Source organism: Magallana gigas, chromosome 4 (assembly GCF_963853765.1).
Source record: "Magallana gigas chromosome 4, xbMagGiga1.1, whole genome shotgun sequence".
Lineage (NCBI taxonomy): Eukaryota > Metazoa > Mollusca > Bivalvia > Ostreida > Ostreidae > Magallana > Magallana gigas.
Genome location: NC_088856.1, coordinates 44,484,411 through 44,608,514, shown reverse-complemented (window position 1 = coordinate 44,608,514; position 124,104 = coordinate 44,484,411). Strand labels below are relative to the sequence as shown.

General features: G+C 33.7%; 2 protein-coding genes and 1 long non-coding RNA gene across 4 annotated transcripts; all 3 read left to right on the top strand.

Annotated features, from left to right (window-relative positions):
* The first annotated feature begins 12,618 nt into the window (after positions 1-12,618).
* LOC117692609 (uncharacterized) lies at positions 12,619-32,127 on the top strand. Its single transcript, XM_034481089.2, has 3 exons — positions 12,619-12,999; positions 17,653-17,847; positions 28,142-32,127. The coding sequence occupies exons 1-3, from the start codon at positions 12,627-12,629 to the stop codon at positions 28,744-28,746; spliced, it is 1,173 nt and encodes a 390-aa protein (XP_034336980.1). The 5' UTR covers positions 12,619-12,626; the 3' UTR covers positions 28,747-32,127.
* An 11,521-nt stretch (positions 32,128-43,648) lies between these two features.
* LOC117692474 (uncharacterized) lies at positions 43,649-90,796 on the top strand. 2 transcript variants are annotated; one of them, XM_034480277.2, is made up of 6 exons: positions 43,649-44,106; positions 49,118-49,258; positions 54,480-54,603; positions 61,098-61,124; positions 71,455-71,655; positions 84,674-90,796. In XM_034480277.2, the coding sequence occupies exons 1-6, from the start codon at positions 43,700-43,702 to the stop codon at positions 84,890-84,892; spliced, it is 1,119 nt and encodes a 372-aa protein (XP_034336168.1). In that variant the 5' UTR covers positions 43,649-43,699; the 3' UTR covers positions 84,893-90,796. The 2 variants fall into 2 exon arrangements, with proteins under 2 accessions (XP_034336168.1, XP_034336169.1); XM_034480278.2 differs by lacking the exon at positions 61,098-61,124.
* A 161-nt stretch (positions 90,797-90,957) lies between these two features.
* Positions 90,958-94,498, top strand: LOC136274843 (uncharacterized). The gene is made up of 4 exons (XR_010713268.1): positions 90,958-92,449; positions 92,666-92,805; positions 92,933-93,117; positions 93,223-94,498. It is a non-coding gene; the product is annotated as an uncharacterized lncRNA (long non-coding RNA).
* Positions 94,499-124,104: the final 29,606 nt, after the last annotated feature.

Sequence of the window (124,104 nt, the reverse complement as noted above, 5' to 3'; positions counted from 1 at the left end):
GTCAATAACTTGTAAAGGAATAAAAATTTCTAATGCATTATTGAAGCAAAGTTGTAAAGAAATTAATTTTGAATCCTTCCGTGGTATTCAATTTAATGTTTTCGTAATTTATAGCCAGTATTTGCAGAAACAATTGTTGTCAGTTCGGTCCATTTTTGTGGGGGTGCGCACGTTTAGGAGGTTATGAAAGGGCTTTTTGTAATGCACTGACTGATACATGCAGCGCGCAAAAATAATTCTACATAAAATTCCCAAATGTTTTTATTCATATGTACATATTCATTTCATAAAGATGAACGTCTTTGACCTTATTTTTGTTGTTTGTTTCATAACTGTGCCCCTTTCTATATTTAGATGCATTACGAGACTCAGGTAATCGATCGATAGAAGAGTCGCTAGCTGTATTCAGGCCGTCGCCTTGACGACAGTGCATATGCTTGTAGAGCTGGACGAACACATGTTTAACGCCCCGCTGTGTTACTGTAACAGAGACATTTTGAATTGTTTCAGTACTGGGAGATGTGTTAATTAAATGGTTCGAATGCATGGTAATTAAACTCAACTTTTCTACAGTACGTATACACGGCCGTCATATAAAGCACAATGTGTATTACTGACATGACAAATGTACGCTGGCAATTTAAACGAACGCGGCATTGCTCCCGATAGAACATTTCTTTTAAAGCAAAACAAAATACTGATTTCCGATGGATATAATATTATCATCGTGGAGATGATTTTAAAAAGTGAACTTCATATTCGTATACGATAATATTTGAATCCAAAGCCGCTATTTTTAAGTAACGGTTATTAGGGATATTAATTATGACTTGCCCCGCGTTTCACGTTTTTTACTTGCAATGCATCTACAAACGAAAATACCAAACAACCTTCGGCAGCAATTTATAAATAATTTATTACATACTAGTACACAATATTAAAGAGATAATTAAATAAATTGTGCTTTATAATTGTACTCGCTATCTTCCGTGGAAATAATGGCATGGAAAAAATGTTGTTCAATGTTCATCAAAAACGATGTAGCCTTAGCAATCGAAATTAATTAACAAACTGTATATTGATAGATTGACACATTAACAAACATTCAGACCCGCAATGTATTTTTGGCAAATTCTATAAAATGTAGACTCAATAAGTGAATTTTTCCGTTTGGGGTATTTTGAATCACATGTGTACGCTGTGTGTACATGTACATATAGATTAATAGCCATATAGATAAAAACTTTCAGTGTTGAATTTTTAAAAGATATTTTGTACATGCAAAGCAATCCAATGCAAGGGCTATTAAATTCGAACAATGTACATACGGTAGGGATCGAACTGATACTGGTTCTGCTTGTTCTACAAATAGCGAATGAAATGCGAAGTATTAGGGTGTTATTTTTAAACAAATAAGTATTGCTCTCTTAAAACCTTGCATTACTAAACAAAGTATTTCATCGGAAGCATTATTAGTTACCTTAGCTGCATATATGTAGCTCTCCGTCTGGAAAAATTAAGTACCATCCGAAATTTTGCATACAAGTGCTATACAGACTTGCAGCTAACATTAACTTAGAATTGCCGCTGTTCATAATTTCATTAAAAGACGCGCAGATTCAAGTGGTTATATGTCGTTTGATATGGGATTTATGATGTCTATTTATATTATTTTAATTAAGGACAGACGAAACGTTCCTCAATTTTATATAATTTTCCTTGATATTTCATTCCTTATTTATTAACATTTAAACCTGTTAATTCCAAAAAATTTAGAGTACATTACCAGGCTCGATTTGGAGCTAGAATATTTCGAACTTCCCTTAAAATAGCACGCAAAATGCATTTGAATGCTTATATGTAAAGTCATACTATATATTTTAATTTGAACACTTTATATTCAAACCAAAAAAATCATATTACATAAAAATTTAATTATGAAATAACAAAGTGGAAATCTTAATTCACATTGTGGAGATAAGAAAAAATGGAAGATACATGAAGGTCGCGTTTGACCTTAATATTATACAAGCAATAGCTTTCCAAAAAGCTTGCCTGACTACCCAAATTTATTCAATGGAAGCATGCATGTATCAATTAGGCTATCTTATAAGAAATGAAATTTAATTTTCGCTGCGGATCATAAATTATTAAACTGAACGCGCAGAGTTTAGAAGCAATTTCAATCTTTTTCTTCGATCGAGTGCATGTACCTGTATATCACTGGAAATTAAATCATTTCATTATTTTAAATCATTTTAGGAATGTACATGTATCGAATAATCTCAAACAGCCAAATTGAAAATTGAATTTGTTATATATTAGATGCAAAATCAAAGACATTTTGTTATTTCTAACCATATAGGAAAGGATATTCAAACACGTACATGTAGCATCGTTATTTGAAAGTGGGTGTGGGGGGGGGGGGGGGGTTAGGTGGGCAGCTTCATAAAAAAAAAATCTTGACAGGGAATTTAAAAAATGGGGAATTTTGAAAATCCTAATCCGTAGGTGGGAGGGGGTATTTACATTTTAACTTCAATTTAATTCAATTAGAATTACTTTATTTTTTGGTTCCATTTATTACATGCTCCGACAAAAGTGAAAGATCCATGATATCTCTATTTATTATATAACCAGTTAAGAAAATAGAGTGGGTAAGACCATCTACACATCATGTGCTCTGGCCTAACTTGGACTCGCCCACTAATCGGCGAGCCAAAATTATGAATGAGACGTATTATGGCGCGAAGTCTTTCTTTACCATTCACGCAACAGCTGAGATCTCAGATAGATCCATCGGCATAGATCCACTGGGAGGGTGTCAACTAATAACTACATATATTATACTTTGGATTGAATGTTTTAGAAGAAATCTATCGAATTAACATACACACTTAATTGACTAGCAATTGTTAGATGTACATTTACATTTGTACACGCGAGTGAAACCCTTTTCCAGATGAATGAAATCGCCCAATTGATCGAAAATCGGGTCACACGTACCCCACTTCGGCGGATTACTTGTACGTAGCCCCTCCAGTAAATATTCCAATGATATGAATTTATATTTGTTTTAATTAATCCAAACTGATGATTCTTTGTTAATGATGATAATCCAACACCAACTATTACTTACATTGTACTACTTAGACAATGTGTATCATCTTGTTGCGATGACACCTCCCTCTTTTTTTTTTTGACCTTTCAAATATGGCAATCTATTTTTAAATCAGGATTACACACGTGCAATGTGAAATGCCCTTTTAATTGAACACTCTTGCTCATTGTGCTTATTACATCCCATATAACGTTTTCATCAATTATGAATATAAATGTTGACACATTAAAGATGCATCCTCAGGCAATTATTAATTCAAGCTTGTGGGTGCCCCCCCCCCCCCCCCACTTTTTCTCACAGCAACTAATTTTTTTAAAATTTACTTATAAAAAATTGAATTATCAAGGATGTAAAAAATTTATATAAAAATAAGGAAATTAGGATTGAAATTGAAGTTATATACATACTACGCCAGACCCCCCCCCCCCCCCCCCCCCCCCGATTAGGATTTTGAAGATTTTGGGAGTCTTTTTTTTTTTTTTTTTTTTTTTTTTTGCTTGTCAAGATTTTTTGGATGAGTCTGCCCCCCCCCCCCCCCCCCCCACTTTCAAAAAGGATGCTACGTGCCTGCATAAAGATAACAACATTCAAGGGCCTTCCGTCATTTTCAAGCCTTGATAAACATGATAAAAAGGACTCTCAAAATAAGAAAATAGACGCAAAGTAAACTGCATTCATGGCATATGTTCACATTGTATGATGTGTCTCAAAATTCCTATTTTGGACTCGTCCACTATAACTACGAAAAAATTAATGAATGAGACATTCTGATTCTGGCGCGGAGTCTTGTAAATGAAATTTCCATTGATCTGAATGGATTTTTCCGTGAGGGTCGGGGTACTAGGTATAAAAACAAATTTAATCGTTCAAAGTTTTGAATTGTTAACAACGATATATCAGATCGAATGTTTTAGAACGATTTATAAATCCAAAATACAGTCATTTTTAATCTGTTGACGCGTGAGCATATGTATTAAGTAGGCGGGCATCCCTACACCCTACTAATTGAAGACAAATGAAATCGCGTCCAGCAGAACTCCCTGGCATTCTAGTGTATGTTATTATAAATTTATGATTTTGTTTGTTAATAACAATTCAACATCAATTATTAATTAACAATGTACACTCTAGTACGCTTATACACAATTTTGTTGCGATGACCCCCCCCCCCCCCTTCCCCGGACATTATACCTATTTTTAAATCAGGATTACACACGTGCTTGCATGTGCAGAAGACAATCTGGAACTTAACTGATAACTATATCATCTCTTTGGAAATTTATTTCTCCGTAAGCAAATACGTGTAGTAACTGATACATGCAATTGTGAAAACCATAGAGGAATGCATGATCTGCGCATAATAACTAACTCCTTGATGCAATATTTCTTTTTTCCAACATGTTTTAAGTCAATGATAATATGAAAATATATGCTTGACTTCATATCGGAAATTACTCATTTTCTTTATTCCCCTTTTCAATAAACAAAACAAACCAACAGACCAAATTGATCCAGATAAATATAATTATCAAAAATAAACCTAAAAAACAAACTACACTTTCATCCTTCACCCACAATATTGCCTTTTCGATATTTGTCATCGTGGTAGATCCGTGTAACAATCTATTAAGTAGGTGCTTGCACGACATAGAACCGGCCCTTGCTGATCAACGTTTTCATTAACACATATAAAGGAAAAAAAAATATTTAGATTTTTTCTCGGATTTATTTTGATGTAAATAAAAAAGAGAAGAAATTAGTTCTATAATATATATGCGATGTAAATCTTTTTTCCACGCAATATTTCGTATAAAACAACGAAGAGTAGTATCTTGAAACTTCATTCAAAATTTGATTAGACCTTTAAATTGTAAAATGCTAACATTGAAAATTGTGCCCGATTTCTTTTTTTTTAAGATAAAACTTTATTAAAAAACTGATTCTTTGAGACAAAATAAATTGACATAATCAGTTTGACATTCTCTAAGTGCAGTTCTGTAGCTCTTAGTCTGAAAAAGAATCGGATGGACGACCTAGGACCCAGATCGTCCATCCAAATTTCTTGAATGTTGCCATTTCTTTCGTACGCGGACGCATGTTGGCCGAATACTCACCGATACTAAATGGTTCGTATTTTAAGTTTTAACTGCGTTTAAAGGTAATATTGGAATTCCGATAATTTTGAAAATGATTAATTAAATAAAAATGGTTAAAATTACCGTTAAATTACCGGCATCGGCCTTCCCCATGCGCGAATCTAGAAGAGTAGGGTGAGGGTTCCAGACCCCACCCCAACCCCCGCAAAATTTCTTTCCATTACATGTACAATATAAAATTACAAAAATATGCCTCGGACATCCCCAGGCAAACTCAAATAACCGTCAGACACTCAACCTCCACCCCAGGAAAATTTTTCTTATCCGCGCATGCCCCCCCCCCCCTCAAAAAACAAAATTATTCTTCAGAACCCCCTGTAAAATTTCCAGGATCTCCGCATATATTCTAAAAGATTCATTGGCCCTTGCTTTCGATAAAAAATGCGAGTAAAATGTTTGGTCTTTTTACGTTCATACCGGGCATACCCACTGTGTGATTATAATCGTCGTCCATATTCTGTGTATATTGAGTCAATTATGATGATTCGATAAGTTTCTCAAAATAAAATGCACATGCAAAAAAACAACATGCGGCGAATCAAACTTCAGACAACTTTTAAAGATCTGTATTTGCTTATATACATGTACTTTGTTTCTTTTACACAGTGTTTATACATCTAATATTGCACCATGGTCAGGTATCAATTGTTATATTACGTCACAAGTATGACGCAGCTACGACGGAAGACCTAATCGTTGCTTGCAACGAGCTCGTCTCTAGTTTGTTTTACTTATGCAAAAATAAAAGTGTTTATGGGGCTTTCGTTAAAATAATTGTCATGAAACTTTGTTATTTTAATTCATGCTATCATGAAGGTAGAAAAAAACATACGTTTCAAATTGTTGTTTGTTTTTCGTTTCAAGTTACTTTAATACACATCAAAACTTTTACCCTTTATATCTAGCATCAACAAAGGGCAAGCAATTCCTCTCATATATTTAGGATTTTTTATGCAATTTACACTTTCGGGAAATTCGTAAACACTTTTAAGGAGGTTGTGGAACAGAGTAGCCATCAGATTTGACTTTAAAACGTTTGTTCTTACACTATTATTTTGTAAAGAAAATCAAAATATTTTGGCTTTATAATTTGAATATTTTCTTATATGTTTAACGTTATAAATACAGAGCTCTTCGTCAATCAAAGGTAGATACCGGTATATCCTAAAAATGGATACGAACATCCGACGCTCTTAGAAATGTGTAATTGGTAGATTGTAGTCTAACAGGTGGAAGAAATACAGTAACTACATGTACTGACCTAACATGACCAATGAATCTTTACTGAGCTTAATTCTTGCGATGGCGATTGAATTTGTTCATGTTTGACCGTCAGATTTGGAACACCAAGAGGAAGTCACTGGAACTTCCAAATTAACAAATTACACGTAGGAGGATGTCCCTATTCTACGCTAGCTCCAGTCCAGTTTAAACACCAACGTCCTACATTCTGTGATAAAGAAAGTGCTATGTATGCATGATTATTTCACTATTAAATTTCAAATATTGAACAATAAAAACTTTTCATTTTTATGCGTTGACAACATCATGTCCTGTTGCTGTGGTGACAAGGTAAGCAAGGTAAGACAATGGGTACATTGAATTGGGGTGCAATTTATCAGGCATGTAGAACCCCCTCCCCCCCCCCCCTTTCTTTTTTTTTATTAGTGTAGTGGGCACGCAAAATTCAAATTCCAGGTGATTTGTATTTGAATATTTTTATTGTTTTCACATACTGAATAAATTATCGGTAATACTAATCTGAAGTATTGACAGGCAGACTATTTTGATGTGCCATTATGCATATTGTGTCGTAACGACTGGCAATCTCTCTCTCTCTCTCCTCTCTCTCTCTCTCTCTGTCTCTCTCTCTTAAACTTTTTTAATGTGCAAATCTAAGAAAAATCCCCGTTGTGCCAAAACAAAAAGTGTGGGGGGGGGGGGGGGGGCACTCGTTACTGAATTTAATTTATTCGCAAAACAAAAATCAGGGTGTTGCTAAAACGTGGTATGGGGAAAACGGAACTAATTTGCGTTTTTATGCATTTTAATTCAAATATGATGCATTCAATATAAGCGATATACATGTATATCACCATTAAGATAAAAAAAAAAAGCAACACATGAAGTCTTGCAAAATTATTTGTTTGCTACAAAGTCTCGCCCACCCTTAACAAGTCCTTTGACTTTCGATTGAACGTAGCTATCTTTTTCTTGCGTCAAAACAAGTTAAAAATGATGTTAAAAATTTTATGAGTGAAAACGGATAATTTGTCAATGAAGATATCTTGGATATTTTCCATTTCATTGATTTCTACTGTACTTCTTTCACAGGTGTGTGTATTTTTATTTAAAATCATCAAAAAGTGACGGAAGCAATAACTTGGGACAGACAATAGTTATATGTATGTCTTGTATCAGATGGAAAATAAAAACATTAACTGCATAAAGTATTTAATTTTATTACCGCGGCATTTATATGAATTAAATTGATAAACAATGAAAGAAAAAGTTCGGAATAACGTAACTCGATCTCTTCGGCTATTTCCGAATACAAAACGTGTACGTTTTACGCCTGAAACATGACGTCATAATGTAGACTGAGCACGCGACTTTTAGTTAAACTTAGGCTAACGATTTGAGTAGGCAACGATACTCTGTCCCAAGATATTTTGGATTCACATTTTGCTTAATTGCATGATATTTATAAATACCTCTGAGTTTCAACGATGTTCATTCAAAAGTATGAAAAATTTCCAAGATTTCTCATTCGAAACGCCCCTGTTAGCTAATCAGGTTTCAATACAATGCTAAAAAATGTGATGTCTACAGAGATTTTGTATTGCAACAAGCCCGGATGATAACGTTGTAAAATTGCGCGATGTATTCCGAATGGAGAAATCTCCGTAAGGAATCTGTTTTCCTTCCTTTGAATTTTTCTGAGTGAAAGATGATAATGTGTCAATGAAAATATCTTGGAAAATATCCCTTTCAACTATTTCAATTGTATGGTGGCATATTTCTGCCATCCACATAATTTTAGTCAACATGGCATATCACGTCATTAAACCGTTACGGTTAAACCGGTAGGGGACTAAATAACCGGATTTTTCCATTGCAAAACCTGGTTAAAAATATAGATATATTTGAGGATGCGACTGTTGTCTTAAAAACCAGCTTTAACAAAGTAGTTTTGAATCTTTTGGAATGCCTTGTTGAATTTCTTCTTGTGAATTGCAAAGTTCTGAAAATGTTTTGGTTTGGATGATTGTCCTAAAAACTTAAGGCAGAATTATTAAGTTAAAACTGCTAATAAATTTATGCATTTTTATTACACATATTATATTAAGTGTATTATAAAATAGTTTCAATCTAATTGAAAACCATAAACCAGCATGCTTTTCACATTATGTTAAAAAAAAGCATTGTTGAGTACATATATTTATTTTATATATTTAAATATGTTATCATATTTTATCAATTTATATTCATTAAATCAGGCCCATATACAAATTCAATGTGTATTTACCTTGGTTATTCCACATACTGTGATTCAAATCATTGGTCAGTGCATTGAACACCATTCACAATATTGAAAATGAGCAAACTAACAGCAGCAGTATGATGTCAAAACAAATAATTTAATTGAAGAATTGACAAAACACTGATACCATTATGTTGCATGCTATTGGACCTGATAATTGCTTCAAATGGCACTGCTACATATGTTTGGTTATTTCAGCAGAGCTGAAAAAAATATAGATAATTAAAATGTTTGAACAAAAAATTAATAATTATGGTTCATATAATCCATGTTATTTATTTACTACTTCAATCAATCTGGTATGCCAATTTTTCTGTTTAGCTGGACCATCAGGCAATTCTTGAAACCCACTGAACTCGTGTACTGCAAACTGCATCGTCTGCATGGTGCTCTGCAGCACTGACAAGCATTCATTTAGTTATGTAACAAAAAGATTGAAATTTAACAAAATTATTAACAAGGTGTTTCAATAATTTAAACTTTTTACAACTGAGATTACATTAAAAAAAACCAAATTTCAGTTCTCCACACCATGCATCTTACCCTCCAACACAGACAGTATGTATACCACTCTTTTTGTCTACCACGAGGCATTAGACTTGCACCTTTAACAAACACACACACTGCTTTGTTCTTTTAAAGAGATGTACTCAAAGGAATGGATATTTTAAGAGACCTACAAGTGACAGCTTCTGGATGTTTTATATCTCAATATCAAGGTGTCTGTAAACATTTCAAGAAGGCATGCATTCTCTTTGTTCAATGTCATGGTTGTCACCCTGTTCATTCAGTATCAAATACTTATGAACTTTGTCTATTGTGACAGAGGGTATTTGTCCATCCAAACTTGGCATCGTTGTTTAAATTTATGGTACAAATAAAAAAAATCTGAATAATTTAGAGTTATCGAACTTTGCTGAGGATCGAAGATCGTTAATGGAGTCATGATACAAATTATCTGGACAATTTACAATAAAACATGTAGATCCTGCATAAATAAAATTTGTATTATTTATGCAGGATTTTCCCCCTTGATATTCTTATGTTTAGTCTCTTTTCTAACACCATGATTTTATAGTCATATCACATGTTGAGTACTGTAATTCTCAAAAAGATCCTTAACTCTGAACCTTTTGTGAGGCAGAAGAATTGTCCTGGGGCCAAGGTCTTTTAAAGAATTACTATATATATATTCCTATGTTAAACTTCCACCCGCCTCCAATTGTTTACTTATTTTATTGATCAATTCTTCCCCAAGCATTACTACAAATTAAATGAATAATATATGATTATATTTGCATTAAAAATCCCAAACTACATGGACTTTGTTTTATCAAAATATTTTAATAAGTCTGTTTTACATTTGATTAATGCTCAGTATATGAGCAGAGGTCGGTACCCTTGGAATATATGTTCTATAGATCGGGTTCCTGGTGCGAGAGAAAGCCAAAGTTTTAGGTTGGGGCACAGGTTGCATTTAACGAATGCAAGATGTTTAGGGACTAAGACTTTTCGTGACCTAATGTTAAAGACGTTTCGAGACCCGGACGTTTCGGGTCCTGGATCTTTCGGGACTTGGAATAAGATTTTTTGGGACTTGATGAAAGGCTATGATGAAATATGTAACTTAGCTGCATAATTTATCCATGAATTATTATCAATTTTAAAAAAAAAATGAATAGTAACATGGCATATCCTTTGCATGGGGGTCCGGTAAAAGCTAGGTGAGATATCGATCCTTATCAATTTTTGTCTGAGTGATCTGTAAAGTGTGGTTGATTTTAATGAAAACATTAATTTAATGATTAAACATGTAACATGCAAATGAAAACCAGGAAAAACTTTTTTTGTTTTTTGCTAACTTGCGTTGAATTATATTACTGAGTGAAACTATTTTTTCCCAAAAGGGCATTTTGTCGACGAAAAAAATAAAGGGTACAGGAGCCTGTACCAAAAAGGGTGAAGTTAATAAGCCCTGACAGTAATATTAACAGTTGACCTATTATACGGTTACCTCAGCCGTAATTTGATACATTTACTAGAAATCTCCAAGGAGGGATCGGGGCTACCGATAATTGTTATAAAAACAATCAAATCACACCTTTTTAGCCTGACCTGTATATAGGTGTACCCAGGTGTTAATTATGAGGAGACTAATGAAGAGATCCCCCAGCTGTCAACACACACGCGTTATTATCTACTTACCATATATTTCCTATTACTCATTCATCATTGTTCAAATTAGTTATCATGGTTATAACAAAGGTCATCGTCGAAAATTCGCTTACGCTAACTGACCTTTAGGCCTGCATACATGTAAATGCACAATAAGAATAAATTTTCTTCTTAAATCAGGGCTTTTAATTGTCATGCTGCATTATTTGTATTCTCTTTATCAAAAAATTAAATTGAACATACAAGGTTGAAATAAACATGTGTTTTATCAATCACTATCATGATTAAGTACTTTATACGCGCACGCACGGTACAATTAACGATATCCTTTGGGTTTTTTTTAAGTTTTATCAATAAGATTTATTTACACACAAAAAAACATTACATTGAACATGGATTTAAATGAATTAAGCATTAATTTTATACAAATCCCAAAAAATCTTATTCTAAGTCACAAAAGATCCAGGACCCGAAAAGTCTTAGTCCCTAAACATCTTGCCAGGTCACGAAACGTCCGGGCCCCGAAACATCTTGGTCACGAAACGTCAAAAATTCCATTTAACCCGGTGAGGGACATATATACGTCCCTGATTTAACGATGTTGAGAGATGTGTCGTTCCTTCTGCGTTTGCCCAAACGGTCACACCGTAAAACATATTAATGATACGTATACATGTATTCATAATTAATCAAAAGTATAAAGTTTTTGTTGAGTATAGTCCAATCCACACTTTGCAAAAGTTGTTCCCCTTTACGGGGTCAACCCAAAGGTCAAAAGGGAAAAAACAACTTTTCCCTTCTTTATGCAACCAAATATTTGGGCGTCCTGTGAAGAAATCTCTTGGAATTTAATTTATTCCTTCGATGTGTGGGTTGCCCCAACTTGGGGCAATCAAAATTCACAGAGGAACCCTATTTCTAATGTTAAATGGCGAGGTTACAACCCTCTAAACTACAAAGGCTACTGTGAGAAATATATGGGTTTTTCCCCAAAGATGGCGGCCAAGGGACATAACTTTTGTAAAGTGTGGATTGGTCTATTGAGACATATTAATGGAAAAATGGATTTCTTTCTTCTATTATGAAAATTCAGTAAGAAAGTGACATTCATCTTCTACACAATTTTTGTTACATAATAAACGTGTCATTTTGCTTCTTTCTAAAGGAATTCTTTGACCAGTATTATTTTTTTGCAAATTCATATCTACCTCTTTCAACTCGTAAGTCGTGTGCACTTATTCTGAATCTACAAAGTACAAGTGTGTTCATTGTAAAATTTTCTTTATACAAAAAATAAGTATCAAGTTTTTCAGAGTTTAAGCCCTTTTTATGTTTTAATGTCCAGTAATTTAGAAATTGTTTTCTTAAATTTTTTTTTTACTACTTTACGAGGATAACGTACCTTCCCTGGCTTCCATATTTACACACCCCATCTCACAACAAACATTGGTTTCGTATCTATGTTTCTCCCAGCACATCAGTATTCTCAGCGAACACTCTGCTACACTGAAAATTAAATCTGATTATTGTTATATTAATTTTTGTTAGTAAAATATTACATTAAACAGCATCAATCACTATTCTTATATATAAATTTAGTACGAAACTAATCCTTTCCACTTAAAACAATATGGCGTCATGTTCTGAGCCACTACGTAAAAAACAGAAAACAGAACGCGATGAAGATATATTCACAACGTTTCACGATGTGTATTTAAGTAAGCACCCCTTCTTCACAGATGCTCTTTTAAAGTTTAAACAAGAGATAACAGCCTTGGCGGCCTACGAAATAGGATCATGCAATGCTGCGGACCCAGATAACGGTTACAGTTTTACCAAGGCAGTCTGTACATTAAGATCGACAAAGCATACTTTTGCTTTTGCAAACTTTTTTGTTGATGCATTTAATATGTTGAAAAATTTCATCGTCAAAAAAGAGATTCCTTCAGACATTCAAATGAAGCTAACGCTGGAGCTCCTCATCAGATACTTGATGAACGATGGTATGGTTTAGGTTACATAAGCCATATGTTTTTCTCTATGACGATTAATAGCTGCATTACTTCTACCCCATGTTATTTTGTGCTACAAATCCTTAAAATCTGCCTACTCAAATCATTCGTCAAAGTTAAACTAAACGTTGCGTGCTCACTGCTCAGTCTACATTATGACGTCATATTTCAGACGTAATACGTTCAAGTTTTGTCTTCAGAAATAGCCGAAGAGAGTTATGTGATTCCGAATTTTTTAAATTTCTTCTTTCATTGTTCATCAATTTAATTAATATGAATGCTGCTGTAATAAAATTGAATACTTTATTCAGTATGTAAAACATCAGTTCCTTGACATTAATTTTCACGTCTTTTTACCCCTAAGGAACCCCAATGATAGAAATGAATGACTATTGATACCCAAGGGGGTCTCATTAAAGTGCAAGGGTAACCCCTTGCCCTTGGTACCCCAAGGATACCCAAAGGAACCCCAAAGATACTCTAATAATACAGATGTATAATTCTTGATACCCCATGGAACCCCAAGGAACCTCAAGGATACCTTAATAATACAAATTTCAAACTCTTGGTACCCCTAGGGGCTCATTTGTATTCCAGACACACCTCAGGGAACCCCAGGAATATCCCAAGGAACTCCAAGAATACCCTAATAATACAAATTTAAAACTCTTGATGTTATAATACAAATTTAAAACACTTGATAGGTCATCCCTAGGTATCCCAAGGAACTCCAATGATACATCCATGCCTTTATGACCTTTGATACCCCGGGCACTTAGTATGTACCATTAACTACTTCAAGGAACCCTTACAATACTTTGTGTAATTTGGTCCAATTGGAAACCATAAGATAGCATATGCTTTGTATGCATTGTTTTTCAATGCCCATTTGTAATGACTTTATTTCCGGAATAACCTAAGATAAACTCATCTATGCCATATGGTATTTACTTACTAGTATTACCTTAACTGATAAATTTAAACAAGGTGCATTAATTATTTGAATGACTCCTTTTAGGGAAAAAGAACAACTGACTCAGAGCTGAGATTTTATCTATGTATACAGTAAACAGCATTTTTTGAAACATATTTTCAATTTTTTGCAACCTCTTTTCCTTTGATTTTTATGCACATCATTAGTTTAATGTACCTTAATACAACCAGGCTGATATTTACTTTTTATTATTCTTTCTCCTTGTAATTTTTTTCAATGTTTTTATTACTCTCAGTCTCTCATCCTCATCTAAGAAAAGAGTTATAAGAGAGAGAGAGAGAGAGAGAGAGAGAATATTAATAAAATTGTTTGATATTTTCAATTATAAATCAATGGCTTACATGTCTATGACTTTATAAGTTATTAAAAGTAATCTAGTATAGATTACAGATTTTATCTTTATGAAAAAGGACTAAAACTATTTGTGTTTGAATTTGAGTGTTGATGAACATTTTGCTGTAGGGATTCTCCAGATGTACATGTTTATTAAACACCATTTATCTATACAAATTCTGTAAAAAATTATAAGAAATGCTCTTAGGTCCAAACTGTGCACTGTTTTGGATTTGAATTCCCCTTGTAATACACACAAAAAGTCCATCGGAGCTACCCAAAATTCACGAAGGTTATCTACCCCCAATAAACAAGGTCTTAGGAGATATAGGTGTAGGTAAATATATTGCAACAGTGATGGTAAAGCCATTGTGTCTATATGTAAAGGATTATGTTGCCTTTTAATCCCTGTCCAAGAGTTACCACCAATATACAAGGGGTGTCTACCTGCAATTAACAGGTATCTTGGTGCCTGTCAGGTGAACATTCTGCACCCCTAATGGGTCAATCTATTGTGTTGTACCCATGAAGGGGAGATCGCTCCACTCCACACTTCAATGAACACTACTTGTCTTTTCTCAAAAGTACTCCCAAATAAGGGTAACACCCCCTTTGTCAATAGTAAAACGAGTTTTGGTCTTTGTAACTGAACAATATCTTTCCCCACTTCATTTGAAAATTTCACCGAAGAAACATTGGACATCATAAGCGTTCATCCAGAATGGTTCACCAGAAGAATTGCAGGCTACCTTGCGGTGACATAAAATTTAGTGCCCTATTTTCATGAATTATATATAATTTGTTACTGATTCAATTATTGGCGGATAAGAGACAAGTTCAGACAACAGATTCTGCTGATTACCGGTACTCGATTATGATTTTCAACTGATTTCATTTGACAACACTAATTGTTAAATTCATCCAAAGTGAACAGATATTTTAAGTCAGGAGAAACATTATTTTTATCATACAGAAACCAGTATGTATTGGGGTATCACAAGTGTTCCTTGGGTTACCCAGATGTTTTTATGATATTCCATTGAGTCATTGGGTATTAATTAGTATTATTATACTTTCATGTTAAATACTGAAATGTGATTGTTTTGACGCAGTTTGTAATCCGTTCTATTACCATCAGCGTTAGCAACGAACTTGGCAAAGGGTAACACAACGAATTGTTACATGCGCGTACGGTTTGCCGTAGAATTCACTTAATTTTTATATAACAGGAGAAAAATTTTCTTTTAAATTAAAACATTCAGTATAATAAAATAAATACTGCCTGTTTGGGAGGGTAACTGTTGAAATTGACACCCAGAGACAACCATTGTCAACCGACGCGAAGCATATATAACATATATAATATGTTTAAAAGTACAACCATTGAGGTTGTTATTAATACAATAATCTTTTCACAAATTAATGTCTTAGGATTACAAACAATCTGTTGTGGTATGAAAATTCATGAAATGAATTATCCATTTGCATGCGTATTTTAAACCAAAGTTGTCAGATTCGAAGTATCTCTATGGTTAGCTCGCCCTACACTATCCACCATGATGTCAATTAGTCAACCCGTTTTTAGGCACCCCCTTCTTGGAAAGTTCTTTTCATTAATACATGTACTAAAATCGCATTAATTGTTTTATTTTTTTTATCAACTTTTTGTATTAATCAAAATCCAATCCAAGGTATCTGCCTGCGATGCATGATGAATTTGTCCTACACTTTTCGTTAATTAGTCAATTCCCGTTCTTGGTTACCCCATTCTGGAAAGTTCTATCCCATTATCTCACCAGAGGTCGTGCTTTGCAAGCGAATGAGTATTAAAACTAAAATCGCCCACTAATGTAACAAATTTACCCATTTTATATATTTAACATTTTTCAAATCTTAACTTCTATGTACCGGTACTCTCTAAATAGGCTCACATTAAAAATATTCACTCTTTACGTAATCATTTAATATTATTTCCTTACAATTATATATTTTGATCGAGACTTTCCCGACTTTGATCCCCCAAAGAGTGTCCACCACCTTACTCTCATTTTTGTTATTTCGGGCTTGTTTATCGAAAATAAAAGTAGGTATTTGATTAATTTCACCTTTCTCAATGTCAAAAAACTTCGACTCCACGAGATCTCAAAAACGGTGATGACTTGAACAACCAAACTTTGTATATATGTATCTGTGTTTACCTTATCTTGTTTGGTTCGTCGTCACTTCCGGTTGTCACCAGAAGCACTTAATAATATATAATGTTAAATAAGCAAACATGGTCTACTTCCGGTGAGGTATATCAAATATCTTGTGTAGCTATCCTTTTTAGCTCACCTGAGCCAAAGGCTCAAGTGAGCTTTTCTGATCACAATTTGTCCATTGTCTGTTGTTGTCGGCGTTGTAAACTTTTCACATTTTCATCCACTGGGCAGATTTTAACCAAATTTGGCACAAAGCACCACTAGGTGAAGGGGATTCAAGTTTGAATGAAGGGCCACGCCCTCTTTAAAGTGGAGATAATTGAGAATTATTGAAAATTTGTTGGTATTTTTCAAAAATCTTCAAAAACTATTCAGCATGAAAAGCTTAAACTTGTATGTAGGCATCGTCAGGTAGTGTAGATTCAAAAGTTTGTTCAAATCATGGTCCCCGGGGGTAGGGAGGGGCCACAAGAGGGGGATCAAATTTTACATAGGAATATATAGAGAAAATCTTTAAAAATCTTCTTCTCAAAAACTATTAGGCCAGGAAAGCTCAAATTTGAGTGGAAGCATCCTCAGATAGTGTATATTCAAGTTTGTTCAAATCATGGTCCCGGGGGGTAGGGTGGGGCCACAATTGGGGGATCAAGTTTTACATAGGAATAAATTTGAAATCAGTAGTCTGTTGAATAATGATATAGTGTCTTAAATAGTGTAGTGAGGTACATTTACCTTAAGTACAATCAACATTACCACATATCAGTTATTTTTCAAATATTTCTACATTACAACTTGCTATGTTTACTAATCTTGACGGACTTCATATAAGCATTCAGGAGTGGATGTAGGCTGAAAATAGGAAATAAATTCTGTTATTATTATTAATATTTTTAGGATGCTCACCCCTCCATGGCACCTTATCCTACCTCTAAGTTTTGCAGAGTTCCATGTTTGCTCTGCTCATGTTAGACTTTTGATTTTGAGCACTGTTTGTTATCACTGCATTTAAAATATAGATATAATGGAACATGCATCAAATGAATTTGTTGTTATAAAAAAAAATTTAACATGTTTAAATGGAATGCCTTAATTATTATATAACTTTTTTTTCCACAGAAATTCAAGAGGCACTTTCACAGACAAAAGAATGCAGTGACGAAACAGAATTGACAGTGCTATTAGCTTTCCATTTATTTTCACAACTGTCAACATCTCCCTACTTCATCATTGATAATAGGAAGGCAAATCAACCTAAAGTCTGTCCTTGTAGAAAGAGACATGGGAGGATCATATATGGTGACACAAGTATCGGTAATATTCCTCTCTTATTTTGATAACTCATGTTTTCATGTTTACAAATAATTACATGTACAGTGGAGCCTCAGTTATCAGGACGCTTTTGTTCCCAAGTCAAATCGTCCGGATAATGAAGCGTCCGGATATCTGAAATGTGCATTGTAGTCCTAAATGATAGAGTAATTGTTTATGATGAGTGATACTGTTTCATTTCCTACGAGGTAGCAACAATTTAAAGTTGTCTGTTGAAATTCACCTTTTTAATAAAATTAAGGAACTCTGCTTTATATCGTTATATCATCAGAAAAAAAATTAACCGGACTAAAATAATAACCAAAATAAAACCAAAACCAAATTTGTGTGATAGGTGCTTATTATCGTTATATTTATTTTACTTTTTATTTCACAACACGCTAATGTCCACAACAATTGATTGGTTTTATTTTCAAAATTTATTTTAATTCTTCAAAAACTTTTATTTGATTGAAAACATTATTTGTTACCAGCTGGAAAATTGCAAAAACCGCCGATGCACTGACGATGACTTAACATGCTTTCATTTTGTTTTCCTTATTCTACTTCTGGTTTTGACTTAATCTAACAAGGCATTCATGAGACAATTCGTTTAAGATAATTTCTTTGAATAGATTTACCACTAACATACGTAAAACATTCCAGTTTTTAGCTCACCTGAGCTGAAAGCTCAAGTGAGCTTTTCTAATCAAAATTTGTCCGTCGTTGTCGTTGGCGGCTTTGTCGTTGTAAACAGGGATGGGGTCAATTACAATGGAAAGTAATTAATTAAATTACAATTACTTGCCTAAATTCTTCAATTAAATTACCATTACCATTACAAGAGTTTTCAAAAGTAATTGATTAAATTACAATTACTTTGCAGATGTAATTAATTAAATTACAAATTACATTTGAAATTCATAAAAATTTAATAAAACTATGATTTATCTACAACACATAAATAATAAACAACAAATAAAATTTCGCCATAATCAAAATATTTTCACTGTTTTAGAATTTGCTAGCTACTTTGATAAGTAACAATTTTTGTAAAGAAAAAACATAAATTTGGTTTTATTGTTTATTTCAAAACTCAGGTACTGGTAGTCACAATATGGAAATGGCCCATACCTCCTTAATATTCAATAAACATTTGAAAATCATATTCCCTTACCTACACCTATCATGTCAACTAAAGTATTTCCCGCATGCAAAACTATTAAAAGAAATCTTTCTCCTTGGCATTTTTATACACTATTTTTTTTCTTTATAAATACAATGCCAAAGTACAGGTTAATCTCGGGTAGAGGGCAGACTATAATTGCTATCAAAACACAATTCACACCTGTTGTTCTCTACCTAATAATCAAATGTTTGCAATAAGGGAACACACCCTGTGGACATGTTTGGCATCTAAAACTTAAAACCATTTGAAGCCATACATTTTAGCTTAATGTATTTTAGACTATCAATTACAAAGCATAACTTGATAGCTTATATAATTTAGATAACACTGATTTTGTTTTTAAATTAAACAGTGATTTTTGTTTTAACTAATTCAATGATAATTGACACTCTAATTATTCTAATAAGAAGGAAAAAAAGTATTTTTTAAGAAAAAAGAGATCAAACAAATCATCAAATACATGTACTTAATTAAATTTGGGAAACTTATGATTAAATTTGAATTACTGAAAAATTTCATTCTGAAAAATATTTAGTATGATATATAGAATAATAGATTAATGCTTTTTAACTACTCTTCCTAACTTGATCTTGTACCATTGATAGTGTGGGGAACAATGTGTAGTTGATAGCTTCATATTTATATGTACACCAGTGTGTAATTGAAAGTAATTGAAATGTAATTGGAATTACATGCCTTTTTTGAAAGTAATTAATTAAATTACCATTACATGTAATTGAAAATTTGGCCAATTACCCATTACTTTCAATTACATCAAAATTTGTAATTAATTACACTTAATTACCATTACAAATTACCATTACCCCATCCCTGGTTGTAAACTTTTCACATTTTCATCTTCTTATGGGCAGATTTCAACCAAACTTGGCTCAAAGCATCATTTGGTGAAGGTGATTCAAGTTTGTTCAAATGAAGGGCCACGTCCTCTTTAAAGGGGAGGTAATTTAGAATTATTGAAAATTTGTTGGTATTTTTCAAAAATCTTCTAAAAAACTATTAGGCCAGACAAGCTGTAACTTGTATAAAAGCATCCTCAGGTAGTGTAGATTCAAGTTTGTTCAAATAATGGACCCCGGGGGTAGGGTGGGGCCACAATGGGGGGGGGGGGTGTCAAGTTTTACGTAGGAATGTATAGAGAATATTTAAAAATCTTCTTCCCAAAAACTATTTGGCCAGAGAAGCTCGAATTAGGGTAGAAGCATCCTCATCTAATTTGTTCAAATTATAGTCCCTGGGGGTAGGGCGGGGCCACAATGGGAAAATGGATTTTTACATAGGTATATATAGAGAAAATCTTTAAAAATCTTCTTCTCAAAAACTATTAGGTCAGAAAAGCTCAAATTGGTCTGAGAACATCCTCAGGCAGTCTAGATTCAAGTTTTGTTCAAATCATGGTCCATGAGGGTAGGGCGGGGCCACAATGGGTAAATGGATTTTTACATAGGAATATATAGAGAAACTCTTTAAAAATCTTCTTCTCAAAAACTATTAGGCCAGAAAATCTCAAATTAGAGTGGATGTATCCTCAAGTAGTACAGATTATAGTTTGTTCAAATTATAGTCCGTGGGAGTAGGGCGGGGCCACAATGGGGGAATGGATTTTTACATAGGAATATATAGAGAAAATTTTTAAAAATCATCTTCTCAAACACTATTTGGCCAGAAAAGCTCAAGTTGGTCTGGGAGCATCCTCAGATAATCTAGATTCAAATTTTGTTCAAATCATGGTCCCAGGGGATAGGGCGGGCCACAATAGGGAAATGGATTTTTACATAGGAATATATAGAGGAAATCTTTAAAAATCTTCTTCTCAAAACTCAAAAACTATTAGGCCAGGAAAGCCCAAATTTGAGTTGAAGCAACCTCAGATAGTATAGATTCAAGTTTATTTAAAACATAGTCCCATGGGGTAGGGTGAGACCACAGTGGGGGGTGAATTTTTACATACCGGTAGAAATTTATAGAGAAAATCTTTAAAAATCTTCTTCTCAAAAACTATTAGGCCAGGAAAACCCAAATTTGAGTTGAAGCATCCTCAAATAGTATAGATTCAAGTTTGTTTAAAACATAGTCCCATGGGGTAGGGTGAGACCACAGTGGGGGTGAATTTTTACATACTGGTAGGAATATATAGAGAAAATCTTTAAAAATCTTCTTCTCAAAAACTATTAGGCCAGGAAAGCCCAAATTTGAGTTGAAGCATCCTCAGATAGTATAGATTCAAGTTTGCTAAATCGTAGTCCTTGGGGGTAGAGCGGGGCCGGAATGGCAGGATGAATTTTTACATAGGAATATTTAGAGAAAATCTTTAAAAATATTCTGGGAAAGTTTTCAGTCCGAAAAGCAGTAACTTGTGTGAAAGCACAGCCAGGTTTTGCAGATTAAAGTTTGATGAAACCATGATTCCCTAGGGAAAAATGGGGGCAGGTATTTAAGGAATCATTCTTTTAGTATTATGAGGTATTAATTTTGATCGGGGCGTGATCAAATCCAATAAAGCCTGACCGAAATTATCACCTCATAATATTAAAAGAATGATTCCTTATTACTTATATTTATACAATTTTTAGCCATCACAGGATTAAATATTTAAATATAAATAAGCAAACCCGGCTGGTGCCTCAATTTGGCGTCATTTGAAGTTATGGGTTATATACTGTATTTTTCCGACGATTAGTCAGTATGTTTTTCTCTGAAGCAGAGCACCCGGCTTATCGTCTTGTTCGACTTGTCTTAGGCTCAAGGTCAGAAAATTGTTAAAAATAGCATTAAAAATCTTGGTTTTTATCATCTTGAGTTGGCTGTGTGATTGAAAATTACGTTGTTGAATTCACTGTTCATCTTTAATAATTATCATTTTCACTCATCTGTTAACATTAAAATACATAATAATAACAGTTATTAAAAAATGGTACATTGTCTTTATTCAATTAAAAGTTTTATCGTTCCGTTTTTATAAACACATCGTCACATGGTTCTATGTATCACTAGTAGGAAGATAACATTGCACAGTAAAATTGAAACCAAATTTGAATGGAAGAAAATATTGCAGTAGGTCCGGGGATGTTTTTTAAATTTAATTATTTTATTAGTAAAGAGTTGTTAGTGGAAAGTATAAATCAGAAATATTTTATGGTCAAATTCAATCTTAAAATACGTAATCGGCAATTATCAATACTACTGTTTATACAATAGGCTGCCAACGGTTGTGTTAATAATCTTGCCCTAAGGCTGAGATCTTTACAGCAATTTCACTCCTTGTGTATATAAAGAGTACCGTTATAAGAGTGATTATAGTTCATTGATTAATTATTGTCCAATTCTTTGATTATTGTTAGATAAAATTTTTAGGAAACGTATGTATGTCGTATATCGTCATTATCAAGTCGTACAAATGATCGATCTATTTCTAACAGTGTCTATAAAAAACAAAAGCGTGTAACTGCATAACTGGATACTAGTACAAAGTAAACAAGTTTCATCAAATCATAGTAATTGCTAATCTTTCTGCACTTGAGATCCCCCTTTGAAGTCCGACAAGAGACGAGGTGCAGGCCTCTGACACCGGAAATTGTTAAACAAACATTGACAACGCGCCAAGTCAACAGGTGGCTGGTTATGTAATGGCGAATACACTGGCGATAGTCAGAGGGGATCATTATTTTAATGCTTGGGAATAAAATATTTCTGACAAAGTAAGTTTAGTTTTGCATAACACTCGATATCGGGAATTGTTTAAAATGCAAGCGACTTTGTAGATGTTGTCAGTATTTGAAAATATGATGCATAAGTATACAGTGTAATTGTTTAAATGTTAATAATTTATAATAATTGGTAGCAATATCGGGGACATCGAGGCATCATACACTGATAATGTTACAGTAACTGCAGTTTTATACGCCATTTTGAAGTGATAAGATCGACGTATGGTCTGAATCGACGTATCGTAGGATTTTGTTAAAATTTTGTCTAAAAATGAGCAATTCGACTTGTCGTCCGCATCGACGAGTCGTCGGGAAAATACGGTAGTACAAAATTGATACGTAGTGTTGTCACAGGCAAAGACATTGGGAAATGTAAATATATAGGAATAGAGAAAAATCATTCTACAGATACAACAACAAACGGGGCTTGGTATTTATCCAGAAAAAATGCTGATAAAAATTGGCAGATTTTAATTTTTTTTAGCAAGATTTACTGTCCTTAGTTGTCAAGATATTTTGATTTTGATACTGTATAATGCTAATTTGATCAGATTTAAGGCTATTGCTGCTCAGGTGAGCGATATGGCCCCTGGGCCTCTTGTTTAAAATTGATTTTGCACATTCTTCTTTTAAAAATAAGGCAATGTTTTAAAAAGCAATGACGTGACTAATCCTGTCTAACTATAAGCACTGTCGGTTGTTTTAACACACCTCACAGACTTCTCAATATTCAGTACAAATCTTGAAAACATGAATTGACAATAATTCATTTCTTAATCTTATTAAAACAAATAGAGAAAAGTTTTCAAAGTATTTTAATTATACATAATGCATATAACAATGAGTATAAAGCATGAAAAATGCATGAAAGAAGTACAGCTTACTTCACTTATATTAAAATCGCTTATTTTAAAATTCTGCTTATTTTGAAATTCCGCTTATTTTGAAAGAGAAATAAATCCCCAGGTTTTGCCTCATATTCTTTGCATTGATTTAACGGATATAATGAAATCTGCTATTTTGAAATATCGTTTATATTGAAGCCACTGATCGGTCCCAATAGGTGATAATTAGTTGTTTTTATAACGGTTATATTGAAATACTCCCTGGTGGCTGTCGTCACGGTTGGTGACAGTAATTATGCCAGACTGACCGGTTGATATACAAAGGTGTATGTAGCTGCCCAGGCGCAGCCAAGCTAAACCCAGATCAGACACAGTTCAAAAACACCAGGGTTCTGGCAGACCAGTTTATTGTGTTTAATGCAAATGGTAAAAAGCTGAAACAAACATAAAAACAGGAGTTACACAGGTGTCACAAAATTAACATTAGTTCTTGAAGACACATGTACAGATGTACACGTATGTGAAGGGAGCCGTGTATATAATAAACATCGAATTCCTATGCTTCTTACGAGAATATATGACACAAGTCAGTAGAGTACTGTTATGTAGATACAGTATACAAGACTCAAGATCAAGTACTATGTAGACTGAGTAGACTGACGATCGACATATAAAAATGCTATAAATTTGACCCAACCACATCAAACTGATACTCTCCAGAACTATCATAGAATAAGAAGCAATATTCAGTTATATTCATTCAATTCTGACATTGACAAATGCTTAATATAACATGTTTTTATGAAGGGTTAAGTGACGCTAACATTTGGCGCGTTAATAAAACAATAAACAATTTTCCCTACACATTGTGTCGAAAATATCAATATATTCTGTACTTTCACTTCATAAATGATAAGCTTATTTCATGTATGCAAATAATCATATGTATACAATCATATGCACAAAATAAAAGGTTAGAACTTACATCGTGGCACCGATACATCTACCAAACACAAGCGACCATGCTCATAGAACGGGAAACATACTAATAACAATGCGGGGCGCACTAATTGCCTAAAATAACCCCAAAATACGGGTGATGCTAATCGCCGCAGCATCAGAAAAATACATTAAATACAAAATTAATGCAATGTAACATAACAGTGTGAATTGATAAGTTCTCATCATGTGTGTTTTTATACTTCTTTTAAAAAGTAAAATTTATTCACTGTTGAATTTTTTGTTTTTAAGTATACGGGTGTATTGAGGCTAGATGTAATATGGAAACCTCACGGAAAAGAAAAACCTTATCTTCGAACACCAAATACGAACTAGTTATGGCTATTGATGTTTAAGATAGTAACAAAATGAAAGTTACAAAACTTACGGATATAATTTTAATCAAACTTTGAAGGACATATATTTTATGTAATCTGTTCACTGTAATAGATAAATGATGACCAAATAATTTGTTCGGGTTTGGTATTCTATGCTTATTTTGGGATTGTACTTTCAAAAATGGCGGTTTCATGTCAGTCAATATCGCTTATAATGAAATACGGATATATTGAAATAATTTGCATGGTCCCCTGAATTTCAATAAATCCGGAGTAGGCTGTACATTATCAAATATAGTAGGCTGGCACATGTACTCGGTGAATGTTAAATGTATATGGCTTGTACTATGTACATGTATAAATGTACACAACTATATACAATTAATACACTGTATTATGTGAATTGAAACAAAAAAACACAGGTTGTAAGAGATCTTTTTGAGGCGCATCGCTATCAGCGATGTAGCCTCATTGCTGTCAGCTCACTTCTCTCGGCTTATATACAAGCGGCGTCACAGAACTCAAGTATCAATGCGCCAATAAATATATAGTGCCGTTCTGATTGTTACGTATTATCAACCAGCAACATATATTCAGTATTCGTTTTAAAAATATCAATAAATCATTACAACAGATATCTCCTTTACACATTGAAAAAACATCACCATCAATGAAAGAACAAAACAAAGATTAATACGCAGATGAGATCGACTGGCAATGCCTGCAATGCGATGTACGTACGATAATGACAGAGGACCAGTCAACTGATGAGATAATTTGCATAACAACAGTTCGTACTTCAATTTAAAAGCGGTGACGTTAATTGTTCGAGTATCGGGGGTAAAAAATGTAATAATTTCATATATAAAATATTTATAATAAAATATGAGTAAGTTGCTGTCTTCCTATAGCTAGGAACATATTTCGTATTTCATCACTTGATAAAACGAATAAGACGATGTCCAACTGAATGAGGAAAAGCGCGCCACCTTCCCCATGTGTAGAATGGCGATATTTAACAACTTGTAGTGATGTTTTTAGCTACCTTCAATGCGATGCGCCCTTCAGGCCTTTGATTTTAAATGAATTTTCTTAAAATGAAAAATAAATTAATGAAATTTGCATTTATCATTCTAAAAAAAATCATAATAGACATGCAGTTCAACATATATTTAATGGATAGGATATTTTGTAAAGCAGTTTAATTAGGATTTAGGTGTCATTTTTCATATAAAAGATCAATTAAAAATTAATCACTAAACTCTTTTCAAAAACTCCATACCATTTAAACAATGAAAAGATTGCAAAAGGTCTATTTGTATCTAGTTTAATATAATGAAAATAAATTAATGACCATATATACATCATTCTGAGAAATAAAATAGACATGCTGTTCAAGAAACTAAAGTGATATATTAAAGGCATCAATGGGTATTCTGTACAGCAATTTGAGATAAAAAAGGTAAAAAGTTCCATGGATTTGTTTCCAAACATTTGAATAAAAACAACCTTTTTCCACCATTTTTGCATTTTAGCATAAAAGAGCGTGTTTTCAAGCAGTATTTGGGAGTTGATTTTAATCAACTCTCCTATGCAGTTACTCTCACAAACCGAAAGTGAAACAGTGTTTGGACCAAAGCACAAATCATCGCCGCTGACTAGAATTAGTTCTTGAGAATAATTGATAAATCCGAAATAATGTATGCTAAAGCATTGTTTTTCAAGGAAACATATTTATAAATACTTTGAAAATAGCCAGATTTTAAATGGCACGAACAATTTAGATATTTTTTGTAGCTGTATGTATTCTTACGCCAGAGTTCAATATAGTCTCGTTTAACTTGACGCTCGGCTGTCTCTGTAAATCTCCGACAAGTAGAGAGTCTCTCTTGCTTGTCGGAGATTAACGAGACGAGAGTTCAATATTGTTTAGATCTATAAATTTTCCAGAAATGTTTATATCACTGATACATAGTTTGATTGAATTTATTCTATCTTTAAATATTACTTAACATAATTCATATGGGGTTTTATCAACATTCTTGTGTCGAAAAAGTCCGAAAATGCATATTATAAAAATGTGCATAATTCAAATACAGATTAGAAACTAACTGTACTTGTCATGCAAAATAACATATCATTGATTTTAAAATAAATAAGCGTCGATAAAATAAACTCCCGTCAGTTCTTCGGTACTTTGATTCTTTCAGGAAACAAAGCGCATGCTTGAACCAACAAAATATTTTAATCAGAGATGTATCTAGCCAAGTCTAATAAGTGACAAAAAATTTGTCCTGGTTCAAGAACCTTAAATTCCGATAAAATTCCTTAAATACTCTCCAAACTGAACTTTTATTCTGCAGCTACATTGACTTCTGACAGGGCCAGCCATTTTGACGTCTTCGAGAAAGACTGATTCTGATTGGACCATCAGGAATATTAACCAATGAAATTGAGTTTAACATTTTCTATCACAATGGCCGATCTGGTCAGAAGTTGATGTGGCTGCAGAATAAAAGTTCAGTTTGGAGAGTATTTAAGGAATTTTATCGGAATTTAAGGATGTAAGTAGCGTGCATTTGATGCGAGATTTTAAAAGATTAGTGCGAATGATTCTCGACTTGTTGCAATCCGGCTGTTGTCATAGGCAAAATCCCATCTGGTAGTTTTTTATCTGGGTCAGAGTTCGACCCCTTTCTTTATTTATGGTTACATTGAAATTAATGTTAAAACGAGCTTGACCCCTGTGATTTAACATAATAGTTTGAATGAATTTATTTTCATATAAATTTTTCAATTCACAATCCAATTATTAAAAGTATCGAAGTAATGTTTTTTTCATTTTAAGCCTTAATTAGCAAAAATTATAATCTTTTGAAAGAAAAAATGTATATAGTGAATTAGTTATTATGAGGAATTCGTTATAGGGATATATCAAATTACGGATATACCAAAGTAAATCCATTGGACTTTGCTATAACCGAGTTTTACTGTATGCTCAAAGAATGATTCCTTAATCCTTAAATATAGGTTGAATATGATTTGGCCCATCCTTTAAAAAACACTATCCAAGTATTTAGTTGTATCCCCATAAATATTTAATTTCATTAAGTTCTAATGACTACTCTGAAATGTATTTTTTCACTCGATTATTTTTTTATTCACAATAATTAATTATTTCTTTAAAAAAATTCCTTTCAGGCAATGTTGATGTTTGGCATGGATATTTGGATTTAATTATGGAGGGTTCAGATGTCATAGTTGATACACTTGATGGCGAATCAGAAATTTTTAAAGATGTGGAGTCAGCGGTAGAAGTGAAACAGAAGCATTTTGAAATGACTGACAATTCTGCTGGCAGTAGTTTAGTACAGGTAGCAGCAGAAACAATTGTTTATTCTTTTTACTATAAGCAAATACATCCTGACCACAAAAATAGTTTGATACCATGTATCGGTGTATCAAACATAGGACTGATCTTTTATTTTTATGATTCAGTCAATGATGTCCTACTTGGGAGTACCCATTTTCCATTGGCATCCTCAAATCCTTTTGAATTGAACTTGACAACAGTCATTGCTCTTTGGTTTGTGTTAAATCATAAGTATCTGTGCAATGGATTTTCATTTATTGAAATGAAAGAAGTTCCTAAAGCAAATTTTGTTGATGCTGCCAAAGGTAAACTTGATATTTACAAGAGGGAGTTGAAAAGGGGTCAAGTAGGAACTCGGCGTGGCAATACAACAAGTCTTGATCCTCTCTTAATTGTTAACCCAAAATTTACTTTAGCTCCTGAATTAGAGTAAATGTAGGTAAAGGAATATATTTCAGTTACAGTTTATCCATGATGTGATTCCAGTTGAGAAGATCACAAAGTAAAAAAAAATGCCTATATCTATTTGCTTGGCATTTGTCTTCATGTCATACACATTTGCCGACGTTCATTTATGACCCCTTTTGAATTTAAGGTCAAATAAAATCTGTCTTATCAGTTATGACAAAAGACAATGTTTTGTACATAGTATTTATTGTTAATACTGTGTTTTACTTTTTATACAAGAAAATCCTAATCTAGTGTGCACAGATGCTGATTGTTTATTCTGTAGATTCCATACTTTATGTGAGTACTCAATTCCCTATTCAACCATTTTGCATCAAATCATGAGGATATAAAATCCTTAACTGCAAATTTTTATCATTGTTTCATTTATTTTACATCAGTCTGAAAAATTAAAGCTAGATTTTAATATCTATGCAATCTACTCATTAAGTGGTTTTAGGCAGGTTTTAACTCCTCAAATTTAATTAAATCCTCACATTTAATTAGAAATCTACAGAACATCAAACAAACCAAAGGATCGCAGATTAGAATATGTGAAGTGTGTGACATTTTGAAAATTAATCATAATAAGTCTCTTTCTTAAGTTCATTTAATTCATATGTATATATATATGTATATATTGAGCGGTTATAATTGCATGTAAACTGCAAATTTATCTATTTATATAAAAATGGCTATTTTTTTCAAAAAATTTTTAATTATCATAAAGTGATATATCTCATGACATGATTGTGACACATAAGTCCTTTTGTAAATAGTTAATGAATGAATATTTATCTTTTTTTCATAATTTATACCAATTTTAAATGGAATCATTAAGGTAATCTTATTTATTGATTTACATATTGAACATTGAACTGTAATTGGATTATTTATAAAAGAAATATTTAGTGCTGCTTTTCTATGTTGTTTTGAATTATTATTGGTGTTAATATTTTACTTTTGAATTGTTGAATAAGTTGTGACATAATTTTGTTTATTAATTGTATAAACAGTTTTTTTTATTTCACCTGAATTGAAGGTTCAAGTGAGCTTATCTGATTACCTTTTGTCTGCCATCCATCTGTCTGTCTGTCCATCTTTCTGTAAACTTTTCACATTTTTGACTTATGTTCTAGAACCACTTTGCCAAACTTAACCAAATGTACAAAGCATCCTTATTGAAAGAGAATTCTTAAAATAGGGGGCAATACCCTTTTAAAAAGGAAGATAAATATGAAACAGAGAAAATATCCTGTGTGGATAGGACACACTTAACATTTCTTTAATTTAGATATGAATTTCCATGACAATTTTTCCTAAATTTGTTTATGCAAAAAATTAAAGGTACAGTAAAACATGGTTATAACGAACACGCATATATATAATGAATTGATGCTTAAAGCAAAATAATTATCATTCCCCATGACTTTATTACATATTGTAAACTTGAGGGATGTAACAAATTACACTTATAACGAAGTAAAATTGAACGTCCCTGGGACTTCGTTATAAGCGTGTTTTACTGTACTTTCCCAGGCTTTTTAAAAAATTTGAATATTTTTGGTTTTCCTTATTACGGTAATCCGCCAATATACTGTAAACATACTATATTTAGCATGTGCGATATTAAGCGGTATATGATTATTAGCTCACTGAGACGAAGTAAGGGGAGCTTATGCTATACCGTCAGCGTCCGGACCTGGTTAAAGTTTTTGTTGCAGGTCCTGTATGTAATGAATCTCTCAGAATTTAGTGAATTCCTTTTGTTTATAAATGTTATATGTATTGATATTATATGTCAAATCAAAGAAGGGATATTATAATGTATCACAAAGAGGTCATATTCTATTTTTAACTTATTACGTCACTTCCCCCACAGCTGAAAGTGCAAAGATGTAAATCAATGGTAAACAATGATCATTAAAGCTCATGTTTAAAACATATTTAAGAAAGTTTTCAAGCAAACTTACTTTTCTTATTCGAAACAGACACCTGATTTAAAAAATCTGGGATAGTCACGTGCTATAAACCCGAACCCTCAGTTTAGCTGATAACTGGTACAGTATCAGTATTATAATAGGATTTTGACACATTTTTTCCCTATAGTTGAAGCACGGGGTATCATACTGGGGTATTACCTATGCTGACCACAGACAGAACTGATACCCCACTATACATCATAACATTACTTCATTATCACATAATTATATAAAAATATTTAACCCTTGGGAAATCATGGTTATAGCATATTAATAGAGAAAATGTATATTTAAATTCTGTAAATCATTTTACTGTTTCAAAATGGCCTCTAAAAATCAATTTGAACTGCCTATTTTTTTATCCTGTATGCAGCTGTTATTAATGGAATGTTTAGATATTCCAGAATATTTGTTATAAAAAATCTTTAAAAACAACTTGCACATCATTTGGCTCATTTTAAAGCATTTTCATGTATTAATGCAAATAATTATGAATATAAATAATTCTATAGCCCATTCTGTTAATGGGGACGTTGTGCTCCTCAGTGCTAACACTTGACACTTTGTTTATCTCAGACACCCCTTAAGGCTATAATATGTGTACATGTTCTATAAACAACACATTATCAAGTATTATTATGTTCCAGGCATCACATATATCATTTGAAGGCAATTTACATTAACATATTACCTTTCTTCAAATTTTAAAACATACCATCTGAAATAGTTAATGTATTTCTTTGTACTGCATTAAGTTTTTCATTGGCCTTATATATAACAACAACCCTCCTTGTAAATGACATGTTTAAAGGGAAATACATTTTTTAGCTCATTTTTTATACTCTTTTTCTGCCATCTTTCCATCTATCTGTAAACTTCTCAGATTTTTTACTTCTTCACCAAAACCAAAAATTTAATTAAACTTTGCACAAAGAATCCTTTTCTTAAACTATTGGCCAAATAAAGAGAAACTTGTGTGGAAATATAAAGTCGGATCAAGTTATCATATGAAAAACATCTTCTAAAAAGCCATTAAGACAAAAAGCTGAAATCCACAATTACAGTCACTATAAAAACAAATTTGTTAAAATCATGATTTTCGGGGTAAGTGTAAGCCACAATGGTGGTTTCATTTTTTTTTCATATTGTAAAATATTAAAGTAGAGAAAAGCCTATGAAAATCTTCTTCTTATAAAGTGAAACAACAATAAAAGGATCAATGTTTGATTTGTATTTGTTACTATTAAGCAGAATTGATAAGAATGTTGACTATACTTTTGTTCATGTGAGCGATGTGGTCCTGGGTTCTTGTTTTAAAATACTGAATTGTTCTATCAAATACTATCTTTATTTCAAACATGACAAAATTGAGTGCTAAGAATTGATGTTATATGTCAAAAAATGGTATATAGTAATGCTATGCAATAGAACTATGGGTGTCTATTTATGTTCTTTATCTTGTGTATACCTCAGGGTGTTTAAATATATTTACAATGAAAGTAATGAATAAATGTAAAAGTGCATATGGATTGGACATTTTATTACAATTTATTCAAAGTGAAATTAACTATTTACAGCGCGCAATATGTTTATTGCAATATGCCTAATTTACAGGGATTTGGCAAACTTCCATATTGAGTCCTTAAGCATACTAAAGGACGTTTTCTTTTATTTCACAATTTGGTTACTACGATGTGTTGCTCTCAGTGGACTCTATCAAAAAGTCTAGGGTACTAATGTATATTTGTAGTACTAATGTTTAAGTGTTTTGTTGCTGCTCTCAAGGGATCACATCAATATCCTGAAGTTCTAATGTGTAATTATTGTGATCCTATTAGTGAATTTTATCAATAGATTAGAGTGCTAATGTGTAACTGATGTTATCCCCTCTGTAGAATCTATTTATAGTGTAGGGTACTCATTGATAACTTTTGTGATCTATCACTAATCTAGTTTACTTATGTGTAATCCTCTCTGAGGACTTTATCAAAATTAAGGGTAAAAATATATAACTGCTATAATCCTCTGTCAACTTTATCAATAGCCCAGGATACTAATTCAAAACTGTTATTTTGTTCTCAAGGGCCTATATCAATAGCCTACAATACTAAGAAATAACTGATGTGGTGATTTAGCCGACACTTATTCAATAACTTGCCAATGGGATATAAAATGTGTAACTATTGTGTTGCTCTCAGGAGATTTTATCAATGGCTAAGGTACAAACGTTTAATATTTGTGATGCTCCCAGAAAACTGTATAAATAGCCTATTGTTCTACTGTAAAACTATTGTGTTGCTCTCGGTGAACTCTAAAAATAGTTTAGGGTACTAATGTGTAAAGTTCTTAATCCTCTTAGTGAACTGTATTTAATTTAATAGCCTAGGGTTTTATTGTGTAATTATAAGCATCTTCTTAGGACTAACTCTCCTGGGCTATTGATAGAGTCTACCATACATACATTAGTACCCTAGCCAAATGATAGTCTACTGAAAGGATCACAACAGTTCATATTAGTACTCCATATTATTGATACAGTCCACTGAGAGGGTCACAACAGTTATACAATAATAGTACCTTAGGCTGATGACATAAATGCAAACTTGTAGGATCACAACAGTTGTTAATTAGTAATCTAGGCTATCAATACAGACCACAAAGAGGATCACGACAGCCATTATTTAGCACTATTGATACACTCCATTAAGACAATTACAACACATTAAAATTAGTACACCTGGCTATTGTAACAGCCTACCAAGATGATCACAACAGTTATCCAATGATTCAGTCCCCTGAAAGAATCACCACTGAGGGATTACAGTTACAAATCAGAACACTGTGCAATTAATACGTAATTTACTGTAGGGATCACAACAGTTATACATTTAATAATATTAAGTAACCAAAACTATTGATACATGTAAAGATAGGATTACAAAAGTTACTAGTATTCATTAGTACACTAAGCTTTGATACGGTCCACTAAGAGGATTACAACAGCTACACATTAGTGCCCTAGACAGACTATTGATACAGTTCAATGAAGGAATTACAACATTTGGTCAATACCGTACCCTAGGCTATTTATACTGACAACTTTAAGAATCACAACAGTTATCAAGTAGTACCCTAGGCTATTAATACAGTTGCAGAGTTAAGTACTCGCGTAAAGCAAGGAATCTACAGTACAATATTAGTATGCTATTGATGTTGGTAACCAAGAGGATCGCAACGGTTATACATAAGTTCCCTAGGCAATTACTTTCTAGATCACAGCCGTAACACATAACACCATAGTCAAAGTGAGTCATACAGTACTATATTTAAACGGTCACAAGTTTTACACAGTACTTTAGGCTATTGATACAGTCCACTGAGAGGATCACAATAGTAATACATAAGTACCCTAGATTATTGATCAAAGATCTAAACTGTTACACATAGCACCCTCGCCAAATCTTAATTAGTGAACTGAAAGGATCACACGTTATACATAAGAACCCTAGGATTAATTCTGCGACTGTATTAATAGCCTAGGGTACTACTTGATAACTTGATTAATTGTGTGTAAGCGAATATAGAATTAAATGGTGATACTTAATATAAACAAATGTTTTTGTTGTTGTTTTTTTTTTTTACAATTCTTGCCCTACATTGTTTTCAATTACCCTCCTATGAGATTCAATTATCACAGACATAGTGAGGTAGTGTTACGTTAAATTTTAATACACCTCTCTGGGTAATTGATTTGTTTTACTTATGCATAAATACAAGTATCTATTAGATTCCGTTAAAATATATGTCATGAAACTGTGTTACTTGATTACATGCTATTATAAAGTTAAGAAAAACATAGGTTTCAAATTGTTGTTTGTTTTTCGTTTCAAGTTACTTTAATACACATCAAAACTTTTACCCTTTATATCTAGCATCAACTAAGGGCAAGTAATTCCTTTCATATATTAAAGATTTTTTATGAAATACATATTGGCATTTGCAGGAAATTCGGGAAATTTAAGTGTTAATTAAAAGGTTATAGGCTCACTGCTAGGCTTTCTTGTGCCTCTTTTAAGGATGACGTTAACTCAAAATGAGAAAAAAAAACATCTATTGTATGTTATAGACCCTTGATTGTAGTGTTATTTTTTACTTTAAGAAAAGTAGGTCAATGACCTACTTTTTGAGTTATAGGCCATTGCATATTTTTTGAAAAATCAAGAAAATCCCATAAAAATTTACACTACGATTGAGATTTTCTTAATTATAGAAATATTACAAATAATAAAACACTTTGAAAAATAAGATACAGTGTATGAATGGTAGTGACACTTAATAAATACGAAGCATTAAGCTTTCAGAGATATTCCGGTCCGAATTTCCTCCATCAGTTTTCAAATCCCTTCCCATTTTTGATCCAATTTTACAAAAAAATTAGATGATGATATTACAAAAACATTTATGGTATTGAACAACTTATATTGACCTTATTCTGTTGGCATAAAATTTTTATGAGGTCAATGATCAAAATTTTGAGATATGGTGTCTTATATCGTTTTTAAGCATTTTTCAATATTGTTGCAATTCGTGCCAGAAGATTATTCAAATTTATATATAGGTCCAATCGGCCTGGTGTAATTCGATGATATATAATATTTAAGCATTGAATAATTATTAGCTCACCTGAGCTGAAAGCTCAAGTGAGCTTTTCTGATCACATTTTGTCCGTCGTCCGTCTGTCTGTCTGTCCGTCTGTAAACTTTTTACATTTTGAACTTCTTCTCTAAAACCGCTAATCCAATTTCAACCAAATTTGGCACAAAGCATCCTTATGGGAGGGCGAATATAAATTGCAGAAATAAAAGTCCGATCTGTATTCAAAGCGGAGAAAACCTTGAAACTGTAGAAAAAGGGGGGTGCATTTTTAAAAATCTTCTTCTCCAGAACTACCGAGTTCAATTCAACGTAGTTTAGCATAAATTATCCTTATGGGGAGGAAAATATAAATTGCAAAAATTAAGTGCTAATTCTGTTTCAAATCTGAGTTATTACGAAAATAATAATAAAGGAAAGGCGTGTTTCAATCAGTTTATAGCTTCGGGCTCGGCATACGGTAAAATGGGTAGGCAAGACTTGGCCTGAGCAAAACAAAAGATTGGCAGGTATTAATCTGCCAATCTCATTAAAATTTCGGGATATCTGATGGACCAGTATATTTGTATTCGCTGTAAATATTGCTGCAAAATAATGTGTATTTGGAATTGACGATTGCCGATCTGCCCCGGCTTTTATTTTGCCACGGCCCGGGTTTGCATACCCATTTTACCAAGACTCGTATTCCATACTTCTAAAACGAGGTTCTTTGTTTAAAGCAGCTATGACATTATACGAAAAAGGGTCGATCTGACTATGATGAATTTGCTTGCTATGCAACCGTCACGTATGAAGGGAAATTTTTGAAACATGCAAAATATATTGGTGCCGATTTTGTGAAGTAAATTAAGGCTAAATATTTCAATGCGTTGACAGTTTTCACACATGACGTTGGTGTTAGCTTGTTAAATTCTGATTTTCGTTTCGTTTTCATTATTTATGCTTTGTAACCTGGGAACTATCGTCTGTATTTCCTGATTCTTACGTATCAAATCAAACAGAGACTTCGGTAAATAAAACAATTAACTGTTTACCTGCGCAAATTAAGCAAAATCTGGTTTAGGGATACTGAAATACAATTCATTCTATCGGTAATTCGGCATTATCTTTTGCGTAATGGTAGATTAATGCAATAGGTTTGGTTGAGATGCTCGGCATTTTCTCGAGTTTATTCAGTTTAAATAGAGTTTGATATCGCTGACGGAAATATGTAGGTATATACATGTATATATATGATTCATTTCGAAAAAATAAATTGTGTTCTTTATTTGTTATACGTGTAGTGCATGTTTCTTGTGTTTAATTGTTACCCTACAATTTCTATTTACTAACCATATTTGAGTGTTAAGCTTCGAATTATAAGCAAGATACAGAGATTTGCTCACAATTCTATGTTTGTACACAGATCTTAAAAGCTAAAGATTAAAAAAGTAAAAAAAATTGTCAATATTTATTACGAAAATTTTCAAAGTCTGTTCTTCCAGAAACCAACTTATTGAATTGTAAACTTAACCTTTTTAGCTCACCTGAGGGTGGGGCCACAATGGGGGGTCGAAGTTTAACAAATGAATATATAGAGTAAATCTTTAAAAATATTCTTCTCGGAAACTAATCGGCCAGGAAAGCTGAAACTTGTGTGGAAGCATCCTCAGATAGTGTAGATTCAAAGTTGTGAAAATCATGACCCCCCGGGGGTAGGGTGGGGCCACAATGGGGATCGAAGTTTAACATATGAATATATACAGTAAATCTTTAAAAATCTTCTTCTCGGAAACTAATCCGCCGGCAAAGCTGGAACTTGTGTGGAAGCATCCTCAGGTAGTGTAGATTCAAAGTTGTGAAAATAATAACCCATGGGGGAAGGTTGGGGCCACAATGGGGGGTCGAAGTTTAACATATGATTATATAGAGTAAATCTTTTAGAATCTTCTTCTCAGAAACCAGCCAAGAAAACTGAAACTTGTGTGGAAGCATCCTCAGGTAGTGTAGATTCAAATTTGTGAAAATCATGACCCCTGGGGGTAGGTTTGGGCCACAATGGGAGGTCGATGTTTTACATAGGAATAAACAGAGTAAATCTTTAAAAATCTTCTTCTCAGAAACTAATCAGCCAGGAAAGCTGAAAATTGTGTGAAAGCATTCCAGGTAGTGTAGATTCAAAGTTGTGAAATTAATGATCCCCAGGGGTAAGGTGGGGCCACAATGGGGGGGGGGTCAAAGTTTAACAAAGGAATATATAGGGTAAATCTTTAAAAATCTTCTCAGAAACTAATCAGCCATTCTTTATAATTGTTAAGACTTTGGCCCCAGGACAATTCTTTGGCCTTACGAGAAGGTTCAGAGTTTGATGTACGTTTATATCCCATATATAAACTATTGTTAGGGATCTTTTTGAGAACTGCAATACTCAACATATGATGTGATTATAAAATCATCCTGTTAGAAAAGGGACTAATGATTATAAACATAAGAATATCCAGGGGAAAATGGATTTTATTTATACAGGATCACATGTATTATTGTACATTGTCCAGATAGTTTGTATTATGACTCCATTGAGCTGATTTTATCATACCTATTGTTCCTCAGGTGAGCGATGTGGCCCATGGGCCTCTTGTTTTTAGACGGAGGCTCTATGAGCCTCCTCTATTGCTACCGGTCAGCTCACATGTGACGTCGATAGTCGATTTGACGGACACCACCTAGTGGCAAAAATTGCAATATTCGTTTGGGATTCATATTTCAGTATTATTATTGAAATAAATATCTTATTTGCATTTACAATAAATAGAACTATACATATTGCGATCAATAAACATAATTTCTCTCGAAAATTTTAGTCCATATGTTAAATTCAAGTAAGTATGAATATGCATGAGTTTAAGAATAGTAATGGTGTGTAATCGTCTAGTGGCTATTTATACTTTTTATACAGCTTCCTGTCCGTGACGTCAAATAATGAGGATTCCTCAAGAACCATCTTGTGTTGACCGAAATATTGAATAATTATGAGCTGCAATGGATAAACACGGCGTGGTTCTTAGTCTTTATCGTATATTACTTGCGCATTATCAATTAATCCTCTGCGGAGATATATCTTTCTATGTATCGCTACACTCTCCCCACCCCCCGGCATCGATCCAATAAAATGATTATTCAACAAGTTGAACCACTGCTATGTGAACTTGAGTATTCTCCCAATTAAGAACAGACAACCGTGATCGTAGCATGACACATTTTAGTTTAGTTTTACTTGGCATGCATACTAAACCTACTATAAGGATAGTGAAACAAATAGATTAAACATCCAGATTACACCCTTTAACGCAACCCCCCCCCCCCCCCCACACACACATTCAGTATGTGCATAGGTAAAGTACCCAGGCCACGTGCTGTGATGTTTGATTAATCCTGCATTGTCTGGCCAGCGCTGTCGATTTCAAAGTAAGTTGGGAAGTCAGTGTGTGTTTTTGCAAGTTGATAAAAGAATTTCGCGAAAAAAAAGTGTGAACACATTTGACAGAATGTACATATTTTCTTTTAAAAGTGAAGCACGGGGTATTATAAGATCTACCGCGGTATATTTTTTTTAAATTTAGCTTTAAAGAGATACATGTATTACAGCGAATTCTCTTCATCTTGGATATTTCCGTTTTTAAACATAGTTAGATAAAAGAATAGGAGTTTGCATATACTGACAGATTGAATCTTTTTACAGCAAAAAAAGCTCGCAATTGCGTGTTAAATATTTTTCCGAAATTCTAAATTTATATCTCTCAATTTTTGTTTACACCACAAGTAAAATCTGTATAAATTCGTAATATTTTAATCCCATCCAGAAAGTCACGATGAAATGTTTACAGTTGATTCGCTAAGCTGTTGATCAAAAGGCTGAGCTAGCAATATTTACTTTTTGGACCGCCTGAAATGATTAAATCAACGGTAATTTTGAGCAAAATGAGCTGTAGCGTCTCTTATATATAAATATTTCATCCGCTTAGAAATATGTTTGATCACTCTCTACAATCGAATCGTACATTCTGCAAAAGAAAAAGAACAACTATGCGAGATTGAGATCATGCATGTATTACCTACATGTAACACTAGGGGTTTTTAAGCATGAACGATTTTTTTCATATGAAAAAAGTTCACTGTTCAACAGTTTTTATTGATTATATATCATAAATTTTAGTATACATTGTGAATCATTAGGTATAGTACTAACTAACAAATTATTTTTTGTTTGTACATGTAATTTGTTTTTGCATATTCCATAAAAGAGCCTGAATATGTTAGCAAAGTAGTTTCTGTCCTTTAGTATTAAGTATTGCAAACTCTTAATTGATACTTTAAACCTTCTATACCTTAAAATTTGAAGAAGAAAAAACCATTATTATTTTTGGGATTTGATTTTTATCAAATCTCCTATACAGTTACTCTGGCAAACCGGAAGTGAAACTATGTTTGGACCTAACCACAGATCATCGCCGCTGACTGACAAGACCTTGTTCTCGAAAGTAATCGATAAATTCGATGTAATGCATTCTGAAGCATTAAAAATTATTATAGTTAAACATTGCTCGGATCCATATAATTTTCCAGAAATATTTACATTACTGATACATAGTTTGATGGAAATAATTATATCTTAAAATATTACGCAACAGGATTCATATGATGTTTTCCTATAATTCTTGAAATTGTCGGAAAAGCCCAAAAATTCATATTATGAAAATATGCGTTATTCAATTACGGATAAGAAACTACTCGGCATGCGAAATTACATATCGTTGATTTTAAGATAAATATCAATCGATGAAATCAACTCCCGTCGGTACTTCAATACTTGGAATTAAATTAATAGTAGATTAATCTCCTCCGCAATGATGCCTCCGTCTCTCAGTACTCTAAGTACTTTGATTTGAAAGATGTGGTCTCATAACTGCAACGGTGTGTGCACACAAATTGAATAACGCGCGCTAGCGCGTTATGAATTTGTTTGCACACACCGTTGCAGGTTTCAAAAATAATTATTCAATGCTTATATTTACGTTTTTTAATATTTATTCTCTTTCCGAAAACATGATTTATTTTTTAAAATCTCTGCCTTATTCAGCGAGTAATGTGCAATTAACGGAAGAGCCATTGGAACAGCCGAATCATGCTGACAAAAATAGTGCATAGAGATTGATAACTTGTAAGATAATTTTATTTTTCATTCTGTAATTTGATAAATTTACTTTTGGGATACTAGAAATTAATCAATTGAATTCATTTTACTGCTAAAATATGTTTACACCAAGAAATATTTATCAGCGTAAGTATAATATCAGGTCGTGATCTGGCTTGAAGTCGCGAGGAGAGTCAGTCATGTTCTTCGAGAAATACTAAAGGAAGACTGTATTCATACGCACCAGATTTGGTGATTGGGTCTTCTGTGTTATGCGTAAATATCACTCAAATAAAACAATGCAATTTGATAGGGGAAAGAAAGTAAATGTAAATATTGTCTTGTGCAATACTTTTGACATACACATGTCACTATGAATACAAAACAACAACAGCAACAATATTCAAAATGGATGCGCCTTCATCAATCCTGAGTTTAATGGATTAAACACAAATAGTGAGTTAAAATCTGAACCGGCTGAATTGAAAACGAAAGGAAAATACATGCGATAGCTTGTGATATTATTCACTGTGCAGAAAAACTCGTAATAAAACTAGTTTTCATGTGAGATCGCTGGAATATGCAACTGGACATAACCATCCAAGGAAAGGCGATCGTGGACGAAAATAGCTGATATGTCGACAAAGAATAGTATGTATAAGCAACTTTTGATAGCCAGTGATGTACTTAATTGGTATATCTGCCGCTTGGAATGCGCCGAAGGAGTTGATGCATTACTCATAGCTTTTCTTTACGTACGACGCTTATTCTGATGACCGATCATGTACGTGTGTAAATTTAAAAATCATTGTTACCAAATTTGAACAGCAGTGTTACCGTGAAAGTTTATAGGCATATATGTTCGTTATAATATTCCTGGAAAAGGAACAGCCAGCCTAGCTGTAAATGTTGATTGATCTCAAGCAGACGAAATCGTGAGAAGACGCTTAATTTTCTATTTCGTGAATCAAATAATGTGTTTTGTTTATTTTTGAAGGTTAAACTTTCAAGTTTTTATATTCATAAGGTTGCATTTTGTTTGCTGACAATAAAACAGACACAACTTTGCATTTTGTTGACAGTGTTTATCTTGGAAATTCCCGTTCTATAAATAGTGTTAGATCAAAACAGTTGAGAAAAGTAGATCCGGCCAAAAAGTTTATTGATGAAGGTATCAAAGAAATTTTTCGACCAATCAGAAGCGCCGATATCTCATCAAACGAATAAATATTAAATGATTCATGATTTATAGAATTAAAAAAAAGAATTGCTTGTTCACAGCGGACGAGGATCTAAACATGGCCGAGGTGTGGATCTGTTTCTCGGGAAACACTACACGCTTGTTTTAGATGAAGGTGTCCTTTCAAAAGCAATGTTACGTGCTTGAATAACCTTTCGTATTTCTTATGGTTGGAAAACATTAATTTTGCATCATTTAAATATAACAAATACAATTTAAAAATGTTACTGTTTTATCTTCCTCTTTCAAGCTTACATGCAATTATTTGATATATGTACATTCCTAAAATAATTTGAATTAATGAAATAATCTAATATAAAGTGATATATGTATATATATGTATATAGAGTAGATCGAAGAACAGCCTGAGATTTTCTTCTTAATCTGCAAGTTCCATTTTTTAATTTATGATCCGCAACTTAAGTTAAAATCCATATCTTATAAGAAAGCCTAACTGATACATGTACATGCTTCATTGAATAATTTTGTTTAGTCGGGCAAGCTTTTTGGAAAGGAGATATTACAATGTACATATCACCTTCAGTGGCGTAGCTACCTTTTAATTTACTGTATTCAAAAAAAGGTAGGGGGTCTGAGGCCCCCAGCAGGTCCAGGGCAGAGCCTCCTGGATTTTATGTTATTTGAATGACAAAAAAGCCTTAAAAATATGACATTTTTTAAGTATTATGATTTCAATAAATATGAACAAAAGTTGCTGAATTCCGAGAGAAACATTATTTACCTGGTACTCTTCGAATATTTTCTTTAAAATTTCAAGACCCCCGATTCTCTTGGATTTTAGGTTTTAGCTTTTAGATTTACAGGATTTTGATGATGAGATATTGTCTCAAATGGTACAATTTAACATACTGTATGTGTAAGGGAAATGTTGAATTTTAAAAGAATGTGTAATTATATATGAAACACTGATACCTCAGCGGAAACCAACTGCATATTACTAAAGATAATTGGCGTTTTGAAACAGGTCTATTATTCAAACCGTAATATACTTACCTAAATAACAAATTTTTGATCAAGTTTATATCACAATGTATTGTTACTTTGTCAAAATTTTAATCACCCGACCGCCGACTTTAAATTACATGTAAGTATAGACTGACAGAATACAATTACGGACAAACACTCAAAACTTGATGTGTTTTCAGATTTTAGTATGAATATTTAAACTTGAAAGGAGTTAAAAGTTGTTCATCTCATTTTAATAAGTTTATTGTAGATCATTCTTTAAGCCAATAACATGAAAGTCAAAGGTAATGTAAAGTATGGAATGACGGTATTTTCCGGATTCGTAGTAATTGCATGGTTTACGATGAGAACTGAATACTAAATATGCAGATTATAATTTAGTGGAGTCTCAGTTCGATTTGTTTACGTGCAAACAGTAGGAAACTCAAATCATAAGACCTATGCTTTGCAAAATTTTGTGTATTCATTTGCGTTTTTGCGTAAAGGGCGCTACGCCACTTATAACACTGTTATATATACAATATGACAATTATATGTGTATGGGTAATGACTCATTACCCATACACATATAATTGTCATATTGTATATAACAGTGTTATAAGTGGCGTAGCGCCCTTTACGCAAAAACGCAAATGAATACACAAAATTTTGCTCATTGAGTATTCCATCGAAATCCTGTGGGTTTAAGCTATTTTGTGTTGCTATTATAACTCATTAGTTCATTTCCACGGACAGAAGAATACATATATCATTTATTATATATGATTTATCAATTTTAAGTTTCAAAGCGTTCTTTCAATGCAAAATATCGCAAACTTGCCGGAAAATCCTGAATTGAACGTACTGCATTCTACTCATCACAAAAATCAGCCATTTCCGCTTTGATAGAGAGGAGCTAACAAAGAGAATGGCCGGGACAAAAAGAGCTGCACCTGATTTTGAGTCTCATAATTTGCTCACTCCTCCAAAACTGACACATTCGGACAGTGACTCGTCGTATAAAAAGGACAGTAGTTCACCAAGTTCTAGCGACGAAGATGTTCCCTTACACACCTCAAAATGGACGCGATCCTTATTAGATAAACTTGGCGTTGTTATCAAAGAAACTTTACCCTTGCAGATTATTAATGAATGGAACTTGGCCACTCTTCCACAAAGTGTTCTCAAGGAGATGGAAACAACTTCGTTGAAAACAACCTTATGTTTACGAAACATTGATTTCCATTCTTTAGAGGAAATTTGGGAGATAACACGTTATGACAAGGATTTGGTTAGACTACTAAAACCTGATGATTTCGAGTCACATAGTACTTTGTAAGTTATATTTCTTACGTTTTGATAGTCAAAACTAATTTTTTTAACCTACACTGAAGTTTCCAATTCTGGGTCACAACACAGGGGCTCGTCACGAAGTTTTTTCAACCTTTTATATATACCACCTCTATACTATAAAATACAAAAGGGAGGAATCAAAACTCGGAAAAATCGCTACCTCCCGATTTCGGTCGCCTCGTATTAATTCTTCTCGGACGTTAAACCCTGCACTCTAGGTATCATTAGATCGGGAAAGGACCATAGTTTTTAGGAATACCTGCAAAATTTAAACATCGGCAACAATTTTAGAAGTTTTCACGCATTTTCTTCCAGTTTACTCTACGGTGACACTTTCTTCGATCAGATGTTGCGCTCTCATTGGTCAATTCAATGTTACTCAAGATAACTCGTACGCGGACTTGTATTTTAGAGGGATTTTCAAACGATATTCAAACTTGCTTTGATGCGAGAAATACATAGTCACGTCCTACCGAATGTCCGATGTATGGTTAAAATATTTCTACATAAATATGAAAATTAATACATATACTCACCACGTAATAAGAACTTCTTCACTCACCATTTGAATATCCCTCTAAAATACGAGTCAACGTACGATTTATCTTGATCAACAAAATTAACCAATGAGAGCGCATGAATAAATTTGGTGCGCAACATCTGATCGAAGAAAGTGTCACCGGAGAGTAAACTGGAAGAAAATGGGTGAAAACTTCTAAAATTGTTGCCGATGTTTAAATTTTGCAGGTATTCCTAAAAACTATGGTCCTTTCCCGATCTAATGATACCTAGAGTGCAGGGTTAACGTCCGAGAAGAATTAATACGAGGCGACCGAAATCGGGAGGTAGCGATTTTTCCGAGTTTTGATTCCTCCCTTGTGAATTTTATAGTATAGAGGTGGTATACATAAAAGGTTGAAAAAACTTCGTGACGAGCCCCTGTGGTCACAATAGAAAGAATAATTTTACCCACAGGGGCTTGGTTGTTGGATAGTGAAGTTCTTAATTATTTGTTCCCGAAGAAAAAATTGATTAAGATTGGTAATCTTAGATGGATTTCTGCGTATTGCAATAAATAAATTCACTGACACCCCCCGTTTCAGTCATGTTAAAAAAGTGAATTCAATGTATACATTTAAAAAAGTAAAGGGACGACACTTGCCATCTTGGATTTATAGGGGGTCCTTGTTTCAAGCTATGTTTTAAACAAGTTCTTCCGTTTCTCCAACGATTTCTGACGAGATCTAGGTTGTAAAATGTTAAAATGACTTATTCCTATCGTCTGACTACATTTGTACGCTGCATAATAAACACATCGTTCAGAAATGTACTAGATACTCGCCAAACTTATCGAAAGCAACGGAAGTTGATGCAAACTCTCCATGTAATCACTGAGGAGATCCGAAAGCATTGGATAAACCAACAGGAATATCTTTTCGTGGAAATTTTGCTCTCTCTAGATTTATCATACATTTTCGGAACATCTCAGTGATTATATGGAGAATTTACGTCACTCAAAAGTAAACTTCCGTTGCTTTCGATAAGTTTGGCAAGTATATAGTACATTTCCGAACGATGTGTTTATTATGCAGCATACAGATGTAGTCAGACGATAGGAATAAGTCATTTGAATATTTTCCAACCTAGATCTTGTCAGTAATCGTTGGAAAAATGGAAGAACTTGTTTAAAACATAGCTTGAAACGAGGACCCCCTATAAATCCAAGATGGCGAGTGTCGTTCCTTTACTTTTTTTAATGTACATTGAATACACTTTTTTAACATGACTGTAACGGGGGGTTTCAGTGAATTTATTTATTGCAATACACAGAAATACACATAAGATTACCAATTTTAATCAATTTTTACTTCGGGAACAAATAATTAGGAAATTCACTATCCAACAACCAAGCCCCTATGATTTTACCGCGACCAGCGATCCGTTTGGTCGATTGGAGAGCTGCAAGAGTAATTCTGATTTGCTCGTTTGCAGTATGGAGATCTCTGGTAGATCTCCATTGTCTACTTTTCAAATAGCGGGTAAAAAATGGAGATCTGCTGGAGATAATTCAGGTCCAGTTCTGGAGGTAGCAAACGAATACACGCTTAGGTCACAGTAGGGTATAGTCCACTAATGCATTTTCCATAGGCGGTAATGTTAACGTTAGGGTTCATAGCTCCGGTCCTAATTTTCGTTCAGCAACGAGGGACCTCTTGAATGAAAGCTCATCAAATTGTCTCTTTCCTGTTAAAATTTCGTGGTTCGAAGTCAGATTCGTTTTCCGGCAAAATGCGTCTGTATTGAAAAACTCTGAAAATGAAAGTAAAAGTAGGGAATTTCTCAGTTTTGGGTGTACATCAAACAATTTCAATTCTTTTCTTCAAATGATATTTCAATTTTGACACTTGTTTTTGAAATTGAAAATCCTCTTTTCTGACATGTGTCAAGCATTCTGATTTAAAATGTCCCAATAAATGTATATACACTCTGCAAGTATAGGGACTATTTTGCTTAAAGGCACTACTTTGTTGTCCTACCGATTCTAAAAATAGTTAGAGGGATATACCCAGTAAGAATTCGTCCCATATACTTGCAATGTAGCAACCGCGAAACTGATTTGCATCGCTTCAATTTTAAGTCTGTTAAAAATAATCTGCAGGAGAAAAACACATTTTATACACTACAAACCTTTTTGAACATGCATATGTAGTTAAATCCACAAAATAAACCATTTAATGGGTCATGGCAGGGCATTTTGTTAATATACACGTTTGAATTTACCTGCTACTTTGTCGAAAATTTCACTTGGAATGTCTCTGATTTTATCATTTACATGGCGACCATAAACAGGGAAATTTCAAACCTGATGTTAAAAGTGGCATTGATTTTGTTGCAAAAACAGTCAATGTGGTAAAATGGGATTATAAAAGAGCAACATTGTAGGCATTTGAGACTAACTTTATGTAAATTAAGGCGGGATACAGCTCGATATATTTTTTTAATATGCAACAAAGCGAGTATTTGGGACGAATTCTATTGTTAAACCGGGTCCTTAGGACATCTGTCATTTTTACGATAGAACATTCTATCTAGGTCACCAGGTCCAGTACATATAGAATATCACACTTTTGTTTTGATCTCGGCCCTGGTATCAGCCCGAGCGGTTGGTATCGGCACAAGCCCGAAGGGCGCGGGCCAATACCATCCGAGGGCTGATACCAGGGACGAGATCAAAACAAAAGTGTGATGTTGTTTATATCATATATCTAAAATCAAAGACTTTAATTCAAATTTAAATTCCAAATAAGGAATATAATTTATCATGAAGAAGCTAGTATAGATTTTTTCGGATTTACAAAACTTGTTCGTTTTTATTTCTTTTTATATGTGTTAAACTGTAAGAGTTGTCGGACTTTGTTGACAAACCATCGTCATTTGAAATACAGTAGAAGGGAGTCTGTCGTCTGAAATGAAGCACTATCTTCTAGAATTCAAAATTATCGCGAGTGAAACTTCCCTCCTACGCAGCTTCGTTATGGGTCAAACTCTTTCACTGGGATTTCAACTAGAAAGTTGTTTGAGAACGTTCATAAGCGCGTCCATTACTTTAACCCCTTAATTTTTACATTCTAATCTCTGGTTTTCTAAGATTAAGTCTTGTTCCATCTTTCTCTATATCCTCCATAATTTAAATGTTGATTAATATCAAATAAAGCGTGCTATTGTTCCAAATACACAACCGTTGTGTGGGTTACCTCCCCTTACTTGGATGCACATCACTCTTTGGTGCTATTTTTGAATGATTATTTTTCAATTTTCGATAATAAGTAAAAATATTCAGACGTGTAAGGTGATAATTTGTATTATGTATTCGTTATTCTATCGTTATTTCACAAACTAGTCTTAATTTAAAGCAGAGATATATGGAAATTATCAATTTCAAATTTGAGGGCAATACACCCCCTTGACGACGGGCTGAGACAGAGAAATATCAGCCCCGAGGGCGATACAGCCCTAGCTTCGGGTTGGTGTCTCACCTAGTCCAAAACAGGTGTTTCAGGGCTGATACACTACTAGGTATATGATATAGTACAATCTCTTGATTTAGCTATATAGCTTGAATAAGCTACGGTATATTGCTCTTTTTAAGCTATTCAAAATAGCTTGATAAAGCTATTTATATGCATATTTTTCATGAAAATGTTTATTATAAGAAAATGACAAAAAATTGCAATTAAGGGAGATGTTTAAACCAAATTAAATTACCAATTTTAAAATTCACCACTTTAAAAGCAAATAACATCGGTGGAAATTAATGCACAGGACGAGGAAATTCTGGCGAACTTACGGAAAGCGAATGTGTCAATGAAATTGCCCCTAGTTGGTCCATTATTTATGCTCAGTATGAGTAATAAACAAATATGAAGAAAAAAAGCTGATTTAGTTGCATTTTATATACCAGCAGAACATGTTCTGATATTTAAAAATATTGACACTTGATTGGGAAAAATGGATCTGGATTTGGGAAAATATCGGATGTGGCATATGGTCCTCTTGTTTATTTAAACCTGACTATATTTTCCCCCTGTAATTACCTTTTGTATGCATGATTCTCATTTTACTTTTACCGTGCAAAGTCAATTTCCTGGTTATGGTAAGCACATGATCAAAATGCATGATAGCATGTAATAATGATCGAAAGATAAATCAGTCTTAGTGATTGAAGTAAGAAAAGTAAGATGAAATAAATTAATTTACATATAATTTGTTATAATACATTACTACAGTATACATTGTATTGATAAAAATTCATAAGATTTTTACACTGAAATTCAAGCAGTATTATGGTAAACTCTCATGATTTTATAAGTCTAGAGGGTTTCATGAATTTCTATAAAATTTCCTGTCAAATAAAAAAAAAATTATTCACTGTTGTTGAGGTGAGCAATGTGGCCCATAGGCCTCTTATAATGAAAGATGTCTTTTCTTTTAGATTTGGAAGATGCAGTTTTGATGACTTTTTATATGCACTGGGGTGTGTGCTTAAGGTCATTGAGGAAAAAAGAGAAATTCTGGAGTGGCAGTATCAGCTTCTCTTTGACAAATTTTTGCAGATGTTTGGAATTTCCTCCATGTAAGTTTTAGGCTGTTAGTGATTAAGGTATTAGAAAATCTAAAATTATATTGATTTGCCAAGGTTTCTATCCATCAGTTAACATTAATAAAATAGAACTGTGAAATGTATGGGAATATATATAAATATATATGGACCGCTCTCTGACAAACCCAGGCTTATTGACATCGCTATTATGACGTAGAAAATCGCACTTGAAAAGTGGACATCATTTTGCTGCTTCATGCTTTCAGCACATGTCAGTATAAACAATATTTAAAACGGTTTTAAAGAGTGCAGTGTCATTGTTGAACATTTTGTGCAGGAATGGATTTCGAAATTGAGGTAAGCAAATATTTTTTATTAAACAAGATGTATGTTTTATTGACGATAGGCGTTGATTATTATGATAAAGGTCATTGACTTACGGAGAGACATTTTCAAGATTGCCGTCTCTGTTATGTTGACATAATGTTCTTTTAGCTGTCCGTTCGCTTTTATATGCTATATAAGGAAAGACACAACACCAAAAACTTACAGAAATGTGTATCGGTAATACAGAATTCACAAAATCAGTCGAAGCCAGTATTTTGATAATGTTTGAACTAAACGAACTTTCTACATGAAAATTGCAAAGTTTTGTTTATAGATGCAATTATGCATTGTCTGTGTATTTGGATGGTGTACAAGCATTAGTATCCTTAAGAATAGTACTTTTAGGGCATTTTAAGGTAAAATAAGTAGATAAAAAATGTGTTTAAAAGTAAAAAGGCGAACTTCTTTGCTTTGTAAGTTGTAGATAGTTTGCAAAAATCTGACACTATTAGTTTCTTTTTTATGCGTAGTGTCCGTGGCGCATTAGGTTAGGTCGTTCTCCTGGTAAATCTTACAATGTGCTATGGGATGTTCAAGTCCCCGTGACATCGCATATTTTTTTTCTTCTTTAATTTGCATTTTGAATTTATTTCTTCCTTTAATGATATATTTAGTTTAACAATAAATATAACAAATGTGAAATATTTACCTACATTTTTTTTTTTAATCAGGAAAATAAAATGTGAATCTTTTTGCACATTATTTTTTATGTCAAAATTAAAAAACAAAACAAAACAATTAAACAACCCTTGGGAAAAGAAATCATAAATGGAATTAATATGTATATATTCTTAATGTTATAAGGACAAAAACAAGTTTATTATATGTACTTGATGTTTGCAGTTTTCTTTTCTCTGAGTATTAATTATAATTGTTTAGTAAGTCATTTTAATCACGACAACTTACAATTATTGAGTAATGACATACACCAAAAAATAAAGAATTAAAAAAAAATTAAAAATATCATTCAAGGGTTTGGGTTTTTCATTAAATGTTTCAATGAAATTATTGTTTTCTTATTGGTGTAAAATATTTATTTTTATTTTCAGGAGCTAGAGAATTTCTTTTCTCAGCACTTTGGATGGACTCCAAACAGCACTCCTGCAGCTTCCCAGGTCACTGATCATGAAGATTCATTAGGAGACACGGCCGACGATGGACCGGCTGATGACACTATTGATTAAGATCGACGGGTTTTGCAGTTTTTTGATGATGCTGTCTTGTCGGGTCCAAATTCAGATGATGGAAATGATGATGATGACGAAAATACCAGAGAAGCTCAGCGTCCATTGAGAATGTACCTCTACCCCATGATGATCCTGATCTGTTCAAAATCAGAGAGATAAAAGATTCGTGGCTGCAGCTGTAAGAACATGTGCGTTTCTATCTTCAGCGATGATACTTTGTACTCGCACATCCTAAACATGAGAGAAATGTCAAAGGAAGAAAAAGACATGTACATCATGGAATCGCATGTGGACAGTTGCAAAGAAACGACAAAAAGGGAAAAGAAAAGAATATGTTCCAGGCATACTTTCATGTTTTCGTCACGTCAACAGGACAACCACATTAGACTTGTGCATCTGAGAAATCGTTTCCAGACAGCAAGTTTGACTGCCTGTAGCATTCCAGGGCTTCGACAAATTAGTCCAAGAACTGTGCCTAATCGTCTGCGCGAGCAAAACATCAGACCAAAACATCCAGCGGTGCGCCCAGTACTGCTTCAACGTCATCGTAACGCCAGACTAGCATGGTGCACACGATACTGCGATTCAGAATACAGGACTGGGCCAATATTCTGTTCACTGATGAATCCAGATTTCTTTTGGATAGCAGTGACAGCCGTTGTAGGGTGTATCGTCGTGTGACGGCAGTTGGGGAGTGTTACCAGGACGCTTGTGTTGTTCAACGTCGACAATTTGATGGAGGTAGCGTTATGGTGTGAGGTGGAATATCAGCAAGTGGAAGGACCCCTCTACAAATTGTCAATGGAAATCACACCGGCGTACGCTATCGCGATGAAATTATTCAGCGTCATGTGATACCCTTCATACAGAGACACCAAAATCACATCACTCTGCAGCAAGACAACACAAGGCCACACGTTGCACGTGTAGTCAGGGACTTGTTTGTTCAACTGAATGTCGATGTCTTGCGGCCAGCTGTTTTGTCGCCGTTCAAGCATGTCTGGGATGAAATGGAAAGACGTTTACGCCGTTTACCAAATCAGCCAGTGACATTGACTGATTTAGGCCAGGCTTTAACCAACATCTGGAACAACATCCCTCAAGCATTTCTGAGCTCTTTAGTGGCATCAATGAGGCGTCGCTGTCAAGCATGCGAGAACGCAAATGGTGGTCACACATGTTATTAATTTTGTTAATTCAATTTCAAATAACAGTGACTTTTGAGTGTGCTGAAATTGACGTTGACATTAGTGTGTTATGAGATGTTGTTATAATACATGTGTTAACAGTATTACAAAAAATAAAATATTTGTTCATTGTAATTTATAAATGTTTTTTCATATATTGAATAATGCACAGTTTCTTTTTTCCGATAGTATAGAAAAGAACAAAGAATTAGTAGAAAATTGTGTAATATCAAAACAATGTTTATACATGCCTATCACAAATCATGCAGCATTGTAATAAACTGCAAGTCAAGTTTACTGTTATAGACAAGTTAAACAATATCTTCAGTCATTGTTAAAGCCATGTGTGGAATTGCAAAGCTTCTTTTTCCTTGGTGAGGATATCAACATGACTGTTGTAACAAATGTAATCAAGGGAAGTGGCTTCTTTTAAATAGTTCAATGTAAAACACGTGCTTGAAAACATTGTCATTCAAGTGACTTAATAAAGCGTTTGTGTGCTTCCGATTCAAAGTCGTGCGCTTATTTCAAACCCAACAAGATTTTTTGACCACAATGGCTTCCAAAATAGCTATCTATCAAAACAAGGAATGTATTTTGAAGAAAAGCGGTAGATTTTTAATTTAAAGTGGTAGGCGGGAGACAGAGCTAAAGAGCGGTGGACTTCCACGTAAATCTGTAAAGTTAACATGTACGACTTTACAGGTACCCTAATTTAATTTGCTTATTTCGAACGCATAACTGACCTCTTTAGGAATGAGATAAAAATATACAGCAGTATTCTAAAACAAACAAACAAAACAATTTTTTTTTTTTTTATTTACTGACCTGCTCAATGTGTACTTTAAATTCTTCGAATTAAAGTTTGATTAAAAGGATGTCTCTGATTTGAAATAAAAGTTTCTTTCCATCTTTACGCACACATTCTTTTAACATTTTGTTGTGACTCGAAAAGATTGTTCCTTTCACTTTTGAGTTCTGAATGAAAATGAGCAGAAGGATAAGTGAACACTGAACAAATGGTGAGCGCTTTGTGTACAGTGAACGCAAATGGAGGAGAGAGCGCAAGTGAACGCAGGGTGAGCGCATGGTAAACACACGGAAAAATGGGAAAGTACTGTAAATTATCATTGTTCATGGTGGACCAATATTTGTGGCTTTCGTGGGTAGTTCTTGCGCACAAATTTACATCCCCACGAAGGTATATACAAGCATTTGTTTAATATTTGTTAAAATTATCCTGAGCTAGCTACAAACAAAATGACGCCCCGAGAACCAGGAAAATCTTGTCTACCCATGAACATTGACCCCCAACGAATTAAAATGATTCCACTATAGAATGTTTCAGGGACTGTATTACAGTAAAACTCATTGAATCTGGATATTTTGCATTTTGGCATGTTGTCCAATCTGGCAAAAATCAGTCCCTTGACATTTTCATATCATTTTATGTTACAAAACATGTTGTGCAATCCAGATCTTTTCTATTTTGTAAACTGGCTGCAATGAAAAGAATCGACTGCTTATGATTAGTGAGAGTTATATCTCCCGTTATCCGGCAACTTATCGATCCGCCTTGTACGGGGTAATTACTACTGAATTATTGATTAATTTTCCTGTCGATGTTATTGATTTAATACCATTAAGTCTTGTTAGAAAAAAAATATGCATTTTTTAAGCAAGTAATAGATAATTAAATATACTTCACCCCATTTTTTCAGGCCGTGATTCTGGATACTGCGGGAGTAAGACTGCCGATATTGTTTGTAATGCCTGATGTGTGGTTACACTTACAGAGTTACATTTTATTTTGTCAAAATGTTTTATTCTTTATTAAACTCTAATGTACATAAATATTTATCCATTGTTCCCTGCATCAAAACAGTTCTTGCCATTACATATTCATCAGCCACCTTTTGAATTGTTGTAAATACTAAAATTAATTCAGTGCAACAGCTTAATCCAGCCAACATTTTCAGAATCACCCTCTGCCGGATTAGACAAGTTTTACAGTATATCATATAATATATTGTAAAAAATTATATGTTACAATACGATATCGATCAATTTTTTTGTATATTATGATATGATATTGACTCATACAATATTGTTGTATATAATACTGTATATAATGATACGATATTTCAAAATATGATACATGTATTGTTTTATGAAATGTACCACATGATATTGTTATAGATAAATTGTATGATATGATACGATATTGTATTTATATGATATATTATTGTATCACATGATGTTGTATACAATATTGTGTCAAACCACATGAATCTCAAAGATCATTACTATGATTATCATATGTATAATAATATGATAGAGGGGGTCTCATAAAGGTGATGCCTCATAAAAGGTGGCGCCTTGTCATGGTGAGCTTTGTAATCAGTGATTAACTATGTTTTTGTTAGTGGTTTAAGTTAATTTTTTAATTACATGTACTTTAAAGTTTTTAAATCACTGGAATATATATTGTAGGCATCAACCACTCATGAGTACAAAGGAAGCCAAAATAATGAGCAGAACAGTGTTCTCACAGCCAGATTTACTATGTACAACCTCAAACCCAAGAACAGACCGACCCATATTGTTTGTTTGTGAGGTATATATACCAACTTATGTCAGACACATATATTTTATTTGTTAGCTCACTTGAACCAAGGCTGTAATGAACTTTTCTGATCCAAACTTGTCTGTTGCCTATAATTAAACAATAAATGCTTTCCTTGGTGATTCATGTGGGATATGAAGGTGGCGATATTGCAGAAGTAGGTTATGTAGAGTTTTTCTGCAACGAACGCTTCCTTTATAACTAGCATGAATCATCACAGAAAGCATTTTATTATTTATATTCACATCTTTTTTTTTTTTAACAATTCATATATTGATTGTAAAAGGAGGTAAAGTTAACTAAACTACTGTTAATGTACATCAGTATGTTAGCTAAAAAAAAGAGTCATATCGTCTCCTATGGGAATTTGGGTCTGACATCATCATGATTATTTCATGCAGTCTGTGATGTTTATTAAAAATGCATCACTGCCTATTTTATAAGAAAATATACTGAGTATACAATGATAATGTTAAAATTGCCAATAAAAATATAGTTGTTTGGTTTTTTTTAAAGCAGCAGTTTCACGAATTTTAGTTACACAAAACATAATTCATTTACTTTTCTATATATTATTTGATATACGACTATTGGTACAAAAAATTCAAATTAATGATAATTGGCAAATTTTACTTATATTTCATAAAAGTCAAGGAGAAATGATTCCCAATTTTTTCCTAAAATTAGCTTATTTCATGCAATATCTCAAATTTTACATAATAGACCCATTATGATATTTTAATTATATTTTCTGAAATTTTTAGATTTTTCTAACAAGTTTATCATAATTTGATAATTTTTTTAGACTTATAAATAATTTCATTATATGTTGAATAAGTAATGGATAAAAATAGCGTTTTATCAGTGCAAAAAGGTCAAAATATCAATTAGATGAAGAAATTGTAACATTTTTCTTCATGATAATTTTATTTATTTTAGTATAAATTTGTATTTGATGCCATGGTTCATTCCGATAATAAAAAATAGAGGGAAAAACAATTTATTTGCAATCTGCACTTTTAGTGCAGAATGGTCATATTAAATACACCGTAGCGCCAAATGAAGCATATAGACCCCAAAATTTTGTTTTGAACTTTGGTTAAAGCTGCTTGGTCCGATTTAATATCAAATTTTATGTACGCTTTTAAACGATGGCTATGCTTACCAGGTAGTATATGTATAATAATAGACATTGCAGTAGTTTTACCCGTCAATTATGCCAAATTTCAATGAAGAAAAATACGTTCAAAATTTGCTAACATAACAAACGACATCAAAAAGTACTGCGTTATTTCGCCTCATGTTAAATTTCACCCCTGACAACGAGACGGGTATGGTTGTATTACGACTTTGACATCGCTTTAAATAAAGGTCGAAATAATCAGACAAATTACAAATAAACATGTGTACGTTTTGTTCGCTAATATTTTCAAAATCTGCTTTCTTTACAATCAATGCATAGCATGCGGGTTGAATAACCATAATCATTCGGGGGACGAAACCAAGCGGTTTCCTTTTCTAAACATTCCCGTGATGCATTTTGGTTTGTTTTTTCGTTTGCCCAAAGAGAAATTATTTTTATTTACTTTGAATATTTCTAACTTTGAAAGGAGACTCATTCTGCTGGTGTAAATAACTTTTTAAGATAAATGATTTGTATGGAAAAAAATTTGATACTGTAATTACAAAAAAAACGGACCAAGCAGCTTTAAGCTTTGTGTGGAGATTTTTAAAAAATACTTCAGAAAAAAACTTTAAGACTTTCGAAAGCAGGATCCAACGTCCTTAATTGATTTAACATGATTCCTATGATAAAGTATTGTATTATATGATACACTATTGTATTTTACAATTCTACCATAATTTATAATATAATAACGCGCGTTACTCAATATGTATGCACACGCCGCTGCAGTTTTGAGACTGTATACTTCAAAAAATCATGATTCAATGCTATAATATCATATTTTATATTAGCGTGTTGTTAAGCATTGTATCTCATGATACCATATGAAATGAAATTTTGATTATCAAACAATTTCTTAACATATACAAAATTGTGTCAAACCACACTTAACAGTATCAATGAATATCCAAGACCATAAACTATGATTTCCATATAATATGAAATTAAAGATAGTCTCATAAAGATGCCTCATAAAGGGGATGCCTCGTCTTGGTGAGCTTTGTAATTTGTGATTACCTAAATATGTTTCTTAAAAGCTTTGCATTTTATCAAAATAAGTCTTTGGGTATATCATGGTTGGAAACTTTTGAATAGGGGTCATTTCCCTCACAATCATCCTAGGGTCTGTTTAAACTTCAACGCTTGTTTTAATGAGCAAAAATTTATAAATACCATATATTCCCATCAAATCAGTTGTTACAGAAATGAAACTCTTGTGTTTTTTAACTCACCTGAGCTGGGGTCCATCTATCGGTCAACTGTCTGTAAATTTTTCACATTTTTCCAGATCTTCTACAATTTTCTTTTTTGAGCCAATTTTAACCAAACTTGGTCCATCATTAGAAGAAATGGATTCAAATTTTATCAAATAAAGGGCCACTCTCTATATCAAGGGGAGATAATTAAGAATTTGTTAGTATCTTTCAATTATCTTCTTTTCAAAAATAGTTTAGCTAGAAAAGCAAAATCTTCTGTCGATTGTAGCATCCAAAATTTCTGTCGCATTTATCTCAGCAAATATTTATCGCAGATGCTTGAAATTTTTACACAGTGTGTGTTAAGGCATGCCATATCGTGGGATTTATTTTTGTACCATTGGACATCAACTTCCTGTTAAATGACGACTTTGTTTATTTTTAGCAAAATTTTTCAAACAAATTTTTGTCAAAGAATTCTCAGCAACTGTTTATCGCAGATGCTTGAAATTTTTACACAGTATTTGCATAGGCATGCTATATCGTGTGATGTATTTTTGTACCAATCGGACGTCAACTTCCTGTTTAATGAGTACTTTGTTTATTATTAGCCAAAATTTTCAAATAAATTTTTGTCAAAGAATTCTCAGCAACTGTTTATCGCAGATGCTTGAAATTTTTACACAGTATTTGTATATGCATGCTATATAGTGGGATTTATTTTATACCAATCAGACGTCAACTTCCTATTTAATGAGTACTTTGTTTATTATTAGCCAAAATTTTCAAAAAAATTTCCTTCAAAGATTTCTCAGCAACTATTTATCGCAGATACTTGAAATTTTAACACACTATTTGTTTTGGCATGCCATATTTTGTTGGATATGTTTTTCTATCAATCAGATGTCAACTTCCTGTTAAATAATGACTGTTTATTTTTAGCCAAATCTTTCAAACAAATTTTCGTGAAAGATTTCTCAGCAGCTATTTATCGCAGATGCTTGAAATTTTTACACAGTGTTTGTTGAGGCATGCCATATCGTGGGATATATTTTTGTACCAATCGGACGTCAACTTCCTGTTAAATAATGACTTTGTTTATTTTTAGCCAAAATTTTCAAACAAATTTTCGTGAAAGATTTCTCAGCAGCTATTTATCGCAGATGCTTGAAATTTTAACACACTATTTGTTTAGGCATGCCATATTGTGGGATATATTTCTGTACCAATCGGATGCCAGCTTTCTGTTAAATGTTGACTTTGCTTATTTTGCATATTCACATCAGAGCGGGGGTATCACTCTTGAGCATTTGCTCACAGATATCTTGTTATCAATAACCATGTCAATGCTAATCTCTAAATCAGCAGTTTTAAAATATATCATCTATCTATTATCTACCACATTTCAAAATAATCAACACCTAATCAACAGTGTTTATCATTATAAAACATATACACATACAATTGCATTGTACCCAATATGTATTATAAAACACTGTTACTTTTATAAAGAAAATCAATTTTCCAAATCAAAAAAAGCTTTAGTGTTATCAAATAATCAGAATGCATGCAATCAGCTTAAAACTGCAAATAACTTCAATGTTGGTACATTTGCATAAAATACATGTGTGGCTATATAAATACAGAATTTTATCTCAATAATTTACTAAATAAACCCTTAGTAACAGCATTACAATCATGTTTGATATTTTCAACAATATCTTTAAAGTTAGATGAGAATCATAATAAACAAAAGTATAGTTATATGTAATACAAACATTCATGTTTATAATTATGCACATCAGATTAAACCATTTGATCCAAACAGGAAAACTGTAATGATCATTACATATATACATTTATCTATGTTTCCATAACACAAAGGTATTTACATATATGATTGTTTATTCACGAGTTTTTCTAACACACATAGCTCAGAAAACCTTTATGATACATGTAGCATGCAATGATGCAATAACAAGTACACCTGATTTTGTATCAACAGAGGCATGCAATTTAATTATAGATTTAGGATTCAAACCCCCCCCCCCCCCCCCCCCCCAGTCTTACACCCATCGAATAATTATATATATATATACTAACATTTAACACTATTCCTATTTATGGAATGATTTTGAAATATATGTTACATTTAACACTATTCCTATTGTATACACTGGACATCAAAACATTCTTTGAACTTGTCAATATCAATGTCTTTGGAGGCTGCCATTACTGCACCAATGACTTAAAAGTACGACATCTTTCATCATTTGGCTGATTTATAAATAGGCTAGGGGATCACGTTTCAAAAAGAATCCCGACTTTTGATAGCAAGATATGCCAAGGGTTAGCGAGGAGTGGGGCAGATCAGAAACCCTTGGCTAGTAAAGATGAAACTACCACCATTCACTAGAATGAAAATTTAAGTCTAGATTATGTGATTTGAAACGCACTCTCTACCGCTTCAGGTTTCTATACACAACCAAAAATAGAACAGCTTAGGGGATTTTGCAATTCAAAAGACATGAAAGTACCCCGGGTGGTAACGTTAAAATATTTTGCAAGGTGTCACGAGTACTTTTGGATGGAGAAAAGATAGCATACAAACATTTCCCATTTTGAATTTTCGTTTTAATCGATATTAATTGTACATTATTGAAAGATATATTTATTATATATATTATATCAGAACAGACTATAGCTAGGTATATATATCAAATATATCCCTTTGATACAAAAATCCTTCATTTCAGTTCATGCATACGTTGTCTTTTTTTATTTTATTATCCATATGCTCTATTGCATACAATGGTACTTATTTCAATCGATAGACATCAAGTGTAATCTGTCTCAGTTTTATATTCTGATAGCCTGGGAAATCATTTAAGATGTGAGATGGCGTCATGCTATATACTATTAAGACTTTTGTACACTTTAAGTTTACTTCTGCCTATTGTGTTGTTTACATACTTTAAAGGGAAAACTGAATAGAATCATATTACAAAGTAAAATTGTTGATATTTTGGTGAAATTACTCATATGTAGCTACATAAAATAACGTACACTTACCAAAATTGTGCAAGTTTAGCTTTGCCATCACAAGGTTTTTGTTTCCGGAAAAAGTTATGCCGATTGGTTCAGACTGAGCAACAAGGAATACCACAAATAAAATTTTGCATAGGATGATAAGGAAAAAATAGATTAAGGATTCACCCCCCCCCCCAGTCTTACACCCATCGAATAATTTTGATATATATATGTAACATTTAACACTATTCCTATTTATTGTATACACTGGACATCAAAACTTGAAAAAACCAATGTGATATAATGATAAAATCATTCTGTTACAAAGGGGCGACGTGTTTTGCTAAGAATATCTAGGAAAAAAATTGAAAACCCTTTTATACAAGCATTTACTATACTATATTGTCCAGATTTTTTATATGACTCCATAAGGCTGTTTATATTGTGGCCATTGTTGGCCAGGTGAGCAATGAGGCCATGGGCCACTTGTCAAAGGTTGCATTTCTGTAGCCTTGCTATCAATACAAATCATTCTGCGATCGCCAATTAAATACTGTAATAAATGAGCGTTAAAAGTGACTTGTTGATTGGACCAATTTTCTCAAGGTGTAATATGAGCCACCAATCAACTTGTGTCAAAATTTAAACAGACCCATGGATGATGGAAAGAGAAATGCCCGCTTAATCAGCTGTGGGTTTCCAACAATGTGGGTATATTAAAATTCTGAATATACTGAAGACTGCAATTGTTACCTTAGGTGCAGCCAAGGGAAATATTTGTTGTCACTAGAATACAAAATATTTTGTTTTAACTTGCAGATAATGTGTAAGTATAATAGGTTTTATATACCTGTATACAACAACATTTTAGGTCAGTGGTTCTTGTTCATAAAATGAACATTATTGGGGTTTTATAAGATCAAATAGTATTATAATAATGCACATTGTTTTTTGAAATGTTTGATATCCTCTAATCCTAGTGTTGTAATGGACATTCAATCAATTCAAGTTCAAATTAAAGATTGTTTATATTATAGCGTTTTGGACTTAGAATATTTTAATGTACTTTTTAGCTTACTTTGGACTTCCATGATTGTAAGGTATAGTATTCTGTGAGTGGGCTGTTGTGACTCTAACTTAATATATGCAGAATTATTGACTGTCATAATGTCTCCTATACATTGGAATCATCATTGTTCATGAGGGACCAATGTTCGTGGCTCTCTTTGGTAGCACTTGCCCACAAATTTACATCCCCAACAGCATATAATCAACCATTTGTTTGATATTTGTTTACGAAAGATATTATGTTACCATGAACCTAGGAAATGTTGTCTTCCCACGAACATTGACTGTCAAGAACAAAAATGATTTCACAAGAACTATCTCAATGAAGTTGCGTCCTTTAAAATAGAATATTTAATTGAAAAGGTCTATAAATGTTAATTAGCAGTTACCTAAACATGCTAAAATTCAAATCAGAAATGTTTTTTTATATTAATGCTATTAAAATTAATTTAATAATTTTAAAAAAATGGAAATAAAATCTTATATAATAAGAATTATTAATATGTTAACCCACCTGAAAAGGACTAGAAGTGATGTATGTCTAATTCCCGACTTTAACATTTCTTCCATTGAAACATGCAATGCATGTTTGCATTAAACATTCAGAATTTCAGAAAAAAATTGTTCTTGACGATATAAGGTTCATTTAAATTCAAATCATAAAATACGAGGGTCAATCAAAAAAGTCTTTTTCCATAGCTATGTTATTTAATGTCATATAATTATTAAATATAATAGACTAAATTTAACAATTGTTTTAAACAATTTTAAATAAGAAGAAGTCATATATTTCTTTATTTCTAAGAATTATTTAGAACCTAATCCTGCTAAAATGAGGTCATGGCACACGGTCAAACTTTGTGTTCTGTCAACAATAAACCAAATCATGTTGAAAGTAATATCTCCATAAATTAGGCTTTAAACTAAAAAATATTGAAACCTAAAATTAAGAATTGTCATGATATTCTTTGAATTAAATTTTTTGGAAAAAAATATCGTGCTCGGTATACCAAAGATTCAAAACATTTAATGGCTGCTTGACGTGGATTATTGTTTAATTCCAGTCATGTTTTTAGCTCACCTGAGCTGAAAGCTCAAGTGAGCTTTTCTAATCAAAATTTGTCCGTTGTCTGTCGTTGTTGGTGTTGGCGTTGGCGGCGTTGTCGTAAACTTTTCACATTTACATCTTCTTCTTCAGAACCACTGGGCAGATTTTAACCAAACTTGGCACAAAGCATCACTGGGTGAAGGGGATTCAAGTTTGTTCAAACGAAGGGCCACGCCCTCTAGGGGAGATAATTTAGAATTATTGAAAATTTGTTGGTATTTTTCAAAAATCTTCTCAAAAACTGTTAAGCCAGAAAAGCTGTAACTTGTATGAAAGCATCCTCAGGTAGTGTAGATTTAAGTTTGTTCAAATCATGGTCCCTGGGGGTAGGGTGGGGCCACAATGGGGGATCAAGTTTTACATAAGCAATATATATAGGGAGAATCTTTAAAAATCTTCTCAAAAACTGTTTGGCCAGAAAAGCTCAAATTAAAGTGGAAGCATCCTCATGTAGTGTAGATTCTAGTTTGTTCAAATAATAGTCCCAGGCTGGGGGTAGGGCGAGGCCTCAATAGGGAAATGGATTTTTACCAGGAATATATAGAGAAAATCTTTAAAGAGCTTCTTCTCAAAAACTATCAGACCAGAAAAGCTCAAATTGGCGTGGGAGCATCCTCAGATAGTGTAGATTCAAGTTTGGTTCAAATCATGGTCCCTGGGGGTAGGACGGGGCCACAATCGGGGAATAAATTTTTACAGAGGAATATATAGAGAAAATCTTTAAAAATCTTCTTCTCAAAAACTATTAGGCCAGGAAAGCCCAAATTTGATTAGAAGCATCCTCAGATAGTGTAGATTCTAGTTTGTTCAAATTATAGTCCCCGGGGTAGGGTGAGACCACAGTGAGGGATGAATTTTTACAGAGCAAGATATAGAGAAAATCTTTAAAAATCTTCTTCTCAAAAACTATTAGGCCAGGAAAGCCCAAATATGAGTGGAAGCATCCTCAGATAGTATAGATTCAAGTTTGCTAAATCATAGTCCCTGGGGGTAGAGCGGGGCCGGAATGGCAGGATGAATTTTTACATAGGAATATTTAGAGAAAATCTTTAAAAATTTTCTGGGAAAGTTTTCAGTCTGAAAAGCAGTAACTTGTGTAAAAGCACAGGTTGTGCAGATTAAAGTTTGATGAAACCATGATTCCCTAGGCTAGAGAAAAGTGGGGCCACAAAATCGTGGTGGATAATAATGTGGATAAAAATTGGCAGATTTTAATTTTTTTTAGCAAGATTTACTGTCCTTAGTTGTCAAGATATTTTGATTTTGATACTGTATAAAGCTAATTTGATCAGAGTTAAGGCTATTGTTGCTCAGGTGAGTGATGTGGCCCCTGGGCCTCTTGTTATCATAAGGATTCAAATGTCTAAGACGCATTAACAGTAAAATTGAGATAAAATAGAATTTAAAGAATAGAAAATGATTTGTGTACTCATATTAGCATAAACAAGTTTTAAAAAGATAGAGCAGTTGTTATTGCTAAAACATGGATGGTTAAACACATAGCATGCATCATTTTCTATTTAAAGCGTCAAGCTTATGCTAGGTAGTCTTCTAGCGATCGTCCAAATTGGCAATTGTCCAGATTGTTCTTCAGCACTGCCTTCAAAATGCACATAAGAAATGAGTTTCTTGAAGTATTAAAAGCATTACAAGATTTTTATTCCATTTATTAAGCTACATTGTGTACAAAAAACCTAACTTTGCCTCTCTGATTATTGACAACTCATTGCATAAGTATAAAGGATGACTGCACTTAAGGACATGCGATATTTGCTAGAAAATAAACTTTAAAAAAATGATTTTTTCTTTCGATTTGCAGAAATGGTCAACATCTAAATTGCAACTTTACGTATTTGCGTTAAATAAAAGTATGTTGTTACCAAGTATGAATTTGTTTTTATAGTCGGGGGTCATCACGATTTCTTGAATCTCCTCGATATGATAATAAGGACGCCCACTTTTATACTGATTTCGTACATAGCCAGCACATGTTCTCCGCTTAACAGAAGTTGTATATTTGCATTATCAAAGTTATGTCACAGGGAGATTAATAGACAAACAAACAAGATAACAATTGTATCTAAAATAGATTTTTGCGCCCCGTAAGACTATATATAAATGAGATAATTAAGTTTGCCCAGACCTACAAATTTGATATATAATGATAAAATACAGTCATATTCATTTTCATAGGTCACTCCATATTTCAACATAAACTCCAAATAGTTATGACTGTTCTTCATAATTATTCAAAAAAATGATAAATTTCAGTCATTTACATGAGATCACGTTAATGATTAGAAATCATTTTTGAAAATGATGGAATTCAGTCTCACCCCTGACTGTTCCTGTATTAGAAAAAAACAATGATTTAATGTACTTAAGTTATTGAATTAAATCATGAACAGTTTATTCTGATAGATTGTGATAAATTGTGTGAAGTGTTTCCCATAGAAGATGCATCTCCAAAGCTATGACACTTAATATCTCAAAAATTAAATAAAACCCACCCACACCCATTCAAGCTCTAAAGCTGAACACTACTCATAAAAGGCACTGTATTTTGCATACATAACTTCTCTTTCATCACCACTCTCTTTACAGCTGCATACTTCTTGACAATTCAAAGTATTTCACTTTAGAGATCTCACCTATGTGGAGATATGTCTTTTATCGCTGCTTTGGTCCTGATGAAATTATCTACTATTTTATACTTTGTTAATGACTAAGAAGATGTTGACATCAACTGAACAGTTTATTGCATCTTTTACAGGTGACACTTGATGGCTCGAACTTTGATCTCTCGCAGTTCTTGATCTCTTGAAGTAATATCATGGTCTCGATTTTTTTCTTATATAACTAAGCAAATTTACTCCTGATCTCTCAAAGTAAAACATGGGTCTCGTTATACATATTTCATTGTTTTTCACTCTTGATCATTACTCGAAGTGGTTGCTCATTTTTTTCTATCATAGTGTTTATAACCATACTAGAATACTAGTTTTAGATCCTACATGTACATATTATATGCATACATAAACTACCATTTTATTAAATTATAAATATTCATAGAAATGTAATTAATTATGGATCTATATGGTTGTGAATATTAACATCTTGTGACAAGTATAAAGCTTTTTAGGTCTTTTTAGAAAATTATTATTATACAGCAGTGTCTTTCATCTTGGGTTCTATACACAACAGGTGTTATTGTCTAATTTAGTTTTTTAGCAATTACTGTGGTTTCATCAATATTCGTTGAATACCAATTTTCGTTGATTTCGTTCTTAAGTTTATCCTTGAAATTAAATATTCATTGAACTGCAATTTCTACTAATATTTTGTATTGATAGGGTCATTGGCCATGAATTTACGTATCCTTAAAACTGTGATTTTTACTTTATCCACAAAAATTGATACCCTTAAATATTAATGAAACCACAGTATTGTACTTTACAACTATATTTGGACGCTTAAACAGGTGTACACGAGATGCCGGTATTCACACCTTTCCACAGACACTTGTTAGGTAACCCATTACAATCTGTCGTGTGTATAGTCTGAATATATCTTATTTCTACTTTGTTAGTTTCATGGCTTTTCTTAATTTATAAAAAACAAAAAAAACTGTCCGTAGATATGTACAGGTACACAAATAACTACACGTAAGACTATTGGTGCTATCTGTAGAACAATTTAGCAACTCTATACATGCAGGATTTTCAAACATATTAACTTGCGATAAAAATATCATTTACCGGGTACATTAATGTACCAAAAAACTTATTAATTACATTGTAAATAGTTGAATGAGATAATAACATTATGCAAGTACATATAAGCAAAAACACAGCTCTTTTTAAATTTATTTTCAATCTAATATATGTGATGTGAAATAGAGTTAAAATTTTAAACGTCGAGATCAATGTAAATACATCGTCTATTGTACAAACTTTTAGTCATTGTGTTGAAATCATTGTGAAAACCATGAGTCTAAAATAAATGAATTAAATTCATACAAATAAAAATCACAGAGAGAGAGAGAGAGAGAGAGAACGAGAACGAGAACTTGTGTGCTGATTATAATACTAAATTAAAGTTTTATCACTGAACTATATTATTATTTCAAAATCGGTTAAAATCATTGATACGTTTTCAGCAATTACCATAGTCGTAATGCAATTATGCCAACTTCGACATTAGGGCATGCGACATATCTTCAATTTTTTCTATTTTTTCCTATCTCCATAATGTGAAGATTTCCACTTCGTTATTTCATTATTATATTTTTATGTAATATGATTCTTTTTTTATTAAGATATAAAGTATATATTTGAAAATGTAAAGTATGACTTTAATTACAAGCATTCAAATGCATTTTGCATGCTATTTTTAAGGAAAACTCAAAATATTCTAGCTCGGAAATGAGTCTGGTAATGACTACCCTGAATTTTTGGGAATGAACAGGTTTAAATGTTAATAAATAAAGAATAAAATATCAAGGAAATTTATATAAAATTTAGGGACGTCTCGTCTGTCCTTAAGTTTCTAAAGTTGGCCATTTGAGCGGAATTTATCTCAGGACTCAGGACATGTGCTTTGCCTGTCAATCAGTTTAAGTATAATAGTACAGATCACGCCATGCGCCGCGTGCTACTTGGCTCCTCCTATATGGCTAGAAGAAAATTATCGAATAAAAACGTTTTTGTTTTATGTTTTTTGAAATCCCTATTTATAAAAGTTTTCCTATTTGAAATTATTCAACAATAATTTCCTTCCGACTTCATGATTATATAAGTCATGTACTTGCGACCAGAGTCTTTTTCCCTTGTATTATTTTTGTTACTAGATAAAGTACAGTGATGTGCCATTAGTGATCATCCAAATTCAAAATGGCCACCATAGTAACATGACGCTTTGGAAAAAGAAAATGATGAAATAAAATAGAAAAACACTTTAAATTACCTTAATATTTTGTTATGTAGCCCTTTGACCTTAGTACTCTGTGTATCCGTCTAGGAATTGACCTATATAGGCTCTGCACATAGTCAGTTAGGATGTTTACCCAGATGTGACGAATGGCCGCCTCCAGTTGATTTTTGCACATAAATGTTTCATTGCTGTTATTAAGTTCACATTTGAGTCTTAACCAGATATTTTCTATAATATTTAAATCTGGACTCCATCGAATGCATGTTGTTCTGCACCTTGAATTCTTGGACGATTCGAGCTCTGTGAATGGGGGCGTTGTCGTCTTGGAAGATGTAATTATTCCTTGGAAAATGACGAGCGATAACAGGCCATAGTTGTTCATCAATAATATTGATATACTTCTGGGCATTAATATTACCATCCAGAACAGTTACAGTACCCACACCATCGAAAGTAATGCAACCCCATATCATTAAACTGAACTTGGGCGTTGGGGGTGTCGATAGATATCATGGCATCCACTCTTCGCCGACCTTTCTCAAGACAAATATACGATCACTTCCAACATCCACTTTATTCATCACTGAATATAACTCGGTTCCAGTAATTGTCAACAGTTTTAAATCTGTTTCCTCTACACCAAGAAAGCTGGGCTTTTCTGTTCGCTTCTCGAATTCGAATGCGCTTCCGAACAACTCGTCTAAAATATCCCTGCTTGTACAAACTTCGCTGAACAGTTCTTTTTGAAACAACAGAGTCCCTATTCTCATTAAACAAAGCTGTGATGTCGGATTATTTTCTATTTCTGTTTTCCTTCACCAACCTCAAAAGTTTACGACTGTCTCTGTCACTCAACTTAGCATGCTTCCTTTTCCGACGTTTGTTTTCAACACTTCCCCGCTTTCTATATCGGTCAATTATAGATGAAATTGTAGGTCTGGGTATCTCTAACCTTCGTGCAATATCTGAATGTTTTAACCCTGATAGATACAAAGAAACGATAACTTCTTTCAATTCTGTACTCAAGTCTCGACGAACGGCAGCCATGTTGTTTTCAAGGGAAAACCACAGCAGATGAAAATATTATTGATACGTAATTATGACAAGTGACAGTCACGTTAATACGTGTTAAATATAGTCAGGCTTTATCAATATGGACGGTGTTATTAAAAACCATGCAGAGCGCCGGTAAACGCAACCAAAAATTAAAGGTGACGCAATAGAAATGAATTTGAATGATCACTAATGGCACATCACTGTACATATCAAAAGAATAATGTTACATGTACATGTATAGTTTATTAGAAAAACAAAAACTAATAAGGTAGTCATATTTTGACTATACATGCGATCTTAGTTCAGTTAAAAGAAGCGATGACGGGTTACATGTAGGTATGATCTGTGTATACGAACAAGTGCAGAAAATCATATTAGAATCGATATTTAAATGAATAAAAATTCATGTCATAAAACTATTTAACAGCTGATTTCAAGATTTCTTATCTGAAATTCATTGTTAATCTTTTATTATAAGCTTATCATTAACGGCATGTAATTTTACATCGTCTAATTTTACATCGTCTATTCTCTAGGACAATTTGATTGGCAATAGTACTACAGTAGTACTCAATAAAGAATGATCATATGAATTATAAAAAAAAAAAAGAAAGAAATATTCTTGTAAAAATAACAACTAGGCGAAAATCAAGACAACGATAAAGGAAACTATAAAGAAATATCGAAATAAAGTCGGGGCAATTTTTCATAGCAATTTTAAATAGATTAGAAATATTAATGACTTCAATTTAAGTACATGTATAGAAATAAATACTTAAGATGCTTTGTAAAATTATCATCAGCTCGCTGAATTAACAAAAATATAGCGGATTAAAGTCAAACAGTTCTTTTAATCTATCTTAATTTATATATATATATATATATATATATATATATATATATGATTACATTTATCTTAAATTAAATACATGTACTAGTAATAACAGACTAATCAAATTTAAAATTAACCCCGCTTTCCGGTTGTCACTGAGTACACCTTTCATGCAACGTATCAAACACGGGGGATCGGATGGAAGTTCTGATTTTCAATAGATTGAAATACATTTGTAATATATCATATAAATAAAGAAAAATTCTTGTCATGATTACCACCTTGCTGAAGTAGATTGAGCAAAAACTAAAAAAAATATGTATCGAGAAAAATCAAAGCGTTCAGGCCACACCTACCTCATTAATAAAGCGTGCAAACCGTTCACAAAGCGTGCAGCTATTTTTAGCAAAGCATACCCTGCAAGTAGCGAATTGTTCCGCTCACAAACCATACCGTACCGTTCATAAAGCGAACCATACCGTTCACAAAAAGAACCGTACCGATCAAAAAGCGAACCGTACCGTTCAAAAAGCATAACGAACCGAACCGTGCAACTGGTGTAGTCGCACGTTTCAGGGTCTGTACATATAAATTTCCGGCTACTATAATTTGATAACCAAAATGACCTGAAAAAAATTTCCAGATTTTTAAAAAAATTCCATCTCTCGAACTCTTGATCTCGAAAAGTTTAATCATGGTCCCCTGAAGCTTGTGTGATTGAGATTCACCTGTATAAGCATAAAATGGTCATAAAACAAGAAATAAACACACCTAATCTTAGACCACAAAAAGAAACTACACAGCAGCCACAAGTTTCAGGTGTGCAATCAGGTGCAACAAAATTGAAGGGTTCATTTACCTGTGTATTGGCGGACAGGTGCCTATTTATGAGTAGCATTCAGCTTTAAATTTTAAGTCGAAAACAAAAATAAACAAGAATGTGCCTTCTATATGTAGTTTTAATTTTAGAAATGGTAAATGACATTCTTTAGACATTATGGTAGTCAGCTTATAATACCTCTTTGGTGTGGGAAACAGTTTTGTTGTTTGAGTGTATCTCACTTAAAATAATTCTCCATTTCACTCTCATTAATATGTATTTACTCATCATTCTGACTATGATATAATTGGCATATAGAAATTGCTGTATTTCATATTATTTTTACTCATTTAATCTTATAAATTATAAAATTCTTTTCATCTAACCATTAAAATGTGTTACAAGAAACTTCAGTAATTCAATAGAAGGTCATGCCTGTATGACATTTAAGATATGCAATCAGATGTTAATTGTCAATAGACTGGATGTTCTGGCTATCTGAGATAATTTTCCGGGTTTACAAATAAGGTGGGAAGTTGGAAAGCTAAAGTACAAAATTGATGCTGATAGGAAAAAGTAATCTCTCAAGAAATGCTGGACACTTATCATTATTACAAGTCAACTATTTCAAATGTTTAATTTTTTGCTCTAAATTAGAGCAAAAAATTAAACATTTGAAATAGTTGACTTGTAATTTCTTTATATTAAATATGAACAAAAAGAGTCCAACAGTAAAAGGTATATTCAGTGAGCACAAGGGTTGCTCTAATGCCACTTTCACATACATGAATAGGAAAGAGGGGGTATACTGTTTTACCCTTCGTCGTCTGTTGGTCTGTCATATGGTTGAAATTTTGAGATGGAGTATCACTGGTGAGCATTGCCTGATAGATATCTTGTTATTCATATTATTTTTGCTTATTGTAGTGAAAAAAAGGTGTTGGAGCACATGCACTTAATGTATCCGTAAAAAGAAAAAAAATGATTTTTGCTTTAATGTGACAATTTTTTCAAAATTGAATGGTCATAATTAAAATATATCTCTATTAGTGGACTCATTTTTTCAGCAAAGAATAATCCACTTAACACGTCCTTTTTTAAACACAGAAAATAACCCTTTCAAACAAAAATATTGCAATATTTAGCGAATAGATCCAAGCATGATCTGTATGGAAACATTTAGAAACATTTTAGTCGGAGAGACTTTCATTATAAACATAATATCAACTAGACTCTTGTTGCTTATTAATTAAATCATTAAACAAATAATATCAGTTGTAAAGAGTCAACTTTTATTCATCTAGGTTTGAAGAATTTCTTTTAGATTTTTTTATGTTTTTTTTCCTGACAGAAACTCCTCCTCCTCCCTACCTAAAATATTAAAAATTATCAAATTTAGCCAGATCAGATGTGCACACTTAAAATTTGTGTGGGTTTTATGTTTGTTGCAAAATGCTACAGTAATTACATCATTGTGTTGTTCATTTGATTTTTTTTACAATCTTGAAGTATTGTGAATTTTTTGTTGTAAATCTATTCCTCAGTATTAGTTACAAACCAATTGGTGCAATTTTATTATAACACTAAAGTTTATGATAATACTGATTTTCACAGGTTAAGAAAAATCAACCTGTTGATGAGACAGATGATTCTCCTCCAAGCAAGAAACTCAGATCTAAAGTATCGGCCAGTTCAACTGCTTCATGTAAGATTCCTGACCATCTTTTGGCACAACATGTTGGGGAGCTTTTGGTACACATGGACGAATCAGCAACTTCCAGGGCAATTCTAGGGATGACAGTTGAAAGGACATATGTAAGTTCAATTAGGCCTAACAAAAAAATAGGTTTGTTTCCGCTTTAAGGCTGAAAAAAAATAGGGTCGGTTAGGACGGCTTCTTTTTTTTTTTTCTTTTTTTTTTCCCTCTCCATCTGTTCAATTGTGCATATTAAACCATTTATCTATTAAACTGGGTAAGATAAAAAAAACAACCCAAGTATTTGTTGTCATTGTTTAAATGATCTGATGAACTTTTTCCACAGCTGGTGGGAACATTTCTCGAGCTCAACTGGCACGACATGTGCTGCCATTTGTAAATAACAAACATATAGTGGTATAAAAGCAATATATAAACAATCTGCTATCAATCCAAAATCCATCTCCTAATTATTAATCAAATCATAAGTATATAAATCAGTAAAATAAAATAATCAATTGTAAGAACATCCTTTCGGGTCACAGTTCATAAGTGACTTATAACGAAGTCCATTGTTAAAGGTTAATTACAATTAAGAGTCTTGCATCCGTTGACCGCTTTCCAAAGTCCAATCATCATCGAGAGTTTTATTCTTCCTGGTCATTCCGCTAACACCACGAGTTCTAACTACGCAGTTGTCCCTTTCGGTCAATGACCTTTAACATTGTTCACTATACACTTATTTCGTCTCGAGTGCACAACAAGCTAATGACTAATTAACGTAAAGCAGAATACAATCATAATATTATATTTCATATATATACGGCTATCTGGTTACATACGTCCCCCTAACAAAAGAAATATCCCCGAGGGAGATTTCTTTCGCCAGGTGCCCGGTGTGAGAAATTATCCTTCAAACTCTTCTAGGTCAGATGAACTTCCTGGTGACACACCGGTCAGAACATCTATGTTAAGAGGTTGAATGAAGTGACCAATTTCCTATACCGGCTTGAGACACAATAATAGTCTGTCAACAAATATGTATACTTCACTCATGACAATATATAATTGTTTAGCAGTTCATGCAAAAGTCAGTAATAATCATTTATACTTTTGACAACAACATTAATCAATACAAAATAATCAAAATCAAATATAATCGCAATTAAATGCAATCAGAAGTGTCCAATGTCCAAAGTTCCACACAGGTAACATTCAAAAACATTTTACATTTTCACAAATTTTAACATATTGAATACACAATTTTCATAAGCACACCAACGGCACTTCCTGCGCGGATGGCGAGTTTGCTACTCGCGGAACATCGACTGCGTTCCTCTATTTCCTAGACATCAACGCCCTTTCTGCAAGGTATTCGCGTGCCAAGTCCGGGTCCGGTCCATAGCGTTCAGGCCTCGGATAATCGGAGTTCCTATTCTCTCCGGTCAACTGGTATGCTAATTCTTCAGTGATTGGTCCAATAGCGTGAGCGTCTGCAATTGATCGTCGTGGTTTTCCATAACGGCGAGGTTTCTTTGGGGTTGTAGTGTCCTTTACTATGGGGTTCATTTCAATAGTCTCTTGGGAATTTCGTTGATCAGGATTAACACCAGACAAATTGTCTCTGCCAGAACTTTCCTCATCCCCGTCACCACCCCTTTTTCGACAACCTGACCAGCAACCACGGCACTTATATCCTAACTTTTTGATAGTTTTACGTTTGATGATACAAATTCCGAATACAATTATTATTGCCAAAATCAAAAATACATAAAACCAAAGACTTCCCACCCAAGGTAATGATTCCATAGGTTGTAGTTCATTGTTTACTGGCAATTCCGCCATTAGTGTGTCCATAGGGAAAACTTTGATATCCTTTAATTTATCGGGAATCTTAATGTGTCCCATCCCCGGAAATTTGATATTAAGGGGATCCCAAAGTGTGTATGTGTTTATGCTATCAATAAAATTTTGAAAGGAGTCAGACATTTTAAATTGACTTTCTCGATTATAGTAAGGAGGAAGTAATAATGAACCATAAAAACCAGATCATCCTTGTCCCATATTTAAGATGTTTATCCTAACATTTTATTATTTTACCAGTAATTTTTAAGTTTCTTACAACAACTCGGTTTCACGGTTTCTTTTGCTTAGTCGCGGGTTCCGATATTTCAAACGTGTTACGTCCGCGATATTTCATTGTCAGTCAAAATGTCAAAGGGGTCACAGTATTGCACGTATTCATAATCCTGCGATATTTACAAAGCAAGTTTACTCATACTTTTTTTTTTTTATTAACAACACATTATACAATTGCTTTAAACGCTTCTGCCATAATGGCAAAACAATTTTCTATGTGCTGTTGTTTACTAACAGCTATATTCTTACGAGGTTTAGGAACTGGTTTACGCGGTTTGGGAATTGGTTTACGGGTGAAGCCTAGACCTACTTTAGAATTTATTTCACCAATTTCCATATCCTCGTCTAAGGGTATAGCTGGGGTATTTATAGGTACCTCATAATTTTGCTCATGATATTCGCTTTGTTCTGACTCAGGGTTCTCATCCGATTCTGACTCAACAGTCTGTTCATGCTCGTCCTTACTCTGTCGACCATCCATGACCTGTTTAGCTCTTATGCGTCTCTGAAGTTCAGCTAAGGGTATATCTTCTTCGTCTGAAGAATTTTCTCTCTCTTGTTGTTTAAACCGAATAGCTCTTTCTAATGGCTCTGGCTGCAACTCGCCATCATCTTCCGAAGATGATTCCTCCTCAGGTGGTACCACATAATTGGTTTTTCTCAGAGTTCTTCCACCTTCTTCAATATCTTGTGAGAGGGGCCAGTGCGAAATATCTGCCAATCTCAATTGTCGTGCATGGCACTTGGTGATAGATCCAGTTAATTGATCCTTCACCACAAAACTGACTGGTCCTTTCTGTTCAATAATTCGGTAATAGGGGAGCCACTTTTTATCTAGTTTGTTTTGTCTCCTGTTGTTCTTGAGATAGACTCAGATCCAGGGTCTCCTACCTGGAAATCTTCATCTTTGCTCTTCTTATCAGCCTGGGCTTTCTGTTTCTTCTTGGCTTCTTTCATATTTCGATGTACTAGCATAAACGCCTTGTGCTGTTCTTGAAGGGCGATTTTATGTTGACCTTCTCCTGCATATCTTCGACGAGGTTTCAGTAAAGTATCAAGAGGTAATACAACGTCTCTATTGTACATCAGATAGTATGGGGAAAACTTTGAAGATTCATTCGGGTGAAATCGAATAGCTGCCAATGTTTGGTTAAGATGAATATCCCATGTTTGAGCATTGTCTGTTATCTTCTTAGCCATTACGTCATGAAGAGTGCGGTGGAATCTCTCTACCTTGCCGTTGCCTTGAGGACTGTAGTAAGATGTTGTAATGTGGTTAATGTTTAGTTCTTTCAAGGTTTCTTGTACCTTTTGATTTACATTCTCTGTTCCATTGTCTGTGAGAATTTGAAGAGGACAGCCATATCTGGGGTATATTTCTTCTAATATAAGGTGCACTATATTGTCAGCTGACTTGTCCGGAACGGGGAAGGCTTCCGGCCATCCAGAGTAAATGTCAATGAAAGAAACTATATACTTGTTTCCTGTCATTGAAGTTGGATATGGTCCTGACAAATCGAGTCCTACCTTAGCCATTGGAAAAGGTGGTATGTCTGTCTCTTGAAGTGGAGGTTGAGTTCTCTTATTGCTCCTTGTTTGGCATATTACGCATCCTTCTATATAAGAATATAACCTCTTGTATAAGTTTGGCATATAATATTTTTGTCTGATTACATCATACGTTTTGTCCACTCCCATATGTCCAAGTCCATCATGGTATTGTTGTACTACCAAAAGTTCTAACTCACGTGGTATATACAGGCGCAGTCTCGGACCTTCAGAATCTCCATCTGAAAGATAGTACATTAGGCCATCTATTTCAAGAAACTTCTTTTCTTCGGTCGCCGTTGCTTTTCCTTTACTCAACCTATTTCTCAGCTTTTTGATCTGCTCATCATTTTGTTGGCTTTCCTTTATGTTTATTTCTTCCGGTAAGTCGATGAAAGGCTTGAGCAATTCGTCCTGCTGTTTAACTTCGCACCTGGCTAATCTCTTAGGTGAGAAAGCATTTGAGTTTAGTACGTTTACTTCAAAGAAATTGTCTTTAACATCCGGTTCATCACATTCAGATTTTTCTTCCGCTTCATCATCAGAGATAGTGGACGGTAACCTGGATAAAAGATCTGCACAGCAATTGAACCTTCCTTCTATGTACTCTACCTTGCAGTTATATCCAGCGATACTCAAAGCCCATAATTGAATCTTTTTATTTTGCATAGGGGATTCTAAAATATATTTGAGCGGTTTGTGATCTGTCCGAATAGTAAACTCAGCACTGTGAAGGTAATGGTCTAGCTTCTGGAGGGCACAGTGGATTGCAAATGCCTCCTTTTCTATTGTTGACCATTTCACCTGGGTTTTACTTAGCTTTTGTGATAGATAGTATATCGGTTTATCTTCTCCTTCGTCAGTCTTTTGGGTGAGGCAAGCTCCTATACAATTGTCGCTGGCATCGGTATACAAGATGTATGGCTTATTAGTATCTGGATAAGCTAATAAAGGCACTACTGTTAAACTCTCTTTAAGGAAGTCAAACGCTTCTTGACAGCATGATGTCCACTTGAATCTGGCATACTTCCTGGTTAAGTCGATCAATGGCTCCGCAATTTTTGAGAAATTTGGTATAAATCTTCTATAATAACTGCACATACCTATAAAACCACGGACTTCTCGAACTGTAGTGGGGGCTGGTAATTTCTTAATGGCTTCCACTTTCTTCGGATCCGGTTTGACGCCATGTTCATTGATAATAAAACCAAGATATTCAGTCTGCTCTTTGAAGAAGCTACACTTCTTTAACTTCAGTTTTAGTCCATGCGTCCTTAGACGATCAAACACTTCCTGGATATGATGGAGGTGATCTTCCGGTGTTTCTGAGAATATGAGTATATCGTCCAGGTATGCGATAGCAAACTCCTCTTGTCCTTGTAGAACGATGTTCATGAGTTCTTGGAAGACTGCTGGGGCATTACTTAATCCAAATGGCATCCTATTAAACTGAAACAATCCCTTGTGGCATGCAAAAGCTGTTTTTTCTTTACTTGTTTCTTCTAATTTTACCTGCCAATATCCACTCTTTAAATCTAGTGCAGTAAAGTACCTGGCCTTACCGAGCAAACAAAGAATGTCATCAATCAATGGTAATGGGAATGATACTGGTCTCACTATCTTGCTTAAACTTCGAAAGTCTACGCACATCCGGTCTGATCCATCCTTCTTCTTTACTACTACTAGAGGAAATGACCAAGGTGACTGTGATCTTTCAATTATCCTTGCGCTCATCATCTCCTTTATGGCCTTGTCGATTATCTGTCTTTTATTGAGGGGTACTCGATATGGTCTGTTCTTTATTGGGTGATGGTCTCCAGTTTCTATCTTCATTTTGACGGTGTCGGTCACTGCAAGGTCGCTGTCCTTTTTAGCAAATAAGTCATGGTTTTTCCTCACAAGTCTCTGGATGGAATGTTCGAATCTTTCAGGCACATCAATCTTTTCTTCATTGTCCTGTTGGGTTTGGATTTCTGAAATTTCTTTTGGTCTTAATGCAGTGACACGTCCTACTATGTAGCCTTTAGGGATTTTGTAACTTTTGTTGGTTTGATTAACGAAGATCATGTCTCTTCGGACAACACAAACTGAGTCTTTTAAATATAGTCCTGGGTCCTCCATAATACAATTATTGTCTATACTGTTCACTTCCACTAAGTCTTTATCTTCAAGGGGAAAATTATTGTTCACTTTTCCATAAAATACAGTCACAGTATTTGGTTTCACCATAAGTTTCTTAGGTGTTCTTACGATCGTTGAAATGTGTAGATCCTCCTTTAATTCAGCATAAGCCCTGCCATCAATGCGCATGAGTCCAAGATCAAAGTATAAATGAACATTGTTTTTCTTGAGCCAATCACGACCGAGAATCAGGTTTCGGTTGAGTCCCTTTGTCACAAAAAGTTTATGGTCTGAAGTTAACCCTGCAATCTTAAATGAAATATTTACATACCCTAGCGCGATTAAAGAATTACCATTTGCAGCTTGAAGACAAGGAATATCATTTTTACACAACTTGGGGCGGGGGAACAAATTATCATACATTTTTTTACTAATCAAGGATACGGCCGCGCCAGTATCTACTAACGCTCTGAATTTATTTTTACCAATTTTAAATAAACAGCTACTGGGGTTGTTTGTAAAATTAATTTCAAATGTAGGTCTTTTATGAAAGTTCTTCCATCGGGCTCCAACGAAGGAAGAACATCTTAGTTTTCCTGATTTTGTTTATCAAAAGTGGCGCGATGGGTCCAGATTTTGGGTGATCTCCTATCATTTTGGTCTTTAAAATCACGTGATCGACCTTGACGATCAGCTGACCTACCTCTATTTTTCTGCGTTCTTGAAAACCTGCGTTTGCTCCAGCAATCTGCACGCAAATGTCCTATTCTACCACAATTCCAACACTCAATCGGTGGGCGGGGGCTTTGCTCAACATAATGCACAGACTGAGTATTATGAAGTCGTTTATTTAATTGAGGGCGGGGCCTAACCTGGGGTTTATTTAGTGGACAGAATCTGGCCCTATGACCAATTTTCATACACTTAAAACACCCTTTGTTCCTCGTGTGGTCAACCTCCATGGGTTCTTCCTGTCTATTGTCTGTCGAGGACAAGTTAACCAATCTTTCACTTAATAAAGGCGTTGTACTGTCAAACCTTGAAACAGTCTGTCTATTGTCATTCGGCGTAGTACTTGTTATACTTGACCCCCTTATAGCTAGTCTTTGTCTTAAATTTTGTTCGCGCAATGCTACCTGAATTGCTGACTCCAAGTCTTTGGGGTTTTCTCTAAGGATTTTCATCCTGAGATAGTCAAAGGTCAGACGTTCACAGAATATGTCTACAAGTTGTTGTTGGACTAAGGGATCTTTTAATTTGTCTTTACTATACGCTTCTTCCGCGATTTGCAACAACCGTTCCGCGAATAACTGTACACTTTCGTTTGAATTTTGCCGCGTCCTGCGCATTACTGCTAACGCGTGTTGTAAGTCGGTTATCTCCGCGAATCTGTTTTTTAAGGATTCTTTTAAATCGTTCCACGACGGCATTTCTTCCGACGCGTCTGTTTCGTCCAAATATCTTTTGATAAAGTCCCCTACCGAACCTTTACTCGTAATATACGCGAGCATGGGGATTTCATGACCCTGTTTCCCAGACAATAAACCATATTTTTCAATTTCCTTTATCCACTGCTTGAATTTACTAGCATCTCCTACGAAAGGAGTTATCACAGAAGATAGGGGCACTGAAAGCGCGGATGTTATAGCTTTAACCTGACCAATGAAAAAATCTTTATCATCATCCTGATTTGGGACTCGGTGTCGAGGTTCATTAGTTTCATACAACCTTGCATCATGATATGTGTCAGTTTGTTTTTCAAAAGTGTTTTGTTTTACCTGTTCTTGTTCTGAGAATTTTGGACCTGTTTCATGCCCTTCCTTTTCTTCACTTTGACCCAACCCCGCAAATTGTTTTTCCAATTGTTCCATTTGATTTTTAAATTCTTTTCTATCATAACCATTTCCAGTTGCCATATAGGTTGCTGATCAGAGTTATTTACTTTGAGATAGTGAACAGAGATATTGAGAAAAAGTTCTTACCTTAACAGTTCAGTTTTTCTTTAGCACTTCGTTTTATCCTGGTCACTGGCACCATAAAAGTCTATGTGATCCTTCTGTTGTTATTCTTTAGACTTTTGAAATCATAAGTCAGTTGGAGTTTTATGATATTTATTAAGCACTGTAATCGTATAGTGGTATAAAAGCAATATATAATCAATCTGCTATCAATCCAAAATCCATCTCCTAATTATTAATCAAATCATAAGTATATAAATCAGTAAAATAAAATAATCAATTGTAAGAACATCCTTTCGGGTCACAGTTCATAAGTGACTTATAACGAAGTCCATTGTTAAAGGTTAATTACAATTAAGAGTCTTGCATCCGTTGACCGCTTTCCAAAGTCCAATCATCATCGAGAGTTTTATTCTTCCTGGTCATTCCGCTAACACCACGAGTTCTAACTACGCAGTTGTCCCTTTCGGTCAATGACCTTTAACATTGTTCACTATACACTTATTTCGTCTCGAGTGCACAACAAGCTAATGACTAATTAACGTAAAGCAGAATACAATCATAATATTATATTTCATATATATACGGCTATCTGGTTACATTCTGAGTGACGTCACAATGGATTTTTTACACATCCGACAGGATTTTTCAGCATCTGTAAATTTTTACCAACAATGCAATTCCAAAAAATGGCGCTCTCACCTTCTCGCAAGAATCAAAGTAAAACTTTTAATAAATAGATAAAATGTGTTATTTCAGGAACATCATGCTTTTTAAGTAAATAAAATAGTATATTTCGCGTAGTTTTTATTTTAAGGGTAGTTTTTATAGAGACCGTGACACTTGACCAATGTGAACTTTGATGTCACAATAAGGGGAAATTTCTCTAACTAGTCATTATAAATCTGCAAAAATGAAAATACCAAAAGCTTCTTAAAATCTTGCAGAGCTAACGAATGGGGACATTTCTTCAGAGATAGGAAACAGCTACTCCATTTTCCTTTTTGTCTACTGAAAAGAAGAGTTTATTATTCTGATCAACAACATTATATCTGAGATAAATTCTACTTATAAATAGATAAAAAATCTTTATAATTGTGAATAATGAAAATTTACTGAATAAAATAGGACCTGGTATGTTTTATTTTATTTTGCATTCAAATTTGTTTACGTTATGTTGCTACTTTTTTTTTTATTGATTTATCATAATTCATTATTTGATCACATGCTACGCATGCCCCAACAGTCGCACCATAAAACATATTATAGTATCAAATGATTTAGATATATCATATACAATATCCAATAATTTCATGCAATATCATATTATATGATACCATATTTTTAGAAAGATAAAGTCTCCTAACTGCAACTGTGTCAGGAAAGAAATTGCGTTTTATTAATTTTTTTTGCACACTGACCTTATATATATCTTTTAAAAATTTCCAATTTACTGCTTATATTTACATTTTTTAATGTATTGCCTTGTCTGAAATCAAAATTATACCTCAAATTACTGTATTATAACATTGGTTCAAATTAATGGTAGAGCCACTGAAACAGCCACAAGCGTGATCTTTGATTTTTCGCTTGTGGATTTGCACTTTGGCAGCGTTCAATGTTTTTGATGGCACAATTGAAGTTCGTAATATAACCTTCGAGTACCCTGTCTGTGTTAGTGTTGTATCTGTTTCCACACATTGTACATGCAAAAAATATGTTGAATGTTAACTTAATCATATCATATTATATAATATGTTACCTCCTGCTAGTTTGTAAGAAAATTATTGGCCAACAGCAGTCATGTGAAGACCATATGCATGTATATTCCATACACAGTCAGTAAAAAAATATATCTCCTTGAGCATTTTTAAAAAACCGTCATTCTTAGAGTATTATGACGTCAGGTTTACTGAAATTGAAAACTTTTACAGTGCAGGCAACACAGATCCTATATTTAGCAGCGCTACCCCGCAGTTAGTTAATCCTTTTGAATTACACCATCATGGTTAATTCATCATAATCCTTGTTGCAGTCATGTGTGACATACTGTTGAACAAAATGATCTGAGAATTTTACCTGTAAGCTATTAGACAATAAGTTGGCCCACCTAACATTGAGTCATTCTTTACTGGCCATACCTGATGTATTGTTTTCATTTCAAACGAAATGATTACATGTTTATTGTACATTTTCAAAAAGGGGGGGGGGGGGTTAAATAATTAAATTGAAAGTTAACAGTGAACCCCTACCAAAATTTTAGTTATATATCTCTTGCATAAGATCTTATTTTTGGTTAAAATGTTATTCCATAAAGATACATATGTCAATGATTAATAGGGCTTTGACGATTCTGTACTTAGCCGATTCAGTACATATCACGATACATGAGATGCGATACGATACATATCACGATACATTGCAACTAAATGAAAACATGAATAATTTGGCTAAAAATTTATTCAATCTGTCGTTGTATTACCACAAGTCCAAAGTTATTTTGATATATTTAAAATGAGCGTTGCACAATTTACAAATTACTTTAGTCTCATATACACTACTTTTTCATAAACAAGTAATCCAAAAGTTGTCCACACTCCAGATTTAGCTTCCTAACAGTTTTGACAACTTTACGAGGTTTTCCGCCATCTTTGTACTTTCATAATAGGCGCGCAGACTAAAAATAGCCGATATATAAAGCTCATATATTTTTGGAAAATTAAAAAAAGTTTGATTATAAGCTATCGTTGTATAAATGTATCGATCCAAATATTGTCAAAAAAAATATCGTGATGCACCGATGCACCCTTAGGCAAAGGGAATTCAAAGTTGTGAAAATTAAGGACCACACCTTTTTTCAAGGAGAGATAATTAGGAATTTTTAGATTTTTTGAGAATTTTTTAAAAATCTTCTCAAGAACCATTTAGCAAGGAAAGCTGAAACTTATGTTGAAGCATCCTCAGGTAGTGTTTATTCAAATTGTGAAAAATCATTACAACTAGGGATAGGATGGCCCACTATGTGGGGTTAAATTTTTACAGAGGAATATACATGTATATAGTAAATATTTAAAATGCCAAAATAATCTTTTTCTCAGAATCCAATCAGCCAGGATTTATACCAACTTCCAAAAATTCCCTCTTTTACTCTAAAACCTACTAGTACTTTTAAGTTCACTTGAGCTGAAAGTTCAAGTGAGCTTTTCTGATCACATTGTGTCTGTTGTATGTCTATTTGTCTGTTTGTCCCTTTGTAAACTTTTCACATTTCCAACCACAAACTACTGCTAACCCACCTGATCAGCACATGCATTTATATTTTCTCCTTGATAAACAGTAATAACATGTAATCCTTGAAAGATCATCATTAAATTAAAATATTCTCAAGAACCATTTGGCCAGGAGAGCTGAAACTTATCTGGAAGCATTCTCATGTAGTGTATATCCAAAGATGCGAAAATCATGACACCCCCCCCCCCCCCCCCCCACCCAGAGGTAGGATGGGGGGGGGGGTCAAATTTTTACATAGGAATATATAGATTAAATCTTTAAAAAATATTTTTCTAAAAAAAACAGTCGGACAGGAAATCTGAAACTTTTTTTGTGGAAGCATTCTCAGGTAATGCATATTCCAAGTTGTGAAAATCATGAACCCTAGGGGTAGGGTGGGGTCACAATTGGGGTCAATTTATGACAAAGGATACAATGAGTGTCAAATATTTACATAGGAGTATATAGAGTACATGTAAATCTTTAAAAATCTTCTTCTCAAGAACAATTTGGCAAAGAAAGCTAACAATTATGTGGAAGCATTCTCAGGTAGTGTAGATTTTAAGTTGTAAAAATGGGGGAAGAGCGGGGTCACAATGAGGGTCATATTTTTAAATAGGAATATATAGAGTACATCTTTAAAAAAATTCTTGTCAGAAACATATCAGCCAGGAAAGCTGAAACTTGTGTGGAAGCATCCTAAGGTAGTGTAGATTCAAAGTTGTGAGAATCATGATCTGTGGGTGTAGGGTGGGGCCATAATGGGGAGGGGGGGGGAGGGGGAATTTTTTTTTTACATAAGAATATGTACAGAAAAGTCTTTAATAATTTTCTTCTCAGAAACCAATGATCTTTGGGGTAGGATGGGGTCGCAACAGGGGAGGCGGTGGACAAATTTTTACATAGGAATATATTTAAAAATCTTAAAATCTCCTTCTAAAGAATGGTTTGCCAAGGAAAGCTGTAACTAAAGTGAAAGCAACTTCAGATGGTGTAGATTCTAATTTGTTAAAATCAAAATCTCGAGGAGTAGGGTGGGGCCATATTGGGGATCCAGTTGTACAAATGAAAACATTTTAACCGTTCACAAAAACTGAAATGTTATTATATATGATTTTACTTATATGCAAGCATTTTGACAGTTTGCAAATTCTTTAAAATTGTGTATACTTTGGCCCCAGGACAATTCTTGGGCCTCACAAGGGGTTCAGAGTCTGATATAGGTTTATATCCGGTATGTAAAAAATTGTTTATCTTTTCGAGAACTGCAATGCTCAACATATGATATATTGTTGTCAGGTGAGCGATGGGGCCCATGGGCCTTTGTGAGGTGATGAAAACACTTCTGGTTTGTGTTTCTTTGCATTTTGGATTTTTTTTGGGACCATTTTGTCCAGGTATATCCCCTGAATCTTTCCATGTTGCAAAATTTAAAAAATGCTCAAGGCCTCAAAGCTTGCCCAAACTTGAAAATTGGCATTAAAATTTTAATATTAAAAGATATTTATATTTATAAGACCTTTTATTTTATTTCCAGAAAAAGGGGCTGGCCCCTCAAATCAGGGGTCAAGAGGGGTCTTAAGTCTTTTTGTTATAACTCTTTACTGAGCAATATTTTGTCATTGAACTACTAGATACAATCTCGTTATGAGTAATGATAAGGTCTTCCGGCCAATATTTTGAAACAACACAAAGAAATATTGCTAGAATTAGAATGTTTTGTTACAGTTAATACGTTGCACTTGAATCAACTGTAATCATAGAATTTGAAACAAATAGAAGACATCAAAAAGTTTGGATGACCAACAAAATATATGAACTTGGTTCTACACAAATAACAATTATTTCACAGCTATTATGTCGATGGTTTGGCAATATTTTGCCTAAACTTGAAAATATTGCCTATCATTACCCATTAGAATCTATTCTAACAAGCTGCAGGTGCATGTTTCCTATTCATCAATGCACTAATCCTATCTTATCCTTTGACTTTTGATTATTAGGTAAAACGAATGTTGATTAGTTAAATTTATATATATGTTGTGAAGTATCTTAAAAAGTTAGTTTTGCTAATTTTTATACATTTTGGGAATTATTGTAGGTAAGGATAACATCCCTCCATATAAATGAAAAGATATTAGAAAAGGTCAAGTTTGCAGATGGAACAGGCTCTATACATTATGATGCTGAATCAGAGAGACCAAGCTTTTTCTACAGCAAAGCTATGAACTATCTTAAAAAGGAAGATAGAATTGAGTTAATCCAGTCTCTTCTTCATATCAAAATGATGCAGAGGAAGTTTGAAACAGAGATGAAATGAGCATACTTTAGAATTTATCTGAAACCAAGAGGTAGCATGCTTACCTGAACTAAAAGCTCAAATAAGATTTTCTGATCACGTTTTCTCTGTTTTCTGTCTGTAAATTTAACTCAAGAATCACTGAACCAATTTCAATCAGATTTGGCATTGGCACAAAGTATTATTGGATTAAGGCGACTTAAGTTTGTTATACCCTGCAAACAAAGTATAGGGGGGTATATTGGTTTCACCCTGTTCGTCTGTCCCTCTGTAGATGCAACTTTATCCTCCTATTGAATTTTTTTGAGTATATATAGAGTTAATCTTTAAAAATCTTCTTCTCAAGAACCATTTGGCCAGGAAAGCTGAAACTTGTATGGAAGCATCCACAGGTAGTGAAAATTCAAAGTTGTGAAAATCTTGACCCTTGGGGGTAGGGTGGATCTACAATGGGGAGGATCGACTTTTTACATAGGAATATATAGAGTAAATCTTTAAAAATCTTCTTTACAGAAACAATTTTGCCAGGAAAGCTGAAACTTGTTTGGAAGCATCTTCAGGTAGTGAAAATACAAAGTTGTGAAAATCATGACCCTCTGGGGTGGATGGGGCCACAATTGGGGGGGTCAACTTTTTTCATAGGAATAAAAAGAGTACATCTTTAAAAATCTTCTTCTCAAGATTTATATTATCTTAATTTGGCTGGAAAGCTGTTACTCTAGTGAAAGCAACTTCAGATAGTGTATAGGTTCAAATTTGTTTAAAGAGACAGTACAGCTGAAAACACATGTGTGAATAACTTCAGATTTACCTATTGTATCGTTAGGAAATAAGAAATAACGGTGATTGTAATAGTTGAAATACATAAAAATTCCTTTTACATACTTAATTAATGTAATTATGAGCTTCCGGAAATTTAAGGCTCGTACAAACCGGAAAAATCTTATATTGTTTATTTGTACCACGTGGACTCTGATTGACAGTAATTGACACGTGCTGAAAACTACAAGATCTTTGTCCGACTATGCATGGTCATCATGGTATACGAGGTTAAAGGGACTCTATAAACGGAACACATCATCACTTTGTTGATAATTTATTAATGGTTTACCAATTTTGGTTCATTTTAAAATGAACAGACATAAATATGTCAAATAACCCCACAAGGGGCCTCATTTACAAAAATGAATTTAGGTTGTAGCAACTCCCACGATAAACACGCAAAATACATGCTTACAAAATAATAATTGTGGTTATATTTTAAAAACTTTGAACAATAATTACCTGGGAGAAGAAGAAAAGACATATTTTTATCAACAAACATGTTCAGGAGAATCTTTGTGAGCCCTCTATGTGTTTTCTTTACTCTAAATACGCATGCGTAATAGTATAGAAAGCTGAACCCTGTAACATGTTGCGATGTAAATATGTCATAGGTTATACTTAATTATTAATTTTAATGAAATAATTAGATTTGTTTCATGGAGAATTTCGTAATTTTCTGAAAGTTTATACATTCATGAGTAGTGCAAAAATACCAAACCCGATCGGAAAATTTTTTTTAAGTCCGTTTTTTTTATAAGATGTGCCGTACTGCCACATTGGGGATTCAGCTGTACAAAGGAAAACATTTTAATTATTCACAAAAACTGAAATGTTATTATATATACTTTTACTTATATGCAAGCATTTTTGAATATTGCTGATTCATTAAAATTGTTTAAACCTTAGCCCCTGGAAGATTATTGGGCCTCACAAGACGTTCATAGTTTGATGTAGGTTTATATCTTGTATATAAACAATTGTTAAGAGCCTTTTGAGAACTGCAATGCTGAATGAGATATGACTGAAAATGATCATGTTAGAAAAGGAACTTGATTATAAATATAAGAATATCCAGGGGGAAACATATTTTTTGGTATAGGATCTACCACATTGTCCAGATATTTTGTATTATGACTCCATGAATCTGATTTTATCATGCCTATTGTTGCTCAGGTGAGCGATGTGGCCCATGGGCCTCTTGTTTTTCTTATTTTTTTTGCAATGCAACTATTTGCAATATTATTAACTTTATAAGTTAGTGGATTTAGTATTGATTCTAACAAAATTGTTGAAACAACAACCAGAGAGACAACACAGAGCAGAAAAGGAGTTCAATGTTAAACAGAATAAATCTAAGAATCTATGAACACAAATTGACAAGATTGTTTTTTGGTATTTTCAAGCTATGGCCATTGTTCAGGTGAGCAATATGGCACCAGCGTCTTTTGTTATACATACTTTGTGTGGTATGGTAGACTCAATTGTTACAGAAAAATAAGGATAAGGAAAGATTCTTACAATACTTTGTATAGATATAAATTAATGGAAAAAATGATGGTGATAAATATAAATCATCTGGGCTGTATTATAGAATGTAAATATCACAATAATAGCCATTTAAATTGTAAATAAAGTTTTTTGGTTGAGGTAAAGAAAAAATATATATTATTTTGAATGTACTTTGAGAGAGAGAGAGAGAGGAGAGAGAGAGAGAAAGAGAGAGAGAGAGAGAGAGAGAGAGAGAGAGAGAGAGATCCTTGTGCAGGATAATTTAAAGATAAATATTGAAAAAGTGTTTTGTGTTTTCAGTCTGTGTCTTTTAACTAAATTACTAGTATCAGCCGTTGACTTCTTCACAGTTCAAAGCATTTCAGTGTACAGCTATCATCAATATGTATTAACTTTTTACCATTGCAGTTTACTTTGATTGCAATAAGATAAATGTTTTTTATGTCAGGAGAAAAGTAATATCAATCCAGCAAGTCATTGTTTTACCCAACATAAAGAAAATGCACACACAAAAATGCATTTTAGCATGCTTCCCTGTCAGTAAAAGGTGTGTATCAGAAAATTACCACAATTTTGACAAGAAATTGGCATATAATCATGTAAATTAATATTCAATAGAAAGCCCAAAATAAAATTATCACTGAAATTAACGTGTTTATACAAAAGAATCTTCAATGCAATGTGTTATATGTGTATATTTTGTCAACATTTTTTAAAATTTATGCAAGTTTGAACATGTATAGTTCAATTAAATGTGATTGTTTTTTTTTTAATATTAATGGAGGCAGTCTTGTTTTATGTGAACAATAACTTTTGTTCAGTTACTGTTGTAGACATATAGAAAATAGAGGGTGTCCCAGAATATCTGATACCATTTAATATTTGTTAAAATTAAACCAAGACTTTTAAATTGTGATTCAATTAAAAGTAAAATCATTCAATTTTTTTCTACAATAAAGGTTAAGGATAAACGCTTTTTCTTGAAATAATTTTTTTTTTGACACAAAGGTGACAAGAGAACAGAAATTTTCTATTTCCTGTTTTATCGAGTCACTACTAATAGTTTCCAGTTACATTTATTAGAATTAAGCAAAAAACAACAGGATAGTTGCAGTGGTTGTTTTGTGGATCTTACTCATTGATTTTTTTACATTGTCATTGATAAAAATTTGAAGCACTTTCTCTATATTTGTTGTGTTTTTATAATCAATTCTCAACTTGTCAAAAACTTTAAATGTTATCTTTTAGTTAAACAAAACAAATCAATATTTATCAAAGAGAAAATGGTATCATATATTATAGGAAACACTATGCCAGCAGATGGTTATTACATATAGTTTTAAAGTGTGTCTCATGAATGTAATGCACAAAGGATGATCTTATATAGACTAAAAACTTGTTTTATCTTTGACCCAGCTCTTGTTTACCAACTATTATTAAGATTGGCATGGTAATAAAAGACCAAATGCTTATACACTTTAAAGAAATGAAAACACCCCCAAAATGTGTTCAAAATGTTCTTTAAGTTTTTATGACATACCATATTTTTATAACCAATATATATTTTCATCTGAACAAATGAATTTGTAAAAAAAAAAAAAAAAAAAAAAAGAATTACAGCATTGATAGGGCAACTGCATTTTCAATTGTATATATTTATTTGAATTATTTTATTGAAATGATGTGCCTACATGTACCTTTTTAGCTCACCGAGACGAAGTCAAGGGGAGCTTATGCTAGACCTGGTTAAAGTTTTTGTTGCATGTCCTGTATCTATGCTATTACTTGTCCTATCTTCACCAAACTTGCATGGATGATGCATCTGGACCTACTTATGGATTTGAAAGACTTGGATGCTGAATCTGGATTCTAAATTTCAGATGCTGGAAGAGGTTAAGGTTTTTGGAGCAGGTTAAAGTATTGTTGCAGGTGCCCTTTGATAGCGATATCTAAGTTACTGCTGGTCCTTACTTCACCAAACTTGCATGGATGGTGTGTCTGATGATACTGATGCAGCAGACAGGTTTGAATGCTGAATCTGAGCTTTAGGTTTCGGATGCTGTGTAGGTTAAGGTTTTTGGAGCAGGTTAAAGTTTTTGTTGCAGGTGCCCTCTGATGATGATATCTTTGTTACTACTGGTCCTAACTTCACCAAACTTACATGGATGATGTGTCTTATGATATTGATGCACCTGACAGGCTTGAATGCTGAATCTGAGCCATAGGTTTCGGATGCTGGATAAGGTTAAGTTTTTTTGAATAGGTCATATGTTTAATAGATAATAGTATTTTTTCAAACTTGCATTGTTAATTAAACTATAATATGAATGAATCGCAGAGGTAGCTTTAGATGCAGAGCTTGATCTCCATTATTAAAGATGCTAAAAAATATATCTTAGTTATTACAGGTCCTAACTTCACCAAACTTGAATGGATTGTGTGTCTAATGATACTGATGCACCTGACAGGCATTGGTGCTGAATCTGAGGCTAGGTTTAGGATGCTGGAGGAGGTTAAGGTTTTAATTGCTGGTTAAAGTTTTTGAAACAGGTGCCCTCTGATGATGATATCTTAGTTATAACTTGTCCTAACTTCACCAAACTTGCATGGATGATGCGTCTTATGATACTGATAAACCATACAGGCTTGAATGCTGAATCTTAGTTATAGGTTTGGATGCTGGACGAGGTTTAGTTTTTTGGAACAGGTCACATGTTTTATAGATATATAATAGCTTGCATAGTTGATTAAACTATATTATAAATGAAATACAGAGGTAGCTTTAGATGCAGAGCCTGATCTCCATTATCAAGGATGCTAAAAAAATCTCCTACCTCACTCAAACCTGCTTGAAAGATAGATGTGTATGTTGTTAAATGATAAAACATGATTCCTATGTTATAGTATTTTATGATATGATACACTATTGTTTAATATGATACAATATGATATCATATGTTATATTGTAAAAAGTTATATGTTACATATGATAACAGTAGTCTCATAAAGGTGATGCCTCATAAAGTTGATGCTTCGTCTCGGTGAGCTTAAAAAATTGTAATCTGTAATAACCTATGTTTAGAGGAAATTATTATCAATAAATTGCCCTGACTTTTGTTGATGTCAATTTTTTTGCAATGTAATATAATATTTTTATCCATTCTATCTTACATGTGTAATAAATCCGTAATAAATTTTTAAAGTTTTAATCTGTCATCTTTATTTTTAGTTTGTTTAAAAAAAAAGTATGCAATGCATCATCATTATTTTTGTCATCCTGTAAAGTAGCATCCATTTTTGATCTTGATAAACACGCAAATCTAGCATGAAAGTAAATGCTACGGTCGATGAAGCATTGCATTGAGTGATGACACTATCTAACGATGGTGTATATTCCAATTGAGATTCGCAAAGATTCTGATTGGCGCATTTTTATAGACTCAAATGCACGAAGAGAACAAGATGCCACCATGTGAAAACATGTCGAAGAAAAAATATCTTATTATAAAGTTGTACCTGCCACTGGCGTCGGAAGAAAAATGGAAGTGGAGGGGCTAGACTAATCCTCAGTAATATTGAAAAAAACCTATATACCTATAGTTCCAAAAAAATATTCTTACCTACAAATTTTTTTTTTCCCGAATCATGAAATTCCTAATCCAGGGGGGGGGCTAGTATGCCTATGACTCCAACTTCTAGACAATAATTACATTCATACATGTAAGAGTAACTAGTCTTTATATTATATACAATTTTCTCCCTCAAAGAACTATATGCAATAAGGTCTTCTTTCTAGCTGCATGCGATCTGCCCCCGTATTTTAAAAATTTGAAAAAACATCATATCATAAAGAAATTTTGATAAAACACAAAACTAAATATGCTAGTTACTTAAGAAATAAACAGCATTTTAAAAAGTTCACTGGGATATGAACTTGGTTGGTCAGGGCTTCTCAGAAGATTTGATCATGTACCAACTAAGTTCATATCAGGGTGAACTTTTTAACATTAATTGCTGATTATTACTTATATTTACCTTTGAGAATAGCCAACCATTCAGGAACATTAATATAATGTTGTTTTTACGTTTACAATTGTTATGCGTTAAGCGGGTGAGGTTATCATTGTGACATCACGAAAACATTTATACAGAATTGAACGTTTTCGCTATTCTGAAGGTTCATATAAGGAAGCATATTTGCAAATGTAAATATAGAAATCTGAACATTTTTACAACATCGATTATTCTTTGTGCTTCTTTGACGTCAGGTGAATGGGTCATTTCCCACGTTTTCTCAAAAGCATGGAAATTTCAACATTTTTTTAATCATATTCAAGAGTAGGAGGTATAGAGCGCAAAGTTGTTCAAAAACCATTTTTACATATATTATTGTTAATATTATTTTGTATATCATGTAAAAAAATGTTGATGGAGCAAGCATGCGTTCGGTGTTTTCTTTTCAAAAAATTGATAGGAAAGCCACCGTTTTTGGCTAAAATAGGTAATTTTTGTGAAATTAGCTTATATATTTACATATCATATTTCTATTTTGACTTCAATTAGACAATTTATCTTTATTAACCTAAGTTAGATATATATTAACCTATGTTTTAGCAAATTTCTAAAGCTCTATTCATAACTTTTAAATTAAAACACTATACCTCGCACATAGCTCTTTAAAAAGTTAACTTGGATATGAACTTGGTTGGTCATGTAAACAAATCCTCTGAAGCCAAAAGGGCTCAACAAATGATATCATCATGTAAAAATGAATTTTGTGATGTCAAAAATATGGCCTCACTGTACATTTAAACTACTATTTGCAAATTTACAGGTACATTCAAAAATGTTGGGCATATATGGTTGCTCAGAACAAACACAATCCTGCTGGAGTTGAAGTTGGTTTGGATGCAATGTGGAAACATCCGTTCGGAGACCATTCTTCTTGTTCGGACTGGTGTACACATAAAGAAGATCCCCATAAGCAGTACAAACATCTTCCATTTGGCCAATGCCTAACAGACAAAAATCTACAGGAAGCTCTTGCTGATATCTTCAAGAAGTACAAAAGCAATTCGAAGAAGATAGCTGAACTAGGTTCAACACAGGCCAATGAAAGCATTAACAACTCTATAGCATCTAAAGCTCCTAAAAGGTTCCATTTTTAGTGGATCTGCCAGTCTCAACTATAGAGTTTCAGCCGCTGTAGCCCAGAAAAATATCGGTCACACTTATGTTTCCAAGGTACATAGATATATAGATAGATACCATGATAGAGAGATAGATAGATAGATAGATAGATAGATAGATAGATACATACCGGTACATGTAGATAGATAGATAGATAGATAGATAAATAGATAGATAGATAGATAGATCACACCAACCCAATTTGTTGTCATTACATCTATAACTCATGTAATTTTTGTACTGTAAGCTATTTTTAAATACTATTTTCAGGTAAATGCCAGAATAGGTTTATCCCCAGGTTCCTACACCCAACGGTTGGCAGTCTTGAGAGATCTTCAACATAGGAAGAAAAAAGCATTGAACACAACAAGAGTTGTCAAGAGGAAAAGACTAGAACTAAAATCTAAAAGGTATTTTGATTATTTTTTGCCCAAGTGGTTTTCTGATATAGTTTATCTGTACACGTGAAATCATTTAATACAGATAAGTCTGATTATATATTGAATGAAACCTATGAAAAGTACTCTCTATACAAAGGTTGCAGAAGAGCTCTTGTCAGGAAACCAGAGAGGGAAAGACATATTCCCCAGAGGTTGATGTGTGTGGAGAGGAAGCAGATCTTACATTTATTCCTCCTCCCTGTCCCTCTCCAGTCAGAGTGCTAGTAAATATTTCATCAGAACAAGTTCCAGTTTACTTTGATTTGGAAACAACTGGATTAGGTATGTTTTATAATAACAAGTACATCCATGTCTATTTCTTAATGAGTCCACTCTAGAATATGGCACAGTTGTGACAATTAAAAATGTTAATTTAATCTTTTACAGCAAGGACTTCCCATATTACCCAAATAGCTGCTGCAGCTGGAGAGTTACATTTCAGTTGTTATGTTTTTTCAAGAATTGCCATTAGCTCTCAGTCTGCGAGTGTCACTGGCATCTCTGTTAGAAATGGAATCATGTACCATCATGGCAAAAGAGTCGATTCAAAGTCTATATCAACTGCAGTTGATATGCTTTTAGATTTCTGCCAAACCTTTCAGAAGAAAATAATTCTAGTTGGACACAATGTGGAGTCTTGATTCTCCCATTCTTATGTATGCATTAGATAAATGTAAAAAGTTGGAATCTTTTACCAATATTGTTGATGGGTTTTTAGACACCTTGAAGTTTTTCAGAATTGAGAGACCGGGTCTTTCATCATACAGACAAGAATATTAATGTAAAAATCTTGCAGGTATAGATTATGATGCCCATGATGCTATAAGTGACGTCCTTTCTCTCCAGTCCTTGATAAACTTTCTGAATATTGGTTTAGAATATGTAAATGCCAGGACAGCATCGTTAACTTCTGTAAGTGCTGTAGACTTTTACAGATATTCAAATGTTGTGCAATCCAACTTGCCATCTTTACAGCCTTTATTTGGTCAGAAAATAATAAGTTGTCCAATTGCAAAAAAAATTGCAGGTAGTGGATTACAGTTGAAACATCTTGAACTTGCTTACTCTAGAGACCCTGTTGAGGGAATTTATTCTTTGTTTAGTGAACAGTGTGGAAAGTCTGTCCGAGTAGCCAAGTCAAGAAAGGTCACAGGCAAAATTGTTGAATATTTTGCTTCCTTGAGGGAAAGTTAAACAAAATGTAATGCATAAATAATCTAGCTTTGTACGTTATTTATTATTTTTTTTGTCAAAGATGATTTCTAATGTTACAGTATGGCGTGATCAAGTTTATTGTTACAAAAATATTGAACCAAGAGCAATGAAATCTACATTTTGTTTATGATATTAAAAAGCTTCAATTTTAGATGGATTTCTCTCCCAATTGTATATATATTTTGCATTTGATATTTTATTCACATGTTTATTTGGGCTTAATGATCGATTTTGACTTAGAGTATATTTTTTTTACATGTGTGTATTTTGAATTTTGTTAAATTCAATCTCTTTGTTATCAATGATGTGATTAAATCCTTCAATATACAGAGAAGCTAGAACATTTTGTTGCTATGATGCATTGAAATTATATGACAGTATGATAATGTAATGTATGATGTATGCATAGTATTACTGCTGTTAGAATTTGAATAAACTGTCATGTCAAATGCTGAAAAGAAAAATGTTTGGTTAATTTATTTAGAAAATTCAACACTTATGTGGAACGGAGGAAATTCAAGTTAGCTTCGTGGAAAACAGTATAATTTATTACAAAATTTTGCGTTTTTAATTTTTTTGGATAAATATCATTGTGGCTATTGTTCATTTTATGCAAAACCAAATGAATTCTGAGAAAAATAACTTTTTCAGGCTCTTTCTTACTTGAAAGGAAAAAAGTCAGAGAAAGTTCGAGTTAAACAGAGAAAATTTGGATTATCTTTTTTAAATGACCCACATTTTCTTTTTCTCATTTTATAGAGTTAGGAGTGACCTCTCTATGTGCAGTATATCTTAAAAAGTTAGAGACTTTTTATAAAAAAATTTCTCGGTACAATAATACTGTCTTCCCACAAATGTTTATTTAAAAATAAAAAATAGTCATAACACCAAATTTTATTTTTAAATAAACATTTGTGGGAACATCTTCGCCAGCCAAGGGTTTTCGGTCCACTTCGATCCCCATGGGGAGCAAAGTGGACCGAAAACCCTTGGCTAGCGAAGATGTTGTGGGAAGACAATACACTAAAATTTGTGAAATTAAAATATAAGGGAGGGTTACTATGTTTTATTAATTTTTTTTGTTTTAGAGTGGAAACTTATCAAACAGCAGGATTTATCAACCAATGCCGTTTTGTGATACAATATTTATGATGTCATTTAAATATTTTATTGTTCTAATTATTTTTTATCCTTTGAAAAAAAGAGGTTGCCTATCATGCTGTAGGAACTAAGAAATAACATAATATGAACCACTGTTCTCTTTGAAGCATTGTCATTCAAAATCTAACGCATATACATCGTCTCAAAACATCATGAATTTACAGTAAACTATTATATAAAGATAATAAAACTTGAATTGTGAAAAGTTAGAGACTTTTAATATCAGGATCCATCCCCTTAAAAAGCCACCGGAACTGACTTTACCTAGATGGAATAATATATATGGGGTTTGCTTGGCCATTGGATAACAGTCTTTTTTGAAAGTACGGGTCTGTATGAAATGCGTCTAATAAGTGTTCCTGCTCTCGCGCATTTTTTGCCCGTTAATGCTATTGAATCTGTAAAGGGAACACATTAAAACTTCTGATCTGGTTTTAGCTACATAATCCATGCTGGACGGTTGTTCATTGAATCAACAAAAAAATAAATCATTAAGGCGCTACTGTGTTGAAAATTTGTTTGCCTGTAGAATTTTCATAGCAAAAAGGCCTTCACAAGTAAAACAGCTTTCAAGTCCGGGATTCTATCTACTTCAGACGCCTGCAAGACAATGAAAAATCCCACTTTACAACCTGGTATCAAATCTTGTTAAAAACGTGGCGCATCAATTTTAGATTACAAGCAGATGACATGTTTTTCAATTATATTCATAATCATTGGTTCAATTGTATAATTTCAAGATATAAAATCAACCAGTATCAACAAAATATTAGGGACTCGGAAGTAGTAACTGTTTGATGATGATGACTCTTCCCAGGTTCGAACTACCTGGATACGAAGTGTCCACTCAGTTTTATCCTGCTGTCAGCTAACATGTTCTTTCAATTATATTCATATTCTTTGGTGCAATAATGAATTTCCACAAATAGACTAAATCAGTAACGACAATTTTTACAAACACAGACGTTATAACAGTTCGAGCTATAATTTCTCTGCCCTCAGGTTCTAACTATTATTTTTTCATATTATTATCTCCAAAATTGTTTGATAGATATCAGTGTTTGTCAGAGGAATATGTAGTCCAAAACATTGCAAAACATCTTTTTAGAGCTGGTTATCAAGTCAGCAGTCACATCATCAAATATTTAAAATATGAGCTTTTATTCAGCATACAGCATACTTCCGTTGAAATATATTTGCTTTTGATTTGACTTATTTTGTGAGCAGTCGTTTTTTTTTAGCGCAGTTTGGGATTTTACCGATCAAGCTCGGAAACATCAAGGACCCCTTCCATGGGTTTTGAAATTTTCAGGATTATCTACTAGTTCTATACCACTACCACTGTGAAAATATGATGATGTACTCATCAAGTTTTTAAGATTTGATTCACTACGTTTAGAACATTTTTTATTTTCTCTTTATTCTACACATTGGGCTCGAGAATATATAAGGGAAGTCCTGGGTCTGGTATTTTCAGGATCATCTACTTGTTGTATATCTCTACCACTGTGAAAAAAATAGTGCTATAGAATTAAACAAAGAAATGGTAACTCTATTTCTGGTGAGCGGTGTGGCCCATAGGTCTTTTGTTAGGGTCATCTACCAGTGGCTTAGTACTACCACTTTGAATATTTGGTTGTGCGGTAATCTCTATTTTTTTTAAATTCAGACTCATACTAGTACTCATAAAACAAAATTCATTATAATTGGATTTTATACAAAAAGATCGGAAACATCGAGGTCCTCTTCCTTAGGACCTGAAATATTTAGGGTCATCTACTAGTGGTATACCACTACCATTGTGAAAATATTGTGATACATGTATGGTCATATCTAGTATTTTAGACTAGAGCCTCTACATTTAGACCACTATTCAATTTTATGAGATTTTACAGATCAAGCTCGGAAACATCGAGGACTCCTTTAATGGGAACTGAGGTTTTCAGAATCACCCGCAAGCTGTATACCATTAACACTGTGAATATATGATGTTGTGTTCATCTAGTTTTCGAGATAAGTTTCCCTACTTATAGCACATTTTCATTTTCTCGTTCTTTTACACATAAAAATATTATTATAACAAATTAATAATATCCCGGGGGCTATCCAGGGGTCTAATTTTTTCAGGGGCATCTATTATTTGTATACCACTACTACTGTGAAAATATGATGATGTAGTTATATCTAGTATAAAATTTATTTTATACTTTTAGAACAATATTTTATTTACAGGAATGTACACAATGGGCTTGGGGACATACGTTGCCTTATCTCATATTTTAAACTGTACAAATGCTCGATAAATATTAGTGTATTCGATAAGAATTCGAAGTCCCAAGCAATGCAAAACATTTTTCAAGAGTTAATTATCAAGTCAACAGTCACATCTTTGAATGTTTATAATTTCACGTTTGTTCAACATACTTCCGTTGAAACATCTATGCTTATAATTAATTTGATCTGTGAGTGACTTAAGAAGGGCACTTGAATCTGTCTTAAACTAGATCGAAAAATATCATAGGGATGCGTCTACCCATTAGATAACAGTCTTATTTGAAAGTAAACCTCTCTATGAAATGCGTTAATGAAACAATGACAAAAACAAACTGTCAACCATCTCACAAATCCATAAAACGACATATAAATTCAAAGCAGAGCAATACGGACTTATAAAAAGATAGAGGTAGGATCAGGTGCCATGAAGGAGTGAGCTTCCTCTGCTGACCAGTCACACCCGACGTGTACTTTTGGTCGTAATCGGGGAAAAAACGGAAATTTCCGTAGACAATTAGGTGATGAATTATAGTCTAACAATTCGTATGAAAAACTTCAGTCAGCAAGCGACCCAGTGTAAGATTGTATCTGCTGACAAAGCCGTTGTATCGACCATAGAACTTACGAAAAGATGACTTCAAACGAGACTTTTGATAGTCCTACTTTATCAACTTGTTCGTCAGTAGCTTCCCTCGCCTTAGAAACTGTTCATACGAAGAGCATGCCCTTGCGTATCGAATTACCTGAGAGGCAAAACACCATATGCAGGTGGTGAAGGTATATTGCTACATAAGTAAGGAAAGTTGACCATAGAAAAATTGAAGTCATATCGTTCATCATAAAGTTTTGTTGATAGGTTACCATCAATGTCCATTTCCAGTAAAATATCCTAATATGAAACAGATGACGCAGACTCAGTGGTATCTTTTATTTCAAGTTCACTGGGATATATCGAGTCGACGTAAGTATGGAAATAACAATTGTTAATTGATAATACGTCGTCAATATACCTGAATGTTGAGTTGAAGACCACAGCGAGTTCTTTATTTTTTCACGTGCAAGTTTTTGAATAAATTCTGCTCCATATGAATACAAAAATAGGTCTGCTAACAATGGGGCACAATTGGTACCCATGGAAATTCCAGCAGACTTTTGGAAGACTTGATTTCAAAAAACTACACAAATGTTGTCTATCAGAAACTGGAGCATCTTTTTAATGTCAACTTCAGAGTACATGTACTTGTGTGTGTAATCAGAATGGTTTTTTAACAAAATAAGTTTTTAGATTTCCAATGACAAGGTAAGCATTTTTACGAATTCCACTTTTATTGAAGAAACAACTGTCGATGATATCAAAAAGCCTGGTTTTAATTTGTCATGGGGAATGGTTGTATAAAGCCTTGAACAATCTGGATGCTATTGATTTTGGTAAGATTTTGTGACCTCAAAGTTTCTAATAATTCTTTAGAGTTTTTTACTTTTCACATTTGAATCACACCATCTCTGGAGTATATTGTTGTACAGTACTTAAATGAGTGTTTCTGCCCTCGCGCTTGTAATGCTTGTTAATGCTATGGGACCTGTAAAGGGAACAGATTAAAAATTATTCTGATCTGGTTTCAGCTAAAAACAACAATTGTTACCAAGGCGCCGCGCTTCGAATTTACACCCTTATTTCAAATACAAATGTAGCTTATATTTTAGTAGAGACTCAAACTAACAATTGTCATGTATTGCATCAAATCTGGGCTATTGTTCATAGAACCAACATAAAGTATATCATTAAGGTACTACTGTGTGGGAATTTTGTTTGCCTGTGGCATTGTCATAGCGATGTGGCCTCAACAAGTAAAACAGCCTGCAAGTCCGGGATTCTACATATAATTGACGTCTGCAAAACAGTGAAAAAAAACACACTTTACAATATGTTAAAATTTTATCCTACTGCCAGCTGTCATGTTCTTTCTTAAAATTATTAATAACGATTTATAGAAATAAGTGTCGCCTTGACAGTTAGGAAGTTAAAGACTTTTGAAATCATATTTGAAGAGCTATCAAGTCAACAGTCTCAAATATTTAAAATTTGAGGTTGTATTCAACATACAACATACTTCCGTAGAAAATTAATGTGTTCACATCATTTACATGATTTGTAAGTAACTTAAAAAGGACACATGAATTTTACTTTACTAAGATTGGAAACTATTGTAAGGATGCGCTTTGCCAATTGATAACAGTATTAGTTAAAGGTAAGACACTTTATGAAATGCGTCTAATAAATGTTTTCGCTTTTGGGCATGATTTGGCCTTTAATGCATGGAATCTGTAAACGGAACACATTAAAAGTTCTGATCTGGTTTCAGCTAGATAACAACAATTGTTACAAAAACGCTGAACCTCGATTGTACACCGTAATTCCGAATTCCTTATACTTTGTGTAGGATTAAACTAATAATTGTCTTGTATTGCATCAAATCTGGGCTATTGTTTATGAAACCAACATAAACAATACCATAAGAGCGCTACTGTGTTGGAAATTTGTTTGCATGTGGCATTTAATAGCAATATCGCCACAACGAGAAAAACAGCCTGCAAGTCCGGGATTGTACATACTACAGATGCCTGCAAGACGGTGAATAAACACACTTTACAACATGATATTAATTATTGTTAAAAACATAATGCATTAATTTTATTCTACTGTCAGCTGACGTGTTTGTTATAATATGTTCGTGGTTCAATTGTATAATATCCACAAATAGACTCAACCAGTATCAAAAACATCTCTGATATGGTTTCAGCTGGATAACAACAATTGTTACAAAAACGCTGAATCTCGATTGTAGACCGCTATTCCGAATTCCTTATATTTTAGTGTAGGATTAAACTAATAATTGTCCTGTATTGCATCAAATCTGGGCTATTGTTTATGGAACCAACATAAAGTATACAGTAAGAGCGCTACTGTGTTGGAAATTTGTTTGCATGTGGCATTTTATAGCGATTTGGCCTCAACGAGAAAACAGCCTGCAAGTCCGGGATTGTACATACTACAGACGCCTGCAAGACGGTGATTAAACACACTTTACAACATGATATGAAATAATGTTAGAAACATGTTGTATTAATTGTTTCCTACTGTCAGCTGACGTGTTTGTTAAACCTTGTTCGTAATTTGTGGTTCCATTGTTCAATATCCACATAGAGACCCGACCAGTATCAAAACACCTCTGATCTGGTTTCAGCTAGATAACAACAATTGTTACAAAAACGCTGAACCTCGATTGTACACCGTTATTCCGAATTTCTTATATTTTTGTGTAGGATTAAAATAACAATTGTCCTGTATTGCATCAAATGTGGGCTTGTTCATGGAACACACATAAAGTATACCATAAGAGCGCTACTGTGTTGGAAAGTTGTTTGTTTGCATGTGGCATTTAATAGCAATATCGCCTCATCGAGAAAAACAGCCTGCAAGTCCGGAATTGTACATACTACAGACGCCTGCAAGACGGCGAATAAACACACCTTAAAACATGAAATGATATATTGTTAAAAAGATGTTGCCTTAAATTTTTCCTACTGTCAGCTGACGTGTTTGTTAAACTTTGTTCGTAATTCGTGGTTCAATTGTATAATACCCACATATAGACTCAACCAGTATCAAAAACATCTTTGATCTGGTTTCAGCTAGATAACAACAGTTGTAATAGAAATGCTGAATATCGATTGTACACCGTTATTCCGAATTCCTTATATTTTAGTGTAGGATTAAAGTAATAATTGTCCTGTATTGCATGAAATATGGGATATTGTTCAAGGAACTAACATAAAGTAAACCGTAAGAGCGCTACTGCGTTGGAAATTTGTTTGTATGTGGCATTTTTTAGCGATTTGGCCTCAACGAGAAAAACAGCCTGCAAGTCCGGGATTGTACATACTACAGACGCCTGCAAGACGGTGAATAAACACACTTTACAACATGATATGAAATAATGTTAGAAACATGTTGCATTAAGTTTTTCCTACTGTCAGCTGACGTGTTTGTTAAATTTTGTCCGTAATTTGTGGTTCTATTGTGTAATATCCGACCTGTATAAAAACATCTCTGATCTGGTTTCAGCTAGATAACAACAATTGTTACAAAAACGCTGAACCTCGATTGTACACCGTTATTCCGAATTCCTTATATTTTAGTGTAGGATTAAAGTAATTATTGTCCAGTATTGCATCAAATCAGGGCTATTGTTTATGGAACCAACATAAGGTATACCATAAGAGCGCCACTATGTTTGAAATTTGTTTGCATGTGACATTTTATAGTGATTTGGCCTCAACGAGAAAAACAGCCTGCAAGTCCAGGATTGTACATACTACAGACGCCTGCAAGACGGTGTATAAACACACTTTACAACATGATATGAATTATTGTTAAAAACATATTGCATTAATTTTATCCTACTGTCAGCTGACGTGTTTGTTAAACTATGTTCGTGGATCAATTGTATAATATCCACAAATAGATTCAACCAGTATCAAAAACATCTCTGATCTGGTTTCAGCTAGATAACTTTACAATTGTTAGAAAAACGCTGAAACTCGATTGTACACCGTTATTTCGAATTACTCATATTTTAGTTTAGGATTAAACTAATAAATGTCCTGAATTACATAAAATGTGGGTTATTGTTTATGGAAACAACATTGGGTATACCATAAAAGCGCTACTGTGTTGGAAATTTGTTTGCATGTGGCATTTTATAGCGATTTGGCCTCAACGAGATATACAGCCTGTAAGTCCGGGACTGTACATACTACAGACGCCTGAAGACGGTGAATAAACACACTTTACAACATGATATTAATTATTGTTAAAAACGTGATGCATTAATTTTATTCTACTGTCAGCTGACGTATTTGTTATAATATGTTTGTGGTTCAATTGTATAATATCCACAAGTAGACTCAACCAGTATCAAAAACATCTCTGATCTGGTTTCAGCTAGATAACAACAATTGTTACAAAAACGCTGAATCTCGATTGTAGACCGCTATTCCGAATTCCTTATATTTTAGTGTAGGATTAAACTAATAATTGTCCTGTATTGCATGAAATATGGGATATTGTTCATGGAACTAACATAAAGTATACCGTAAGAGCGCTACTGCGTTGGAAATTTGTTTGTGGCATTTTATAGCGATTTGGCCTCAACGAGAAAAACAGCCTGCAAGTCCGGGATTGTACATACTACAGACGCCTGCAAGACGGTGAATAAATACACTTTACAACATGATATGAAATAATGTTAGAAACATGTTGCATTAATTGTTTCCTACTGTCAGCTGACGTGTTTGTTAAACTTTGTCCGTAATTTTTGGGTCTATTGTATAATATCCGACCAGTTTAAAAAACATCTCTGATATGGTTTCAGCTAGATAACAACAATTGTTACAAAAACGCTGAACCTCGATTGTACACCGTTATTCCGAATTCCTCATAATATAGTGTAGGATTAAAGTAATTATTGTCCAGTATTGCATGAAATGTAGGCTATTGTTTATGGAACAAACATAAGGTATACCATAAGAGCGCCACTATGTTTGAAATTTGTTTGCATGTGACATTTTATAGTGATTTGGCCTCAACGAGAAAAACAGCCTGCAAGTCCGGGATTGTAAATACTACTGTCGCCTGCAAGACGGTGTATAAACACACTTTACAACATGATATGAATTATTGTTAAAAACATATTGCATTAATTTTATCCTACTGTCAGCTGACGTGTTTGTTAAACTATGTTCGTGGATCAATGGTATAATATCCACAAATAGACTCAACCAGTATCAAAAACATCTCTGATCTGGTTTCAGCTAGATAACTTTACAATTGTTAGAAAAACGCTGAACCTCGATTGTACACCGCTATTTCGAATTACTTATATTTTAGTTTAGGATTAAACTAATAAATGTCCTGAATTACATAAAATGTGGGTTATTGTTTATGGAAACAACATTCGGTATACCATAAAAGCGCTACTCTGTTGGAAATTTGTTTGCATGTGGCATTTTATAGCGATTTGGCCTCAACTAGATATACAGCCTGTAAGTCCAGGACTGTACATACTACAGACGCCTGAAGACGGTGAATAAACACACTTTACAACATGATATAAATTATTGTTAAAAACATGATGCATTAATTTTATTCTACTGTCAGCTGACGTGTTTGTTATAATATGTTTGTGGTTCAATTGTATAATATCCACAAATAGACTCAACCAGTATCAAAAACATCTCTGATCTGGTTTCAGCTAGATAACAACAAATGTTACAAAAACGCTGAATCTCGATTGTAGACCGCTATTCCGAATTCCTTATATTTTAGTGTAGGATTAAACTAATAATTGTCCTGTATTGCATCAAATCTGGGCTATTGTTTATGGAACCAACATAAAGTATTCAGTAAGAGCGCTACTGTGTTGGAAATTTGTTTGCATGTGGCATTTTATAGCGATTTGGCCTCAACGAGAAAACAGCCTGCAAGTCCGGGATTGTACATACTACAGACTCCTGCAAGACGGTGATTAAACACACTTTACAACATGATATGAAATAATGTTAGAAACATGTTGTATTAATTGTTTCCTACTGTCAGCTGACGTGTTTGTTAAACTTTGTCCGTAATTTTTGGTTCTTCTGTGTAATATCCGACCAGTATAAAAAACATCTCTGATATGGTTTCAGCTAGATAACAACAATTGTTACAAAAACGCTGAACCTCGATTGTACACCGTTATTCCGAATTCCTCATAATATAGTGTAGGATTAAAGTAATTATTGTCCAGTATTGCATGAAATGTAGGCTATTGTTTATGGAACCAACATAAGGTATACCATAAGAGCGCCACTATGTTTGAAATTTGTTTGCATTTAACATTTTATAGTGATTTGGCCTCAACGAGAAAAACAGCCTGCAAGTCCGGGATTGTACATACTACAGACGCCTGCAAGACGGTGAATAAACACACTTTACAACATGATATGAATTATTATTGAAAACATATTGCATTAATTTTATCCCACTGTCAGGTGACGTGTTTGTTAAACTATGTTCGTGGTTCAATTGTATAATATCCACAAATAGACTCAACTAGTATCAAAAACATCTCTGATCTGGTTTCAGCTAGAAAACAACAATTGTTACAAAACTCTGAACCTCGATTGTACACCGTTATTTCGAATTCCTTATATTTTAGTGTAGGATTAAACTAATAAATGTCCTGAATGGCATAAAATGTGGGCTATTGTTTATGGAACCAACATAAAGTATACCATAACAGCGCTACTGTGTTGGAAATTTGTTTGCATGTGGCATTTAATAGCGATTTGGCCTCAACTAGATATACAGCCTGTAAGTCCGGGACTGTACATACTACAGACGCCTGCAAGACGGTGAATAAACACACTTTACAACATGATATGAAATATTGTTAAAAACATGTTGCATTAATTTTTTCCTACTGTCAGCTGACATGTTTGTTAAACTTTGTTCGTAATTTGTGGTTCCATTGTTCAATATCCACATAGAGACCCGACCAGTATCAAAACATCTCTGATCTGGTGTCAGCTAGATAACAACAGTTGTTACAATAACGCTGAACCTCGATTTTACACCGTTATTCCGAATTACTTATATTTTTGTGTAGGATTAAACTAACAATTGTCCTGTATTGCATCAAATGTGGGCTTGTTCATGGAACACACATAAAGTATACCATAAGAACGCTACTGTGTTGGAAAGTTGTTTGTTTGCATGTGGCATTTAATAGCAATATCGCCTCAACGAGAAAAACAGCCTGCAAGTCCGGGATTGTACATACTACAGACGCCTGCAAGACGGTGAATAAACACACCTTAAAACATGAAATGATATATTGTTAAAAAGATGTTGCCTTAAATTTTTCCTACTGTCAGCTGACGTGTTTGTTAAACTTTGTTCGTAATTCGTGGTTCAGTTGTATAATATCCACATATAGACTCAACCAGTATCAAAAACATCTTTGATCTGGTTTCAGCTAGATAACAACAGTTGTAATAGAAATGCTGAATATCGATTGTACACCGTTATTCCGAATTCCTTATATTTTAGTGTAGGATTAAACTAATAATTGTCCTGTATTGCATGAAATATGGGATATTGTTCATGGAACTAACATAAAGTATACCGTAAGAGCGCTACTGTGTTGGAAAAAACAGCCTGCAAGTCCGGGATTGTACATACTACAGATGCCTGCAAGACGGTGAATAAACACACTTCACAACATGATATGAAATAATGTTAGAAACATGTTGCATTAAGTTTTTCCTACTGTCAGCTGACGTGTTTGTTAAATTTTGTCCGTAATTTGTGGTTCTGTTGTGTAATATCCGACCTGTATAAAAAACATCTCTAATCTGGTTTCAGCTAGATAACAACAATTGTTACAAAAACGCTGAACCTCGATTGTACACCGTTATTCCAAATTCCTTATATTTTTGTGTAGGATTAAACGAATAATTGTCCTGCATTGCATGAAATGTAGGCTATTGTTTATGGAACCAACAAAAAGTATACCATAAGAGAGATACCCTGTTGGAAAGTTGTTTGCATGTGGCATTTTATAGCGATTTAGCCTCAACGAGAAAAACAGCCTGCAAGTCCGGGATTGTACATACTACAGATGCCTGCAAGACGGTGAATAAACACACTTTACAACATGATATGAAATAATGTTAGAAACATGTTGCATTAAGTTTTTCCTACTGTCAGCTGACGTGTTTGTTAAATTTTGTCCGTAATTTGTGGTTCTATTGTGTAATATCCGACCTGTATAAAAAACATCTCTAATCTGGTTTCAGCTAGATAACAACAATTGTTACAAAAACGCTGAACCTCGATTGTACACCGTTATTCCAAATTCCTTATATTTTTGTGTAGGATTAAACGAATAATTGTCCTGCATTGCATGAAATGTAGGCTATTGTTTATGGAACCAACAAAAAGTATACCATAAGAGAGATACCCTGTTGGAAAGTTGTTTGCATGTGGCATTTTATAGCGATTTAGCCTCAACGAGAAAAACAGCCTGCAAGTCCGGGATTGTATATACTACAGATGCCTGCAAGACGGTGAATTAACACACTTTACAACATGATATTAATTATTGTTAAAAACATAATGCATTAATTTTATTCTACTGTCAGCTGACGTGTTTGTTATAATATGTTCGTGGTTCAATTGTATAATATCCACAAATAGACTCAACCAGTATCAAAAACATCTCTGATCTGGTTTCAGCTGGATAACAACAATTGTTACAAAAACGCTGAATCTTGATTGTAGACCGCTGTTCCGAATTCCTTAAATTTTAGTGTAGGATTAAACTAATAATTGTCCTGTATTGCATCAATCTGGGCTATTGTTTATGGAACCAACATAAAGTATACCGTAAGAGCGCTACTGTGTTGGAAATTTGTTTGCATGTGGCATTTTATAGCGATTTGGCCTCAACGAGAAAACAGCCTGCAAGTCCGGGATTGTACATACATTGTTTCCTACTGTCAGCTGACGTGTTTGCTAAACTTTGTCCGTAATTTTTGGTTCTATTGTGTAATATCCGACCAGTATAAAAAACATCTCTGATCTGGTTTCAGCTAGATAACAACAATTGTTACCAAAACGCTGAACCTCGATTGTACACCGTTATTCCGAATTACTTATATTTTAGTGTAGGATTAAAGCAATTATTGTCCAGTATTGCATGAAATGTAGGCTATTGTTAATGGAACCAACATAAGGTATACCATAAGAGCGCCACTATGTTTGAAATTTGTTTGCATGTGACATTTTATAGTGATTTGGCCTCAACGAGAAAAACAGCCTGCAAGTCCGGGATTGTACATACTACAGACGCCTGCAAGACGGTGAATAAACACACTTTACAACATGATATGAATTATTGTTAAAAACATATTGCATTAATTTTATCCTACTGTCAAGTGACGTGTTTGTTAAACTATGTTCGTGGTTCAATTGTATAATATCCACAAATAGACTCAACTAGTATCAAAACATCTCTGATCTGGTTTCAGCTAGATAATAACTATTGTTACAAAAACTCTGAATCTCAATTGTACACCGTTATTTCGAATTCCTTATATTTTAGTGTAGGATTAAACTAATAAATGTCCTGAATGGCATAAAATGTGGGCTATTGTTTATGGAACCAACATAAAGTATACCATAAGAACGCTACTGTGTTGGAAATTTGTTGGCATGTGGCATTTTATAGCGATTTGGCCTCAACGAGATATACAGCCTGTAAGTCCGGGACTGTACATACTACAGACGCCTGCAAGACGGTGAATAAACACACTTTACAACATGATATGAAATATTGTTAAAAACATGTTGCATTAATTTTTTCCTACTGTCAGCTGACGTGTTTGTTAAACTTTGTTCGTAATTTGTGGTTCCATTGTTCAATGTCCACATAGAGACCCGACCAGTATCAGAACATCTCTGATCTGGTGTCAGCTAGATAACAACAGTTGTTACAAAAACGCTGAACCTCGATTGTACACCGTTATTCCGAATTCCTTATATTTTTGTGTAGGATTAAAATAACAATTGTCCTGTATTGCATCAAATGTGGGCTTGTTCATGGAACACACATAAAATATAAAGTATACCATAAGAACGCTACTGTGTTAGAAAGTTGTTTGTTTGCATGTGGCATTTAATAGCAATATCGCCACAACGAGAATAACAGCCTGCAAGTCCGGGATTGTACATACTACAGATGTCTGCAAGACGGTGAATAAACACACTTTACAACATGATATTAATTATTGTTAAAAACATAATGCATTAATTTTATTCTACTGTCAGCTGACGTGTTTGTTATAATATGTTCGTGGTTCAGTTGTATAATATCCACAAATAGACTCAACCAGTATCAAAAACATCTCTGATCTGGTTTCAGCTAGATAACAACAATTGTTACAAAAACGCTGAATCTCGATTGTAGACCGCTATTCCGAATTCCTTATATTTTAGTGTAGGATTAAACTAGTAATTGTCCTGTATTGCATCAAATCTGGGCTAATGTTTATGGAACCAACATTAAGTATACAGTAAGAGCGCTACTGTGTTGGAAATTTGTTTGCATGTGGCATTTTATAGCGATTTGGCCTCAACGAGAAAACAGCTTGCAAGTCCGGGATTGTACATACTACAGACGCCTGCAAGACGGTGAATAAACACACTTTACAACATGATATGAAATAATGTTAGAAACATGTTGCATTAAGTTTTTCCTACTGTCAGCTGACGTGTTTGTTAAATTTTGTCCGTAATTTGTGGTTCTGTTGTGTAATATCCGACCTGTATAAAAAACATCTCTAATCTGGTTTCAGCTAGATAACAACAATTGTTACAAAAACGCTGAACCTCGATTGTACACCGTTATTCCAAATTCCTTATATTTTTGTGTAGGATTAAACGAATAATTGTCCTGCATTGCATGAAATGTAGGCTATTGTTTATGGAACCAACAAAAAGTATACCATAAGAGAGATACCCTGTTGGAAAGTTGTTTGCATGTGGCATTTTATAGCGATTTAGCCTCAACGAGAAAAACAGCCTGCAAGTCCGGGATTGTACATACTACAGATGCCTGCAAGACGGTGAATAAACACACTTTACAACATGATATGAAATAATGTTAGAAACATGTTGCATTAAGTTTTTCCTACTGTCAGCTGACGTGTTTGTTAAATTTTGTCCGTAATTTGTGGTTCTATTGTGTAATATCCGACCTGTATAAAAAACATCTCTAATCTGGTTTCAGCTAGATAACAACAATTGTTACAAAAACGCTGAACCTCGATTGTACACCGTTATTCCAAATTCCTTATATTTTTGTGTAGGATTAAACGAATAATTGTCCTGCATTGCATGAAATGTAGGCTATTGTTTATGGAACCAACAAAAAGTATACCATAAGAGAGATACCCTGTTGGAAAGTTGTTTGCATGTGGCATTTTATAGCGATTTAGCCTCAACGAGAAAAACAGCCTGCAAGTCCGGGATTGTATATACTACAGATGCCTGCAAGACGGTGAATTAACACACTTTACAACATGATATTAATTATTGTTAAAAACATAATGCATTAATTTTATTCTACTGTCAGCTGACGTGTTTGTTATAATATGTTCGTGGTTCAATTGTATAATATCCACAAATAGACTCAACCAGTATCAAAAACATCTCTGATCTGGTTTCAGCTGGATAACAACAATTGTTACAAAAACGCTGAATCTTGATTGTAGACCGCTGTTCCGAATTCCTTAAATTTTAGTGTAGGATTAAACTAATAATTGTCCTGTATTGCATCAATCTGGGCTATTGTTTATGGAACCAACATAAAGTATACCGTAAGAGCGCTACTGTGTTGGAAATTTGTTTGCATGTGGCATTTTATAGCGATTTGGCCTCAACGAGAAAACAGCCTGCAAGTCCGGGATTGTACATACATTGTTTCCTACTGTCAGCTGACGTGTTTGCTAAACTTTGTCCGTAATTTTTGGTTCTATTGTGTAATATCTGACCAGTATAAAAAACATCTCTGATATGGTTTCAGCTAGATAACAACAATTGTTACCAAAACGCTGAACCTCGATTGTACACCGTTATTCCGAATTACTTATATTTTAGTGTAGGATTAAAGCAATTATTGTCCAGTATTGCATGAAATGTAGGCTATTGTTTATGGAACCAACATAAGGTATACCATAAGAGCGCCACTATGTTTGAAATTTGTTTGCATGTGACATTTTATAGTGATTTGGCCTCAACGAGAAAAACAGCCTGCAAGTCCGGGATTGTACATACTACAGACGCCTGCAAGACGGTGAATAAACACACTTTACAACATGATATGAATTATTGTTAAAAACATATTGCATTAATTTTATCCTACTGTCAAGTGACGTGTTTGTTAAACTATGTTCGTGGTTCAATTGTATAATATCCACAAATAGACTCAACTAGTATCAAAACATCTCTGATCTGGTTTCAGCTAGATAATAACTATTGTTACAAAAACTCTGAATCTCAATTGTACACCGTTATTTCGAATTCCTTATATTTTAGTGTAGGATTAAACTAATAAATGTCCTGAATGGCATAAAATGTGGGCTATTGTTTATGGAACCAACATAAAGTATACCATAAGAACGCTACTGTGTTGGAAATTTGTTGGCATGTGGCATTTTATAGCGATTTGGCCTCAACGAGATATACAGCCTGTAAGTCCGGGACTGTACATACTACAGACGCCTGCAAGACGGTGAATAAACACACTTTACAACATGATATGAAATATTGTTAAAAACATGTTGCATTAATTTTTTCCTACTGTCAGCTGACGTGTTTGTTAAACTTTGTTCGTAATTTGTGGTTCCATTGTTCAATGTCCACATAGAGACCCGACCAGTATCAGAACATCTCTGATCTGGTGTCAGCTAGATAACAACAGTTGTTACAAAAACGCTGAACCTCGATTGTACACCGTTATTCCGAATTCCTTATATTTTTGTGTAGGATTAAAATAACAATTGTCCTGTATTGCATCAAATGTGGGCTTGTTCATGGAACACACATAAAGTATACCATAAGAACGCTACTGTGTTAGAAAGTTGTTTGTTTGCATGTGGCATTTAATAGCAATATCGCCACAACGAGAATAACAGCCTGCAAGTCCGGGATTGTACATACTACAGATGTCTGCAAGACGGTGAATAAACACACTTTACAACATGATATTAATTATTGTTAAAAACATAATGCATTAATTTTATTCTACTGTCAGCTGACGTGTTTGTTATAATATGTTCGTGGTTCAGTTGTATAATATCCACAAATAGACTCAACCAGTATCAAAAACATCTCTGATCTGGTTTCAGCTAGATAACAACAATTGTTACAAAAACGCTGAATCTCGATTGTAGACCGCTATTCCGAATTCCTTATATTTTAGTGTAGGATTAAACTAGTAATTGTCCTGTATTGCATCAAATCTGGGCTAATGTTTATGGAACCAACATTAAGTATACAGTAAGAGCGCTACTGTGTTGGAAATTTGTTTGCATGTGGCATTTTATAGCGATTTGGCCTCAACGAGAAAACAGCTTGCAAGTCCGGGATTGTACATACTACAGACGCCTGCAAGACGGTGTATAAACACACTTTACAACATGATATGAATTATTGTTAAAAACATATTGCATTAATTTTATCCTACTGTCAGCTGACGTGTTTGTTAAACTTTGTACGTAATTTTTGGTTCTTCTGTGTAATATCCGACCAGTATAAAAAACATCTCTGATATGGTTTCAGCTAGATAACAACAATTGTTACAAAAACGCTGAACCTCGATTGTACACCGTTATTCCGAATTCCTCATAATATAGTGTAGGATTAAAGCAATTATTGTCCAGTATTGCATGAAATGTAGGCTATTGTTTATGGAACCAACATAAGGTGTACCATAAGAGCGCCACTATGTTTGAAATTTGTTTGCATTTGACATTTTATAGTGATTTGGCCTCAACGAGAAAAACAGCCTGCAAGTCCGGGATTGTACATACTACAGACGCCTGCAAGACGGTGAATAAACACACTTTACAACATGATATGAATTATTGTTGAAAACATATTGCATTAATTTTATCCCACTGTCAGGTGACGTGTTTGTTAAACTATGTTCGTGGTTCAATTGTATAATATCCACAAATAGACTCAACTAGTATCAAAAACATATCTGATCTGGTTTCAGCTAGATAACAACAATTGTTACAAAACTCTGAACCTCGATTGTACACCGTTATTTCGAATTCCTTATAATTTAGTGTAGGATTAAACTAATAAATGTCCTGAATGGCATAAAATGTGGGCTATTGTTTATGGAACCAACATAAAGTATACCATAACAGCGCTACTGTGTTGGAAATGTGTTTGCATGTGGCATTTAATAGCGATTTGGCCTCAACGAGATATACAGCCTGTAAGTCTGGGACTGTACATACTACAGACGCCTGCAAGACGGTGAATAAACACACTTTACAACATGATATGAAATATTGTTAAAAACATGTTGCATTATTTTTTTCCTACTGTCAGCTGACATGTTTGTTAAACTTTGTTCGTAATTTGTGGTTCCATTATTCAATATCCACATAGAGACCCGACCAGTATCAAAACATCTCTGATCTGGTGTCAGTTAGATAACAACAGTTGTTACAAAAACGCTGAACCTCGATTTTACACCGTTATTCCGAATTACTTATATTTTTGTGTAGGATTAAACTAACAATTGTCCTGTATTGCATCAAATGTGGGCTTGTTCATGGAACACACATAAAGTATACCATAAGAACGCTACTGTGTTGGAAAGTTGTTTGTTTGCATGTGGCATTTAATAGCAATATTGCCTCAACGAGAAAAACAGCCTGCAAGTCCGGGATTGTACATACTACAGACGCCTGCAAGACGGTGAATAAACACACCTTAAAACATGAAATGATATATTGTTAAAAAGATGTTGCCTTAAATTTTTCCTACTGTCAGCTGACGTGTTTGTTAAACTTTGTTCGTAATTCGTGGTTCAATTGTATAATATCCACATATAGACTCAACCAGTATCAAAAACATCTTTGATCTGGTTTCAGCTAGATAACAACAGTTGTAATAGAAATGCTGAATATCGATTGTACACCGTTATTCCGAATTCCTTATATTTTAGTGTAGGTTTAAACTAATAATTGTCCTGTATTGCATCAAATATGGGATATTGTTCATGGAACTAACATAAAGTATACCGTAAGAGCGCTACTGTGTTGGAAAAAACAGCCTGCAAGTCCGGGATTGTACATACTACAGATGCCTGCAAGACGGTGAATAAACACACTTTACAACATGATATGAAATAATGTTAGAAACATGTTGCATTAAGTTTTTCCTACTGTCAGCTGACGTGTTGTTTGAATTTTGTCCGTAATTTGTGGTTCTATTGTGTAATATCCGACCTGTATAAAAAACATCTCTAATCTGGTTTCAGCTAGATAACAACAATTGTTACAAAAACGCTGAACCTCGATTGTACACCGTTATTCCAAATTCCTTATATTTTTGTGTAGGATTAAACGAATAATTGTCCTGCATTGCATGAAATGTAGGCTATTGTTTATGGAACCAACAAAAAGTATACCATAAGAGAGATACCCTGTTGGAAAGTTGTTTGCATGTGGCATTTTATAGCGATTTAGCCTCAACGAGAAAAACAGCCTGCAAGTCCGGGATTGTATATACTACAGATGCCTGCAAGACGGTGAATTAACACACTTTACAACATGATATTAATTATTGTTAAAAACATAATGCATTAATTTTATTCTACTGTCAGCTGACGTGTTTGTTATAATATGTTCGTGGTTCAATTGTATAATATCCACAAATAGACTCAACCAGTATCAAAAACATCTCTGATCTGGTTTCAGCTGGATAACAACAATTGTTACAAAAACGCTGAATCTTGATTGTAGACCGCTATTCCGAATTCCTTAAATTTTAGTGTAGGATTAAACTAATAATTGTCCTGTATTGCATCAATCTGGGCTATTGTTTATGGAACCAACATAAAGTATACCGTAAGAGCGCTACTGTGTTGGAAATTTGTTTGCATGTGGCATTTTATAGCGATTTGGCCTCAACGAGAAAACAGCCTGCAAGTCCGGGATTGTACATACATTGTTTCCTACTGTCAGCTGACGTGTTTGTTAAACTTTGTCCGTAATTTTTGGTTCTATTGTGTAATATCCGACCAGTATAAAAAACATCTCTGATCTGGTTTCAGCTAGATAACAACAATTGTTACCAAAACGCTGAACCTCGATTGTACACCGTTATTCCGAATTACTTATTTTTAGTGTAGGATTAAAGCAATTATTGTCCAGTATTGCATGAAATGTAGGCTATTGTTTATGGAACCAACATGAGGTATACCATAAAAGCGCCACTATGTTTGAAATTTGTTTGCATGTGACATTTTATAGTGATTTGGCCTCAACGAGAAAAACAGCCTGCAAGTCCGGGATTGTACATACTACAGACGCCTGCAAGACGGTGAATAAACACACTTTACAACATGATATGAATTATTGTTGAAAACATATTGCATTAATTTTATCCTACTGTCAAGTGACGTGTTTGTTAAACTATGTTCGTGGTTCAATTGTACAATATCCACAAATAGACTCAACTAGTATCAAAACATCTCTGATCTGGTTTCAGCTAGATAATAACTATTGTTACAAAAACTCTGAATCTCGATTGTACACCGTTATTTCGAATTCCTTATATTTTAGTGTAGGATTAAACTAATAAATGTCCTGAATGGCATAAAATGTGGGCTATTGTTTATGGAACCAACATAAAGTATACCATAAGAACGCTACTGTGTTGGAAATTTGTTGGCATGTGGCATTTTATAGCGATTTGGCCTCAACGAGATATACAGCCTGTAAGTCCGGGACTGTACATACTACAGACGCCTGCAAGACGGTGAATAAACACACTTTACAACATGATATGAAATATTGTTAAAAACATGTTGCATTAATTTTTTCCTACTGTCAGCTGACGTGTTTGTTAAACTTTGTTCGTAATTTGTGGTTCCATTGTTCAATGTCCACATAGAGACCCGACCAGTATCAGAACATCTCTGATCTGGTGTCAGCTAGATAACAACAGTTGTTACAAAAACGCTGAACCTCGATTGTACACCGTTATTCCGAATTCCTTATATTTTTGTGTAGGATTAAAATAACAATTGTCCTGTATTGCATCAAATGTGGGCTTGTTCATGGAACACACATAAAGTATACCATAAGAACGCTACTGTGTTAGAAAGTTGTTTGTTTGCATGTGGCATTTAATAGCAATATCGCCACAACGAGAATAACAGCCTGCAAGTCCGGGATTGTACATACTACAGATGTCTGCAAGACGGTGAATAAACACACTTTACAACATGATATTAATTATTGTTAAAAACATAATGCATTAATTTTATTCTACTGTCAGCTGACGTGTTTGTTATAATATGTTCGTGGTTCAGTTGTATAATATCCACAAATAGACTCAACCAGTATCAAAAACATCTCTGATCTGGTTTCAGCTAGATAACAACAATTGTTACAAAAACGCTGAATCTCGATTGTAGACCGCTATTCCGAATTCCTTATATTTTAGTGTAGGATTAAACTAGTAATTGTCCTGTATTGCATCAAATCTGGGCTAATGTTTATGGAACCAACATTAAGTATACAGTAAGAGCGCTACTGTGTTGGAAATTTGTTTGCATGTGGCATTTTATAGCGATTTGGCCTCAACGAGAAAACAGCTTGCAAGTCCGGGATTGTACATACTACAGACGCCTGCAAGACGGTGTATAAACACACTTTACAACATGATATGAATTATTGTTAAAAACATATTGCATTAATTTTATCCTACTGTCAGCTGACGTGTTTGTTAAACTTTGTACGTAATTTTTGGTTCTTCTGTGTAATATCCGACCAGTATAAAAAACATCTCTGATATGGTTTCAGCTAGATAACAACAATTGTTACAAAAACGCTGAACCTCGATTGTACCCTGTTATTCCGAATTCCTCATAATATAGTGTAGGATTAAAGCAATTATTGTCCAGTATTGCATGAAATGTAGGCTATTGTTTATGGAACCAACATAAGGTGTACCATAAGAGCGCCACTATGTTTGAAATTTGTTTGCATTTGACATTTTATAGTGATTTGGCCTCAACGAGAAAAACAGCCTGCAAGTCCGGGATTGTACATACTACAGACGCCTGCAAGACGGTGAATAAACACACTTTACAACATGATATGAATTATTGTTGAAAACATATTGCATTAATTTTATCCCACTGTCAGGTGACGTGTTTGTTAAACTATGTTCGTGGTTCAATTGTATAATATCCACAAATAGACTCAACTAGTATCAAAAACATCTCTGATCTGGTTTCAGCTAGATAACAACAATTGTTACAAAACTCTGAACCTCGATTGTACACCGTTATTTCGAATTCCTTATAATTTAGTGTAGGATTAAACTAATAAATGTCCTGAATGGCATAAAATGTGGGCTATTGTTTATGGAACCAACATAAAGTATACCATAACAGCGCTACTGTGTTGGAAATGTGTTTGCATGTGGCATTTAATAGCGATTTGGCCTCAACGAGATATACAGCCTGTAAGTCTGGGACTGTACATACTACAGACGCCTGCAAGACGGTGAATAAACACACTTTACAACATGATATGAAATATTGTTAAAAACATGTTGCATTATTTTTTTCCTACTGTCAGCTGACATGTTTGTTAAACTTTGTTCGTAATTTGTGGTTCCATTATTCAATATCCACATAGAGACCCGACCAGTATCAAAACATCTCTGATCTGGTGTCAGTTAGATAACAACAGTTGTTACAAAAACGCTGAACCTCGATTTTACACCGTTATTCCGAATTACTTATATTTTTGTGTAGGATTAAACTAACAATTGTCCTGTATTGCATCAAATGTGGGCTTGTTCATGGAACACACATAAAGTATACCATAAGAACGCTACTGTGTTGGAAAGTTGTTTGTTTGCATGTGGCATTTAATAGCAATATTGCCTCAACGAGAAAAACAGCCTGCAAGTCCGGGATTGTACATACTACAGACGCCTGCAAGACGGTGAATAAACACACCTTAAAACATGAAATGATATATTGTTAAAAAGATGTTGCCTTAAATTTTTCCTACTGTCAGCTGACGTGTTTGTTAAACTTTGTTCGTAATTCGTGGTTCAATTGTATAATATCCACATATAGACTCAACCAGTATCAAAAACATCTTTGATCTGGTTTCAGCTAGATAACAACAGTTGTAATAGAAATGCTGAATATCGATTGTACACCGTTATTCCGAATTCCTTATATTTTAGTGTAGGTTTAAACTAATAATTGTCCTGTATTGCATCAAATATGGGATATTGTTCATGGAACTAACATAAAGTATACCGTAAGAGCGCAACTGTGTTGGAAAAAACAGCCTGCAAGTCCGGGATTGTACATACTACAGATGCCTGCAAGACGGTGAATAAACACACTTTACAACATGATATGAAATAATGTTAGAAACATGTTGCATTAAGTTTTTCCTACTGTCAGCTGACGTGTTGTTTGAATTTTGTCCGTAATTTGTGGTTCTATTGTGTAATATCCGACCTGTATAAAAAACATCTCTAATCTGGTTTCAGCTAGATAACAACAATTGTTACAAAAACGCTGAACCTCGATTGTACACCGTTATTCCAAATTCCTTATATTTTTGTGTAGGATTAAACGAATAATTGTCCTGCATTGCATGAAATGTAGGCTATTGTTTATGGAACCAACAAAAAGTATACCATAAGAGAGATACCCTGTTGGAAAGTTGTTTGCATGTGGCATTTTATAGCGATTTAGCCTCAACGAGAAAAACAGCCTGCAAGTCCGGGATTGTATATACTATAGATGCCTGCAAGACGGTGAATTAACACACTTTACAACATGATATTAATTATTGTTAAAAACATAATGCATTAATTTTATTCTACTGTCAGCTGACGTGTTTGTTATAATATGTTCGTGGTTCAATTGTATAATATCCACAAATAGACTCAACCAGTATCAAAAACATCTCTGATCTGGTTTCAGCTGGATAACAACAATTGTTACAAAAACGCTGAATCTTGATTGTAGACCGCTATTCCGAATTCCTTAAATTTTAGTGTAGGATTAAACTAATAATTGTCCTGTATTGCATCAATCTGGGCTATTGTTTATGGAACCAACATAAAGTATACCGTAAGAGCGCTACTGTGTTGGAAATTTGTTTGCATGTGGCATTTTATAGCGATTTGGCCTCAACGAGAAAACAGCCTGCAAGTCCGGGATTGTACATACATTGTTTCCTACTGTCAGCTGACGTGTTTGTTAAACTTTGTCCGTAATTTTTGGTTCTATTGTGTAATATCCGACCAGTATAAAAAACATCTCTGATCTGGTTTCAGCTAGATAACAACAATTGTTACCAAAACGCTGAACCTCGATTGTACACCGTTATTCCGAATTACTTATTTTTAGTGTAGGATTAAAGCAATTATTGTCCAGTATTGCATGAAATGTAGGCTATTGTTTATGGAACCAACATGAGGTATACCATAAAAGCGCCACTATGTTTGAAATTTGTTTGCATGTGACATTTTATAGTGATTTGGCCTCAACGAGAAAAACAGCCTGCAAGTCCGGGATTGTACATACTACAGACGCCTGCAAGACGGTGAATAAACACACTTTACAACATGATATGAATTATTGTTGAAAACATATTGCATTAATTTTATCCTACTGTCAAGTGACGTGTTTGTTAAACTATGTTCGTGGTTCAATTGTACAATATCCACAAATAGACTCAACTAGTATCAAAACATCTCTGATCTGGTTTCAGCTAGATAATAACTATTGTTACAAAAACTCTGAATCTCGATTGTACACCGTTATTTCGAATTCCTTATATTTTAGTGTAGGATTAAACTAATAAATGTCCTGAATGGCATAAAATGTGGGCTATTGTTTATGGAACCAACATAAAGTATACCATAAGAACGCTACTGTGTTGGAAATTTGTTGGCATGTGGCATTTTATAGCGATTTGGCCTCAACGAGATATACAGCCTGTGAGTCCGGGACTGTACATACTACAGACGCCTGCAAGACGGTGAATAAACACACTTTACAACATGATATGAAATATTGTTAAAAACATGTTGCATTAATTTTTTCCCACTGTCAGCTGACGTGTTTGTTAAACTTTGTTCGTAATTTGTGGTTCCATTGTTCAATGTCCACATAGAGACCCGACCAGTATCAGAACATCTCTGATCTGGTGTCAGCTAGATAACAACAGTTGTTACAATAACGCTGAACCTCGATTGTACACCGTTATTCCGAATTCCTTATATTTTTGGGTAGGATTAAAATAACAATTGTCCTGTATTGCATCAAATGTGGGCTTGTTCATGGAACACACATAAAGTATACCATAAGAACGCTACTGTGTTGGAAAGTTGTTTGTTCGCATGTGGCATTTAATAGCAATATCGCCACAACGAGAATAACAGCCTGCAAGTCCGGGATTGTACATACTACAGATGCCTGCAAGACGGTGAATAAACACACTTTACAACATGATATTAATTATTGTTAAAAACATAATGCATTAATTTTATTCTACTGTCAGCTGACGTGTTTGTTATAATATGTTCGTGGTTCAATTGTATAATATCCACAAATAGACTCAACCAGTATCAAAAACATCTCTGATCTGGTTTCAGCTAGATAACAACAATTGTTACAAAAACGCTGAATCTCGATTGTAGACCGCTATTCCGAATTCCTTATATTTTAGTGTAGGATTAAACTAGTAATTGTCCTGTATTGCATCAAATCTGGGCTATTGTTTATGGAACCAACATTAAGTATACAGTAAGAGCGCTACTGTGTTGGAAATTTGTTTGCATGTGGCATTTTATAGCGATTTGGCCTCAACGAGAAAACAGCCTGCAAGTCCGGGATTGTACATACTACAGACGCCTGCAAGACGGTGATTAAACACACTTTACAACATGATATGAAATAATGTTAAAAGATGTTGCATTAATTGTTTCCTACTGTCAGCTGACGTGTTTGTTAAACTTTGTTCGTAATTTGTGGTTCCATTGTTCAATATCCACATAGAGACCCGACCAGTATCAAAACATCTCTGATCTGGTTTCAGCTAGATAACAACAATTGTTACAAAAACGCTGAACCTCGATTGTACACCGTTATTCCGAATTTCTTATATTTTTTGTGTAGGATTAAAATAACAATTGTCCTGTATTGCTTCAAATGTGGGCTTGTTCATGGAACACACATAAAGTATAACATAAGAGCGCTACTGTGTTGGAAAGTTGTTTGTTTGCATGTGGCATTTAATAGCAATATCGCCTCAACGAGAAAAACAGCCTGCAAGTCCGGGATTGTACATACTACAGACGCCTGCAAGACGGCGAATAAACACACCTTAAAACATGAAATGATATATTGTTAAAAAGATGTTGCCTTAAATTTTTCCTACTGTCAGCTGACGTGTTTGTTAAACTTTGTTCGTAATTCGTGGTTCACTTGTATAATATTCACATATAGACTCAACCAGTATCAAAAACATCTTTGATCTGGTTTCAGCTAGATAACAACAGTTGAAATAGAAATGCTGAATATCGATTGTACACCGTTATTCCGAATTCCCTATATTTTAGTGTAGGATTAAACTAATAATTGTCCTGTATTGCATGAAATATGGGATATTGATCTGGTTTCAGCTAGATAACAACAATTGTTACAAAAACGCTGAACCTCGATTGGACACCGTTATTCCGAATTCCTTATATTTTAGTGTAGGATTAAAGTAATTATTGTCCAGTGTTGCATCAAATCAGGGCTATTGTTTATGGAACCAACATAAGGTATACCATAAGAGCGCCACTATGTTTGAAATTTGTTTGCATGTGACATTTTATAGTGATTTGGCCTCAACGAGAAAAACAGCCTGCAAGTCCGGGATTGTAAATACTACTGTCGCCTGCAAGACGGTGTATAAACACACTTTACAACATGATATGAATTATTGTTAAAAACATATTGCATTAATTTTATCCTACTGTCAGCTGACGTGTTTGTTAAACTATGTTCGTGGATCAATGGTATAATATCCACAAATAGACTCAACCAGTATCAAAAACATCTCTGATCTGGTTTCAGCTAGATAACTTTACAATTGTTAGAAAAACGCTGAACCTCGATTGTACACCGCTATTTCGAATTACTTATATTTTAGTTTAGGATTAAACTAATAAATGTCCTGAATTACATAAAATGTGGGTTATTGTTTATGGAAACAACATTGGGTATACCATAAAAGCGCTACTCTGTTGGAAATTTGTTTGCATGTGGCATTTTATAGCGATTTGGCCTCAACTAGATATACAGCCTGTAAGTCCGGGACTGTACATACTACAGACGCCTGCAAGACGGTGAATAAACACACTTTACAACATGATATAAATTATTGTTAAAAACATGATGCATTAATTTTATTCTACTGTCAGCTGACGTGTTTGTTATAATATGCTGAAGTGGTTCAATTGTATAATATCCACAAATAGACTCAACCAGTATCAAAAACATCTCTGATCTGGTTTCAGCTAGATAACAACAATTGTTACAAAAACGCTGAACCTCGATTGTACACCGTTATTCCAAATTCCTTATATTTTTGTGTAGGATTAAACGAATAATTGTCCTGCATTGCATGAAATGTAGGCTATTGTTTATGGAACCAACAAAAAGTATACCATAAGAGAGATACCCTGTTGGAAAGTTGTTTGCCTGTGGCATTTTATAGCGATTTAGCCTCAACGAGAAAAACAGCCTGCAAGTCCGGGATTGTATATACTACAGATGCCTGCAAGACGGTGAATTAACACACTTTACAACATGATATTAATTATTGTTAAAAACATAATGCATTAATTTTATTCTACTGTCAGCTGACGTGTTTGTTATAATATGTTCGTGGTTCAATTGTATAATATCCACAAATAGACTCAACCAGTATCAAAAACATCTCTGATCTGGTTTCAGCTGGATAACAACAATTGTTACAAAAACGCTGAATCTTGATTGTAGACCGCTATTCCGAATTCCTTAAATTTTAGTGTAGGATTAAACTAATAATTGTCCTGTATTGCATCAAATCTGGGCTATTGTTTATGGAACCAACATAAAGTATACCGTAAGAGCGCTACTGTGTTGGAAATTTGTTTGCATATGGCATTTTATAGCGATTTGGCCTCAACGAGAAAAACAGCCTGCAAGTCCGGGATTGTACATGCATTGTTTCCTACTGTCAGCTGACGTGTTTGTTAAACTTTGTCCGTAATTTTTGGTTCTATTGTAAATAGATTGTAATATCCGACCAGTATAAAAAACATCTCTGATATGGTTTCAGCTAGATAACAACAATTGTTACCAAAACGCTGAACCTCGATTGTACACCGTTATTCCGAATTACTTATATTTTAGTGTAGGATTAAAGCAATTATTGTCCAGTATTGCATGAAATGTAGGCTATTGTTTATGGAACCAACATAAGGTATACCATAAAAGCGCTACTCTGTTTGAAATTTGTTTGCATGTGACATTTTATAGTGATTTGGCCTCAACGAGAAAAACAGCCTGCAAGTCCGGGATTGTACATACTACAGACGCCTGCAAGACGGTGAATAAACACACTTTACAACATGATATGAATTATTGTTAAAAACATATTGCATTAATTTTATCCTACTGTCAAGTGACGTGTTTGTTAAACTATGTTCGTGGTTCAATTGTACAATATCCACAAATAGACTCAACTAGTATCAAAACATCTCTGATCTGGTTTCAGCTAGATAATAACTATTGTTACAAAAACTCTGAATCTCGATTGTACACCGTTATTTCGAATTCCTTATATTTTAGTTTAGGATTAAACTAATAAATGTCCTGAATGGCATAAAATGTGGGCTATTGTTTATGGAACCAACATAAAGTATACCATAAGAACGCTACTGTGTTGGAAATTTGTTGGCATGTGGCATTTTATAGCGATTTGGCCTCAACGAGATATACAGCCTGTAAGTCCGGGACTGTACATACTACAGACGCCTGCAAGACGGTGAATAAACACACTTTACAACATGATATGAAATATTGTTAAAAACATGTTGCATTAGTTTTTTCCTACTGTCAGCTGACGTGTTTGTTAAACTTTGTTCGTAATTTGTGGTTCCATTGTTCAATGTCCACATAGAGACCCGACCAGTATCAGAACATCTCTGATCTGGTGTCAGCTAGATAACAACAGTTGTTACAAAAACGCTGAACCTCGATTGTACACCGTTATTCCGAATTCCTTATATTTTTGTGTAGGATTAAAATAACAATTGTCCTGTATTGCATCAAATGTGGGCTTGTTCATGGAACACACATAAAGTATACCATAAGAACGCTACTGTGTTGGAAAGTTGTTTGTTTGCATGTGGCATTTAATAGCAATATCGCCACAACGAGAATAACAGCCTGCAAGTCCGGGATTGTACATACTACAGATGCCTGCAAGACGGTGAATAAACACACTTTACAACATGATATTAATTATTGTTAAAAACATAATGCATTAATTTTATTCTACTGTCAGCTGACGTGTTTGTTATAATATGTTCGTGGTTCAATTGTATAATATCCACAAATAGACTCAACCAGTATCAAAAACATCTCTGATCTGGTTTCAGCTAGATAACAACAATTGTTACAA

Coding starts and splice junctions, on each gene's coding strand:
- LOC117692609 (XM_034481089.2), top strand. CDS start 12,627: ATGGCGTCATGTTCTGAGCCACTACGTAAAAAACAGAAAACAGAACGC. Junction 13,000..17,652: donor CAGATACTTGATGAACGATG/GTATGGTTTAGG, acceptor TTTTTTCCACAG/AAATTCAAGAGGCACTTTCA. Junction 17,848..28,141: donor ATATGGTGACACAAGTATCG/GTAATATTCCTC, acceptor AATTCCTTTCAG/GCAATGTTGATGTTTGGCAT.
- LOC117692474 (XM_034480277.2), top strand. CDS start 43,700: ATGGCCGGGACAAAAAGAGCTGCACCTGATTTTGAGTCTCATAATTTG. Junction 49,259..54,479: donor ATGTTTGGAATTTCCTCCAT/GTAAGTTTTAGG, acceptor TATATATTGTAG/GCATCAACCACTCATGAGTA. Junction 61,125..71,454: donor TGGACTTCCATGATTGTAAG/GTATAGTATTCT, acceptor TGATTTTCACAG/GTTAAGAAAAATCAACCTGT.